Genomic DNA, 104,572 nt, shown 5'->3' with positions numbered 1-104,572 from the left:
TACTTCGCAGACGTCGGCGCCTTTGAGCTGCCTGAGGAAGAGGTCTCTGACTCTGAGCTGGAGCGAGAACTGAAGCTGATCCCCGAATATATGACTTTTCTTTCTTTTTCCTGTATAGAAGTAGTTTAGTAGAATCACGCAGATCCACAGTAAGAGTGATATGGTAGTCGAAGCAAACGCTGCTGGCAGGATGATGGTTGCTGGCATCAGAATTCAGAACTGATGTTCCTTCTTGTCTTTGTTTGCTTTGCTTCAGCCAGGAATGGTTCCTATCCACACGAATATATTTATGAAATGGTTCCTAAATAGGATTTGAAGCAGACCAGGGTCGAGTGAAGGAAGAGGATTCACTCGATCCTGGCACTGAACCGTTCCTGGACAGGAACGGATCCAAAATAAATGAACCAGGCCTAAAGAGTACGTACGTGCCTTTGCTCAGGCGAGATCGAGAAACACACAAAAATTTCGAAAAGAATGTAGTATTTCTTTCTCTATGACAAGGACAATATCCACGCACGGCGGCACTGCAAATGTACATCCTCAACATCCCATCAGTCAGTTTATCCACACCTATGTTGCGCTAGCAACACTGATTACATCAATTCTCATATTTCGTGCCACTGACATCTCAACACATGGACCCAAAAAGTGCATCAGAGTGGCAAGTCTTGGCCGGACATCCCCGCCGCATCTCTGTCACTCCCTGAGACATCATCTCCTCGGATGCAGCTCTGCAACGGTAGTAGCATGGCATTCGGAAACAGAACATGTGTGAGCAGTCAGATGGAAAAGGCAGAGGCAGAGACACATGTGACCTGTGGTGCATTGAAAAAACACGCACGGACAATAAGAAGAGCTTACACAGATCCATAGCAAACCGTTGGCGACAGCAGCGATGCCGAGGAGAATCCACAACGCCCACAAGGCCGAAGGGAAAAAGGCGCGGTACGCGAAGAAGCAGAAAAGCACCACAGCGCCCAGCACACCTAGCCGGCCTAGATGCCAGGCGGCCAGCCGCTCACTGTCCAACACAGCGTACTGGTTGAGGACCATGCCGGTGGCTGCAAAGATCCACACGCTTACGCTTGCGCCGGCAACCCAGGCCCAAGCACCATGGAAGGTGTCCAAACCCGCCGCCGAGGTGAGAATGGCGACAGGCGCGCCGAGCGCCAGCCCGTAGAGCACAGCGCGCTTATCAATCCGTTTCTTCTGCAGTTTTCATAAAGAGAACAAAAAAATGGAGTATAAGCCTCGGGATTGGTTAGATTAGATGATCTATGTTTTCATCGCATATTAAAAAGAACAACCGTAGAACCCTTATATCAGTGAACAGCATCACCAGTTGCAGAGCTGGCGAATCCGCAAGCCTAGGAGTTCTTATAACAACAGGGATATAATTTGGCTAGGGATATAATGCCCAACGCATTGTGCAAGCTCACATTCAGATAATTTTGAGTTGGCAAGGAAAAGGAAAAGCTCAAATCTGATACTTTCACATTCAGCAGAGTTGCTAATCTACTATGAACTGCAACATGCAGATTTCAATTAATCCGATGATAGAATAGCACTAAACATAAATTGATATTTGGTTAGGGATGTTGTTGAACACACCATGCAAGCTCACATTCAGATAATTTCATTTGGCAGGCAAAAGAGGAATTGATCAAGAGATCTGATACTTCTCGCATTTAGCAGAATGACAGTAACTGAAAGAAGTTTGAGCAGCATCTCTTTTTTAAAAGTAAATTGAGCAGCATCTCTAGACCTCTAGTCCTAGCTTTTAGTTCAAACATTCAGTAACTGAACTACCGGCATGTTTCACAAACATCTTGTCGATCAATGAGCATTTCGAGTTCTAGTGGGCAAACTTACCTACCAGCACGGCACCCTAACAATTTTCGTAATCTACCATATCGCATTACCCAATTTAATTCGCAGGTCACATGTGCATGCTGTCCAATTAGAAAGCAGACAACATTTAAATAAAAGTTTAAAACAAATGTTACCTCGTCCTCAGCATGGATCGGTAGCAAGGGCTCCGGGGCCGAGATAGCCGCCCGGAGGCGCTGCTTGAATGACGGTCGCGTCACAGCCTCCTGGACAGAGATGGACGACGCTCGCCGCCACCAGCGGCGGGGTTCGCTGTCAGAGACGGAGAGCAGCGCCATCTGAGCATGGTATGTCAGTTCTGTGGCGACAGCAGCGAGGCCGACCTCCGAAGAAGGCGCACTCTGAGCAACCGAAAACAAAGCCATCGCGGATTTGCTCAACTCCGTCTCTGTTGCTCTCTTCTTTCTGTCCATTCCGCCAGCGAAGTGTCCCGCAGCGCGGCAGAAGGCGTCGGCTGCGGCGGCCATCGAAGAGCCGGCCGCGGATTTGGCAAATGCCCCAGCCTGCTCTGCCAGTTCTTGGTTTCCCAGCGGAACCAGCGCTTCCTCCGGTTTCTTGACATCAGAAGCACCGGTGTTCTTGTCTCTGATACTCAGATTATTTCCTATTTGTTGCCGGACCGTCGCCGCCGCCTCCGATATCTCGCCCTTCTTGTCGTCGAGTTTGTTGCCGGTCTTCTTGCCGTCGCGATGGATCTTGTTGTCGTCGGATTTGTTGCAGTCAGGATAGGATTTCTTCACACCGGAAGTGCTCGCCTCGCCAGTGAACACCGCCGCCTCCAGGTTCTTCGGTTTCTTCACAGCAGCAGAAGGGCTGGCCTCGGCGTTGAGCGCCGCCAGCTGCAGATCCTCAAGTTTCTTCGCACCGGAAGAGCTCGCCGTAGCGCCCGGGTCGCTGCCGTGCAGCTTGCCGGCAAGGGGGGCGGCCGTGGTGGCTCCCTCTTGCGCTTGGTGATCCCGGAGCAGAGGCTTCTTGAACTCCATCGGTTTCTAGAATAGGGGGTGAAGGATGGGGAAGAGAGGAGAGAGGGATTTATATGATGCCAGGGGGAGGGATGGAGGGGAGGGGAGCCAGGAACTCAGGATTGAGGTCGACCGCCGGTGCGGTTGGGGAGAATAACCGTCGACGGCCGCGTGGGAATTTGGGGTGGGAGAACGGGCATTGGCCTGGCGTCGCGGGCCCAGGCCTAGCACGGACGGGTACGAGGGCGGGAGGTGGCTGGCGGCGGTGACGGCCGACCAGCGAGTGTTCTGTTGCTGCTCCTGGCGTCGGACTTGCGCCTTGCACCTGGTGGGTGCCTAGGACTTGCTGGCGGCCGCAACATCGCCACAAGCCCACGGTGGGAGTGGGAGTGCTCCTTGTTCGCCTGCACGCCGCGAGCGAGCGAGCCGGCCAAGCCGGAGCACCGCGGCTGCTCGCCGCTGCCCCGCGCCGGCACAGCCTACACTCGCACGCGCCGCGGACACGTCGCGCCGAGCTGCCGCGAGATGCAATCATGCAACCGCTGAACCGCATGTCCACGCACGCGTTCGGGCCGGGCAGCGGCCGTCACGCGACGCGCTCCTCTCGCCCAGACGACGGGCGCACGTCCCCGTGTCTTGGTGGCCTACTCGCGCAGGAGGCCAGGACGGTCGGAACCATGGCAGCGACGTGGGGTTCTCCGGCCGCCGTAGCTCCCCCCGAGCCTTCGCGCCGGCGTCGCTGCCCGCCAAATCGACTGCACACACGCGACGCCGCGCCCAAGCCACGGCCTGGCTTGCCCTGCCCGTTAGTTAGGCAAATGCCTGTGAGGCATTCTGTCGAACATCTGTGGTGCACCCATAAGCTCGACGCGCACAGGACCATATCCATACCTGCACACACACATACACTGGATCCAAAAGCTACCGCAGCCGACCCCGTGGACTAGGTCTATGAACCACGGAGCCGGACTACGGTGAACAAAGTCCACACCTCTCCGCAGACCTGCACAGCGGCAGCCGAGACACGCAGGGTGACTTGTGGGATCAGGAGCTGACAGGTGGGTCCATAAGAACTGGACCTGCGGTTGACCCACGTTGACTTGTTCAATGTTCACGTGACTAGAGTCCACGTGACCAAATAGAGTACATAGAAGTTTATATACGTCGAGATATTGCACCTACTACTAAAATGCCTATTAAAAAAAGGCTAGGTCTAGCAGCTTGTGGTGGATAATTACACCATAGATTCATCTGGAATCGCGATCCGCCGTTGAAACCTATACACAACCGCATCTGCTGTGACCACAAATAAACACCACACGGAACATATTATTATGACAACGCCTGCTATCTTCGCACCGGTCGGGCCTTCTGAAAGAGTAATAATTCCGATAGCTAACATGATGGCGCAGGTAGTGGCAAAACCCTGGACAGAGAAGATGTCTAAGTTAGCGCAAAAATTATTGGAACATATATATAAACAAGCTAGACAAGCATAGCGGAATGGTCACGAACAAGTTGTACACCTATATATGATGCAATATGTGAAATAAAATTAAACGAGGTAGTGGATTGTAACATGTCAACCATACATGTTTCCAGTTTAATATATGACAGGTGTTTTTTTTTTACAAAACACAATATAGATCATGGCGAAACTAGCCGAGGTCGGCTCCGTGGAGGCAGTGGGATCAAATACACAGATGAACAGGGGTGTACACGGGATTTTAGCAGATTTCGTCGGGTCCGGCAACTTAAGTATACACGATGATAATTATTTTTGAGAAAAACACTAAGATCTTGTAGACGCCGTAATCCACACATATTAGGAGGGATCAATCTAGATGGAAATTCAACTTATTTTTCGCTCCAATCTATCAAAACTAAGCGAGTGTTTGGTTTGGAGGGGGTTACTATAACCCCCACGAATAAATCCCTAATAGTCTCTTTTTATCCAAACATGAAGGTTTATAGGTGAGATTTATGCTCATAAGCCTCGTAAGCCCACAAGCCCCTCCAAGAGATGCTTATGGAACTTATTTTCTGTAAATCCCACCAAAATATCACAATTTTCCTCCCACTACCCTTGTCTCCCTCAGCTACAGAGCATTAACGAGGGGTAGAAAGGTCATTACCAACTACAAGAGTTTTTTATAAGCCGCTACAACCAAACTCCACTTTAGGGCTCATAATAAACTTCTCCATGTAAGAGGTTTACGAGCTTGTAATAAATTTCTGCAGACCAAACACCCCTAGCATCTGGAGGAGTAAAAATAGCAGCCATATATAGCTATATATTGTTGAGGGAAAGTGGGCACATGAATGTAGTCCCTTACCCGGATGGCCCACCGGTAGGCCGGCTTAATGGTTATCATCCTGGGCACCAGTAATTCTTCATAGTCGTCCTCGTAGTGGCCTCTGGATGAATTCGCGGCGGTCATGGCATTGAAGAGGTCTAGCACCATCGTGTTTGACATGGCGTCCTTGCACGGGGTGGTCGTGTGGAAGCTCTGCTCTAGGCGGCGGAACCGCTGGTGCTCACCGGCCGAAGCGACGTAGACAATGGATGAACTCGATCGATCAGATCTAACACGACGTGTGCGCCCCTTGCCCTTGGCCTTTATGCTCGCAGGCACGGTTCGGCTCGCCCTCGATCTCGCTCGCGTGCCCACGATGGCACAGAGTGCAAGACGGAAAAAAGCTCTGATTCGGTTCGAGTTCGAATACAACAGAGGTTTGGGCCGTCCGCACACATTGCTCCTGGGCCTTGGCTGACTTCAACTCGTCGTGGCCCGCCGGTTTCTTTTTGGCGGTCCTTGCTTTTCAGGCCGACCGCAACTCTTGCCGGCCCAGTCTCAGCGGTTGCTCAGTTGATGAGTTAGGTCTCGTGACATCAAAGACATAATCTTGTCATAATCTGTTTACTTGGATGCTAATTCGTGCGTCTAAATAATTGTTAATTAGACACAGTGATGCTATAGTAAATATTTATTAATTATGAATTAATTACCCTTATTAGATTCATCTCGCGAATTAGTACCAGTTTATAAAAAATTTATAATCAAACTTTATTTAATATTTCTAAATAGCAACATTCTCTTTAATATGATAGGACTAAAATTTATTCGTAGAACCAAAGACCCCATTGGCGACTTCCGGTCAGCACGAAGCCCAGACCCAGGGCGAAGCAGCGAACACCTCGGTCGGCTGACGTGGCGTCCTGTTACTGGCTACGTAGGTGGTCTACTAAGCCGCGATTGGCTGATGTGGAATTATTTCCGGCATGGATAGAAAGTTGATAGTCACACTCGCACACTGCCCAGTTCTTCTACGTAGACGCGCTTTGCGGGCAGTCCCCCCGCCATAGGCCCCACCCAGGTAGGGACACGTCCGAAGCAGCGACGTTGACTTTGACAAGTCGCGGCCACACCACCGGCCGGCCACCGGGGCGGGGAGGCTGGCAGGCTGCTAGCCTGCTACTGGTCTGGTCTGCTGCTCCGCTCTCCTGTCTCCAGTCTCCGCACTCGCACTCGGTCCTCCCGTGGTCCCCATGAAATGCCCCCGAGTCCCTATTAAACCACCAAAATGCCACCCACCAATCCGCGGTTTGTGTGGCTTGAGCAAAGCCAGAGTGCCATTTTTGTGAATAAAACCAACATCCAGGGTCATTTCAACCCCGCGCGCACTACAAATATTCCCTTTGGTCCAACAGCTCAGCACGCTCGCCGCTGCAGCAGAGAAGCTCCCCCTCTCCCCGCTTCGTCTCCGGCGATGGGTCCTAGCCGCGGCGGCGGCCTGCGCGGCCGCCTCCTCGTCCTCTCGTCGCTGCTCCTCCTCGCGTCCGGCGAGGTCTTCTTCGAGGAGCGCTTCGAAGGTATTGCATACATGACTCGCTGACTGCTACGCTCCTCCCCGCTTCGGCGCTTCCCGACGATTAGCCCCAGCTTGCCCCCGTGCTATCTATCTACGGTAGGTAGATGCTTCTATTTCTGGCTTCCGATTCGAGTTGCCGAATTGGTAGCGGCAGCCTAATGGATTGGGATGATGGATGGGCTGCTGCCTGCTGAGTGTTGACGGACGATTGATCCGGCGTGCGCTACTTTTCCTTGTCACCCCCTGTGCTTTGCGAGTATTATCTCAGTGCCCCTGCGGTTGCTGCCCTTGGCAAACTATGCTTCCGTTTTTGCTAAGGCCGTCGAGGTTTTGACCGTTTGGAGGTGAGCTGAACTGATGTACTCAAGGATTCTAACTGAAATTATTATCAGTAGTACCCGAAGGGCTCTAGGATTTGGGTGCAGCGCTTTAGCAGCTTAGCTTGTGCTGAGCTTGGCATGGAGTGAAAAACGGATGACATGAGCTTGGTTTTGCAATTGTAATTTAAAAGGTTCCTCGTCATTCTAATTTAAGGTGTTTTACCATGTTGGCACTAATTTGTTCTGTTTCGGTTCGAATGTTCAGATGGCTGGGAGTCCCGGTGGGTGGAATCTGATTGGAAAAGGAGTGAAGGGAAAGCTGGAAGGTTCAAGCACACGGCCGGAAGATACTCTGGAGATCCTGATGACAAAGGTTTATTTTTCGTCCCTGGCACACTTCTGTTTCAGTTGACTATATATGTTGATCATGATCACTTGATCAAAAAACATGACATGCTTGCTCAGCGGCTTAGTTCCAGGAAGTTTGTTGATCCATGTGCTTTATTTTTTGTGTATACCGTATCAGGAATACAAACAACAATGGATGCTAGGCATTTTGCTATCTCAGCCAAGTTCCCACAATTCAGTAACAAGAACAGGACACTGGTGGTCCAGTACTCCATTAAGTTTGAGCAGGATATCGAGTGTGGTGGTGGATATATTAAGCTTATGTCCGGCTATGTCAACCAGAAAAAATTTAGCGGGGACACTCCATACAGGTAAATTTCTTTATGGCTTTTGCCCGCCATGGAATTTCCATTCTTTCAAACCCGCGTTCATTCCTATGCTTGATGTGTGATTAGCATGTTCAAATTGTTGATGGATGACGAATGCCACTCTCACACATAATTTAGTTCTGTTTTAGGAGTCGATACAGACTTCACAGCTTGCAAATTAATAATCCTATCATTGCTTCTGAATGTAGTGTCTGAATATGAATTGCAGCCTCTATTATCTTGTTGGCCTGCTGAGTGGTGCCTGCTAACTTTCATAACCGTCTCTTGTGCAGCTTGATGTTTGGGCCAGATATATGTGGTACTGAAACAAAGAAGCTCCATCTTATACTTTCTTACCAAGGGCAGAATTACCCAATCAAGAAAGATCTAGAATGTGAGACGGACAAGTTAACACATATGTATACTTTCATTCTTAGGCCTGACGCATCTTATAGCCTACTTGTTGATAACCGTGAAAGAGAATCTGGGAGCATGTACACTGACTGGGACATCCTCCCTCCTCGTAAAATCAAGGATGTTCATGCCAAAAGGGTTGGCTATTATTTTTATAATTAGAGCTATATTTTGCCCGGAATTTACAGCATGATAAACTGATTTTGTCTAATGTATACATCTTCACTGCAGCCTAAGGATTGGGATGACAGAGAATATATTGATGATCCTGATGATGTTAAGCCAGAGGTTTGTGATTCCACAACTCTTTTCCGAATATGCATTGTCGCACATGTTGCTTAACGTTCCATTGATGATGGCCAGGGCTATGATTCTATCCCAAAACAGATTCCTGATCCAAAGGACAAAAAGGTATGCAAGTTCTAACATTATTCAAGTATTAGCCATGGAATCACATATGTAAGGAACACCCAAATTTGTAGTAAGTAGACACAACACAATATGGAAAATATGAGACTTTTTTCCTTCTATAAACCAGCCTGACACATGGGATGACGATGATGATGGCATATGGAGGCCCAGAATGGTATCAAATCCAGCATACAAGGGACCATGGAAACGCAAGGTACGGTATCTTGTTTGGCAATCAGTCCTTGGAAAGGTTCAGCACTCCGGTATCATCTATCTATACAGTTCACATTTTCACATGCTCCTGCTTGCAGAGAATTAAGAATCCTAACTACAAGGGTAAATGGAAGACCCCATGGATTGATAATCCAGGTAACCAAATAAAGATAATGGTTTTATATGTATACGTCATTAAGTATTTAATGATACAGTGCACATTCAGCCACTGTCCAATATTCCATTCAACAGCTTATTTTGAATTATACCCCACTTTAAGCTTTAAAGGTCAGGTTTGACGCTATAAGTGTATTAATTTGCAGAGTTTGAGGATGATCCAGATCTTTATGTGCTGAAACCTTTGAAGTATGTTGGAATTGAAGTTTGGCAGGTAGCATATACAGTGTTTTTTTTATAAAAAAATCTTATGTTAAAATTCTATCTTCCTGCTGCCTTTTGATTTCTTAAGTGATGTAGCATGATGTAGACTTATATCCCAAATATACGCAGGTAAAAGCTGGTTCAGTTTTTGACAACATTCTGATTTGCGATGACCCTGAATATGCAAGAAAGGTTGTTGAGGAAACTGTGGGTGCGAATAGGGAGGTAACCACAAATAAAACTTGACCAAATTGATCCTGCTATCTCCTGGGAACACTATCTCAGTTTTCTGTATTTTTGCAGGCTGAAAAGGAGGCTTTTGAAGAAGCTGAAAAGGAGAGGAAAGCTAGAGAAGATAGGGTTAGAATGAAGCACTGTGATTTATGAATTATCTACCTTCAGTTGGACTTTGTTACTTCTATGTTGACCATCATTCAATGTCGTCGAATCAACGAATAACTAAAAGCTGTTAAAGAGGCTAAATTTTCTGCTAAACTGTTTGTGCACAGGAAGCTCAACAAGGAAAGGATGAAGGAGGCCGGCGCCGAAGAGACAAGAAGGACAGATACAAAAGAGTATATTTTCTTCATCCTGTCACATAGCTCACGTAGCTTTTTTTTTTCTTTTCTCAAATTATCACCATATCATCAAAAGGGGCCATATTAGAGAAATAAAACATAAATAGTCGGAATGCTGTGTTGATGTGTTTTGCATTTGCAGTGCTTGCTAGAGGCTTGCATTTATGTATTGTGAATTGTGCTGTGCTCATGTGCTAGACGCACAGATCATTGCCTAAAATTCAGTGCAGTATATGCATACATGGTGCACTAACTCTCCTTCCTTGCTTTTACAGCGTTACAGGGATCACTGGGATGACTACCATGTAAGTCAAAATGTTTTCTTATGGAAGAAATGCATCTTGTACTATTTATTATGAACTTCCTAACTCGATTATGACAAGAAGCTTATGTAGTATGCTGGTTCCTTGTTCAGGATGAGCTGTGAAGCCACCATGGACATGACGTGATGTTTTCATCAATAATTGAATCACCAGGCCAAAACAACCTGAAGTGTTCTGTGCTATGTGCCAAAAAATATTAAATTCCAGGATTGAGATGGCATGGACAAAACCGAATATCATTCCTGCTTCCTGCGCAACAGCAGGACATTCCAGTGAAAACTTGGCTTTGACACAGAAATAGTGGGATGAGTCTGTTATGCATGTAATTTACACGGCGCTGGCAATGTGCTAGCTTTGTAATGTCAAAACATTGTCCTTGCCAATATGAATAATGTAAATTGACCATACGAAACTGTGATGATCCCAAATTTTTACCATGTACCAAGTCAGTCATACAAAGTGCTGTTGTTGTGGACACTTGATATTTATTTATATCATTTATGCTCAGAAGGATACTGATGAGCTTGATTTATCTGCACGGATGCATAAATGTACAAGTATGTTTCAGGCTTTCAGGTCAGATCATGGAAGAAAGGCGTGAACCTACAAGAAGCTCTCAGAGTTTTGTTTTATGCACTACAATTTTTGTTACAGCACCCTGCCGATGAGTAACTGGTTATGCTTCCTGTTGTAAGACCTATTTATGTTTGGAATAATTGATTGGTTGATGCGATGGAACAGCATCAGAGTTCCAAAATACAGTCAGACAGCAGTGTAAAGGAATCATGGACTTGCACGATGACCCGCAAAACAATGATGTGCTGTCAAAAATATTTCTCCAATGGTTCTGCACTTCTGCGTAGCAGATGGAATGAACATATCAGTTCTTAATGCAAGCTACAGTGTATATAAACAGCAAGGTAAGAACAGCACTGAAGAAATTCAGTTGCAAAACCTCACTTCACATGGTAACTAGCACCAAAGAATTCCTTTCTTTTCAAAGTGAACATGAAGCATCTGGAAGTCCAGATGAAGAATTCCTTTATACCAGGGATGACCAAAGACATCCGTGACACCAAAATTTCAAAACTGAATACATTTCATGGTGTCAACATGATAGAATTTTCATAACAAGAACAGGATTTGTCAAACATTTCTGCATATTATACAATGTCTGCAACTCTTCTTGCAGGCAGCACATCCATCTGCAGAGTTCTACCATTTCTGGTGGCAACCACACCAACAGAAGGCAGTGACGGGTCTGTCACTGGTTCGATCTCAATAAAACTCAACTCCATAGAACCTGTACGCTTCAAGCTCAAGACAAATACAAGCGCAATCCAGCCGAGCATGGTGATTGCCCAGTAGTTATTCATCCCATGAATCAGACCCCAGGCAATTGAGTACCCGACAATGATCCCCGACAAGTGGCCAATGAAGCTAGCCTGCGGTACCATGATTGATGTGAATATCAGCGACTCGAATGGCGCAAAGCTGATCGGCAGCGACAGAACCCCGAAGATGTTCAGCTTCGATGATGGCTGCTTGGCAGCCAGAATTGTCATCCAGCCAAACACAACGCAGGAGTACCCAACAGCAGTCACCCTCCTGAAGTACTCCACCTTGAACCTCTGAATCATCATGTGGTAGAAGCCGAGGACCAGCAACCCGGACAGCACGACGAGCACGAGCGTGTAGTGCAGGTAGTACTCGACGCCGAGCCCGATCTGCCCCAGCTGCTCGACGACGCCGAGGCTCCACAGCGCGCTCATGTTGAACACCAGGTGCACCACGCTGATGTGCGAGAAGGCGGAGGTGATGATCCGCCAGTACTGCCCGCCGTCCACGGCGGCCTCGTAGCTCAGGCCGACGTCCCCGTACCCGATGCCCCGCTTCTGGATGAACCACCAGATCAGGGAGCAGATGCCGATGACGCTGCTGCTCGCCGGCTTCTCCAATATCTCGTAGATCAGCGGCTTCCCCATTTCCCCAACAGGAAGCTCCCTGAGATTTCGGCCCTAGGACCCTGGCTCGGAGATTGGGGAATCGCGGAGGAAATGATCCAGCAATTTGGTGCGCACGAATTGGTGGCGGGAGGCGGGGGTTTGGCGATTTGAATTGTGAAATTTGATGGGTTTTGTGATGGATCAGTGGCTCTCACCTCGGAATTTTGGAGGGGATTCGAGCAGCTTCTCGGCCGGGCGCGTCCGATGCCCTAGGCTGTTCGAGTCGGGAAATTTTCGTCTTGGGTCGCTTTGCTTAGGGAGGAAGGATGGTGCTGTGAGTGTTCCCATTAGTTCAGGACTAAGCTGCAAAACGGTCTAGTTTACTGAATGCATTTGTAGGGAGAACCCTATGTTTGTTGTAAATTTTGTTTAGTTTCCGCTGGCAGTCCAAAACCCGTTTCCAGTGCCGGGCCGGACCGGACCGTGTTTCTAGGCCCATTGGATAAGATGAAAGGAGAAAAATATACGATAACGTATATTTCAGTATTCGAGTGCTTCTTTTTTTAAAAACTGTATTTGAGTGCTTCTTTCACGCCAAATTTGCCTTCTTTTGCAGTTTTTGTTTAAAGTCATGACTGGTTTTGCCGAAAAGAAAAGCATGGAAAATATCGTGGTTGCTCAAATGGAAGGGAGTATTGATACCATCGTTTTTCCCCTTTGTTTTGAGTTTTGTGTATCTGTTCAGTTGTCGATGGATTGCCCACTGCAGGCACACGGCGTGTCTAGCGAGGCACTGCAGGAACAAGATGCGAATTACTGCATTGCAGCATCCATCACAGGCAGAGATGGCAGTGGTAGAGCTAAATGTTTGGCAGGCCACACAAGGACCGTTGGCTTGTACATGGAGAGGTAGGCAGCCTGCATCCCACTGTACGTACCGCACAAGGGTCCAAGATGAAGCCACCAAGCTCGACATCTTACAGACGGTAGAAATCAAAATCAACTCTCATATAAACCATGCCAACGGACTACGGGGCTGTTTGGTAAGTAGTCTAGGCCGCCACCGCCTAAGGTTAGGCAACCGCCACAAGTGCGGCGTGCCTAAGCAGCCATGCTTAGACATGTGTTTGGTGTACTGCCGCGCCTAAGGTTAGGCGTGCTGAAGAAAAGTATGGTAAGTGTTTGATGTCCTGCCACGCCTAATGTTAGGCACGTGTGGCATCTGTTTGGTAACACGCCTAACTTATGCATGAGTTTTCTTGAACATCAAGCTCAAAATAGCTTTAGGAACAAAAAAAAAAGAGTGCTGAAGCCACCAAATTCTGAACATAGCAGAAATATTACTTGAACATCATAATTTTTGAACATAGCAGCAATAATAGAGTATTAGCAAAATGCTCTATGATCAGCCTAGAAGAAATGCTCTACAAACAGCCCATATAAGCAGTTATCAATAGTTTTCACCAGCTTCATATTATCAGGTTTACAATGGTGCTGATTATCAAAATAGTAGAGCACTAGCAGTTAACAAAAGTTTCTATGGTCAGCCTCCATTCACAGCGGTCAGCCTCCATTCGCATCACCCATCTTGAGTACTCCGATGAATCTATTACAAGTGTAAAATAAATCAGCTAAACCAAATGCAAATAGTAATTGTAATGACAGCCAGAATACAACATATGTGTAATACCTGAGCACTTCAACAAAATAGCAGCACCCACACCAAGCCAATTCACAGCCCCGCATCGCTAAGGAACTTGAGTACCCATGACTGAAATGTTACCTCAGCTGAAGCCGATAAGAAACCACGCATACCTTTTTGGTCTTTGGCTGCTAGATATGTTCCAACCATCAACTTTTGGTCAGTAGTTAATGTCATCTGTTCAAGCCTTTCCCATAATATATCATCAGAGCTACGCATAGCTGGTGGAGGGGGCGGTGGCTTCTTCATTTCCTTTTGAAGTTCCACCAAAGTAGCTGCAATTGTATCTCCAACCCTTGATATACGGCTCTTTAGCCTCACATCTCTCTTAGGTGGCTGACCCTCACTTCTTGGGCGCTTTATTCCAGAGCTAGATGAGCTTAGATCAGCCACCTGTGAAGCCATAACAGGCTGACCACTTATAGGAGAAGGTAAAGTGTCAGAATCATCGCCTAGATCATCCTCACGCTGAGCATAGTTGGAGAAGTCATTGCAAATATCATCATCATAATCATTATCCTCGTCATCTTAGGTGTCATTCATGCAAGTGTTGGCATCCATAGCAAGCGAACCATCCGCACTGCTGTTCTGAAAGAGTTCTTGCATCTCAATGAAAAATTTTATAGGCTTGGTGAGGAGTCTTCTTACCCTATCCTGCACAAAGTTGCAAAATGTTAGTAATGTACATTTATAAATTAGCCAATGATAACAAAAATTGATTGAGAAAAATAGCATACACTTAGTTTAGCCTTATCTGACTCGGACATGGTCAGCATGGTCAGCATGGACATCAGTTTATGTATGTATAGTGACCTACAATTGAATTTAACTAACATTAGCTACTAATTTCAAGAGCCAAAATATGGTATACTAATTACTCCACTGATACCTTCTGGAATTTTTAATCCTGAGGGGCGTGACAAAGCATCTTGGAGCACAAAGGAATCATGAGCTGATCCTTCCCATCCAGCCAATACATATACGAACCTAAGATCGAAATCCACAGCAGCTAACACATTTTGTGTTGGATAGTGCTTTCTACCTCTGAACCTATCTTGCATATATATAGGAACTGATGCTGGTATATGCGTGCCATCCAGTGCTCCTACACATTTCTAAATCAAAAAGAAAAAAATTATTCTATTAGTGTACGGAATTATTAGAAGATGAATTTCAATTATATGTGTGTATATTACCTCAAAATAAGGATGAAATCGTCCCGGGCTACTTGTTATCTTTGTATGTGTTTCTGTGGTTCTCATGGTAATGATGTCACGAGAAAGGACACATAAAGCATCTAAAACAATATTAAAATACCTACTAACTGTCTCTCCGGACCGCAAGAATTCAAAGGCAACTGATCTATTTGTCCATCTATGGCCAACAAATTTCAAGAATATGGCGACTTGTTCTTCAATAGATACATTGATACTGTCCTCTAACAATCCACGGGACCTTAAATGATCACATAACCTGTGAAACACATCTTTACGCATGCGCAGCTCACTAATACAGTCAGCATCAGTTCCATTATAAAGACGGTTAAGCCTTCTCTCTCTTTCCAAATCTCTTTCTAAAAAAGAACCGTATTTAAGACATCTCTTGACCAATCTATTTTGGTGCAACTTGTACCACAATATACAAAGACAAATGGCCATGCAAATAAATATCCTTCTTCTTCTGGTATAATGATCATAGTAATAACAATACTCAAGATATTGCTTCATTGCACCCATCTATATAGATTATACAAACATTAATAGAATGCACGCAACATATACGACAATTACCAACAACAAGATAGCTATACCTTCGGAGCAGAGCTTGCAGCCGGTACCTCACGGACACCTAAAACAAAATGGAAACAAATCATGAGATTCCAGTGGTAATTAGTTAATTTTCGGCGAAGAAGCAGAGCCAGATCAATTTTCTAGGAAGGAGGGGGGCAACGGGGGGGGGGGGGGGGGGGGGGGGCTTCCGCGGAGCAGCAGGGGCTCCAGGAGCATCCGCATCCGCGGGGGGGGGGGGGGCCTCCGCGGAGCAGCAGGGGCTCCAGGAGCATCCGCATCCGCGGGGGGGGGGGGGGGGGGGGCCTCTGCGGAGCAGCAGGGGCTCCAGGAGCATCCATCCGCGGGGGGGGGAGGGGGGCGGAGCAGCCGGGCCCTCCGCGGGCAGGAGCATCCGCGGGGGGGGGGGGGGGGCGGCCTCAGGACGGGGGCCTCAGGGCGGCGGCCATGGCGGGGAGGTCTGCCGGCGCGAGGAAAGGAGGGAGCAGGAGGGTGCGCGACGCGGCGAGTACCTGGAAATCGGCGGCGGCAGGAGCTCGAGCTCCTCGGCGGCGGCGGGACCACGGGTGGGGAGGTGGGGAGGGGAGGCGACGCGCCTGGTGAAAAAGTGTGGCGCGATAGGACGCGGCGGCCAAATCGGACGCCTCACCCGCGGCGAGAATTTCTGTGGCTCGTTTGTGGAATCTTGCCTAAGATTGTGTGGCGGCCTATGCTTAGGAAGTTACCAAACAGCTACCTACCATACTGTGGCGTGCCTAGGCTTAGGCTGTGGCAGCTTAGGCTGCTTACCAAACAGCCCCTACCTCTAGCATTTGAAGCATAAGGTTGCTCTGAACCTGAACATGTTGAAAATGAAAATTTTATCAAAAGCTCAACTCACAAATATATAAAAAAGGGCTAAAACGGTGAAAAATAACCACAACACCACTTGTTTTTTATTCCCTATCTTTCCCCGGCTGACAAAAATGAAACTTACAGCTCCAACAAATCACAGATATTCTGCAAATGGACCATTGTAAAGCACAAAGGAAACTATGCAAGTACCCCAACATGGCTAAGCCATAGAATCTGTCCCTCCTCCAAACACCTTGCATGCAGCAATATTCACAAGCCAAAATATTTCTTGCGGATGTTCTGCTTGCCCCTCTCCCAAATCATCAACTTTTATCCCATAAACAAATGAAGGTTATGAAGCAATGGAAGGACTATATTAAATCAACAATGTATATCTCGACGAAAACAAATCATCTACGCTCATACAACAAGCACCTACAAGGTATAGTAATGCAGACGACGAGAGGCTACACTCGCGTAACATAACGGTGTACATGAATCTCCGAAGTCGAATGGTCGTCGATCGCCGGATCAAGCGGCGGACCTCCAGAGCCTGACCTCGAGAACAACCGAGGCGAGGACCCAGACCGCGAGGGAGACGCCGTAGAAGGCGCCAGCGGCGGAGGCCTCGTGCGCGACGGACAGCCCGACGAAGACGTTGGCGACGGCGCACGCCACGGCGGCGCGGCCGACGTAGTGGTGGTACCAGTTCCAGTACCGCCGCACCTTGGACCCCTTGCCCGGCCGCGCCAGGAACGCCAGCACCTGCAGGCAGCCGAAGACGAGGACGGCGACGCCGAGCGCCTGGTGGCTGTCGGCGCCGGGGACGTCGTCGTCGTTCAGCCTGAACCCGGCCACGACCCCCGCCGCGCCTAGCACGAACCCGACCCCCTGCACGGAGATGTGCGCGTAGAACCAGAACGGGTCGTGCCGCTTGAAGTAGCGCGCCAGTGCGACGCCCACCGGCATGAGCACGCCCCACCCGAGCCCGGCCATCGCGCCGTGCCACTTCCTCGCGTCGAACGACGACGCGCCGCCGCCCGCGCTGGACGCCACGCCGGTGGCGTAGTCGACGGCGGCGGAGCCGTAGCTGCGGTGCCGCACGAGGTAGTTGTTGGAGAGCTGGGCCCCCGAGGGGCCGACGGCGTAGATGAGGAACGGCGCCGGGCGCGCGGCGGTGAACTGGAAGGCGAGGTGGAGGCGGGATGACTGAGCAGCCAGGAGCGTGGAGCCGGGGAGCAGCGCCAGGCTGCCCTGGTCCGGCGGGCAGCTCCCCGGGCTCGTCCCGCCCAGCCGGTACTGCTTCGCCACCCCGACGCCGCCGCCGGTCGTCCACCCGGCCACAGCGCTGCTCCCCACCATGGCGCCGTTGGACGAGAACCCCACCGACACGTACCCGTCCGCGTCCGGCGCCGACAGTACGAAGCTCCACGTGTCCTGCCCGCTCTTCCCGTACTGCACGCGCTGACAACGATCAGTGCTCTGGCCGGCCGTGGACATGGGGGGTGAAAACGTCACGCGTATGATAGTACATGGGGGATGTGAATTGTGATTGACGTACGCGCACGATGAAACCTTGGGAGGGCCAGGCGTCGAAGCAGGTGAGGTTGGAGGTGTCGAAGGGGATGAGGCGGCTGACGGCGGCGAGGCTGGAACCGGAGCCGCACGAGTCGGCCGTCTGGGACCTCGCGACGGAGCTGCAGAGGCAGCATAGCAGCAGCACGAGCAGCGCGCTGCTGATGCTGGAAGAACAAGACCTGGGCTTCATGTTTCCGTCTGCGAATCTGATCTGCAGGCTCTGCCTGCTATTGCTTGTGGTGACGGGTGAGGTTAGCTGTGGGCTGCAGAGGCCTGCAGATCGATGAAGTGCCCCGGGCTGCGGTTTCCTGACCAAAACGGGAGGTGCAGATATATACCAATCCGTTTGATTCCAAATGTAAGCTTGCTTCGACGAAAATGCATAGTACACAACGCTTGGCAGTTGAGCATGTACCTATAGGCGTCTCATAGTCTACGGACACCATTTCTTTATGAAATGGTGAATAAAAAATAAGAATATTTGTGACGAGTCAGACTCGGATCTAGTGGATAGTTTCCACAAAAAAATCTAGCACCTAGTTCACAATCGAGCTGGTAGAAAGTTTAGTCACACTTGATCTTTTAGATGAATATGTGAGTAGAATGTTTATAAAACTGCCCTGCAGATAAACAACAAGCATGGAGCAACTATGGTCCGCGGATTGTACTCATCTGCTGATGGTTTTACGAGCAAATCAGGGACAAGATGCAATGTTCAATATGCACATTCACCTAGCAAAACTTCTCCGTGACTGCTACTCTGCTACTGAAGATTTGCACATCCGGTTTATACCCTCGAACTATCGTAAAAGTTTGATTTTCGATCTTTAACTATAAAATCAGGTAATGTAGGCCATCCAACTATCGAAACCATGCAAATTTGGCCCTTTGGGTGGTCTCGAAGATGCTTTTGTATTTTTTAAAAAATAAAAAAATTCTAATTAGATCTAAAAATAATTAAAACTAATCCATTTAAATCAAAAAATATGAAACTAGTATCAAAATTTTTCTAAAAATATAACATATCTATTATTGCTATATTTGAAACTTATTTATTCAAAAAGGCATAACTACAAACAACCAAATACTATGAATATAAAAAATTGGATCCGAATAACTGACAAGTAGAGTGTCAATAGATAAGTTACATGTTAAAAAACTTTTGATACCCATTTCATATTTTTTTATTTAAAATAAATTACTTATGAATTTTTTAGTTTAAAATTGTATATTTTTATTTTTACAAAATGAAAAACCATCTTTAAAACCACCTAAAGGACTAAATTTGCACGGTTTTGATAGTTGGATGGTCTATGTTATCCAGTTTTATAATTGAAAGTTGAAATTGGACTTTTGTGATAGTTCGAGGATGTAAACCGAATTTTTCCCTTTTTTAAATTTGTAGAAGAGAGATGCAGGGAGATTGTCGGTACATACGGACAGGGGTACGTCCTACTAGGGTGTCCAACCAGATGGCCACAAGGTTATCCGAGACCTCGCTCTTGTCCTATGGGTGACGGGGCGTACGGCCCGGGCCTGACAGCTGGGATCATGGTCTCCGGACCACCCCCGTGTTCATATAGGTCCGGCGCCTCCACGTGCCCACGAGGACAGAGCGCTCGGGTATAACCTTCGCAGGGCCGGACCCCCCGGCGGGGTCCGGCGCCGCAACGTGTGAGGGCTAGACCCCTATCTGGGCTTGTCCATCCGGACCGGCCTCGGGGGCCCGGACCTCCCATTCCCCCGGGAAGGGGTTCGGCGCCGCCACGTGCCGCCTCAAACTGCTAGGGAGGCGGCTGCAGGGTCAACCCTGCCACATGCCCGTGGCAGAAGGCCTCCCGTGGGGCGCCGGCCCAACTACCGCATTAAATGCGGGTAGGTGGGCTGCGCGTGCCCAAGACAGGGCATGGCCTGCCCGCTGACACACTGGGTAGGTATGCTGACACCAGGGTAAGCCCGCCTGTTTCCAAGGCGGCGCGTCGTATCACCGCGTACTGTGCGCAAGCGGTGTATAGTCAACTCACGGCGCCACGCGCATGGGTAATGATGGTCTGCTGCCGGAGAGCCGAGGCATGCGCTGCTACAGTGTGCGCGGAGGCGACGGCGCGGCGGGTCAGCGCAGCTCCTTCGCCTGTCAGAGGGGTCTAGCCCAACAGTGACAGCGCGTCCTCCCATGTGCGTAGTCACTGACAGCAGGTACTGTGCCGGTAAGGCGGCACACGACTGAACCCTGACTGTAGATACGCACATCAACTTCCCGATCGAGAGGACTACAGAGAGGAGCTGGAGAGGAAGTTCTCCATATCTGTAGCACTTAAGGCTCCAATGCGTACACTATTTAATATGTTGCCGGGTCCACCTGTCAGGACCTCGCTCAGTGTACGCACTCCCCTTGAGCCTATAAAAGGGACAGTGTACGCACTCCCCTTGAGCCTATAAAAAGGAGAGCGCGCACGTTAAAACACAAGTCTTATGGACAACCAAGCTACGCACAAGCTTTCCATAAACTCTCAAGCAATACAACACGAAAGTGGACGTAGGGTCCGGCGGCCCGAACCACTCTAAATCCTCGTGTCCTTCCCATGTTCATCTGCCCTTTGATCAAGCACTCCTAGATCTCCTCCAAACTCATTCTAAACTAGAATTAAGCGGGTGCATTCTGCCATCCGGCCGGGGATTTTCTCCCATAGAGATCAAATGGTAATATTTGCAGGTTGCTTTGCCTGCATGGTCGTCAGTTAGACGAGCCGAGGCCAAGGCCAACGCTTGAGTGCGTGCGTGGTAGCCACACAGTACAGTCAGACAAGCGCACAAGATAGCGTGTTATGTAACATTCCCTGATTTGATAATAAACTTGAGCACTAGAAGGTTCCAGCCCATTCAATATTTGAACCCTCGTTTATCATTTGATTAGTGGTAGCCTCTTTATGAAGCATATATTTTTCGGTGGGGCAAGTGCAGGTGCATGTGTGCAAGGTGCTATATTATGCTTTTGATCTGCCTGAAACACTGAACCTGCCCGTGGATTCAGAAAGGTCCACCGTCCACGACGACCAAGACTACCATGGCACCGGCTCGTCGTCTCCAGGAAGAAGCATGGATTCCTGTGGCTTGCACGGATTCTCCACTCCCCCCGACGTCCGCCTCCCTTTGAAAATCGCATCGGCGTGTGGCCGCCACGCGCCTCGCCGTTGGCCTAGGCCACGTTTAGATTGCAAATTTGTATAACATTTGGAACTTTTTTGCTACTATAGCGTTTTCGTTTGTATTTGACAAATTTTATCTAATCATGGTCTAACTAGGCTTAAAAGATTCGTCTCGTGATGTACAATTAAACTGTGCAATTAGTTATTTTTTTACATACATTTACTGCTTCATGCATGTGTCCCAAAATTGATGTGATGGAGAGAGAGTGTAAAAATTATAACATTTGGAAGCGATCTAAACGGGGCCCTAGACGACCGTCGACTTCTCGATCTGAGCACCAGACATTCTACCAGAAAGTGGAGCCTTGCAATGAACTGCACGAGGCAGGTGAACTCGAGTGACAGCTGCATGAAGAAGGCGATCGAGATCATAACAGTCCTTCTGAAAATTCTCAAGTGGACCCTCTGCAGCCTAGCACAGCACAAGGCGTGTTAGTTCTGAAGTTCTTCAATTTGCAGTGGCCACGCGTTAAGTTCAGATGTGATCATGTCTTGTTTCAGGCCAAATCAACACAGTTACACAGCTACGTCGGTTTCACACCGAAAGGTTGAGCCTGCACGGTTGAGCTGAGCACTAAATCAAACCTGATCTTACTTTGCTGACTTTGCTGGAAAGCAGCGGCAGACGCGTTGTAGGCTTGTATAGCTTGAGCATTCACAGATAGAGCTGGTCTCAGCTAATTCCCATGAACTGCCCGCGGTTTTCACCCACTTGCTACTGGTATAGCATTATTGCCGCAGCCCGCAAGTCACAGGCTCTCAGCTACAGCCTACAGGTCGTCAGTTCAGCCTTAGCTCCGTGGAACATGCATGGTGAACTGAAGTTCGTCCCGACCACGGACCATCATTTGTTCACTAGATCAGTTATAGCGGGATTTATTTTCATTAGACATGGTGTCATGTCAAGATTTTTTATGAGATGGCAAAGAAATAATAAAGGGAGATAAGAAAGTGATTTCAACAGGATAAAAACTATCTGAAATTCAAGTACTCCAGGAATTCTAAAGTGATCAGGAAAGTCATTGCATAAAGAAGGTTTTCTTGACACAGAATTAGTGGTACTCTATTAAATGTTTCATGCAAGATGAAATTACAATTACTTGGCCTATTTGGATCTGAGTGACTAAACTTTAGTCCTATCATGTCGGATGTTTGGACATCAATTAGGAGTATTAAATATAACTAATTGCATAAAAAGAGACTAATTCACAATAATAAGCCTAATTAATCCATCATTAGCACATAAACTGTAGCATAACGTTGCCAAATTATGGACATTAATCCATTAAGCTTAATGGATTCGTCTCGCGAATTAGTCTCTATTTATGCAATTGATTTTGTAATTACTCTATATTTAATAATTTTAATTAGTGTCCAAACATTTAACATGACATGTACTAAAGTTTAGTCCGGGGTATCCAAACACCCATTTAGTTAGGAATCAATTCTTAGTCTCTGCGGACTTTTTTCTGAGGGACTGATCAATCAATGTATCCATCCGCTCCTCTCGAGTGGCACGGGCAGTTCCCAGCAGCACCGCCTCTCGCCTCGTCCTCCGCCTCTTCACCACCTGAGCAGCATGCCAGAAGTCTGGTAGCGGCAAGGACGGCGGCGACGGGGCTCCATCTCTAGTTCCTCACATCTCTAGCTTCCCTCATCAGGATCTGGTGCGAGTCGGCTCGATGCGGAACGCCACAACTGCGTGCGGCAGCCCGGCCACATGTGGCGGTGAGAGCTAGGGCCATGGGCCGGCGCACCCTTCCCTCTCCCGCTCTTCCGCGAGCTCCCGTCACTTGGGTCGGCGGCGGCGGCCGCCGGGCGTTGGCCCCAGTGCAGCCAGATCCGCCGTTTCATGTCCCATATCTGCCGAGGACGCATGGGCTACTTCCCCATGGAGACGGCCACACGGTGCTCGTGTGGTGGCGGCAACATCGCGGGGGACAACCCCGACCTGCTGCTCTCCGTGTTGCGTCCGTGCGAGCCATCATCTGCAGGCCGCCGCCGCTTGCGCGCTTCCTCGATGTCAGAAACGGCGGCCGCCGATGCCTCCCCTAGTTCCTCGTTTCGTGGTGGTCATGGGAGAGGCCAGTGGTCTAATCCACCCGACTCGGATTGGTTTTGTGGGACTGCGGTGGCCATCGGTGGCTTGCTTACCCACGGTGGCGATGATATTATCTTGGAGGAGCTTCAGGCGAAAGTTCTACTCGACTGTTGTGTCGGGCCAACACTGGCGGCGCTCTTTGAACGTCGTTTTCCTCCCTTGAGGCGCTATTATGATGCTTTTTTGCAAATGTCAGTAGTTCTCCGGGTGAAATCCTAATTCCGGCTCGTCGGATGGGCGACAATGGCGTCTTCAACGTCGGGTTCTCCTTGGAGGCGTCGCCATGGAGGTTCTGTGCACCTAAATTCATTGCCTATTTATGTGGCTTCTACGTGAAAGGATTTGGCAAGCAACAAATAATTCAAACATCAAGTTTCTAAGCAAACAAGAGATGTGTTGGATTGGTGTTGCATAAAGATATTGCAAGACTGAAACGTGAACGAAGAATAAGACTAAAACAAGAGATATGTTGGATTAGTGCTGCATAAAGATATTGCAAGACTGAAACGTGAACGAAGAATAAGACTAAAATGTAGTCTTCTAGTTTTTCTTTCTTCATTTTAGAGTTTTTTCTTGTATTTGTAACCTATCTAAGAGCTCTTGCAATTCTTAGCTGTATATATCCACTACGTGAATATAAACGGCTATTTTTTAACCTTAATCTAAAAAACACGGAACATGATTAACAAACCAAAACGAGAGAGAGAGACCGCGCGCCATTGGGGCTGAAATGAGAATGTAAATTATTTAGGGGTGTGACTCTAAATTGTACCATGTGGACCAGGACCAGCTTGATGTGCAGGATCTCCTATAGGGGGTTATCTATAAATTGTACATCCGAACTGATCCAATCCGTCTATAACTGATCCAGTGGCTGTGATTGCCCGGTAACACTGGTGTGTTCACCCTTTCTTCCTCCCCAATCCAACCCCAACTCTTCTGCTGCTCCAGCTCCATCTCGGATCCAAAAACAAAAGAAAAGGGGAGACAGAGTTACAGAGATAGAGAAGCGAACAGGAAGAAGCCTCGCCGCTCGCCGCTCTCGCATCGTCCCCGAACTCAGATCAGGTGCGAGCGCGGCCGGAACTCCACCGTGTTCCCCCTCCAGTTTATCCACACCGCAAATCGGGGCCGGGGCGCAGGGATATCTAGGGTTTCCTTCACCTGCGATTTGTTCTTTTTTCCCTTTTTTTCCCCTCGCGAAGAGCGGCATCTGCGGCTCGTCGATCCCTCCCTGCCGCTTCCATCTTTAGCGCGCGGCCCACTTGATTGGGAGGAGGAGGGGGGAAGCGAAGCCGAGTGAGATTGAGGTGGACGGATAGGTTAGGGGTTTAGGGCTAATTGGTTGACGACCTGTACCGATTTGCCGTGATCTTGATCTGTGGTGGTGCCGTTGCGCTGCAGGATGACGGGCTCCATGGATCTCCCAGCGAAGGGCGGGTTCAGCTTCGACCTATGCCGGCGGAACGACTTTCTGGAGAAAAAGGGGCTCAAAGTCCCCGGCTTCAGGAAGACCGGGACCACCATCGTCGGCCTCGTCTTCCAGGTGCAGCTCGCGTTCACTTGTTGCTACTTTTATTCTGGGATTATTAGTGTGTCTTCTGCTGGTTCGAGTTACCCGTGCTTGCGAATTTGATAGGCATGAACGTGAACCTAGTACTGTCATTTCTTTGTGTTAGTAGGTTTTGTAAACTTATTTGTGGTGCGCTGATCAGCACAATTGATCTTTAGAAAATCTGTCTGACATGTCATGTTAACCTCCTTATGCGCATACCCATATTGTGGTACGCGTTAAAGATACGAGTTGGGAAAAGTTCAGTGTAAACAATAGTGGAACTGCGAGAAAACCTATCTCTTTTGTAATGTCTGTTTGTTAGCCTTCTAGTTGTATTAGCTCAGGGGGGAAGGTATACATACACAAAAAATACTAATACTCATGATACTTGATTTGTGGCAAATGATGCTCTGGCAATACCTAATTGAATCTTGATTTGTGGCAACTTGTGATTGAATGAATCTAATGGATGGTAGTTTTACCTTAACACTTCTAATTTCAAGCAAGTTTTTAGTATGTGTACCCATTGCTCTTAGTCCAGCGCAAATGGATGAAAGACGTCGCATTCATGTGACCTGTTTGAACAGACATTGTTTCATATTGCTCTACTGAGGTTAACATTAGACTACACTATATTTTGGTATCTAGGATGGGGTTGTTCTTGGGGCAGACACAAGGGCAACTGAGGGGCCTATAGTTGCTGACAAGAATTGTGAGAAAATCCACTTTATGGCGCCAAACATATATTGCTGTGGAGCAGGAACAGCTGCTGACACAGAGGCTGTTACAGGTAAATGACTAAAAGAATGGCATTCTAGCCTTTACAACTCCTTCCCATGAATTCGTTCTGACATTTTGCTTCTTTTACTTTAGATATGGTGAGCTCCCAGCTACAGCTTCACCGATATGCAACTGGCCGTGAATCAAGAGTTGTGACTGCACTTACACTGCTGAAGTCACACCTTTTCAAGTGAGCTCCTATCTCACAGGCATATTTACAACTTCCTATTGTTCTGTGACACCTGACCTACTTAAGCCATTATGTGTAGGTATCAAGGTCATGTCAGTGCCGCCCTTGTTCTTGGTGGAGTGGATTGTACTGGACCACACCTACACACTGTGAGTAACTGAGTATAACTGTTTGTTGCTTGTTGTAATTAAAAGTTAGGGTAGTTAAATTAACTTTGGAAAGTGCAGGTTTATCCACATGGCTCCACAGATACTCTTCCTTTTGCCACGATGGGTTCTGGATCGCTTGCTGCAATGTCGGTGTTTGAATCGAAGTACAAAGAAGGGCTTACGGTAAGTGAACCAGTTCAACAGTTCCTATATTTAACTATGCTGGCAATATACTATTGTCTTCTGTGGCAACTGAAGTTGCATTTGTTGGTTTTTGTTTTAATTTGCAAAAGTTTGTTAATAATATACAATGCCTTTTGTTATGTTTGCATCAACTAATTCCTTTTTATCTTCTAGAGGGAAGAGGGAATACAACTTGTGGCCGATGCAATCCGTGCTGGTATCTTCAATGACTTGGGTAGTGGTAGTAACGTGGATGTCTGCGTGATAACCAAGGTATGCATTGCATTTTCTGTGTCATGACTGAAATTGACAAAAACACTGCAAAGTTTGAAAAATACATCAAAGCAACTTATTAGTGAATGAACTTTGAAACTATCTTTCAGAATTGTAGTTGTCAACTTTGATTTGATACTCCATTTGAAATTAGTTATCATTATAGCATTGTATTTGTGTAGTTTAACAACATGCAGATTTTATATTATGAGAGGATTTCTCATGGTAAATCGAGAAACATGAATCTTATGATATTTAACTGTATAAATTATAGAAACTGATGGTCAAAGATAGAAACGCTTAACAAAGCTAGAATGGCAACTAAAAAGGAGGGAGTATATCGCTTGCACATTGTTTGGTTACTTCTGATCATCAATTTCCAATAATGCTCATTTGAGTAAATTATAACGCTGCATTTTCAATTTACCATGGATACCTTTTTAGCAAATCAAAGAACATGAAATATGTTCTTAAAAACCATTCAAAGTGCTTTGCTGACCAAAAGCCATTTTGAAATTACCAGGGGAAGACAGAATACTTGAGAAACCACGAGTTACCGAATCCAAGAACTTACGTTAGCTCGAAGGGATACAGCTTCACCAAGGGGCAGACTGGTGAGTTCCTTGCTAATGAATGGTACAAAATATGACATATTGAACAGTAGAGTCATGCATGATTCTGTTCTTGTTGCAGAGGTACTTTCCACAAAGATCACACAGCTGAAGCAGAAGGTTGAGGTCGCTGAGGGTGGCGATGCAATGGAGGAGTGATCATGCGTACTAGGGTCATATTCAGAATTTACGTAATTTTCTTAGTGGGGCTGCTAGAACAAGAACAGAATGGATGCCTTTGTTGTACTTTCTGGACCGAATCCAGACTTTCGCTAAAGATGTTTCAGATGTTGACATATTTTCAAGTGATTGTTGGTTTCGAATGTGGAATTGTTTAAAAATGTTATGGTATGGTATTTTCTTTGCGTTGTTACCTCTGCATTGATTGTTAGCAGGCATATTTGGCCCTTTGACTAGATGAAGGGCGCTGCAAAAAACCATGACTGGTGCAGTAGATTTCATCTATATCTGGACTTATTAGTACAGGGTTGTGACCATGCAAAATCTCAGTTGTTGGTCAGGGTATGTATGTTCAGTTCTGTTAAAACGTTCGTGATAGATTGCCTAACCCCATGAAAATAATGTGGTAGCATGTCAGCTAAATAATCTTATTGCACTGTGTTAACACATCAATAAATCCTGAGATTCATTCAGTTGTCCGGATAAGTTTGTATCTAACATCAGCATTGCGTGGCACAGTTGAGAATTGCATCAGTAGTTGCTGTGGGGATTTGGAATGCATAGACCCACATTCAGTAAGAGCACTTGTGTTGTGCTAGTCGAATTAAGGCACTGTTGCAGGTTGCTTTGCCTGGCATGATCATCACAAAGACGAGACCAGGCCACTTGTTCAGCTTCCACACAACGCCAACGCGTCCGTTGGATACCTGGTGGAGTATGTATGATCGATTACAGACAGACAAGCGCACACGATAGTACTCCTTTCCTGTTGGATATAGTATTCCCTGGTTTGATAAACTTGAGCCCTAGAAGGTTCCAGGCTTCCAGCCCGTGCAATATTTAAACCCTTGTTTGTCATTTGATTAGTGCTGCCTGCTGGCCTCTTTCTGAAGCTCACTCTGTCCCCTTGACGGCATGCCTTCGGGTGGTGCAAGTGCAAGGTGCTTTCTGCTTTTTATCTGCCTCAAACACTGAACCTGCCCGTGAATTCAGAAAGGTCCACGACGACCGAGACTTACCATGGCACCGGCTCGTCGTCACGAGGAAGAAGCGAATCGCGTCGGCGTGTGGCGTCCACGCCCCTCGCCGCCGGTCACGGTCAGAAAGACCCCGATTCTGGACGGCCCGAAACGACCGGCTGGCTAGACATTCTACCGGAGACTGGTGTCCTGCACTGCACTGCATGTTGAGCTTAGAAGCAGGGATTCGCGGCAGCATGAAGCAGAAACAGGCGAGCGAGATCATTAACGGTCTTCTGAAAATTCTCAGGTGGTCGCTGCGGCCTACCGCAGCACAAGCGATAGGTTCAGGTGTGATCATGTATTGTTTCAAATGTGAAAAACCGCTTCAAAAAATAGTATGTACATGTCAATGAAACGAATGTCACATATCAATTGTACTTGTACAACATGCTCAGTAAACAACGAATAATGTCACGATAAGAAACAATACACGTCAATGCTCATCACACAAACGGCCTGGCATGGCAGCCATGAGAAACGGATCGGATGGAAGCAGGCAAGCAAGCAGTCTACCGCGGGACGGATCAGTGCCTGCGCCTCCACTCCTCGAGCACGAGGAAGACGACGGCGAAGATCCCGACGAAAACGCCATAGACGTAGCTCCACTCCTGCCTCTCGCTCGCCAGCGAGAGGCCGTAGAAGATGTTGGCGACGCCGAGAGCAACGGCGGCCCTGCCCACGTTGTGGTGGTACCAGTTCCAGTACCTCCTCGCCTTCGTCTCCTTCGTCGGCCTCGCCAGCAGCGCCATCGCCTGCAGGGCGGCGCCGACCACGACGACGACGCCGATGGCCTTGTGGGCGGCGACGGGGCCCTCGTCGTCGTCGAGCCTGAACCCCGCGACGACGGCCAGCACGCCGACCACGGACCCGAGGCCCTGCGCGGCGACGTGCGCGTAGAACCAGAACGGGTCGAGGCGCTTGAAGAAGCGCGCGAGCGCCACGCCCGCGGGGACCAGCACGCCCCAGCCGACGACCGCGAGCACGCCGTGCCGACGCTTCGTGCTCAGGAAGGCGCCGCCGCCGCTGGCGCCAGAGCTGGATGCTGAAGCCGGAGACGTGCGCCTCTCTCCCTTCCCCTCGTCGTCATCGTCACCGCTGTCCTCTCCTGCGCGCTTACTCTTCTTACCCTTCCCTTCGCCGCCCTCTTCGCCATCGTCGTCGCCGTCGCCGTCACCTGCGTATGTGATCCAACCACACGGATTGATCAGAGTGCCACTCAAGCAACAGACCGGCGCGTGAAATAAATCAATCCTTTTGGCGTACCGCCGCCGGTAGCAGGGCTCCCCCCGCCGCTGGAACCGCCGGAGAGGCTGATGGTGCCGGACGCCATGCCCTGGTGCTGCGGCAGCAGCCCGTTGGACCCCGGCAAGCTTCCGCTGGGGCCCACGGCGTAGACGACGTCCGTGAGCGGCTGCCCGGCAAGCTGGAACGCGAGGTAGAGCCGGGACCCCTTGGACACGATGGTCGGCGCCGCGGCGCCGCGCGCGAGCGCCAGCTTGCCCTGGTCCGGCGGGCACGACCTGGAGCTCGTCCCGCCGAGGTAGTACTGCCTCGCGGAGCCCGCGCCGGCGGCCGTCACCCACCCGGCCACGGCGCTGCTCCCCACCATCCGGCCCGTCGGCGAGAAGCCGACGGAGATGTACCCGCCGTTGTCCGGCGCCGACAGCACGAAGCTCCACAAGTTGCTCCCCGACGCCGCCTTGCCGAACTGCGCGCAAGAAACGCATTAGCGCTACGTGAAAGTTTGAGACTAATCAATCAATCCACTAACGACTAACGCTAAGCTTACTCTTAATATGAAATCTTGTGAGGGCCATGCTTGGAAGCAGGTGAGGCCGGTGGTGTTGAAGGGGACGAGGCTGCCGAGGCTTAGGCCGTTGCTGCACGAGTCCGCCGCGCTCTGCGAGCTCACCGGCGAGGGCAGGTACGAACTGACGAGGCAGAGAGCCACGAGGACCGGGAGAGGGCGTGGCGTGCATTGGTGGGTCAAGTGTCTAGCTGCTCTCGTGATCCTGGCCATGGCTGAGATGGTGAGGTACTGAGATCTAGCGATCGAGTGGAGTCAGGGGCGCCGTGGCGTGCACAGCGAGCGCCTGGAATGATTTGTGAGATGATGGCGGGATAAAATAAGCGGATGGCGTGTGTTCCGCCTTTGATAGAACATTGTTTATGCGAAGATTAGGAATGGGTAGGTGCGCATGGTGTGCGCTAGAATATGCTGGCTTCTAGTTCTCTTCTGGAAATTAAATTAAATATGTTAGCTTCTGGTTAGTTTATTTCTTGTAATTTCATTAATTCTCTTTAACATTTTTTGAGGGAAAAATAATTTCAAATTTGGTTTTGAATTTATTTTCAGACTAGGTTTTTTAGAAAAAGTTGCAAAGATAAGTTAGTTTACTAATTGCAAAATCCATTGGCAAGTTAACAAATTGCAAAATCCATGGGCTGATTTAGTTCTGGGATAAAAAAGCTTTGGGGATATAAAAGGGTCAGTTGGACCCAAAAACCTTATGCAGTTGGGCTGCATCAAATCGACCCAAACCTTGTCTATATATTATTGGGCTTCTCCACAAATTTTACTTGAGCCATTTGGGCCGGTAATAAGCTTCCACGGTCCACCGTCTCCGGAAACCATTCGACCCGACCCGAGATCTCATTCTCTTGCCATCGCTTCTCTTCTCCACACGAACTCTACCCTCGGAGATAGAGCGAATCGAAACACCAAGCAGAAAAAGAAAGGAGGAAAAAAAATCATTCCCCGTTTCATTCTCGGCTAGACCCCCGCCCGAATCGATGGAGATTAGGGCTCCGCCGACGAGCCTGAGGCTCGCGCCGCCGGCGGCCTCCGCCAGCTTCCACCGGACCGCCCTCAAGACCTCCTTCCTCAACGGCAGCGGTGCGTTCCCCGAATTCGTGTCGTATCCCACTTCCCCGTCTTATCTGTGCTCGCCGGAGAGGTTGCTCCATGATTTTTTTTTTGTTGCAAATTCGATTAGCGCGCTCCAATGTTCATTTGGTGGTTTGGGGCATGCTTGGTCGATAGCTACACTTCGCAGTGGCAAACTTGAGAATTTGTAGCTCGCGATGCTGTTATTGATTCAGTGCCAACATAGACTCTGGATGTCACTGGCCCTTGCTGTCCCGTATTGTGTACTCACGTCATCTTCCATGATGGTGTGAAGTAGCTTGTTGCTACGAACAATTATGTGGTAGTTGTTAAGGTTGCAATGTTAGGTCTGTAAAGCCCAACTTTTTTGCACCATTATGAGAAAAAATGAGCCTAAAACCATAATTTCAGTTTCAATCGGTTATGTTTAAACTTTAAGACACATCATTTCTTGATAAAATGGTATCCTGTTGTCTCTATCGGCAGAACTAAATCAGTCCTGGTGATTTGTAGATTACCCTGGTTACAGATGCAAAGTGAAGTACCTATTGTCGAGTTAAAGGTTTTGGGGGAATGTTGATTCTACATCTAATTGTGTTTATCAATGCTATAGTCTTTTTTATCTACAGTTCCCCTGAAAAATGCTATCCCACAAACTTAAAAAGCATAAATGGCCTTCGATTATCTTTCATTATGTGGGATGGTTGCTTGGTGAAACCATTTTGACGATTATGGGAACACCTTAGAATTTCAGAAAATATGCTTTTCATTCTTCTAGTCAATGTTCTCAATGCACATGCTAATACAGATATTTGGATGGCATGTTGTTTCATTACTGTCAGCAATACCAGTCATTATGCTTCATTAGGGAGCATAGTAAAAAATGCTAGAGTATAATAATATGGCAATGAGCTACAAGCCATGTTGACAACTTAATTTACCTATTTCTTGCTTTGCAGTTTCACTTAGAGTTGTGCGCATACGACAATCAAATGTCAACAGATTTAAGTGCAATGCCAACCTCTTTGATAGACTATCTAGGGTTGTCAAGGTGAGTGATATTGTTCCTTCACTATGTCATCAATATATTTTTTCTTTTGTTTATGATTATCTAAAGCACTTGGCTCTCTGGTTTGTCTAGTCCTATGCAAATGCTGTTTTAAGTACATTTGAAGACCCCGAAAAGATCCTAGATCAGGCGGTTCTCGAGATGAATGATGATTTAACAAAGATGCGTCAGGCCACTGCTCAGGTTTGTTGTGATTATAGTCAATAATAAATTTCATCATTGACAGACCCATGCTCTTAATTCCCATTAGTGCCATAAGGCTGTCTTTTCAACTACTTTCTGTTCTATTGTCATCCCCATTCCTGTTCCCTCACATTTTATCAGTTAGCTGCCTCTTATATTTGTTGGACACTCACTGCATTCACAAAATGAAACTCTGGTTCTATCATCCTTGCTCCATTGCATTCTCCTGCTGACATGGATTGTGATTTTGGAAGGTCTTGGCATCTCAAAAGCGGCTTGAGAACAAATACAAAGCTGCTGAACAAGCTTCTGGTGATTGGTAATATTATGTTTACTTGCAAGCAAACATTGGGTTCTGCCATCTGGTTGCTTTACTGTAAATGATCTACATTTTTCTGAAAGTGTAGGTATCGGAGGGCTCAGCTCGCTCTTCAAAAGGGAGATGAGGATCTTGCCCGTGAAGCCCTTAAGCGCCGTAAATCGTATGCTGTATGTATCATCTAAATCTAGATTTTTGGGTCAATGTCGGCCATTATCGCACTGTTTGTCTGCAACTTAGTTTTTACTTTTTAATTGGCTCACATGTATGCTGTGCAGTACAAAGTGTTCTGCTGGCTTTTTATCGCTCTGTTTAGCAATAACATGTCTGTAATATATAGTCTTATATTACAAGTACAATGGTTAACTTAACATATCGAATTCCTGATACACTTTTATTATTGTTGTTATTATTTGCTTAGGATAATGCGAGCTCCTTAAAGGCCCAACTTGATCAGCAGAAGAGTGTTGTTGAAAATTTGATTTCAAATACCAAGGTGAGATTATTATATTAGCCTATACTGAAATATTTATTATGTGCCACTACTATTTGTCTATTTGATTGGATCCATATGGCACAAATGGTGAAAGGTGCTTATTTCACATTTTTTTAATCACTAGCTTATCTGTACTGACCTGTAGAGTATGCCATTCTGCAGCTTCTTGAGAGCAAGATAGCAGAGGCCAAGCAGAAAAAGGATACCCTAAAAGCCCGTGCTCAATCAGCCAAGTATGCATTTATTTGTTGCTAATTACTGTTTTGTTCCTGTGTATTATGGATGCACTGAGATTTTTTCCCACCTTCAGGACGGCAACAAAAGTGAGTGAAATGTTGGGTAATGTAAATACAAGTAGTGCCCTTTCAGCATTTGAGAAAATGGAGGAAAAAGGTATTATCTCCTTGGCTATTATTATTACTTATCCAACCTATTTGCGCTGTGGGTGTGCTGGCCTAGTTCCTGTTGAGGCCAGAGACATGCTATGTGTCAAATGTAGATTAAAACTGCAAGAGGTCAAGTAGTTAACATCCAATACCCTGTCATGATTTCGGCTAGAGCATATCCAATGGACGTCTTCCATAACTTAAGCAGCAAAAAAATGTTGCCATAATATTATCCAATAGCCAACTTCTGTCCCTGATGAGTGTCGCCTGCGCCCTCCACCACCACCACACACTCATGCACTATTATTGTCAATCTGTTAGCTGCCAAACATTCAAAGTACACCATATCAGCTAAATTTAAGGAAATGGTGTAAATTGTTGGCAGTTACACTGTCAAAGTTCACCAAGATGACACATACATATGTAATGTTTTTTGGACTCTTGTACAATTGCTGATGCTTTTTGAACATATTCGCATTTTCGATAGCAATATTTTGATTGGTATATTCCAGGATCTGTCACTATTTATAATGTTGGCAAAGTACAACTATCTCATCTTCTTACATTGCATGTGTTGGCTTCTTAAGGTTACATGCCTTCTCTAAGTTGAGGAATGACATCCACCACTGCCTTTTCTTCCTGGCCGAGTTAATTTGCAACAAGTGATACTTCATGAGAAATCATTTGAATCTTTGGTTCACGAAAATAATTGCACATTTGGTGTTGTCAGTTATGGCGATGGAGTCCGAAGCAGAGGCACTTGGTCAGTTAGCAACTGATGATTTAGAAGGGAAGGTAAAATTGGATGCCACGAACTGGTCATTGTTGACTCTGTTGTTGTAACCACATCTGCTTATCACTATTTTTTTGTACACAGTTTGCATTGCTGGAGACTTCATCTGTTGATGATGATCTTGCACAAATGAAAAAAGAACTATCTGGAAGTTCATTGGTACGCATTGTTATTGGATGCTCAGACTATCTTCAGTAACAAAATTTCAAACTAACGATCTATTTTCTATTGATTTTTATCTATTTTCTCGTGCACAAGATAACAAAATGTGATCTACTTTGATGTATATGAGACATAGAAGTTATAAAAGTTGTTGTTCAGCTGTCTATAAAACTTTTGGGGCCCTCTAAAAAATATTGATGTTTCCTAATTTCATATTCTATAATCTCAATTAATTTTTTATTAAGTGTGGTCGAGCTCTGCATTGTGAACTTCAGGTTTAAAAGTTGTTTGTATGGTGTTTGTCATACTGACATAAATCTGTACCTGGTATAGCATACAATATTGCTGAACAAAACCTGCACCCTGATATTATGTCCATTGCTTTTCTTTTCATTATCGGAACAAGCCAAGTGAATAATTTATAACCATGTAGCTCAAATTTCATTCTGTGTGTTTTTGGTATTCCTTCTTACAAACATTTCTTTATGTCAACTACAGAAAGGGGAGCTTCCTCCGGGTAGAACAGCAGTGAACAACTCAGGTGCAGCACGCCCTTTCCCGGACCTCGAGATTGAGAGTGAGCTAAATGAGCTGCGGAGGAAGGCCAAGGATTATTAGATTGCACCGTTCCTGTCGATTCAGCAAGCCTGACAAAATCTCGTCCCCCGGAAGATAGTACAGCCGCAGATTTCTCCATTGCGCCTTTGAAACTCCAGTGCGCCCTGTTTGTTAAAGAGTACGGAATCGTGCAAACTTGTCGGCATTCTCCCCTGCGAGTGACATTTGTACAGTTAGCTATAAATTGATGTAGATCACTACTCGCCCCGGGCCCTTTTTGCATACAATATATATTCGAAAGTCTGGAGTTTCCACCCTCATGGTTTTGACTCCCTCTGCTGGTGTCGTTACATGTGTTGAGACTCGGAGAAGTCTTCAGGTCGATCGAAGCTGCCTTGCAGTGGCTGTCCGCGAGTCCAAGTCAGTGCTCGTGTGCGACTGGTACGCCCTTTGTGTTAAGAGAGAGTTTCAGTGGTCAGCGCCATCTCTGATGGTTCGGTCTCATGACCGGAAGTTGGTCAGAAAGTGCTCGTTTTGTCTTTAATTAGAGTCTGGATTCGTACATCGCCAGGACAAATGCTGCATCATGTGGACTTTGAACCGTGCATCCGTGCATGTTTTGTTCCTGCGCCCTTGCTTACACGCATTCTTGCCCTTTCATCAGAGAGCTCCTCGATATTTTTTTAAAAAAAGAAAACTTGAGCTCTAATGTCAAACTAGGGCTTCATGAGCGGTGACGTTTTGGTGACGAACAGTGCCTTTCCGTTGCACAGTTGGCATCGTGTCACGACTGGAAACTGGAAAAAAGATGGGCAGGGGTCGGTACGCTCAACGCTGGCGTGTCAACCCGTCAGAGCTCCGGCTGCCTGTGAATTCAACCGCCTTGACTTTCCAACGCTGCCCGCCCGCCCGTGCCGCGGCCCGCGTTGGAACCGGAAGCGTGCGTGCGTGCGTGTTGGACTTTGAGCCGCCGCGGTCTCGGCTCCCCAACCCCAACCGTCTCCACTGCACGCACCGGCTTCGCTCCGGGTTCCCATCAGGAGGCTGGCTGGAGGCGGTGGCCGGCCGGCCGGTGCACCGGCCTGAAACCCCCGTGCCGCCCGTGAGAGGATCACCGAAAATTCGGGCGGCCTTCGTGGCAGCAAGCGTGGCGAACCCTTGACCGTTTCTCTGGTCCAATCCGACGCACGCATCAGTGTGCTGGCCGTGGGGAGAAAAGAAGAGGAAGAGAGGGAAAAATCCGTTCTCATCGTGGAGGTTGATTTCTTGACCTGTTCGTGATTCCCGGCAGCCAGCAGCAGCGACGGCGTTTAAAACGGGTCAGCATTCCTGCACGAAGAATTCAACCTAGTTGGCTGCAAAGCCGAGACGTGGTGTAGTGCAGGGTGAGAAAAAAAGAAAAGGGCCCGGCCGGCGACCCGGCACACACCACGTACGTGCCCCAGGGCGGCGCGCTCTATAAAAGCGTGGAGCCGCCTCCTCCGGTGTGTGTGTGTGTCCACAGCCGAGCAGAGCGCGACACACACTTTGTTCTTCGTCGTGAAGGAGACTGAGACACGAACACAGCGAGGCAGCAAGAGCTGAGCCTGGCGATCATGGGCCACCGCGCGTTGCCGCTCGTCGCCGTCGTGGTGCTCGCGGCGGTGGTGGCGCTGGGCCTGGCGGCGCGGTGCGCGGACGCGGCGAGGCCCGTGCCGCCGAGCCCGGCGGCGGGGGCGGGGTCGGCGGCGTACGAGGCGGTGGTGTCGGCGCTGATGGAGATGCTGCCCCAGGGGCCCAGCGGGGGAGGCGCGGGCCACTGAGTTGAGCCGCCGCCGGCGGGGTTTCACGAAAGGGTGGAGCCCTTCCTGCAGCTGCTCTGTAGTTAGGGGACTAGACTGTGTAGCCGGCCTGTGGTTTCCACAGAGAAGTGAAAAGGCTTTTAGAGATTCTTCAAGTTCTTTGGTTTCCTTTTTTTCTTCACAACACCATTTTTTGCTTCCTTTCTTTGAACCTCCTCTGGTCGGTTCTGAAGAGATGTGTGTGTGTGTGTGTGTATAATATACAGAAAAGGTTGCTTCCTGTTAATGGTTCAGTTTTGTTCTACTATATGCCTGGATGCTCTTGTGTATGGTTTCAACTCTCTTCTTTTTTTCCTGGCTTGGTCTCAGCAGTCAGCAGGCGTGCATATGATGGATGACAATTGTGGTATTAGGTATGATTGGACTTTGGCGACGAATTGTAGTGGTGTTCCTGGCCAGCTCATGACACTGAATTCAGGCTTTTCCTCCTCTGCAGCAGGATTACTGAATAAATCATGACCAAACCCATTCCTCAACGACCAAATCAGGCGCATGGTTCTGTTTAGCCGAACTTGGCGTTAGGATCGGCAGTGGTAGATGGATCGGCACCGGTCTTTCTTTTTGACTTGTATCCGTGCAAGGCGTGGTGTCTGTCGCCAACCAAACTAAGATGATGCCGATGGGCATGAAAAAAGCAAACGCTAAGCGCAACAAGTCAAAGGCCACCTGGTCCGAACAAGTCGCAGCTAAAGCCTCTGGCGTGCAGGGGCTGAAGAGTGAAGAGTCAGGTGAGGTGCTGGCTTATCCGGTCGTTGACTCGAGCTGCCTGTGGAATAACGATGGTTGAAGAACAAGCTCTGCGTGTGCTCCGAATTTCTAGGCACGAGTTCACGGCCACGACTCGCACGAACGGTGCTTGGAAAACTCCGGGGCAGCAAGGAAAAATCTGAAGCGCCTCTGCTCTCCAAAGCCAAAGGAAAAGGCCAATGCCCTTGCGATGTCTGTCAGGCGCGGGAAGCTGAAATGAGCTACGGGCTACGGCCCAGCAAATCAGTTACTCATTCGACTGACGCGTGCGTCCAAGGCCCATTTCAAGCACAAATGCGGCCCAAATTCGAACGCACAAAGGGAGCCACCTGCACCAGCAAAGTTCAGTGTTCCCTTCAGGAAAAAAAAAGACAAAGTTCAGTGCTACCAGTTTCAGACTTCAGAGAGGAGCCGGGGGTAGCTCACTAGCTTGCGTGCCGGCCATGGACCTGTTGCCTCCAGCTGACGCAGCGAAAGGCCGGCGGCTATTCATGGCGTCCCCCCGAGCTCCGGTCACTTCATGTGCGTGCTGTGCACACGCCACATGGGGATCCTGGTTCCTGAGCTCGCATCCCTGCCAAGCCTGCGTGCGACGTTCAGTCGCTCACCTCGATCGGCCCAGCCTGGCGCGCACAAGACCCGCAGTTTCTTCAATACAGTAGTACTTTCACTACTGTTGGAACGCTGCAATTGGGATTCTGAAGTCTGATAACCCTAGCTGCTCTGCTCACCGACTGCTCTTAGAATAAAGTTTGAAGATGGAGAGGCAGGTTCAGTCGATCGACCACCTGAATCCGCACGCAATCCCTTTAAACCTCGACGTTAGGTGTGATAAAACTTACCAGACGAGCTAGCTTGAATCGCAGCATGAACTGTACCTGACGGGACTGAAATTTAAAATAGCTGCTTCAGCTTCCCAGTGCTTCAGATAAAACTGAAAATCAATTATTTGCATGTGGCATGTCGGTTATCATTTTTCTTTTCAAAAAAAGTACTTGGTCAATTAAAGAAGATCACACTCGAATTAAGGGCCTGTTCGTTTCCCACCCTCTAAACTTTAGACCCATCACATCAAAGAGAATCTTGCTATTTAGAAGTATTAAATAAAATCTGTTTATAAAATTTTTTGCACAGCTGTGTGCTAATTCGCGAGACAAATTTAATGAGCCTAATTAATCCATAATTTGCTATAGTGATGCTACAGTAATTATTCGCTAATCATGGACTAATATACCTCATTAGATTCGTCTCGCGAATTAGCACTAGGGTTCTGCAATTAGTTTTATAATTAGACTTTATTTAATACTTCTAAATGACAAGATTCTCTTTGATGTGACCCCTCTAAACTTTAGGTACCCGGAAACGAACGCACCCTAAATCGAAGAAGTGGTTGCTCTTTCAAGTATTTAATTTTCAGAAGCAAGCAGAAAAGGTGCCTGGTTTATTCCGAAACAAACCGGGGGGCAGTGGATGTATGCCCTAGAAGCAACGTCGGAGGTGACAGCTCCAACAGGAGCCAAACAGTTGCCGAAATCGAGATGAGGACAGAGTTGACGACGAGCGGGGGCCATGGCCGTGGCCCTTCATGTCCTGTTAGGAGCAACTCCCAGCACTAAGCCGCGCCGTGATTTGGACCAGGGACCCAACTAGCGTCCTAGGCCTCTATCTTATGAGGTGCGTTTAAGTTGCGTTTGATCTCTGGAGTACCTTGCAAGCAAGACTCCATTGTCAGTCTCCTCGGCACTTAAGCCACTCAATCCCATTCATTCCCCCTTCTTTTACAACACGTTCCACTTATATATTGTTAAGAAACAGTGGTGAAATGTTAAATCACCCGGGGCATTTTTTTACTACTAAACTCTTTTGTTGACCACTATTGCCTTTTTATGTTCCGGAATTAATATTTTCAAAAAGTTGGCAGCTAGTATTTCAAAAGTTTGACATAGTAAAGAGAAATTTTTGACGGAATATATTACTCACTGCATGGATACAAGCTGCATTGGCAAGAAGCCAAGAACATTGGCCCACAGAAGATGCTTGCTGGTTGTTGTTGATGGTAACTTCATTGACAATATATATGCTGCTTATCAGGATGACAGTTGTAAGTGAATCGTCATGATGGTCCGGAGGATTCATCCTCAAGCGAGAGCAATGACAGAGACATCAAGTTACCAGATCACTGGCTGCTATAGGATACTGTAGCGTAGGTTAGTTACAGATAAGCTAGCTTCCGATTAACCAACAACCAGCACGATCATGACAGCATCATTGCCCACGTTAAAAATCCACTGAACCTTGCGAAATTGAATCATTAGCATAATTATTAATTGTCAAAAAACATGTCCTTTTTTCTGAATTTCGTAGTTGAGCGCGATGCACAATAACAGCTGAACAGGGACTGTTAGATGAAGGCAGGCGCATCTGTCTGAGTGGCCATGAATTTAATCTAAAGTTCAGAGTGCCGACTGGTCTTCATCAACCAAGCAAAACATCACGAAAAGAAATCCAGGTAAGTATCCAGTATCTACTCAGACCAATGATAGTGAAACATACCTTACCTGCTACTGTAACCTATCATAACTTCTTGTAGACTCCCAGAATATATAGGATATTCTTTCAACCAATCAGGTTGCAGCCTTCCAGGCCTGTGTACAACTGCACAAGCCATGTTGTACAACTACAAGTATACATTACACATGGCAGGGGTCCCAAGTCCTAACCATACATGTTTGAAGCACTACAAAGGCAAGGCAAGACAAGGAAAAACAAAACAGCGCCCCACAAGTCCTCCCTGCAGCTGCAGCGATGTGCATGCTGCCTTTTGAGTCTTGGCAATCAAGCAAGGTTGGTCGGGTGTCATCGAGTGGGAAAGTGGGCACTCCCATCCACCACCAATCCGCAAAGAGATCTATAAGACGGGCCTCTCGCGGCCTGCAGAGAGTTCGGAGGAAAAAGGCGATGGCGAGGTGCGGTCCGCCGATGCCTCATGCCTGCATGAATTGAACAACTGAAGGCTTGATCGAGAATGAATGCAGAGATGTCGTGAGCTCGTGAAGATTTCAGGGAGAATTAGGGAATTATATTGTTGGGAGGGCTGCGTTGCAACTCTGTTGAAGTGCAAGTTAGATCGTGGGGAGGATCTGCAATTTTAAGCACAAGGTATGCACCTGTGGCTCACACCCTTCTCCCACTTTTCAGTTCTGATCATAAGATGATCCTTCCTTGTAATATGCAAATCATGCTGTGTTTTCTGCACGTTACAGAATTTCTTTTATAAGAATTGAGTTCAATCATGACATTAAAACATAGAACTTGGCCACACCGTTCTTTCATACAAAAACAGAAAAACTTAACCTTCTGCTGAATCTAATTAAAGTGGAAAATGCCTGTGGAACTTCTGCCAGCAATTGAAGTTGTACAAGAAAATCTTGAAAGGCAGTTGCCAAATCTCATTCATATTCACCATCTATGTGGAGTTATGCTGCTACTTGAAAGCTGTTTGTAGACTGTAAAGGCACTAGAATTGCTAGCAATGTCAGGTTCTGTAAGGATTACCACATATTTGAAATTCAGCCTGCAATGATATTATCTGTTCACAAGCTAGTTCTTAGACCGATCATAGATTCAAAGTATGTTTCCGCAGTGTTATTGTTATAAGTTTCCTGTGTTTCAAGTCATCTCTAGAACTTTAGTTAAAGGTTCACAAGAGAGTGAGCCAGGCATGTAAAATTCTACAACTAGCGCTCTACTTTCTACATCTTCAGACAAAAGCCTTTCTGATTCAACACAGCCAGAGTGTTTTTTTTAAAGAAAGGACAAAGAACAACACTTCATCATTACAAAGCATCCTTTTCAGTCTTGCTGTTGTTGATGGAATTACACAGGACTTTGGAAGGGAGAAATGTTAAAGGGTTTTAACAAGGAGAAATGTTAAGGAGATGGGCAAGAAAGGAAGCTGGTTTACTGCACTCAAGAAGGCCTTTACCTCCAGTCCCAAGGAGAAGCCAACAAATGTAAGTTGCTACTCAAAACTCCTCATTATATTAAGAGTAAAATACACTGCGGGCCCTCAAACTTGACTCGCTGTGGACACAACGGCTCTCAAACTTCCAAAATGCACATCCAAATTTCTAAACTTACTAATTGTTTCATGTGAGATCCAAATCACATTTATTTATTTTAAACTACACTACGTGGTTGCTGACTGGGTATTGAGACGGACCTGATATGTGGGGCCCACATGTCAGGTCCACCTATCTTCTCTCTCCTCTTCTTCTCCACCGAGGGTTGACGGCGCCAACAATCGCTCCACACCCCCAATGGGTGAGCGGAAGCCGCTGCGGGCGTGCTCCGCCGCTCCTCCACCCCCGACAAGAGCCGCCGCGGGCGTGACAGACGTGCTCCACTGTCGCTTCGTCCCCCGACGGGCGGGAGCCGCTGCAGGCGTGCGCCGCCGCCGCTCTCCCCACGGGCGAGCTCCGCCCCCGCGGGTGCGCGGTAGCCACTGCATGGCCGCTCCGCCCCGTGGGCATGCGGGAGCCGCTGCAGGTGAGCGTGGGCTACACCGCCGGTGAAGGAAATGAGAGAGAGCCGAGAGGAGAAGAGAGAAAGGACTGATACGTGGGCTCCACATGTCAGGTCCATATCATCGTCTTATCAGCCTGCTTCTTAGACACGCACTTAATGGAAAATATAAATATTTAGAGCTCGTATAAAACAATTAGCAAGTTTGAGAATACAAGTGTGCATTTTGGGAGTTCAAGAACCGTCATGATACGACGAGCCAAGTTCGTCTTACTCTATTAATGCTTTTAGCGATTGCTTAGGTTATACTTCAAGGAAAATTTGTCACCATGCATAGTGTTTGCGTAAATTTCAACTAACAAAGATTAAATGAGCACAAAAGAGTATTACTGTGGGGTAGTGATGTGCTGACAGGTGAGATCGATCAATGGCGTGCAGGTGCATCAGCTGGTAGCGCAGTACCCGCCGCCGCACGGGCACGCGAGGGAGAAGAAGCGATGGGGCGGCTTCGGGCGGTCGCGGCCCTACGCGGAGCCGGCGTCGCCGGCGGCGGGCGCGCTGATCAACATCCCGCTGTACCGCGAGCCGAGCAGCATCGAGAAGATCCTCGGCGACGAGGAGATGGATCAGCAGCGCCAGTACTACGCCGCCACCAGGGCGCAGTACCAGATCACGCCCGCCAGACCCGCCGTCGCCGTTAGCGCTGCTTCAGCTGCCGCGCCGCTGCCACAGCCGGTGGTACCAGCGCGTGAGCGCAGCAGAGAGGACAAGCCGGCCGCCGTGGTGCTCCCGCTTCCCCCGCCGTCCCCGCCGCCGCTGATCAGGAGGTTCGACCATGACAGAGAGCAGCAGCAGAAGCTGCAGCAGCTCCAGCAGCAGAGCAGGGCCGAGACGGAGTGGCGCCAGCAGCCGCCGAGGCGGCACCGCGCGGCGAGGCAGCGCGCCGCGCCGCCGGACCGCGCGCGCGCCGCTGCCGTGGCGATCCAGGCCGCGTTCCGGGGCTACATGGCAAGTCCATTCTACCGCTTAGCTTCCTGCTCGCGCGCGTCGCCGCCGTTGGTTTCTGACGTCGCGTCTAATTTGCGTTTCTGCGGTGATGGCGGTGGCTGCAGGCGCGGCGGAACTACCAGTCGCTGCGCGGGCTGATCCGGCTGCAGGGCGTGATGCGGGGCGCCAGCGTGCGGCGGCAGACGGCGCAGGCGATGCGGTGCATGCAGACGATGGTGCGCGTGCAGGCGCAGGTGCGCGCCAGCCGCGTCGAGGCCATGGAGCGGCGCAACCGACAGCACCACGGCGCCATGCTCAGGGACGGCGGCAGGTGGCGCGCCGGCTCACAGGTGAGCGAGGACCCTCTGTTCCAGCCGTTCGTTTCACTTCTCTTCGCGCACGGCCAGGTGACACGAAGCTCTCCGGCCGGGCATCGCAGGACGGTGGCATCTGGGACGACAGCCGGCTGACGCGGGAGGAGGCGGACGCGCGGACGAAGCGGAAGGTGGAGGCCGTGATCAAGCGCGAGAGAGCCCTCGCCTACGCCTACTCGCATCAGGTACCGCGACACACGTAGCCCACTCTCATCTCAGCCCAGCCATGGCAAAGCCACGAGCTTGATCGGCCACCTAAAAGGAAAACAATGGTGCGCCGTCGCTGTTTGGCGGGTGTCGGAGTTGAGATTGTCGCTCCACTTTGTCGTGTCGCGCGAGCTGACCGAGACTGACGCGCTGTTCGTTTGTTGCCCTGTCGTCTCGGTGTCGGCGGCGGCAGCTGCTGAAGGCGACGCCGATGGCGGCCCACGCGATCCTGGCGGACCTGCAGTCGGGCCGGAGCCCCTGGTGGTGGACGCCCATCGAGCGCCGCCACGATCCGGAGGCGGCCTACCGCCCCGTCGAGCCCGCCAGCAAACCCCGGACGGCTCTCGCCGTCGTCCACCGCGAGATGACGACGCCGATGACGATGACGGCGGCGGCGACACCGGCCCGATCGGTGGTCTCGGCCTACTCCACCAAGCCAAGAGCCACGAGGCCCGCGCCCGCCAAGGGGGCGGGCAGCATGAGCATCCGCGACGACGAGAGCCTGACGAGCTGCCCGGCGTTCGGCGGGGTGCCCAACTACATGACGCCGACGCTGTCGGCCTCCGCCAAGGCGCGGGCCCGGGCGCAGCTGCTCCAGCAGCAGCACCAGCAGCAGCAGAAGGCGGCCCAGGAGAAGCCCAGGTTCTCGTTCGGGCTGGGCCAGAGCATCGGGAGCTGGGCCAAGAGCCCGTTCTGGAAGGCGCCGTCGTCGCGGGTGGGCACGCCGGCGGCGTCGGTGGCCGGCGGGCGCCACCGGCCGACGCGGTCGATCAGCGGGCTGAGCGTCGACTCCAGCGTGTCCATGCCGGCCGGGATCGGCAGGAGGCCCTTCAAGTAGATACGTGTCCAACCGTGCGTGGGTTGCATTCTTCTTCTTCCTCCAGCTTCTCTCAGACGTGGGATTTGGATTTGTACGTGATTGGTGGTGTGGTTTGGTGTGGGTTTCCAATGCGTTTGGTGATTCGTTGTGCTTTACTAGCTGCTCTGTTCGCTGGCTCCTTTGTCTCGAGCCCTTCAGGTTTTTGAGGGTGCAGTGAGCTGTGGCGTGTAAACTCGGCGACTCCATCGAACAATTCCATGCGTCAAGGTCGTTCGTGCATTGCTTTGTCAATTGCCATGGCATGCATCATTGCCCGTCCATTTACTATTTAGGTAGCAGAAATACTCGTGCCATTTCAAAAAATAAAGGAGACAATATGCGTGTTGCTGGGACTTGAGAGTCCGATTGTAAGTTCTGACAAGTTTCTGAATGAATGTTTAGAGTATCCATTTATCTCGGTCACTTTGCAGAAAAGTTTTGACAACAAAAAGTTTGCGGACATTCAAAAAAGGTGAAGAAATGTTTCTCTAAGTTTTGATAAAAACTATGAAAAAATAACAAAGAGCTTCTGAAAGAAATTTACCACCATTCTCTAAAAAGTTTGCCACAACTTCTCACAAATTTTGCGAGTAACAATTTGCACAAACTTTTCTCCTAGGATTTCTATAGAGAATTCTTACAAAACATTTTTGTCACTTTTTAAAAAGTTTTTTTTGTGGATATGATATTTTGGCCTTAATTCTACTGAGAGCCTGAGATGGAAAAAATAAGAAAGCCCACAACAGAGTAACCATGACTCCTTGTTAGGTGGTTTAGGGTGTATCATCTCTAGTGCTTGGAATTGTAACACACTAGTGCTTCATCATGTTTTTTTGTAAAAATGTTTTTCAGACAACTTAGCTAGGCACGTGGATTGGTGTAAATATACAATTTTCAGGAGAGATTTAACCAGATTGGAACTATAATAATCTCTTTTTTCTGTTCATTGTAAAAATAAAACATAAGCATAACTTTTAGTGAGACAAAACATAGAACGAACATGTGCGTGGCAAAAGGCAAAAGGCAAAAGGACAGAAAAAACAAGAGAGAGACAATGGTGTGTGCGTGGCAAAATAGGCAAAAAGATCCACTGGAGCACGGGGCTTTGATCTATGGGATAGAGAGGGGTTGAGGGAGGAAAAGGAGAGAAGGCATGCATTTGTCAAATTCAAGAGGAAATAAATGAATTTTGAACTCAAACATTGAAGAGAGAAAATAGACAAAGATGAGGGAAGGAATGGGTAAATGGAGAAATACAAAAATGGAAATTGAATGGATGTTTTGCGCGCGCGCGCGCGTGTGTGTGGGGGGGGGGGGGGGTGGGTGCACGCGGGAGCGGTTGATCTAGCGCTTACACATCTAATGGATTTTTCGATGGACATAGTTTGTTAATACTCAAATTATTAAGAGCACCGGTAATACAGTAACTCATGATTAACTTGACACGCTTGTCGTGTTCATTGAGCGTCCATGTGGTTTCGGGTGGTTCATATCAAACCTTCAGTGCTTTGATGATTCGTCACGTGCTAACGCTCCATCGACTAATTAATAGACTCCATTTATTCGTTACGGAAAATATTTAACCGTATCCAACTTAGCACACTATATGGATTAACATCAACAAATAATTTTCACAAGGGAACTAACCAAACAGGGCACATGATTCATCGACAAAAGAGAGAAAGGACTGTATCATTTTTTTTAAGTAAAAATAAAAAACAAACCATAGCAGGAACCGGACGGTCTAAACATGGGCCAGGCCTAAACGTCTGGCAGGGGATAATAAAAAGGGTGGACGTGTATGGGCTCATTCTAACAGAACAGACAGACACGTGGCCCCACCCGATCGAGACGGCGGCGGCCGCCCCGCGGGAAGCCAAATCTACGAAACGAAATTCTCGAAACAGCCGGCCGCGGGAAACATTTTGCGCGCCGCGCCGCCTCCTCTTCCTTCCCTCCCACGCGCGCGCGCGCGCGCCCTCTCTTTACAAATACTCTTCCCGGTTCGGCACCCTCTCCTCTCCTCCAATCTTCTCCGCTTCCCTCCTCGCGCCCGTTCACATCCCCAATCCAGATCCACCGCAGGCGCCGCCCACCTCCCCGAGGCCGACGCGGACTCCGCCGCCGCCGCCGCCGCCATCCTCCGGCCGCACGCTTCGCTCCCTCCTCCAGCGATTGCACTCCGCGGATCTGCAGGTACATGTCTCAATTTGTGCTGAAACGTGTTCTCTTGCGATCTGTTTGTTTTTCTATCTTTTTCGAAAGCCATCTATCGCGGTTTCTAGTTTGTGCAGATTCTACTACTACCGTATTTGTAACGCCATGCCTCCATTTTTCTGTCGTTGTCTAGGTGGAGTAGACCATTGTTTGAACAAAGATTGGAGAGAGGAATGCGCTGTTAGTTGCTGGAGTAGCAGCTGCGAGATCCAAATCCTCCCGCGATGGAGAGCGGCGGCATGGTTCTCGGCGTCGCTTGCCCCGAAGAAGCCCCTGACCGCAACGGCGCGGGGCCACGCGACGATTTGGGGCAATCGCAGATGCAAGTCGACGGCCCCGTTGTTCTCAACCGATCCGCCGAGCTCGAGTCGTGTGATTCGATGGCCACCGATGAGGCCCCGGCGCAAGCACCATCAAGCCAGCCGGTGGCGGCGACGCAGCAGTCTCCTGTTACGCTGACGGACACCATCGTGGAGGTGCAGAAGCAGCTGAAGCGGAAGAGGGCCTCCGACGGGCCGGCGATTGCTGACGCGGACAAGGACGCTCTTGTCACTGGATGCCGGCAGGAGCTCGAGGGCCTCTTCCAGTACTACAAGGGGGTTTCTGACCGCAAGATGCGGTTTGATGGTGGGAACCTGTCCGGCAACGCGTTGGTTGGCTGCTTGCTTGAGGAGAGCAGTCTTGGGCTGACCAAGTTGGTGGACGAGATATATGAAAAGATGAAGGGATTGGAGGGTGTGTCGATGGCTTCGGTCCGTAGCTCTGTCCTTCTCGTTGGGCAGAGGATGATGTACGGGAAATCATCCCCGGATGCTGATGTGTTGGAAGATGAATCAGAGTCAGCTCTTTGGTGCTGGGAGGTAAGATGGGTGTTCCTTTACAACTTGGTGTTCTTTTGATTCGATTTCCTTGCATTTTTCATTAAAATTGAATCTTTGTAATACATGTGCAGATAAGAGATCTGAAGCTGATGCCTGTGAAAGCACGCAGCATTCTGAGTACAAGGAGATATGTCAGAAAGAAAATCCATGATAGGATCAATGCCATCTATTGTAAGGAAAACCTTGTTCTTACTCATACCAAGCCATTTTTTTTTGTCCCTGCCTGTACATATTCCATTTTGCTGCCGAAAATGTGAAGGATCTGTCACATTCTTTAAATACATGATGTGTTTCTTGAATGACATTTATACCTTCTGTTACTTTTAAAATAACCTGATGCTAAATCAACCTATTTGTACAAGTAGTAACAGAGCCTGTAAACGTTTAATTTCCCTATTCCCTATATTTCTTATCTGTCCACTCACTAAGTGAATGCATCATTGGCAGCAACTTTGTCAGTTCTGGAAAACCGACGAGTTGAAACCCAAGTGAATGATCTCAGGAAAGCATCATTAAAATTGAATAAATCATTGAACCTGGAAGAGATGAGATTAATGGTGGAACGAGTGATTCAGAAGAACAACACAGAAAGGTATGTACCTCTTGCATTTCTATTGATCCACACACACAATTTCTTTGTTCCTTGAGGTTCCAAAAGTTCTAATGTGTACTTTTGTCAATAAAGAGGTGTGAGAGATGCTGGGTCAACAGCTAAGGAATTGATGCAAGAAGCAGAGAAAAACGACCAAAATGTTAGCAGACTTGATGATGCGAGTGTATCTGAACTGCAGAATGGAAACTTGCCTGCTAATGTAAGTGGTTGCACTGTGCTTGATTTTGGTGTCCCTTCTTCCAAGTTTGATGTTTGGTTTGTTCAATTTCAAGTAAATTTTTGATGGATTAGTTGTTATTGTGCACCGGTAGTATTCCAGTTTATTCTTTAGCTAAGCACTTCCGGATATTCAGATATGATAAATGATGAAACAAGTTAGTATTTATTAGAGGCTTGCTATGCTGGGATGGCAGTTTGCATGTTTGAACTAGGAAATATGTTTATTCAGTTCATATAATGTTTGCAGGTGTGCTTTGTTCTCTTTTATCCTTTTTTTTGTTGTGAGAGCATGATATAATATTAAAATTAGTATATCAATGGAATTGCGCACAGTTTTTTCTCTCTCTCACTAATGCAGTTATGGTTGGGCTTCTAGGAAAAGGAGATTCAGAAAGTGCAAAAACAAGTTGAGAAGGAAATAAAACGCCAGGAGAAAGAAGAAGCTCAGATGAGGAAATTGCAAAGGAAACAGCAAGAAGAGGCACTAAGAGAACAGAAGAGACGTGAAAAGGAAGAAGCTGAAGCTAAGAAACAACAAAAAAAGCAAGAAGAGGAAGCACTGAAAGAACAGAAGCGTCGTGAAAAGGAAGAAGCTGAAATGAAGAAACAACAGAAAAAGCAGCAAGAGGAAGCTGAGAAAGAACAGAAACGCCGTGAGAAGGAAGCCGCACAACTTAAGAAACAACTAGCCATTCAAAAGCAAGCTTCTATGATGGAGCGCTTTTTCAAAACTAAGAAAGACAGTGGAAAACTTCAAAAATCTGTAGAGAATGACTCAGCTGATGGTCCCATTGACAAAAAAGAGGCAGTACCAGCAACCACATCAAAAATTGATTCTTCCTTGTCTCAACAAGAGAACTGGGTTTTAGAGGATCTTCGTAGGTTGGCAACATTTCCTGAACTCTATTTCTTTCACCTGCACACTTAGCAAAAGTGAAGTGATTTAATGAATATTTTTTCACAGGTTGCAGGTCACTGGTTGGAAGAAGCTATCTAGCTATAATAGGTCCTCCAGATGGGGTATCAGATGCAAACCCAAGGTGGAGGCATTTAAAGAGCTCAAGCTTCAAAAATCTTCAGATGATATGGTTGATGAAATACTTTCCACTCCGAATGAAGATAGTTGTCACAACTCAAGTCAGGAGAATGAACATGATAAGCTTGAAAGTGACATTGACATGCTACCAACTAGTGAGGTTCAATGTCATGGCACCAGTAATGCTAAATCTCTGCAAACTAGATTGATTAGGAGGAAACTTCTGCAATTTGACAAAAGTAACAGGCCAGCATATTATGGGACCTGGAGGAAGAAAAGGTTGGCTTGCAAAACTCATGTCACCTATATACTTATCATTTCTGTCCTATTTAGTGCAATGTCATGATTCGTTCTACTATTATCTGCAGTGCTGTTGTTGGCCCAAGGTGTCCACTTAAGATGGATCCTGATCTTGACTACGAGGTTGATAGTGATGATGAATGGGAAGAGGTACTTGTTGATATTCATGTGTCTTTTTTGTCCTTGCTGGTGAGAGATATTCATGTTTTGTGTTCTACATAGGAGGATCCTGGTGAGAGTCTTTCTGACTGTGAGAAGGATGGTGATGAAGTTATGGAGGAAGATTCCAAAATTACAGATGAAGAGGATGAAGATAGCTTTGTTGTGCCTGACGGCTATCTCTCGGACAATGAGGTATAGCACTAAACAAGTGATGTCTCTTGCTAATTTGAGTACCTCAATGGTCTTGGTGCGGTGCAGTTTTTAATGCTAGTTTCAATCAACAAAGCTCCTACCAATTTCATTGACATGAGAGCAAACCAAATATTGTTGAACCTGCTATGCATAAACTAGTCAGATCAGCAAATCTTCTCCAATTCTGTCACCTTGAACACTAGATAGATAAATGCTACTCCATGAAAGTTATACGCTAATCTGTTGGTGTTTATGTCTCATGGAAGGGTTATAACAGTGGGAGTCTTATTCTACGGCTAAATGCTGAACTTGCAAGAAAATAAAATAGTGGGATATAAACTATACAGGTGCAGCAGAAAGTAGGAAGATACAAGTTCTATGCATACTTTAGCAATTTTGTTCAGTTCTGTTCCATCTCTTGTGCTTTTCTTGAGTTCTAATGCACATTCAAATATGTTGTACCATATATCTGGTGTCAGTAGGTGTTTCACCTTCTAAGTGTGTTATAGTACCTCAATTACATGAGCAACATTCTTCATTTCACCATTGGAGTTTTGTTTCTGCAGGGGATACAAATAGAAAGCCTATTGGAAGATAAGGATGAGGAAGCCTGTAGCTCACCAACTGGTCAGTGCACAGAAGTCGAAGAATTCAGGTCTCTACTCCGCCAGCAAAAAGTCCTGAACACTTTGACTGAGCAGGCTCTTCGGAAGAGCCAACCTCTTGTTATATCCAACCTAAATCATGAAAAAGCTGAATTACTGACTGCTGAAGACCTCAAGGGAACAACAAAGGTTGAACAACTATGTCTGCAAGTTCTTTCAATGCGCATCTGTCCGGGAGGTGCGGTTGTTGATGTGCCTACTATTGACAACTCATCTGCAAGTGCTGGGGATATTAACCAGTCCAATGTGAAAAATGGTTCTCCTGCTTCTGCATCTGCTATACCAGAAACAGACCTACCAGAAATTGTAAGTATTGAGTAAATAGTAGCAGTATCTGTTTGAAGCAAGCATATTGCTGTGATTTCATTTTGCTTCAATTCCAATGCAGGTTCAGGTGATTCGATCATGTCAAGATGGTATCAACAAGGTGGTCGAATTACTGCATCAGAAGTTTCCAAATGTTTCAAAGTATCAACTAAACCGTAGAGTGAGGGAGATATCTGACTTTGTTGATAATCATTGGAAGGTTAGAAAGCTTTTGCATTCAAAGCCATCATACTGATTTGGATTTGCTTAATTGTTTCAGTATCATGATTACAAGCTGATTATACCTGCAAGGGTGAAATGGATATAATATGTTTTGTACTAAACTGTCTTTGTTTCTCTGCAGGTCAAGAAAGAGATTCTTGACAAGCTAGGCCTGGATTCTTCACCAGGTACTCTTCTCCACCTGTTCTTTTGGCAATATGAATACTTGGCCCTGACAAATATTCTCACAAATGATATTACTTATTTTTCAGTGAAATCCAAAAAGACCAAAGGCATAGCCATGTACTTCTCGAAGCGGTGTTTACCTCCAGAAGAGGCCATCAATGCTCTGGCATCTTCACCTGAGCTGCGCTTGAAATCTAAAACCATTCAAAATGACAATGGTGGCACTGAAGCTCCTCAGATTAATCTGTTCCCCTCGCCCCGGTAGAGTTCTTCACAAGATGATATCCTGAAGCTTTATTCCTCAAGTTGGATCAGGGTTCAATGGAGCTGTGCACAAAGATGAGCTCTTGAGTAACAGTGGTGTGTGTACAAAGACTAAGGAAGCGCAACTTGATTTTGCATCTTCACTGACTGAAGATGACCCAACTAGAACTTGGGTTTTCGACAACATGGAGGCCTGGATAATGTTTCTGGGTACATGTTGTAATTTTAGCCAAAAAAATAAGTTGATTTATGAAGGATACTTGGTTGATTTATTTGGCCTTGATGTGTCCAACATGTATCTATCTATTGTTAACGCAAGCGGCAGGCCATTGTTCTGAAATTGTTCATCGTCTGCAACTTGTGTTAACAGTGTTTGTTTTAGTGCGAGCTCATTGAGTCTGGAATCTTTTATTCTGGGATTCTGATGAATAAGCATTCTTTGCATGTGACTGCTCAATTGACAATAGACTACAGAAATGGGTTTTGTAACCTGCTTGCATGAAACCTGAAGAATGTATACATGGGACTTGTAGCAAAGGCAGCAAAAGCAATATATATATGCTTTGACATTTTCAGCTGACAGGTAACAGCAATAGTACATAGTGGTGCAAAAGAATGCAGCAAGAATACATGCTAGAACAGAAGGCAAAGAATCAACGAATCTTCTTCATATCTGAGCTCGGTTGCTCGCAACTGTGCTGTGGCAGCACCACACCAGAAACCAGACGCCAGGTGATGGCATCAGAGTATCAGACGTTGTAGGACTGCCAGTTCTTGGCATGGAGGTCGTCGTCGTCCTCGTCGTCGAGCCGGAGGGAGAAGGCGAGCGCGAGCGCGGCCCACTCGAGGACGAAGATGGCGGTGCCGAGCCCGCCGACCATCTTGAGGATGACGGCGCCGTCCTCGTCGCGGACGTAGGACTGGAGCTCGGCGAGGAAGTCGGAGGTGCGGGTGAAGGCGAGCAGCGCGACGGCCCCCTGGAAGATGGCGGTGAGCGCGGCCCCCGCCGTGTGCGCGTTGTGCCACTGGGCGGGCGTGGCGGGCGCCGTGAAGGAGCCCGAGCAGCCCGCGGCGGAGAAGACGGCGGTGAGCGCGTGGAGGAAGAGCAGGAGCAGGCCGCACGGGGAGGGCAGCAGGCGCAGCGAGAGCGTGAGGAAGATGCAGCTGGAGGCGGCGCCGAGGAGCACGTAGTTGCAGAGCAGGAACGCCTTGTGCGTGTGCGACTTCCCCGCCATCGCTGCCGCCGGATCCGGTCTAGCCGCTCGCTCGCTGGGCCGCTGAGTCGCCCGCCGCTTGCCTTGGAGGCTTGGAGCCGAGGGAGCGGGAGGGCTGGTGGCCTGCGAGCGAGGGAGCGAGATCGAGGGAGGGAGGGAGGGGAGCGAGATCGAGGGAGTGGTGGAGTGGGAGCGGCGGAGTGGTGGGTACTTATACGCCCGTGCGGCCGGGCGGCGCGGTGGATTTGGCCGTTGGGGGGCGCGGGCGCGGCGGCGGCGGCGAGAGGTGGGGGACAACGGCTAGTCTGGTGGGTGGGGTCCGGAGGGAGGGGAGCGTGGGGGGCCCGCTGGCAAGAGAAGAGAGACGTTGCTTGACTAGTTGACTCTTTGTGGGATGGGTGGGATCCTATGCGGGCGTGCCGTTGGCCTCCCGTCTCGCCTGTACAGCCGTTGGCTGGAGCGCGGAGACGATCGGACGGCTGGAAGCAGCGTCCCTTGTTTCTTCAGCAAGAAACTGGTTAATTGCGTACAGGACACCTTGAGAAAAAAAAAACTGAACACAGTCCTGCTGGCGACCAAATTTCCTGTGACTTGAATCACAAAAATTCAATGTCCTGCGGGCGAAATTTCGATGAAAGATTGTTGGCTGAGGGTCCGTTCGTTTCCCTATCTAATAGGGCGAAACCTCTAAACTTTGGAGGCCTGGAGACGAACGGCCCTCTATTAGACCCCCAGAAAATTTTAGAGCCTCCGAGGGCTCTAACGCCTCTAATCCGCTCGGCTCGTCTCCCCACGCCCCCCGTGCTCCTCCCGCCGCCCCTGCTCTCCCCGCCGCCGCCGCGCGTGCTCTCCCCGCCGCTGCCCCGCGTGCTCCTCCCGCCGCCCCTGCTCTCCCCGCCGCCGCCCTTGCTCTTCCCGCCGCCCGCGAGCTCCTCCCCCGCGGCCCCTCTCCCGCCGCGGCCCCTCCCCCGCCCGCGAGCTCCTCCCCCGCCGCCCTCGCCGCGGCCCCGCCCGCTCCTCAGCCGCCGCCCCGCCTTCCCCGCCGCGGCCCCTCCCCCGCCGCCCGCTCCTCCGCCCACCGCCGCCGCCCCGTGCTCCTCCCCCGCCCCGTGCTCCTTCCCCGCACCGCCGCCGCGCCGCCGCCCCTGCTCCTCCCCCCCACTCCCCGCGCCGCCGGCCCCCTGCTCCTCCCCGCGCCGCCCCGCCGTCCCCTCTCTCCCCCCCACCCCCGCGCCGCCGGCCCCCTCTCTCCCCCCCACCCCCCGCACCGCCGGCCCCCTGCTCCTCCCCTCGCCGCGCCGCCGCCCCGCCGTCCCCTCTCTCCCCCCCACCGCGCCGCCGCCCCCTCTCTCCCCCCACGCCCCCGCGCCGCCGCCCCTGCTCTTCCCCGCCCGCCGCGCGCCGCTGCCCCTGCTCCTCCCCCCGCGCGCCGCCGCCCCTGCCGCGAGCTCCTCCCCCGCCGCCCCCGCCGCGAGCTCCTCCCCCTCCTCCCTCGCCGCGTGCTCCCGTGGTTTTAGAGGCCGTAAACGAACACCCCTCTAATATACATCTAAAATGTTTATACCTCTAATTGAACGGGCTATTTTTTAGACCCCTCTAAGGATTACCGAACACACCCTGAGATTAGCTGGGCGGCATTCAGTATTTCACCCAGTGGCCCCAGAATCTGTACAGTATTTGTACCTGAGCAGCATCTGACCAGGTGACCGGGATTTAAGATGCTCGTACTTCGTTTTCACTGAGCACAAGCTCGATCAAGTTCCCCAGCATTGAATTTTTCATACCAGCTAAGGTTGTCGACGCTAACATCCTCTTTTGCTGACACACACACAAGGTGTTAACGACTTACAAATACTGCTTGCACGTTAATTTACAGCGGCTTCCAGGGACTCAAATCGATCACTTACAGATCAGAGAACACCATCGAACTCACAGATTACCGGAGGGCTACGGATTGAGTTCTTATTCAGCTGCACAGATTGGAGCTGACCACCACCGCCTCATGCTTCGGCCGTATGGGCCGACGACTCTTCGGAATCTGATGGCTGCGACTCGTGCTTCGCCGCCGCCTGGAGAACCCGGTCTTTCACCGCCGTCGTGGAGGGGGACGTCGGCAGGCCCACCTTGTTCGGCTCTATCTTCTTAGCTGCCCATGACAACGCTTCTGCTCCTACTTGTACAGGAGACAGCAACAGCCTAGGCAAATAGAGAACTTGCAATGATCTTCAATTTAACCTAAAAGGATATTTTGATTAAAAACAGGCACAAGCTCCAGGATAACTTACTTTAGGTCCTGCTCCAAATCCTCGGAGCTCTCGTATGTAGAGAATCGCGAGTAGATAGTCTATCCAAAATAAAGGAGAACTTCAGGTAAATTGTGTTGCTGCCACACTTTGCAAGTGGATATATGTATATTTGCAGTTAACAGCAATATACAAGTGCAGAGTTATATTGTTTTGTTTTCCATAAACGCAGGCGCATACATATTGAATAAACAAACATGTTGTGTGTCAAGCATACTACATACCAGCCCAATGCTTAGAACAGCGATGTATTGCAGAGTCGTCTCCCATTCTGCAGACACAGTGATCAAAGATCAGTTAATCAAAATCGATGTTCCAATTCAGCTGTACACGTGTTTCTTCCAATCAGATTTTAAAAGACCCGGAGACAAGTATACATCATGGACAAATCAAAGAAGATCACCAGAAGTGTTTAGGTGAACTGGCAACAAGAAATCAGAAGAAGGGTGTGGCTTGTATTTAACTCTCAAGAACACAAACAAGGGGCTACTTTTCTAGGTTGGACTCCAGATAACTGTTCTGGTATCACATCATGCACATCTTAACCAAGCAATGTATGAAGTCCAAATCACACAACAACATAATTTAGTGATACACATACCTAGTATAGCATAGGAAAGTGCTGAGAGGCCCTGTCAAAAAAGAGAGACAAAATTGTCATGAAAAAAAATGCATCCAACAATTTCAGGGGGAAAAAGAATAATTCCTATAAGAGCTATAAAGACAACAAAAAGGTAAAAGAAGTGTTCTGTGTTGTATGTACTCTTGAAATTTTAACGGCACCAGATCTTATAAAGTGTAAGAGAAATTTAGTTGCAAGATATTCAGGAACAGCATGACAGTGTGCCAACATAAGCAGACGGCAAGAAAATGAGAATAAGACCGGTGGCCTACCAGAAGAGATCCGAGCACAAGAGTTGGGGTGGGCTTTATTTGTTCAATGATTTCTTCAACGTCCTGCACATGTTTGAGACAATAATGTGAGTGATCAGCAATATAAGGTATGATTATGTAGAACATTTAATTTATGAAACATTTTGAATGTCCGCTCACAAGAGCTAACATCTAGATGAACTATTCAGACATGTTTTTGAAAGAAAATAAGAACATGAATCTGGGGTGAGACAAGATTGCCATAGTTGGCACAATCCTTCTGGTTAACTGGTGAGTTTCTGGTTCTGATTCTTTTTACCTCATTTATTGCTGTTAATGCAGTCTCAGGTTTCAGTTCTTTGACACGAAGGTCCTTTGACCATGCTTGGAAACCACCTTTAACTAGGTAAGGTCGCTGCACCCAAATATTCAAATTCAAACAGGGGCAAGGATGCATGCAACTTAACTATTAGTAAAACATAAGGCATTCGAAATTTGCCTGCACGCCAAGCTTCTTTAGTAACCTAGCAACAGCTTTTGATCGGGCTCCATTAGCATCCATAACTATGACCTTTGAATCACCCTACAATGGCAGGTAAAAAGATACTATAACTTACTCTGAAGAAATATCAGAAGGCAGATACAGAGTGCATGCTTCAGTTCTAAGTTCTAACAGCATACCTTAACCAATTTCAAGTTTCGGATGACAACTGCAAGTAAGGCATCATCAACATCTCTTCCACCTTTAAGCATATTCTTTATTGGGCCTTTGATCTAAAGAAGGTAATCAAATGAAATAATTATCAGAGAAACTATGAAAATAACCCCTGCTAGCATGACATGGAGGACACCATTACAATGAAATACTCAATCCTTATGAATGGAGCTGAAATCAGTGTAAGCATACATAGGAAATGTCCAGGAATCGCTGAGTGATCAAAACAATAATCAAGTACCACTGGAGATTTTTTTTAACTGAAATAAGACATACCTCAGGTGAAGCTACACTTGCATATTTAGACCTAGCCCCACGGCGTAAATCAGGAACACCATCTTTTTCCCTCAAATCCTACACGGAATAATCTGATAGTCAGCTTGATTGCATTTTCCTAGGCTACAGAAAACATGTCAAAAACCTTCAGGAACTATACTTGCACCAAATAAATTTGTTGCAAGAAATAGCATGTCGGGAGTAAATAACTTGCCAGCAAACTGCTGTACTATAGCAACAAGGCAGAAGGTGGTCACTAAATATTCCTTATAGCAATTTGAAATGATATGAATTATGAACTGGATACAAATGAGGGCTCAGATGACATGAAAGAAAGAAAAGGCTAGTGAGATCTAAAATTTCTTGCCTAAAAAGTTTGGCAGTAAACTGTTGTACTAAAATACCCAAGACAGAAGGTGGCTAATAATTAATAGGTTATAAATACAATTATTTCTAGTGTTTGATTTGAAAAGGATATGTATTGTGAACTGGATTCAGAAAAGAGCTTAGATGAAAAGGGACACGAAAGAAAGAAAAGGCCAGTGAGATTTACAATATCTTGCCTCAGGCCGAACATCGATAAGTACGGCTTTGCCATCATTTTTCAATAGCTCCAATGCTGATTCTGGTGACAGGTCTCCTGAATAACCACCGTATATGAAGAGCCAGTATGATGTCCTACAATGTAGCTAAATTTAGAAGGAACTCTGAAAATAAGATGCAACTAGAGGTGAGGTAATCAAAGCAAATAGGTCTTCCTTTACCCTATTGTCACTGAACCTCCAAGCACAACTGCCAATTGAACAATAGGATCACTTGGGTCCAAACCAACATTCTTTTCAACACCTTCAACAATTACATATACCTGAATCATTGGATGCAGTAAAATCAATCAGTGGCTACATCAACGATGAACTTTCATTGCGGAATGTTCACAAAAAGGGGATATCTGGGTGTTTACTGTTTAGGAGCTCATTCATGCTTGCTCAGTGAGAAGAGCAGTAAAGTGATGTTTAGAACAAGGACCAGCACAGTTAGGTTCTTGGACCAACATACCTGTTGAAGAGCATTTCCGATTGGTCTCAATACTAGACTAGCTTTCTCCTCAGACGTGCTCAACAGATCTCTAACACTTGGTGGTAGAGACTCCTTTGCGGATTCGTAAGAAGACAAAACGAACGTTGCCGCGCCGCCCAGCGAATTTTCTGCAGCAACAATTGCCTTCCTAACAACATCAACAGCCACGGCACCAGCTCCCGCCACCTTCTCCTGCAACGCCCCCGAAGCGTCCGTGACACCTCCGGCGGCCTGCTCCTTACTGGCATCGATCGAGACCTTGAGCCCACCGATCGCGTCGCGCACCGTCTTCCTCCAGGTCCCGAGCGCGTCGTACGCCGACAGCCTCAGCTTGTCGTAGGCCTCGGTGAGCTCGTCCTCCGCCTGGAAGACCTGCTTGCCGAGCTTATCGATGAGCCTGGCCACGGAGTCCTCGACCTCGGACGCGTCGGACGGGAACGTGGTGGGGAACGGCGCGTCCGACAGGGCCCGCTCCGCGGCGTCGCTGGGGGCCGAGTCCACCATGGCAGTGACGGCGGTAGCAGTTTGGTCTGGAGCGGCCAGGTCCGCGACGAACGTCAGCGGCTGGTTGGTCCCGGTGCAGCATAGCGCGTCGGCGCCGGCGCCGGTGCTGGGCAGCTCGGAGGCCGCGCCGCCGAAGCCGAAGCCTCGGACGATGTCGTCCGGCGCGCTGGGGTACGGGGAGAGGATGGAAGAGTCCGCGAGCGGCGGGCGGTCGGGCACCTGCGCGACGAGCGGGTCGGCGTAGGACCTGAGCGCGGCGCCCACGTCCACCCTCCGCGGCACCCGCGCGACGACGTGCGACGCCGTCACCTGCCAAGCAACCGTACCAATGCAATCAGCGCCCGTGAAGACGGCGAGCGAAGCCGCTGCGAACAGGCTGGTCCGCGAGAGACGGCGAGGCTGCACCGGGCAGAGCGGGGAGCAGCTGGGCGCGGCGGAGCAGACGACGGGCAGCAGCATGGCGGGCGGGCTCATCGCATCAGGCTGCCGCTCCCATCCGTTTGGTTGCCTCGAGGTCGAGGGGGGCGGTCGCCGCGGGTCGGGCGGCGAACTGGTTGGGTTGGAGGCCAGACTCGGGACTGGCACTGGCACGTGTCTCCCGGCGCGGGCGGGTGTGTGGAGGAGGGGATTGATCCGGGACGAGTGGAACCGGTGCGACGGCGAGCGGGGGGTGCGGATTTCGCCGGGATTGCGCGGATTGCTGTTCAGAGATTCGGCTTGTGGTGTGGCTCGTCGGCGTCGAGGTCGCGGCGGTGGCCCCCGTCCCAGCGCTACGCGCGCCACATATTCTCTGAGGTCCCGCCGCGGTCGTTTTCCAATGACGGTCAGTGTCTCGGTTGAGCTTCAGCGGCGGACTGGACTGGTTGTGGTTGGGTAGGCTTCTCCTTCGCCGGCGTCACGGTGAAACGTGAAAGATCTCCTCCAGTTGACGAATGCGACTCTTCTTCAACCCGTCAACGCCTATACATGCATCAGATCGAAATTTCATCTACTAATTAAGGATAAATGAGGGCGACTTGCCACAACGCATCGATCCAAAGCACATAAAATGGGTAGCCAAGCTGATCCAGAAGATAGCTAGTCATCATCACCTTTGGCTTCAGACGAGCAGGTTAACACTTTTAACATGTCTTCGGCAGCACTGCATCTACATTAAGCTGACTACATAACCAAACCATATCGCTTGGTGTACCTACAGACCAAAGGATAACCAGCAACGGGCTAAGCACAAATTCACTGCAAACTCCTCCCAGCAGCATGACACAGATCAAGCAAAACATCCTGACTAGCCCTGCAATTAAAATGAAGAGAGAAGTGGTCATCGATGGATGCAACGTGAATATCTAGAAACTATGCTCACTGATACTATTATGTTTTTTTCTTCTCGGCAACACCACAGACCTCAGGACCAATCTGGATTGCAGTTGCAGCCAAGGTGGCCACGAGGCCCACGAGTAACCTCAGGCAGCCACAATTGACGCAAGGGAGTTACAGTGTTTATAGCCAGCAATCTGTGTGCACACCTATGCATACACTCGTATTTGGGCTAGACTGTTTATTTGAGCCCAGAGAAACGAAGCAGCCCAGCCCATCCGCAACATGCAAAATCGTGTCCACGGAGAAAACCAGGGCCTGTCAACTGAGGCAAGGCCCATATATCCCGGGAACACCCTCGAACCGATCCTGACCGTCGACTGCAGCAAGGCCAAGGCATCCATCCGTCCACCCGATGGCTAGGGTTTCTTCCGGAGTTAAAAGGGCCCGAGGAGCCGCCCTTATAAACCCTACCCTTCTCCATCCGCTCCCACCCTCTCGCCCGCCACGAGAAGCAGCCGCCGCCGCCGCTTCGACAGCCACCACAGGGTACCGAGATGGTAAGATCCCGAACCCTTCCGCTCCGTTTGCGCTTTTCCTGTCGATCGCGGCTTCTGTGCCTATGCAACTAGCGTTTGGTTGGGTGGATTTGTTCGCCGGCGAGGGGCCGATGTGAATTGTTTAGGTCGCAGCTGTAGGCGAGCGCGGCGGCAAGGGGTTCCTTGTGGCGGCCGTTGAGCTCATGCTGTTGTTCCTTTTTAACTGAGATCGTGGTTTAGGCAGAAGTAGAAGATGTTGAACCTGATGTGGCATGGCTTGTGGTATTTTCCTCATACGCACTTCTGTTTCGCGGGAAGGACGGGAATGGACTGGATGTTCATAAGTTTATTTGGCGTAATGTCTTTGTAGTCGCTTGGATTAGTTATTAGTGCGTACGCGGTAAATGTATTAACTGCTGTATATGTGTTTTCGTATCCATGCGAATGGGATATGTTGCGCTATTTTGTATGCTCCTCAGTCTGCTCATGAAAGTTATTTGAGTCTAAAAGCTTGTTCAGCGTTCAGAAATTGCATTATTTGTTAGGTCGCTAGATCTACTCATTGTGCTCATATCTTTGTTATGCCAGCAATAGCGAACTGTTGTTTATATTGGAGTTTGTTTGTAGAGATATTTTTGTCGGTGCCCTGAGAATTATCTTAGGGCGTTACATGTTCAGTGGCTATTCAGTAGAGTGACCTTGTCATCAGTCGAGCTATTACTAGTAAATGAAGCATTTGCTGCTTGGCTTGTGTTGATTGATTTGTATAATGTTGAAACATGAAAGCAGCATAGGAAATCCCTTCTATAAATGATTGCTCGTTTCTCGAAGTTCAATTGTGCATGTATTCATGTGCATTTTGCATGATTTCTGCAGGGTGGTTTTGTGAAGACCCAGAAGACCAATGCTTACTTCAAGCGTTTCCAAGTGAAGTTCAAGAGAAGGCGCGGTATGTTTGGGCTGCTCAGCTGATGGCTTGTTTCTGTAATTTGCTGGGTTTTTTTGACAGTGTATTTTTGCTTGTTTGCAGCTGGTAAGACAGACTACAGGGCAAGGATCAGGTTGATTAACCAAGACAAGAACAAGTACAATACTCCCAAATACAGATTCGTTGTGCGATTTGTATCCTTTTAAATATAAGCATTTTGTGCATTGCTCTCCTGGTTTCTGCTTATTATTGTGGCACTTTGAGCATTAGTGGCATTGTATCTCTTAACACAATCACCTTAGACCAACAAGGACATCACTGCACAAATCGTATCTGCAAGTATTGCGGGTGATATGGTACTTGCTGCTGCCTACTCCCATGAGCTGCCACGATATGGTCTTGAAGTTGGTCTGACCAACTATGCTGCAGGTACTTTTTTCTTTAAAAGTTTGTGTATTCTCTGAAACTAAATCCACTTATTTTGTCTAATAAAATTATTGGCACCCATTTTGTAGCCTACTGCACTGGGCTTCTTTTGGCCCGTCGTGTGCTCAAGCTTCGTGATTTGGATCAGGAGTATGAGGGCAATGTTGAGGTAAAATTCAAACATAAGAGTTTCTAATTCTAAAAACTTTGCTGTTACTTTTGTTCAACATTTGTGTTGACCTTTTTTTTTCTCAGGCCACTGGTGAAGACTTCTCTGTTGAACCAGCTGATGAGAGGAGGCCTTTCCGTGCTCTTTTGGATGTTGGCCTTGTTAGGACTACCACTGGGAACCGCGTCTTTGGTGCCCTGAAGGTACTTACGACATGTTACTTGCAATTTGATTGTAGCTGGCAATGTATTCCTTAAGTCTTGATAATTGTTTACAACCTGTTCATGTTTCCAAAACATCAAGTTTCTGCTTTAGATTAACTTGTATCTGAGTCCACACTGAAAGGATAGACATTCCCATTTACAGTTTATTATGCTATAGTTTGGTTGTGGTAAGAAATGTTGTTATGATCACATGTAAATTTTGATGAAAATTGACACTAGCTGCATTTGTTGCTTCAGGGAGCTTTGGATGGTGGTCTGGATATTCCTCACAGTGACAAGAGGTTTGCTGGTTTCAAGAAGGATGAGAAGCAGCTGGATGCTGAGGTCCACCGCAAGTACATCTATGGTGGCCATGTTGCTGAGTACATGAGGGTATGCTGTGCATGTTGCGTGTCAGATTGTAGTCATTTCCCCTTTGTTCTATTGAGATGGTTGTGTTATCAATTTGTTAGATCATTTCAGGGGGTTGCTTTGTTTGGATGAGGTTTCTAATTCTTACTGATTCAATTATTTCGTATATGGTTGATCCAGACTCTGGCTGACGAGGAGCCGGAGAAGTACCAGGCTCACTTCAGTGACTACATCAAGAAGGGGATTGAGGCTGATGACATGGAAGCTCTTTACAAGAAGGTCCATGCTGCCATCCGTGCTGATCCTACCATGGCCAAGTCAACCAAGCAGCCACCGAAGGAGCACAAGAGGTATATCCTACATAGCCATCTAAAGAGTCTACACCTTGATGCTCTCCCCAACCTAAATCCATATTTGCTTAGCTCTAACTGATCCTCTGTTTATTTTAGGTACAACCCCAAGAAGCTGACCTACGAGCAGAGGAAGGCCAGCCTTGTTGAAAGGCTCAATGCCCTCAACTCGTCTGGTGGCGCTGATGATGATGATGAGGATGATGAATGAAGTGTTGTCCCATCTTAGTAGTACTATCTTGTGCGGCGATCAGAACTTGTGCTATGGCACTTACCTTTACCTGTAGTCCTGCAACAGGCATTTTTGTTTAAATTTGGTGATGTGAACAAAGCAGTTCTGTTAGTTTTGAGCTGGACTTATGGATATTTACTTCTACCTAAAATTAAGATGTTGCTGGTTGGACGTGTTTCTTCTGCATTCCTTTATCTATCAGCTGTGATCTGTTTTCAACCCGTTTCCTGGAATTAATATTCTTCTGTGGCTAATATTCTGGTAATGTTTTATCATTTTGACACTACAGCTCTAATCGAGGGTTAGTTGGGTTGATTAAAGTTATCCTTTGCTGGTTTATGAATGTCTTTTCATTGGACTGGGCATTGTGTTTTGGAAAATGCTATCTATCTATCTAGCTGTATTGCCACTCCAACGGTTCTTTTTCTTTGATTATGCCCCGTGTCTCTCTGAGCCTATTTGATCTATTTGCTATATACAAGTTCAGAGTGTGAAGTTCGCTCCGGTTGAAGCGTAGGGCTTCCTAATTCCTGCTTCGTCCTTCTATGAATGCATTATATCTTATTTTTCATGGAAATTATCATAAGCTAGTTGTCATTTTGCTGTGTATATCGGATCACGAATATTTTTTTCGCTTTGGTGATACTTACTAGAAGGTCCAGTGGCAAAAGTGATTTTGCACCTTTTGGCTGGTCATCCTGCGCCGCTTTGTCCTACCTAGCATTTCCCCAACGGAACTGCCGGAACGGTGGGCGCTTGTGGGCGTGGCCCGGGTGACGATTCAAGCTTCGGCAGGAATCTCGTTTTTTGTGTTCTATTCCTTTTAGGTCGCTATATCTGATCTTCGATCTGTTGGTCTTTAATTTTTTGTCGTTCTATTGGTCAAGGGCACCTCAGACAGACTAGTAAATTAGGCACCTAGTAAATTAGAATTTTGGATCTGGTCGTGCTTGACTTCTAGCCAGGTTAACGATTGGTAAACCATAGCCGTATTTGTTTTTGCTGATGTTGCATCGCTTGAGGCATTTGGTGTGGTTTTTCTGTTCTCAGGCCACTGGTGAGGACTTCTCTGTCGAGCCAGCTGATGAGAGCAGGCTTTTCTGTGTTAACTCTAAACCGTGTCTTTGGTGCCCTGATGGTATACATTCCTTGTAGGCTTGAGTTGTTTTGTTGGAAATTTCAATTGTAGCTGGTCTAGCAAGACATGTTTTTAATATGAACTCAATGTGGCTAAAGTCTTTGATAAATGCTTGTCACTAGTTCGTGTCCTTGTATCTTGTTGCACTTAGTGATGAGGACATCACTACCATTGATACAACCATGCCTTGTGGACCATTGATTCGAGATCGAGCACGACAACTCAATTATCAGGTAAAGTTGTTTTTTCTGTCCAAACAAGTTCTTCTCTGAATGGGGTACTTGTGATGCTTTTCTTATGCTTAGGAACTTGGGACATGAACTAGATTGGGGAGAGCAACAACGACAAGAATGTCAGTTCGGACCTCCAGGCAGCGCCAGATTGAGATGGCCATAACTCATCACTCCGAAGGTTGTTTGAGGCCATAAGTACTTGTTGGAAAGGTGTTGAAATCTACTTTTACATGGATCTAACTTTATTTCGAAACTCCACCAGAGCTGTTTAGAATCTACAAAACAACGATCGGACTTTCAGTCCTAGGCTGAGTCCCTTGTATCTCGTCCAGCCGGGCCTATTTTAAGTTAGGGTTTCGACCCCAGCACTCTCCTGGCTGCCTTCCCACATATATAAACCAGTAGCAACCACCAGAAAACACTTGAGTTTTATTTAGATGCAAGTTAGCTGCTGCTACTTCCTTGTAAACACGTGTGTCGATTAGACCACCCGTTAGCTTGATTCGGAACCTAACTTCGTATAAATAATACTCACAAAAAACAGGTGCCAAACTTTATTTTACTTAATGCGAAATTGATGCCTCATGCATAGTTTCATTTTCCTTTTAATGCGCAGGTAAGTGAGCCAAGAATGAGATCTATGGCCTTTCCTGTGTACACTGGGCTGGTAATTACTACTAGGGCAGTACCCCGTTCGCTTCTTCATAGTTCCACTGGTTGACTGGTGCATGCAACATTAACAATCCACCAACAGGTTCATCCTCAAGCATCTTACCATCTGCTACATGTTTACATGTACTTACTATTAACAGCACCTTCCCTTCCTTGTTACCAGGTTATCTTTTTATTTGCTCTTTTTACTTCACATATCTTCTTAACTAATAAAAACAAACAAATTACATTTCTCTCAAGGACGCCATCAAAATCCTCATATGTTGCAATCACCCAAGGAGCAACTCCTATCTGGCCATGTTCTCACTGCAGACCATTTTCATGGATGAGGACACCAAGAATAAAAAAATAAATTAATAGCAGAAGACAGCCACGTTTTCAACCATATAATGGTTGGATTATATTGCTACATGTGCATTCGGAATTTATATCCTCCAAACTCATTTGTAAAAAATCAGCAACGGGTGGGGTACCTGACATCCTAGTTAACGTCGCGGTCGCGTCTCCCGACATCTGAGCGGCTTCCACGAAGGTCCCTGTTCTTGCCCTGGCCTTCCTCCGGTCGACACCGCTTCGACCTGTGTGCGTCGTCAGGCTCTACGTCTTTGCCGCTGCTCCTCGAACGGCGGCGGAAGCCGTGGTTCGTGTCGTCCAACCTATTGGCGTCCATGGCGTTTCGAGGCGGAGGCGGAGGTGAGGCAAAGATACGAACCACACAAATGAAGATTCGCAATGATCAAAGCTACTAAAAAACTGATCTAATCCCACCCGTGACGGGAGAAATGAAAGAGTAGGGGGTAGAGAATTTGAGAGGTGCAAGTCCTACATTACCGGTGAGGGGAAGAAGGTTAGCAACTAGATCAGAGAATGTCCGGCTCCGGCGAGATCCAGGCAACCGGCGAGAACCTAGAGCACGAGCTGACGGGGACGGTGAGCGGCGGCGGCGCAAATGTGGAGAAGTTCTCACGGTCTTTAAAAATTGAAGGAAACCCACCGCACGGTGACTAACACATAACGCGCGCGCGACGGTTCGGTATCTGTCGCCCCGATGAACTCATCATGGCTGGGGCGTGACTAGGGGTGATTGGCATCAGGAGAAAAAAAGTTGGAACGGTCATCGAAGCAATTGGTGATGCGATCAGTGGATCGAAACATCCAGTCAGTGGACCGTATAACTCAAAACATCCTTCGGTCACAAACAGTGCCTTTGTCAAAGCTGGCTCCAAAACTGGCTCCACATGAAGCCTTACTAAAGGGGTAGAGCACAACCAGCTCCGGCTTCAAAACCCAAAAAACCCGGTGACTGGAGCTGTTTGGGTGAGGTGGAGCCGTGGCTCTGTCCGGCTCCGCCTCACCTTTTCCAATCTTGCCCTCGTGTGGGGCCGCTGGGGCACGGTGGAGGACGACAGCGCCCGCGGCAGCAGCGAGAGGAGGGAGAACAAGGAGCACATGGCCAAGGCGTGCGGAGGCGCCTACGGTGTGTGGCAGAACCAACCTGAATTATACCGGCTCAAATACGTAAGTCCACTCTAGAGGGCTCCAACGTACTTCAAACGGTATAATCCCTTGGCCTGTCAGGTAACGTCCCGATAAACCACCGATACAGGATCAAATAAGGTTACCTCACACGAAGGTGAGTCCAGAGATACAGTCACCATCATATTTTACATCACAGAAAATTACAATACAAGAGTTTCTAAAAATAGTATGAAGTTCCAAACTTAGAGAAATTATTACAAACTGTTAAAGTTATGGCTTTTGGCAGCGGAAAACATACGCGATGATCTAAAGCACGTCGTCAAGACGGATGTCATGCTAAGCCTTGGCACGACATCACTCGGTATCATCAGTGTTGGCCGGGGACGGATCCCAACCCACGGACCATCCATCTAGAAGAGTACAGGGCCAAGACAGGGAAGAGTAGGGTCTTCAAAGACTTTACCTGAAAAATATATAACTAGCAAGACTGAGTATACTAATACTCAGCAAGGCTTACCTGGGATTGGGTATACTTTAGCCCATAACTAGACTTATGGAGGCATTTCAAGGGTTCTGGGTTTATTTTCAGCTGAAAAGCAACAAAGAGTATAACCTACTTTCAAGTTTTAGCTTTCAGATTCTAACTGGATTAGCCATTCTAGGTAAGCACCTATACTAAACAAGTAAGGTAGAGCTTATCATCCATCAAGATTATTCCATCAATAATTAAATTTTTTACTCGATGTGGCAAAAGGGATAAGCAGTCTCAATCCTCGTGAGAGGCGGACGATTCTGAATCGAATTCAACCTTGCAAGGTAAACCTAACACACACGCTTGGAACATCCAAAGATTGTTTCGAAGCAACCGTTTCCCTCATATTCCGGGTTATGGATCAGTGCCACCACAAGCGACTGCAGGACCGTACGCACACCAATTGTGCAGGACATACGTCTGTAGCGTGACTACAAAACCCGTATTCCTATCTGCCATGCAGAACGTACTCCCACACGTCGGTGCGTGTAAACATAAAATAAAAGTCGAGTGGTGGAGACGTGTCCATTTGCCGGGCCATTCGGGTACTAGGCTTACCGCTTACCATATTTCGCGGCATGTGGCTAGTACTTTCAAACGCTTAGCCACCACTACCACACATTTCGACCTTAACCACTTTTAACAAAACAGATAGGGTAAACCTCCAGATCATGATACAGCACATGACCCTGTCCATTATCCTTATAGTGGTTGCAGAATTGTAAACAAGCAACTCCTATATCGCGCGAGTGACAGGAAATCACCCGACTTTTACCGGTCCTATTTAGCAGAGCATCTAAACGATAAGGACTCGGATACAATACATTGGATTCCTAAGATATCATGCAACTAGGGTTCCATTTCAACTCCTAGACTTAATGCAGGATATAATATATAAGTATAAGATTGCATAATGTAGTAATTCAATTACTGGGTTATGCACCGGGGCTTACCTTTACTGGTGGGACTGGAGTCAGGGATGTTAGTATTATTATCTTCTGAACTTTGGTTCGGGGCTTCAGATAACCCCTTGGTGACGTTCCCTTGGTTTTCAGAAATATCCTCTGCAGACTTCTGGGAGATCTTGTAGGTACCGTTTGCAGAAGTAGTCGTATCTACATGCAATGCAATATTACATTTAAAGTGTGCATATGAAACTATTTTACGTTACAAATAAGTTGCACTCCAACACTCATTTAACATACTACTCACATAACACTCAAAAACATCAGAAACTAACTTGGGTAGAGCTTTAGTTGGACAACTGATTAGGATTGGCTATTTGTTGAAGACTATAGCAGAGTCGATTGGAAACAATCGGGGTTCAGCCGATGGAATCGGCAAAGGAGGGAACTATCTACACAGTATTAGGAAATCTTCTAATTTCTGTTTGGAAGAGAAATCGGCAGAAACGGTCTCTGTATACAAGCAGAAGAGGTTAGCCGATTTGAGTTCACATGGGGTCAAATCGGCTGATATGGGTAGGAATGTTAAAGGTTACAGAAAAAGAAAGGATCTTGCCGATTGGATTATCAGCATGTTTCTGGTATATCTAATTGGTTGGTGCACTGGTCTCGGTCTTAACCAATGAGGATGCATTTGGTTTAGCCGATTAATGTGCTTTGGTGGTGCTTAACAGAGGCGTGTCTACTGTGCTATCTTATTGATGTAGGGTTGTGTACTTTGGTCTGGGTAGCCGATTGATAAGTGCACCGGTTTCCTAATTGATCGATGAAAACATCAATTACTTTAGCAGAGAAGTGATTCCTAAAGCAGCTGTGTCTTAACTGAGATGTGCTTAAATGTTGTCCTAGGTAACTAGGTGTGGTTGTATCGGCTTGATTACGTCAGCACAACAATGGAGTGACGTACAGTCGATGGGGTTATCTAAGTTAGACCTGTTACAATAACTAGGTGGAACAAAACACTAAACTTGGTCTAGGCTGATGGAACCACAAGTGCGGAACTAGACTGAAGAGGATGTGGCTGTTGGGTTTGTGCCGATGGGACATATTCTACAGATGTGCCGCCGATTGGAGTGTGGTTGAGGGTATGTGACCGATACATATATAGCCGATTTTCTAGCTGATAAATCGGCTGATAGAAGTGTGCGGATAAAGATGGGAAAACTAAGAATTGATCGGCCATAACCAATATGGAAAACAACTAGAATCGGTTTGGATCGGCCGATAGCAAAAACCCTAAGATTGTGTATGCATCTCCGATACATTGACTATGTGCAGTCGATGTAGTACAGAACAAAAGAATTGTATCGGCAGTAGCCGATATTAGAAGGATAACAACTGTATCGGCTAACCAGCCGATGGTAGAAGTATATCAAAAGAAATGCATCAGCTGACAGCTGTTACACAGAAACATCATAGACTCAAAGAAAACGGATGCTTAGCGGCTGAGCCGATAGCTGATGCTGAAGTATAGCTGCAGAGATGTATTAGCTAAGCAGCAGATACACATGAACTAACAAGGATCCTTATACGAAAAGGACCTTAAGGAAACGGTAATCAAAACAAGGACAAAGTCTTGATGGTAGGGATATGAGTACTCGTGTGAGAGGACTAACTAAATATCACACATCTCTATTTAAGACATACATCCTATGATTTACCTTTCAGTTACAACACATGCATATCACATAAGGTACAAATAAAGCATTCATTCTCTAATATTTAACCTAGACTACAAATCAAAGACTTTCAATTCGAAAGCACAACATAAAACTTGTAGATTTTGACCTAAGGATTCAAACAAAACTGGTTTTGTATTTTTATAAACTTCTTACGAATTTCTACGAAATGTAGAAGTTCACTAATTTGAAATAAAGAAGCTTTTGGAAATTTTACAAAGGACATCCTAGAACCTTCTAAATCGAAGCAATTAAGTCCCTGGTCGGGGAAAACAGAGAATAAGAAGATAACGACGATGTTCCGGCAAAAGGGTCGCCGGCCTTAGAAAGATTCAGTGGATCAGGTCAAACCTTGAGGTAGCCTTGGTTGTGGAGGATGTAGGATCAAGAACACCGACTAGAGGGGGGGTGAATAGGCGGTTTAAAACTAAAACTCACAACACTAGAGAAAATTTAATTAGTAACACAAGAGAGTCCTATGTCATGCTACTACTATCTCTAAAAGGTTTGCAACCTAGGGTGACAAGATACAATTCAAGCTCTAATAAATTAAATTGCTCAAAGTAAAACAAAGATAAAAATGAGCAAGAGAGATAACCAAGCTTGACACACAAATTTATCCAGTGGTGTCGATGACTTGCCGGTCACCCCTAATCCACGTTGAGGTGGATTCCAAGAATTAACCGCTCCTCTATCAAGAACCTCTTGATCTTGAGCCGGCTAGAAATAAGGAACCGCTCCACACCTCGATTTCACTAGAGTTGCTCTTCACCACTCCGGCAAGGTGAGCACAAAACCTCTCACAACCGAAATCGGGGCTTCTCAACAATCTCCTTCAAGAAGCTCCACGAAATCACCTTCTTCAAGCCGTCTAGGGAGCGGCAACTCCCAAGAGTAACAAGCCAATGATCCTTGCTTGAAGATTCCCTAGTGCCACAAAGCTCAAACTCTAAATGCAATGCACTAGGAAGCACTCTCACTCTCAAAAATGCAAATCCTTAGCAAGTGTGTGAGAGAGAGGGATGTCTTAGCTCTAGAGAGTCAAGAATGCAGTCCAAATGGCCAAAAGAGAGACCCAAAGGCCGGGCATTGGGTATATATAGACATCCCATCAAAAACTAGCCGTTACAGTCTTTTCTGCAAGATCGCGGACCGTCCGGTTTCAAAAACCGGACCGTCCGCCGTTATAAGCCAGAGAGTCAACGTGCATTAAATGCGTGTCAGAACTAGCCGTTACATCCCTGGCGGACTGTCCGCCGTCTAACCAGCGGACCGTCCGCGGTTAGGAGTTCCACCACTCCAGAGACATGGCAGTCTCTGGAACAATCCTTAAATCAGCCAGCGGACCGTCCGCGCGCAAGGAGCGGACCGTCCGCGGTTCATTCTAGAAAAACAGACAGAGACTGCAAGGTTTCTGGTTCAACATATCGCGAGTCCAGCGGACCGTCCGCCCCCAGAGGCGGACCGTCCGCGGACCAGGCCACAAGACAGACCAGAGAACACCCTCTTCAGGAACCAAGAGAGTTAGAGTGGCGGACCGTCCGCCCAAGGTGGCCGGACCGTCCGCCGGCCACAAGACACACCCACTATCCTTCAGTAACGGTAGCGGACCGTCCGCTCCCATGGTGCGGACCGTCCGCTTTTGAGCAGTCAGCTCTCAAACTTGTTCTTTTTCAAAATCCGACAAAACGTAGTTAGCCCTTATGCATGCACTTAGATATTTTGAGCAAAATGGCACTAGAGACCCGTCAAGCACGAGTACATGACCCCTCTTGATAGTACGGCTATCTATCCAACAAATCCGGTCACTTTTCATCCACTAAACATCTTGTGACCGGTAAAATTTAAAAGACCCTATTTTATACCTTTGCCTTGAGCCCAAGCTTTACTCATTGTCTCCAAGAGTCCACACGTTCACAATTGACTCTCATTCATCCGTGGATCAACCTTCACTCATTATCTCAAAGAGAATTGTTAATCCACAAATCGTTGTCATTAATTATCAAAACTCGAATTAGAGGCCTAGATGCTTTCAATCTCCCCCTTTTTGGTAATTGATGACAATACTAAGTTTTGGAGTGATAAAAGTGTTCAAGTCAACTTTATACACTAGGCATAAGGTGGACTTGGAATTTAACTTTGGAAGAACTTACTCATTTCTCTTGAAAATTTCAGAATGTTGTATGAATAAATTCACCAAGTTCGATGAGTAGAGAGAACTCCCCCTTGATATGTGCATATAAATTTGAATGAATACCAAGAGGACACATATCTATATATGAACATTTTGACGGAGTTTCCCCTACAAGTGGAAATAAAGGCATACAAGATACAATATATATATGATATGAATTTTAGCTTGATTATCATAGCCTCACAACCACAAGATGAACATAAGTAAATAGAAGTAGTTCAAAACAACATAGTTCATCACAAGTTACAAGCCAAATCCACACAGGATATAAAACATAAGTCCATGCAATAGAGTTCAACACAAATAAAATATGAGTGGCAAACGGAAGCGAAAAGCGAATGAGTTCCATGAGAAATCCATGAGCTCCCCCTAGATCAAAGCACTCCAAAGCTCCGTCTCCCCCTTTGGCATCAATTGCCAGAAAGATCAATCCATCGGCGGCGGAGGAGGTGGTGGTGGGTAAAACGGCTGGTGTGGGTAGAACTCTGGAGGCGGCACTGGAGCCGGGAACACTGAGTAGAAGTGGTCAGAAAACCCGGTGAAAGCTGTGCTGAAGGTATCAAAGCGCTGCTCTAGATCCTGCTGCCTATGCTCAAGCTGCTCAAACTGCTCAGAAGAAGGCAAATCCTCAAAGCGCGCATCAAGAGCGGCTATATCTGAGTATAAGTTCTCCTGAACCCCCTGCATCTGAGTCATCATGGGCTGGAACATCTGCTGCTGCATGATCTGGAAGTTGAGGTCCATCTGACTCTGCATCTGACTAGTCAACCCAGCAATCTGAGAGGATAGGCTCTCCTGCATAGATGCAAAGTAAGGATCAAAATAGCCAGCTGGAGGAGCCCACTGCTGCTGTACTGGAGAGTGCGGTGGTGGCATGCCATGCTGTGCTGCAGCTGCTCCTATGTGAGCATCATCGTCACTGTCATCATGACCACCATAACCTGTGCTTCAGCATCCCCAGGGAAAGGAGTCAACGGCCTCATAAGAAAAGCATGGTCATTCTTGAATGGCCGGAAGGGAGTATGCTTGCACTCACAAACACCTCTAAATGATGTCTTTTCCTTGATGATGGACATGATGTACGGAGCAAAGTATAAGTTCATTTCCATATTAAGCCTTAAATCTGCCAGCTGATCCATGATGAGAGCAATGACATCAATCCTATTTCCATTCATGATATGAGAAATCACATTCCAATAGAACCCTCTAACTTTGTCCTTGTTGCCACTCTTAGGCATGAATGTGACTCTTGCAATTTTATTGATCACTGCAGGATGATGCCTCAGACCCTGAGTCCCCCCAAAGGTTCTGGCTATACCAAGATGTGCAGGCTCATAATACATGGGGTAGTCATTCTCATCTAGAGGATTTTCTAAGATGACATTCATGCTTTGCTCACTAGTGATGAAATCATAGTCCAACTGATTAGCTGCAGCAAACTGAGCAAATGTGGCAAAATATGTTCTCTTCCCAGTGGACCATCTAAATATACCAGCTACCATGTCAATTTCTAGAGTGGCATAGAACTGGCGTATGACAGTTTCATTCCAATCACATCTATATTGCAGAAAATTAGCTAACCCCATTTCCTCAAATCTATCCACTAGATCAGTCATGACAGGATGTGATCGCATATACCCCAGGTCAATAGTTTGATGTTTGAACACAGTTTTCTTAACTAGATGACCGAAATAAGCATCTTGTTGTACCTTGGTGCTGAAAAAGAGGATGTTGGTGTCACGAGGCATGTCGAACTGATTCACTGCTCTAGCATTTGCATAGCTTTCAGCAGTCCACTGTCGGTTAGGAAGATCTAGCCCCATCAAAACAGTAATATCATCTTCAGAATCCTCTAATTCCTCATCTGAAGATTCATCACCAACACCACCCACTGAGGATGCTGCAGCCATCTCACTAGGATGAGGATCATAGTCCGAATAATCGGAGTTATCACCGTCTCGTTGCCGCTTTGATGTCCCAGCCTTTTTGATTTTTGAGGTGAATGCCTTGAGAATTTTCCGAGGTGGCCTGAGATTGAGAATTGACCATAAGAACAATTACAAAAGGAAGAAATCCAATCCATAACCATATAAGTCAATTCAGAATCTTTGCTGAAAAATTTGCCACCAGCGGACCGTCCGCGGTACACAGGCGGACCGTCCGCTTGTAGAAGCGGACCGTCCGCATACTGACCGCGGACCGTCCGCGACTCATCTGTTCAGCGCATGAACACAGCAGTCGCCCCAACATTCGATCCATCCACAATTTAAGTTTGGATTCAAATCCACCAACCGAAATAAAACTACACCATCTCCTCATCCCTAGGAACAAAATGCCCCAACTATTTGCAAGAATCCATGGCCCAAAAATAGATCGGAGCAACTAACCCTAACTCTTTCCAATGAGTAAATCCAAGAACAAGAGTTAGGGATTCATCGAAATACCGAGAGGACATGATGAAGAATCACGAGAAGAGTCCGGGGATGTGCTCGGACTGTCCGCGAATCACGCCAAAAATCCTTGACCTTGAAGTCTTCCCCACGTGCTTGAGAGAGAAAGAGAGAGAGCTTTTGGAGAGAATGTCTCGGGTTGGTGAGAGGAGAGAAAGAGACAGCCCAATATAAGGCAACACTGGTCGGCCCCATCTTTCTGTCAAGTGGCGGACCGTCCGCGACTTCCAGGCGGACCGTCCGCTTCCAAATTTTGTTGTTGACATCAGTTCTGCAGAGCGTCTGGTGATCAATCGTGATGACCCGCGGACCGTCCGCCTCTTACCAGCGGACTGTCCGCTTCGTAACACTGTGGCCCAAAATAACATTGCAGGCTCTCTGTTGATCGGTTCACATGACCTGCGGACCGTCCGCCAATTACAAGCGGACCGTCCGCTTCATAACTTCTGCGGCCCAGAACAAGTTGCAGTGTCTCTGTTGAACTAACCTCATAAATCGCGGACCGTCCGCCTCTTACCCGCGGACCGTCCGCTGAAGCAAATTTCAATCTGTTCAGAGTTCAGCCAATTTTCACAATTCCAGCTTCAATATGGGATCATTGCTCATATAAAAATCAAAAAATCTCAAATCTTGCATGAAAACCTTCCAAACTCTCATATGAGCAAGTGATAACAAGAATTCAAAAATAAATCGAGTGAAATCATGAAAAGTCATAAACGGCTCAAAAAATCCCACAAAAATTCAAAAAAATTTAAACAAAGAAAACATGGAAGAACCATATGTCACATGTGCTAGTTTTCAAGCCATATTTGAGAGGTCAATGATGTTCAACTCATTTCTCAACTTGCAAAACCGAGATTCATCCAAGGGCTTAGTGAATATATCGGCTAATTGATCATCCGTGCCAATACCATCAATCTTGATATCGCCCTTGTTCACATGGTCTCTAAGAAAATGATGACGGATATCAATATGCTTGGTTCTTGAATGTTGAACCGGATTAGTAGCAAACTTCACGGCACTTTCATTATCACACAACAAGAGAATTTCATCAAATTTCACACCATAGTCAAGAAGAGTTTGCTTCATCCATAACAATTGTGCACAACAACTTCCGGCCGAAATATATTCCGCTTCGGCGGTTGAGAGAGCCACGGAATTTTGTTTCTTTGAAGACCAAGAGACAAGCGATCTTCCAAGAAATTGACAACCACCGGAAGTGCTCTTCCTATCAACCTTGCACCCCGCATATTCCGAATCCGAGAATCCAACCAAATCAAAGTGAGCGCCCTTAGGATACCATAAACCAATATTAGGAGTATATTTTAAGTATCTCAAAATCCTTTTGACGGCGGTCAAATGACATTCTCTAGGTGCGGCTTGAAATCGTGCACACATGCAAACACTAAACATGACATCGGGCCTAGATGCGGTCAAATAAAGCAAGCTACCAATCATAGAGCGGTAAAGCTTTTGGTCAACCGGGTTACCTCCCTCATCTAGGTCGAGATGCCCATTGGTAGCCATAGGAGTCTTGATTGGTTTTGCATTTTCCATACCAAATTTCTTCAAGATATCCTTTACATATTTTGATTGACACACAAAGGTGCCTTCCTTGAGTTGCTTGATTTGAAGTCCAAGAAAGAAACTCAATTTACCGATCATGGACATTTCAAATTCCCTAGACATCATTTCACCAAATTCCTCACAAAAACTTGGGTTAGTTGAGCCAAAAATAATATCATCAATATAAATTTGACAAACAAACAAATCCTTACCAATGGTTTTAGTGAACAAGATAGTGTCAACCTTACCAATTATGAATCCCTTGGAAATAAGAAAATCTCTCAATCTTTCATACCAAGCTCGTGGAGCTTGCTTCAAACCATAAAGAGCTTTAGAGAGCTTATATACATGATTTGGTTTCTTGGGATCTTCAAAACCGGGAGGTTGCTCAACAAAAACAAGTTCACTAATTTTGCCATTTAAGAAAGCACTTTTCACATCCATTTAAAAAAGTTTTATGTTGTGAGAGCAAGCATAAGCTAATAAGATTCTAATAGCTTCTAGTCTAGCAACGGGGGCAAAAGTTTCACCGAAATCCAAACCTTCGACTTGAGTGAAGCCTTGAGCCACCAATCTTGCCTTGTTTCTCACAACCAATCCATCTTCATTTTGCTTGTTTCTAAAAACCCATTTAGTGCCAATGACAGTATAATTTCTAGGCCTCTCAACTAAATCCCAAACTTGATTCCAGGTGAAATTGTTTAATTCTTCATGCATAGCATTCACCCAATCCGGATCTCTCAATGCATCATCTACACGGTTAGGTTCAAGAAAAGATACAAAGGAATAATGTTCACAAAATGAAGCGATGCGAGATCGAGTTTGGACACCCTTACTAATATCACCCATGATTTGATCCACGGGGTGATCCTTTGCAAGAATATGATGAGTCCTTTGAGGAACAATGGGTTCTTGAGTTGATGGGGAAGTTGCACTTGAAGAACCAACTTGATCTTGTACTTGAGGATCATCATTACTAGAATCTAGTACAACTTGTTGTGCTTGATCATTTGAGATAGAAGTTGAAGGATTAACTCTAATAGAGATAGAATGGTCATCATCACCTTCATCTTCTTCTCTTGGTCTAACATCACCAATTGACATATTTTTCATAGCATTTCTTAAGCCATCACTTCTCACATCATCAAGATTTTCTTGTTCACTATGAGACCCATTTGTTTCATCAAATTCAACATCATATGCTTCTTCAACAATGCCATGCGTTTTATTGTAGACCCGATAAGCCTTGCTACAAGATGAATACCCGAGAAGAAAACCCTCATCACATTTGCTTTGGAACTTTGATAACCGAGTTCCCTTCTTGAGAATATAGCATTTGCAACCAAATACTCTAAAATATGATATATTTGGTTTCCTTCCAATGAGCAACTCATATGGGGTCTTATTATGGAATCTATGGCAATACAATCTATTAGATGCATGATATGCCGTGTTGATAGCTTCGGCCCAAAAACTATCGGAAACATTGTATTCGGAGAGCATTGATCTTGCCATATCAATCAAGGTTCTATTTTTCCGCTCAACAAGACCATTTTGTTCCGGAGTATATTTGGTTGAAAATTCATGTTTGATTCCTTTCTCATCACACCATTCTTCAACTCTTGTATTTTTAAATTCACTTCCGTTATCACTCCTCACTTTCTTCACCTTGAGTTCAAATTCATTTTCGGCCCTTGTCAAGAATTTCTTGAATATATCATAAGTATCGGCTTTGTCATGAAGAAAGAAAACCCAAGTATACCTTGAGTAATCATCCACTACAACAAGACAATAGCAATTTCCACCAATACTTCTATATGTTGTAGGACCAAATAAATCAATATGCAATAATTTCAATGGTCTTTCGGTTGACATGACACTCTTAGAGGGATGACCATTTGCAACTTGCTTTCCGGCTTGACATGCACTACATAATTTATCTTTCTCAAACTTTACATTCTTCAAGCCAACTACTAAATCATGCTTTATGAGACGGTTGAGTTGTTTCATGCCAACATGACCAAGTCTTCTATGCCATAACCAACACAAAGATGATTGAGTGAACAAACATGTAGACAAGTTTGCCTCTTTAGTAGCAAAATCCACAAGATATACATCCTCATATCTAAACCCCGTAAAGATGTGATTTACTCCATCCAAGCTAGTTACTACAACATCATCTTTAGTAAAACTACACTTATATCCAAAATCACAAAGTTGAGTGACCGCTAAGAGATTAAACTTGAGAGAATCCACCAATAAAACATTTGAAAGAGAATGATCACTTGAGATTGAAATCGTACCAACACCTTTGACTTTGCCTCGGCTATTGTCACCAAAGATGATATCACTATAGCCATCCACATTCTCATTTAGAGAGGAGAACATCATTGGATCTCCGGTCATGTGTTGAGTGCATCCACTATCAAGCACCCAATGTCTTCCTCCGGACTTGTAATTTACCTACAACAAAGAGACAACTCTTTTAGGTACCCAAACTTTCTTGGGTCCTTGAACGTTAGTGACCAAGACTTTTGGCACCCAAATGGCATTTTTTTTAGCACCATCTATAAGTATTCCAACAAATTTTGCACTAACATTGCCATTTGAATTTCTCATAAGAATGCACCGTCCGCTTTTGAGCAGTCAGCTCTCAAACTTGTTCTTTTTCAAAATCCGACAAAACGTAGTTAGCCCTTATGCATGCACTTAGATATTTTGAGCAAAATGGCACTAGAGACCCGTCAAGCACGAGTACATAACCCCTCTTGATAGTACGGCTATCTATCCAACAAATCCGGTCACTTTTCATCCACTAAACACCTTGTGACCGGTAAAATTTAAAAGACCCTATTTTATACCTTTGCCTTGAGCCCAAGCTTTACTCATTGTCTCCAAGAGTCCACACGTTCACAATTGACTCTCATTCATCCGTGGATCAACCTTCACTCATTATCTCAAAGAGAATTGTTAATCCACAAATCGTTGTCATTAATTACCAAAACTCGAATTAGGGGCCTAGATGCTTTCGGAGGAGAACGGGCGGAAAGTGAATTCCCGCGGTGAACAGGATCGGTGATGAGAAGTGCTCGACGGTGACGAGGTTCCGTGGGTGACGAAGAAGCTTGCTGGGGATTGTAGTGGGTGGAGGATGACCGGAGAGATATTCCTCATGGTGACCCGTGGCGACGATAGTCGGCTTTACCACGGCGACGATATTTCAGCGAAGGGATTCGTAGAGGCTCGATAAGAGGGTCCAGGAGTTTTCTTGAGGTGTTGTGGTCTTACTCGGACGATTGGCGAGGAATAGGAACTGCTGGACGTCGTGGACTCATGGGAGAAGACGATAGATCCGGATTGGTTCGCTAAGCCAACTTCTCCGCGAACCTCAGGGCCCTCCTGCTCACGGGCTAAGCCTCCTCTGCTCACGCGCGTGCCTCTGCCGCACGCACGTCCATTCCCTGATACTCCTCTTCATCTTGTTGCCGGACCCGCGCTTACTCCGGCCTTGCCGCGCCCCGCGCTTACTCCGGCCTTGCCGCGCCTCAGCGCCATCTGTGCACGCCCGTGCCGCGTGCGTCCTAGGCCCGTGTCGCGCGTGTGCCGCAGCTGCCCTTCTTCTGCTTGCACGCCGCCACGCTCGCCCGCAGCTCCACCTGCGCCAGCGCGCCATCGCTTGCTCGGGCCACCTGTTCCAGTGCCGCCAATACCTACGCCTGCTCTATTCCGCCACGCACGCGCTGCCCGCACACGCTCCTGCGCGCTCCTACTCCAGCGCCCAGCGCTGCGCCGCACCCACCCCAGCGTGCTTGCGCCGCGCTCTGCTCTGCGCCGCCGCCGCGCTCCGCTCCTGGGCCCACTCGCAGCCGCCCGCCGTGCGCCCCGCATCGCCTGAGCCGAGCTGCCTCGCGCCGCGCCAGCCGCGCTGAGCCGCCCTGCCTGCTGCCGCCTGGATCCTGAGCGCCCGCGCCGCGCGTGCCGCGCACCAGCGCCCGCTCGCCTGGGCCACCGCCCAGTGCCGTACGGCCGTAGCTCGCTCGCGCCAGCGCCCAAGCCCGGCGCTTGTGCTGCTCGCCCGAGCTGAGCCACCGTTCACCTCCGCGCCGCCCAGCGCCTGCACACGCCGCCTGCGCCCACGAGCCGCTCATGCCCGCTCCCGCCCAGCACCTGCGCCGGGCCCGCACGCCGCCGGAGCCGCGCTGAGCCGCACACACGCCTGCGCGCCTGCGCTGGCTCACGCGCGCCGCCAGCGCTGCTTGCTCCCGTGCCGGCCTAGAGCAGCAGAGGGAGGGAGGCAGGGAGAGGCGCCCAGATAGGGCCGCCAGTGGAAGAAGGAAACCGGATAAGGAAGAATAGAGAGAGGAAAAACAGACGAAGAAGGGAAATAGAACAGCCCAAGGACTTATGCGCAAATTTAGAAAATTGCAGGGATCTTTCTGTAAAGCATAAATTTCTCATTAATCTAAAATCCTAATGAGGGAAATGCCCAAAACGAAAGTTGGAGAGTTTTTCAAACCCTACAACATTGCTTTAGGGCTCAAGTTCAAAAACTCAAAACTTGTATCTTTACACGTGAAATTTTGAATAAAAGTTGGATTTGAATTACTTTTGTCCTCAAGAGTGTAACTTTATAAAATTTAGGACCTAAATGCAAGCATTTATGACACGTCATGATGACGGGATAGACAAGTCATAATGATTGGATAGACATGTCATGATGACTTGCACCTTTTACACTTTAGTCTAAGTAACTTTGAGAATTACTTTTGTAAATCAAATATTTGCATAAAAGGACTTGTACTTTCATAAAATTACATAAACACCCTTATTTTCACAACTTTACCCAAAATTTTATACAATTCAACACATGCATTTCTAATGCAACTTTTTGGATAAGTATATATTTTTACAGGACATAAAGTAAGAAAAACATGTTTGCAAAACCACCCTTCACTTATTTCGAAATTACCTCATATCCAAAACATTTTGCAAAAACAACCCTAGGTTTTTCTGTAATTACAAAAATACCCTTTTTACTTGCACTTTAAATTTTCAAAAGCTTCACATAAACATACACAAGCTTTACACTAACAAGCACATACTTCACACTAAAAAATTATATGCCTAGCCTATAGGTACTTGAACTGTCACACGGTGGCGCGGGGCAGGGTACAGGGAGCGGAGGACGACGTCGCCTGCGGTTGCAGCGAGAGGAGGAGGCGCGGAGGTGCCTGCGGCTGACAGCAGTGGGAGGGAGGACTAGGAGCGCGCGGCCGGGGCGGGGTGGAGGCGCCGCAGTAGGGAACAGGGGCGGAGGCGGCGCCGGTGCGGACCCACGTAGGAGCTGGATGATGGCGGCGCGAGCAAGATGGCATGCGGGGGAGGCAGCGGCAGTGGAGGCAGCGGCGGGGCAGCCGGCGCAGGCGGTGATGGCGGCTAAGGCGAGGCGGCCACAGGCGCGGGGGCCGATGGTGGCACGGACGCCGAGGGCGAGGCGGTCTGCGGGGGTGAGGCAGCGGCGTGGAGAGGGGCGGCCTTAATCTGTGGAGACGGGCGGCACGGTGGAGAAGGGATAGGCGGAGGATAGGAGGGGCGTCGAATGGAAGAGGAGAAAAAAAGAAAAGGGGAGAGAAAAAGAAAAAAGAGAAAAAATAAAAAAGGAAAAAAAGAAAAAGTAAAAAGAAAATATAGGGAAGGATACTTTAGATATTTTACAACCTCATTCAATCCAACAAGTAAAGCCGTTTTACCAAAATTTTTTCAAAACAGGTTTTTCTTTGAAAAAAACTGCTCCACCGGATAAGCCGGAGCCGGAGCAGGAGCCGGGCTGCACCAAACGGCCTAAAGACACAAACCAGCACCTTCTTCTCCGCCCGCCCCCGGCCGCGTGGCCACCGTCGGACTCGCCGCCGGGATCTCCAGCATGCAAACCACTAATATCTCCTACGTGCTTGTACCTGGCGCCGTCCGTCTTCATATCCTGATCCCTCCCTTTACCGGTGTTTGATAGGCGTGGAGCAGAGATCCATCTGGACTCGGGATTGATTCCTTTCGCAGAGAAGGTAAGGAACCCTAACTTGTTCTTGTTCAGATGGATTTCCCCCCCTAGGAACGAGTATTTTCTTGTAGCTGCTGTTAATCAAACACTAATCCCCCACCCTGTAAGCTAGTGAAGCGCCTCCGTGGCTCAAGCGTCACACGAACACTGACTCTACGATTTTGCGGGTTCTGCCTCATAGTCCATTGCGTAGCATAATACTTTGCTTATTGTTACTTCAGATTCCAGGTGGCAAACTCCACTTTGGAGATGGTTCAGCTCTTTTTGCATGTGCCGAGAGAAGGTGGCAGTGTTAATACAGTTGCTGTGGAGGCGAGGAAATCTCTTCTTAACAATGTTGAATCCATAATCAAGTCAATTATCAAGTCAACAGGAAGGTACGAAGCTCGGTTGTGGCTGTGCAGCACTATCTCGTCGGTCCATTCTCTCAGTCACCATGACCAGCGGAACCTATTTCTCGATCTCTTAGAAATGAAGAATTCCAGGCAAGATGTTGCTGCCCGCTTGTTGCGGATGATTTTTGATAAGAAGCCCAAAATGGCCGGGTCTATTCTAGCAAAAAAAGGCCATATACTGGAGGAGTTCTTCCGAGGTAATTTCACATAGTTCTGTTTTTTCTTTCTTTTGATTGCTGCAGTACACCAGTTGCTCTATCCTAAACAAATTTGATAAAACTGTGTACAGAATATGTCCCTAACTCATTAGTTGCATAAAAACGGCTAAACTATCTGCTCAGCTTGTTCACACATTGTAACACAATTTGTGCTAGTTCTAAGGAATATGGCAGCGCCTTATCATGTTGTAAATCACATACTACTGTTTACCATACTTCAGTTTCTTTCTCATGTAAATGGGATAGCATAGTGTTATAGAAATTAGTAACACACTTCCATGTACTGAACGGAAATTGAAATGATGTTTCAGCCCACCTATTTTTAATTATCTTTAGGTATATCTCAGGATGTGGTGTAGCTCTTGGCCTTATCATCAAACTTCTTCCAATTACTCAGATATAACTATTATATCAAGTCCCAGCAAAATCAATAGGGTATCCAGAAAACGCTTCAGTCAAAGGGAAGCTTTGTGCCCCTTTGTCCTGGCCACTTAAATAGCCCCTTTGTCAAGTAAAAGCAAATAATTGTGATATTTTTTGCCCTGCTGAACTGTTGCCATGTAGAAAGAATTGGTACAGATTTTAGTTGGAACTGTTTTCATTGCTTACATTCCCTCTTTTAAATCTGCAGGAAACCCGAAGCGGATAATACAGTGGTTTGGTCATTTTGCTGTTACTGGTGAATCCACACATAAGAAGGGTGCAAAGGCACTTTCTCAGTTTGCATTTGTAAATCGTGACATGTGCTGGGAAGAACTTGAGTGGAAAGGAAAGCATGGGCAGTCTCCTGCTGTTGTTGCTACTAAGCCTCACTATTTTCATGATCTTGATGTTCTCCAGACAGTGGAAAATTTCCTGGAGTATGTCCCCGACTTCTGGTCTTCAGATGAGCTTGCTGATTCTATTAAAGATGGTGAAATACTGCAAATTGATGCAGGTTATTTTGTAGATCAATTTTTGTACTTGATGTACGAGGACAATTCCAAAGATGCATGGCATGTGGTTGAAGATTTTTTGATAGACGAGCAGTTTTCCTCTCTTTCCCAACATCTTCTTATTCATCTAGATGAGCAAAGGCTTCTTGATTTCTTAAAATCGTTAGGCAAGCTCATCAGTCCTACTTCGCAATGCAAGGAATTGGCATTTCCATGCTGTTGGCTTGAGGTTCTTTTGTCAGGACATTGTGATCGCATATCTCTTGATGATCTTGTCTTATTGAACTGTGTCATTGCCAAGGGTAGACAACTTTGGCGGCTCATGAATGACGAAGAACAGCAGGAAGAACAGGAACAAATGGAAGAGATCCTGAAGGGCGTAAATCATTTGACTGTTGCTGATCATTTTGCTCTCATGAAGGAACTAGTGGAGAGAGAATTTCCTGATGCACTTAAGTGGATAAGCATTCAGTCCTGGGTCATCTTCTGTGTTTTGTCTAAAGAATGCAGATCAGGAGATTCTTGTGAATCTTTGTTCTCTCATAACAAAATAGAGTTTCGCAAGGCTGACGATTACTCATTGGTTCAGAACGATGGGTGCTCAATTTCACAGCTACCGGATACTGATGATGTGGATCTTGCTGGAAGTAGTCAGAAAAGGAGAAAGAGGAATAGGAGGAAAAAGCGGCATAGATATGATTCTGATGATGACAAGCTTGACGAACTGCTTGAACTTGGATCTTCCAAAGGAAAGAACTATGTTGAATCACGAGGAAGCTGGCACCTTTCAACTGATGGTTTCTCAGCTTCTTGGGACATTGTATGTTACATTCTTTTTGCTGAATACTGTAGTCATTGAATCAATCAATCTTCTTAACTTCTATTCTGTACATTTATGGTTGCCATCGTATTCCTGCAGGCGGACATACCGGATCACCTTTCTACATGTTATTTGAAGATCTGGGTAAAGTGGGCTTGCTTTTGATGATTCTCATCACAGCATGTGTAGTCTGGCAATCCTGTTACCTTTCAGGCGACAACATCTTGAAGCATGGAGCCTGTATATGCTTGCATATTTCTACATCAAATCTGCAATCTTTTGGTGATGAATTATGAGGGTAAGTGTTAACTTCATGTACTTCATCTCCTATGCAGAGGGTTGGAGTTCTGTATTATCATAGACATGGCAGCCGGACAGGCGTCAAACTATTCGTTATATGCTGCCAGCGAGAGAACATAAACGTGACTGCATAGTTCTGAGTTTCTTCATCTCTCGTCACTTGAAAATTCCTAGCTCACGGTACAATTTTGAGTTTACAAATTGGCAATTCGTATGACATAGAGCGTTGAAAGCAACACGAATATTTTAAACCTTGCACCTTTAGAAATAATGGCAACAAGGCTACCGTCCAGCTATAGAATGTGTATATACATTGATCCGACCTTCAAAGATACGTAAAACCTGTAAATTTCAATTCGCATGGATGTAAAAGAGTAAAGGTCTCCTTCAAGTGTACAAATAATTGATTCTCAGACATCAATTTCTCTGGATGTGCTCAGGAGACCACCTTCTGCTATCATAATTGCAGTCCATGGCCCTGAAGACATTTGTTTCGTCACAGCCATGGATTGCTCTGCTGCAACAACTACATCTTAGGCTGTATAAATTGCTGCAGACACCTCAAAGTCGTCGAACTGTGTCATGATCTCTCCAGTTGAATTGGCGAGCACTACAATCACGCCAAGACAGCAGGATTAGCATATACACCAACACAGTTTGAGCTGCAACTAAAGCAAGCTTTAGAATTTTTTTTTGAGCCAACTCACCAAGGGGATCATATTTTGGCAGTTTGATGTACTGTGGGCAGTGCTTTGTTCTTGACACACTTCCATTCGTCAAAGAAGTAGTAAGGCAATCACGAGGCTGGAAACATAAATTGAGATGAGCATCGTCGTGCAATATGCGCCATTTGAAATTTGGAAATTAATATATGTATCCAGCTTGGGGTGGGTGGGTGGGGACAAAACTGTTGAGAGTTCCGACATAATAAAATGTAACAAAACATGGCACAAAACATTGATATGATGCAGATGATCATGTCCTCTGATTTTAGATGGTGGTTCTATTGTTAACAAGTTCTGTAATCAAAGGATTCAGAGCAGCCGTTGGGGTTATATGCTAGGTTGTAACAACCTTGAGAAACGCTTCAAATTTTAGCAAACGAGACTTTCGCTCCAGTAGGAACAATGTTTTAAAAAATGTGTTGGTGGTAATCTATCTACACTACAGTCAATGGTTATACTGATGACCGTAATATTTCGTAGCAACAAATTCTAGGGAGATATTAATTGGGAAATGGGAACTCACCTTCAGTTCTTTGTCGAAGCATAACCTGAGTTCTTCAACAGAGCCCCTCTTGCAAACAATTTGTGGTGACCCCCCAAAAGCATGTTTGATGGTATCGATGACTTCACTCAGTGCGTATTCCTTACCATTTGAAATCTGTATACCTCCACTTGACAGCATTTCCTGCAACCGTGATCCAAATTTATAGTAGAGAATGGCCAAAATCCTTTGCAACATTTGCAATAAAAGTTACTTTGCCAAAGCCATGCTGGGAACACAAAGATGCTTTGGCCTACCAAAGACACCAATGTTGTTGTATGACTAATCTGCATACGAGATCTGGGTACTAACCGTAACGTTATATTTGAAGTAGAGGTCAAGGGCAATGGTGAAATATTGTAATTCGTCCTGAACCACAGGGGCAGAGCAGGTTCCATGCTTCTCTGAAAAAAGAAACATCATGTTAGGGTTATCCAGCTATGCAATTATCACAAACATCTGACAAATCAGAGCATAATGTGAGACGCGACTCTGCAAAACAAAAGTTTGTATCACAAGGCCTAGAAAAGAACATTACCCCACTGAAGATAAGCAACAGATGAATCGAGCAGAAAATGCCATCGCGCCAGACAACATGCAAAGGAAACAGCACAAAGGTTGAGCTAAGGCATATTTTCGGAGTTCAGTAGCACAACAGATGGGTCAGTTCTGAATTCGGATGATGCACACCTCGTGAGCCCAGAAGGGCCCCTTGCCGCTGAAGCAAGTGGAAGAGGAGGAGCAGTACAAGGACGGCCAGTACTTGTCAAGCATATCCTTCAGTGGCAATATCTGCACGAGATGATGGGAGCAGACTATCAATTAGCACGGTCAGTGAGAGCTTCCCCACAGGACCCTAACGCAACCAAAGGATTAAACGGAAGCTGCTACGCTCTGCAGCCAATCAAGCACGCACCTTGTCCATCTCGAACTGGGTGCGGCGGCAGCACGCCGGCCATGTCCCATCGTCATAGTCCGGCCACAGACCATCTGCTCCAGCAACAGTTGCAAAATTCAGAGCAAATTGATGAGGAATTCACCTGAGAAGCAACCAAATCAAACGGATGGAGCAAACACTTACGGATCGTGAACCACTGGAGCGGCTCCGAGCTGCAAGCGGAGCAGGAGAAAGAAAAAGGATCGCGTGAGGTCTCGCATCATCCGAAACGAAATAGCAAAAACTAATCTACGGGGGAACTTCCGGCGGATGGAGGAGAGGATGCGATTGCGGATGTGGGGTGAGCGGAGCCGCTGGTAGCGGTGGTAGCGCGGCGGCGCGGGGCACGTACCGGCAGCACCCGTTGCTGGCGCAGCAGTGGCGGGTGGAGGCGCAGATGGTGCCGGGCCACTGCAGGGAGAGCGCAAAATAGTCGAACTCGCGCTGCGGCTTGCGGCCCAGCGGCGCGCGCGCGGAGACGGGGCCCAGGCCGGCGGCCACCAGCGCCCAGACCACAAGCACGCACGCAACCTTCCTCGTCGTCGCCATCGCCTCCCTCTCCTCCTCTTCCTCTCTCTCTCTCCCGGGGGCAGCGGCGGGGGCGGTTAGCGCCGGCTGCTGCTCAGTACCCAACTCTGCGCGGCGACGAGGCCAGATGGGACGCTATCAATGGCGCGTGTAGGGCCAGCCGTCTCACTGGCAAGCGGGCCCGCGCCGCCAAGTCAGGGACCACCCAAGATCCAGAATAATTCCAGAATATTTGGCCTACAGCACATGGTTCGGGATATCCTTTGCCATCAAAAGGCATCTGCATCACCAGTAGCCGATAGCAAAGATCAACTAATCCAAAGCAGTTTTCCACACAAAAATAAGTACATAAAACAACTCGCAAGCAAAGATGTCCTTTTTTAGATAAAGCGCAAGCAAAGCTGTCGACGCGTCTTGTTATGAGTCCACGATTTGAGATCAAGAATAACACGCAAATGGCACAGACTTTTCGTGGAGAAAACGTCTGGGACTCTCTGAAGATGAGGAACAATTCAGATTTCAGATACATTCACATCACATTCCCAGATCTCAATGGCCTGTCATACGGGATCATGAAAGAATTACACAGAACCAACAGGGCAGGCGGTTTCTTTACACATCGTGGCATCGCTCTCTGTACTTTGTTCAACACGGTACCCGTCGGAACTCAGAGTCCTTCAGGGCCTGAACTCTAATCAGCCGTAGGCGTGTAGCTCGCCAATGGCTTGGTCACTGATCCCCTCCGTAGCATTGGCCAGCACTGCAACCACAAACCCACAGAGTTCAGTTACTAGTCCAGCAGCAAGCAGCCAGTCGCCAGGCAAAAACGATTGAAAATTTGGGGTGAAAAAAATTATTTTCTCTGTGTGTTCTGCACCGGTTTCAGGCAACGGCAGCAGCAGGGGTTACGGCATGGAACGAGAGCTCACCGGATGGTTTGTACGACGGGAAAGTGACGTAGCGAGGGCATTGGCTTCTGCTGTTCGGTGCCTTGTCAGTCTCGAACGTGCAATCACGAGGCTGCCATCCAAGAGATGCAAGTTAAGTGAGCATCAAACAGTAGTAGAAGCTGGGGCATTCATACGTCTACCTCAAAACTTATGTTTCTGTTTCTTCTTAGTTATGATGACCCTTTGTTAATTAGCAGTATTGCTCCAAGTAAAGTTAAAGCCTGACCAAAAGTTCATTTCTTCTCTTACTACTATGGCGGCAGTTTAGAATCGTGCTTCAAATGACTTGACTTAAATTCAGAGAATTGTATGCAAGGACAAGCATTTCCGAGAAACATCGGCTAATGTTGGAACAGCTCCCTTTCATGTACCATCTCAAAAAAAGGGAAGGAAAAACAGCCTTTAACGTAGCTACGACTGAACAGAAACTGCCTACCTGATAATCCTTGTGGAAGCAGAGCCTAAGTTCTTGAACCGAGCCATTCTTACAAACAAGTGAGGGCATTGCTCCGAATGCATACTCAATGACAGCAACAATATGTCCAACGGCGTATTTTCTGCCACTTGCAGGTCGGATGTGTGCTTTTCTCAGGGCTTTCTGTGAGATAAGAGCAAGAACTATAGTAAGACATGCAGGCAAAATGTTACAATCTCACATGGCATTGCTGAGATGAAAGATGACTAACCGTAACATTGTATTTGCTGTAGAGATAAAGTGCAGTGGAGAAGTAGTCATATTCATCCTGTATTTCAGGATAAGCACATGTACCATGAGTTTCTGCCAAAAGGAGAGAAAACAGAGTAGAAAGTAAGAAACAGATCTTCAATGACACTACATCATCTTCAACATAACGAGACATAACCAGACTACTTAATGAAATTAAGAAGTAATTGAATGCAGCAGTTTGTGTGCCAACAATTCCGGAAAATTGCATACCCCACTGGAGAAGATCCGGCAAACCATCAGCACATGCACACAAACAAAAGAAACAACTTCATCAGTACTCAGCATATGAATTGTTCCCCATAATCAAATCTCAGAAACTCCAATCACCTCATGCACCCAAAATGGCCCCCTTCCACCAAAGCAAGTCGAAGAAGAGCCGCAGTACAAGGATGGCCAGTACTTCTCTAGTATCGGCATCAACATTAAGATCTGTGGCAAAGCAAATCAAGCAAACTGACATGACAAACTTGGAATAGTTCAGATACAGACATTTTGTTCTGAAAAAGATTTGCAGAGCCAGCACCTTATTGATGTTGAATCTGGTGGGTCTACAGCATGATGGCCATCCCCCATAGTTATACTGTGGCCACAGACCATCTGTTCAAACAAAATAACGATAATGAAATGGCAGCACTACTTGGATGCAATTGTCTTAGCCTAAATATTAATTTGGTGCCGATGTGCAACCGCAATGTATACACATGTTTTTTGGTTGCAACGGTATCTATCATCATCACATGCATTCCGGTGCCAAAAAGTTCAGCAGCTGTTTATGTCAGATCGAAGCCGTCCATCGAGCCACATCCAACGGTTAGGAAATATCAGAGAAAAAAGTATCAAGTACTTACCTTCCAATCACCGGAACATGCCTCTTTCTCTTTTCATTTAAAGTACACAAGATATTTTTTGTACTCCTGACTCCTGACTCAAGACCGATATGAATTGAGAAGTTTGAAAAAAAATCATCTATAATTCACATATCTAAATCAAATCAGCTGATGGAGAATCTAATCATTATTGCTTTTCTCTTCAGCATCTCGAATCAAACTACTACTCGTAGTAAACAATGCTTCCAGTGCCGTGGCAAAAAAAAAATCACGAGATATACGTGCAGCATCCAAATGGGGAAGAAAAATTTCTAGTGGTTCGCGTGGACTTACGAATTGTGAACCACTTGAGAGGCTTCGATCTGCAGAAGATGTCAGGGAAAACCAAATGAGCTCGCTTAATCGAGTTACAGCGGCGACAATGCGAGCAATGGAGGGCAAGCGAAATGGTACCGGCAGCAGCCATTGGTCTCGCAGCAGTTGCTGGTCTGGCGGCAGATGGTGCCCGGCCACTGCAGCGCCAGCACGTAGTAGTCGAACTCCGCCCACCGCCGCTTCCTGCCGCCACCCGCCGCCGGCGACGACGACGACGACGCCGAGGCGGACGGCGCCAGCAGCGCGCCGGGGAGCAGCACGACGAGGCAGAGGAGCGAGAGCGGGAGGAGCAAGCGCTTCTTCCTCCCGCGCCGGTGCCGCCGCGTCTCCATCACCCCGCGGCCGCCGTAGCTTCCCGAACGAATTGAAACTTCAGGGGCTCGCGGCGCGTGTCCGGATCTGCCTATGTGTACTGCAACCAATCCATCAACTGCTGCAAGATCGCGACTTGAGATGGTGGGGATGGATGGATCGAGTAGCTTGGAGAACATGCCACAGATATTAGCAAAGAGATTACGGGGTCGATTAGTTTAATGTAATCTCGCATCGGTTAAATCCTCCGCGGGAAGATTAGTTTTTGCTTGCGTATCCGATGGCTTGCTGTGTTCGTGAAGCAAACGCGCACGACAGCTACGAGCACCCATCTGCTGGGTTTCAGTTTCCTTTTGCCTCTCTCCATGGAGAGGATGCAAACGTTGGAACTGCATACTTGCATAGCCAAGTTATACCATACCAGTGGCAGCAAGCCACGGACATTGACTGAATAATTCTTTTTTTTATGTATGAGAATAAACCAGTATCTAGTTTAATTCAAACTGATTTCGAGAAAACGATAAAGAACGGAAGCGCAAGTTGGCGCCTGCCTTTGTGGCCCGCCTCGTAACTAGAAAGAAATTGGCCCAAAGGCAGGCGGGCAGACAAAAAGCCCAAGAACAAAAGAAATGGCCCAGTGAGCAGTGAGGTTTTGTTTGGACAGAGGTTGGTTAATCCCTCGTGTTGATAGGCAAATTAGTGAGTAGTTTTATCAGCGTTCCGTTCTTCAACGCCCGGTCGTCTCTTTTTTCACATTGCTTGACCCCACTTGCCAGCGAGGCTCGGAGCAGGTGTCCTGAACGTGACACGGACAATCTGTCGTAGCTGTCGCAAAGTACAAGTTGCTACCATCGTTGCCACCAGCCATAGGCCTGCTAGCCACACTCAGCTCCATGGACATAGACTACCACACGACGACGGCGGCCTGGGCCGTCGCCGGGCTCGCTCTGCTGGCGACCTGCTGGTACCTGGCCGCCGCGCGCCGCGGGTCCCGGCGGTACCCGCCCGTGGCGGGCACGGTGTTCCACAAGCTCTACCACTTCCGGCGCCTGCACGACTACCTCGCCGACCTGTCCCGCCGCCGCAGGACCTTCCGCCTGCTCGCGCCCGGCCGGCGGCGGCTGGTGTACACGTGCGACCCGGCGGTGGTGGAGCACATCCTCCGGACCAACTTCGCCAGCTACGGCAAGGGCACGTTCAACCACGACAGCACGCGGGACCTGCTCGGGGACGGCATCTTCGCCGTGGACGGCGCCATGTGGAGGCAGCAGCGGGCGATCGCCGCCCACGAGTTCTCCACGAGGGCCATGCGCGAGTTCAGCGGCGCCGTCTTCAGGAAGAACGCCGCCAAGCTCGCGGCCGTCGTGTTCGGCAACGCCGCGTCGAAGCGACCCATGGAATTCCAGGCAAGCCGTTTGCATTCACTCGACCGCTGAATCCGATAATATACCGTGATCTTGAATTTGTCCGCGTGTTCAGGGCCTGTTGCAGAAAGCGGCGATGGATTCCATCTTCGCCGTCACCTTCGGCTCGGAGCTCAACACACTGGGCGCATCAGGTCCGGACGGCGGCGACGACGAGGCGAGCCGATTCGCGGCGGCGGTGGACGACGCGAGCGAGTTCACCCTGCTCCGCTACGTCAACCCGTTCTGGAAGGCGATGAGGCTCCTCAACGTCGGCCCCGAGGCGGCGCTCCGGGAACGGGTCAAGGTCGTCGACGAGTTCGTGTACAGGCGCATCCGCGCCCGGTCCGAGGAGCTCCAGGCGTCGCAGCAGCCGGACCTGACCACGACGAGGCGGGACATGCTGTCCAGGTTCATGGAAGCGGCCAGTACCGCTACCGACGATGGCTCTGCGGGGACGACGGTGGACTACAAGTACCTGAGGGACATCGTCCTGAACATCCTGATAGCCGGCAAGGACACGACCGTGGAGGCGCTCGCGTGGTTCTTCTACATGGCGTGCAAGCACCCGCGGGTGCAGGAGAGGGTCTTCCAGGAGGCCGGAGAGGCCACCCTCGCCGGCGAGGCCGCCGTGCCCGTGGACGAGTTCGCGCGGCGCCTCACCGACGAGGCGCTGAGCCGGATGCACTACCTGCACGCCGCCCTGACGGAGACGCTCAGGCTCTACCCCGCCCTTCCCTTGGTGCGTACGTAATCATCAGTTGAATTCCTAGTGCAGAAATGGATTGGCTTGGGTATCTCTATCTGATCTTGACACTGAGGATTCAGAACAACAAGGAATGCTTCTCGGACGATGTTCTGCCGGACGGGTTCAGCGTCGGCAAGGGGGACATCGTCTTCTACGTGCCTTACGCCATGGGCCGGATGGAGTACCTGTGGGGGGAGGACGCCGAGGCCTTCCGCCCCGAGCGCTGGCTCGACGACAACGGCGAGTTCCAGCAGGAGAGCCCGTTCAAGTTCACAGCTTTTCAGGTAACCCCACTGCCACAGTGACAGTATCTCTAGTTCTCTACTGACATTTACAGATTGCAGCAGCGACGCGATGATGCCGCCCTGACGCTTGGTCGATCCGATCGCAGGCCGGCCCGAGGATATGCTTGGGGAAGGAGTTCGCGTACAGGCAGATGAAGGTGCTGGCGGCCGTGCTGCTCCGCTTCTTCGTGTTCAAGCTGCGGGACGAGGCGGCCAGCGTCAGCTACAGGGCCGCGATCACGCTACTCATTGAAGACGGCCTCCATCTGACGGCGACGCCACGATGAGCAACAGTTTAGCCATGTGCGCGTCTTCGGCTTCGCAACTACTCCGTAGTGGAGTAGTGCTGACGAGAGCACCGGTAGTGGAAGCTTCATCGTGTGTCGTTGTCGTGGTGACACTGATGCCGCCGTGTCTGTTGCGAGGGGCGCGTGCAGTGACACATGATGGGGATGCCTCACCGGAACAATTTAGGTCTCAGGACTGTCCAGTAGCTAATTATGGAGTACTACATGGATACAAATAGATGTACTGTTTCTCAAATCACTGTAGTCAGAGATTTTAAACCCTAAGAATAATTGAAGCAGAGAAATGATTTTTTTAATTATGATTGTTAAATATTGCCTCTTATGATTGTTACATTTATGGCCGGAGGGATAGCATAAATTGTTAAACTTTCGTGTACTGACATTATATACTATAAACAAAATAACCTCCATTTCCATTATTTCAGATAGATTTTTCAAATAAAATTAATGAATTCCTTTTATTATTATCCAAAAAGAACAGAAATCGAGAAAGGTAAGAAGAAAAAAACAGTTTGCAACGCAATTTCTTCTGGCCCAATTGGGTGGATGCCGAAGGAAATATGCGCATGTGGCCCAAAGGTTGGTCAAATTTTGGGCTTTGACAACACAGGGAGATATCTTCCTTAATTGGGCCAACTGGCCCAAGTCGTGTGCGTGTCTGCTCCATCAACTGGCCCAAGGCTGAATCGCCTCTGCCACCGAGAGCGGGGGGCGCTCACACACAAGCGGACGCCGTCCTCTGATCTCTGCTTCCGCCGCCGCCACCGCCGCCGCCTCCTCTTCCGGCCACCCTTCCACTTAACATGGCTGCGGTGCCGCCGGCGTTCACCGGTAACCTGAAGGTGAGCTCATCTTCGTCCTCTTTTCCTCTCATGGCACTCTAATTTCAAGAGATACACGCTCCCACACGCGCACACATTTCGCCCTCGCCCGGTGCTAAAACCTAGCGGGTTCATGCTTGACACCGGCGGCGGCGCGGCCGCGGCGTGTGACACCTTCCGGGCTTTCTCGTGGTGCGCGGAAGGTTGGGACTTGGGACTCGAGGGTGTTCGTGGCGCATCTTGAGGGAGTATGGCGTGTACCAGAGCGAGGTTTGTGCGATTCGTCCTCGGCAAGGGACGCTGTCAGGGAGACTGATCCTCAAGAGCGTTTGACACCGGGGTCTGACCGTTTGGGGGCGTTCTGTATGAATCATGGATAAACTTGGATTGTGAATCATCTGGATTTTGATCGGACATGCTTTTATGTGACTGAAATTTATATAGATTAGTGTTACATTTTTCTTTTCTTACCACTGTATGCGGGGTTGTGAAGTTCTGGCCTTGTTACTTGTGTCGATAAGCTTTGGTTCACTGGGAGATGAAATGCGATGCTGATGACACTGGTTAGATTTATGCATACTAAGTGCCTTTGCTAGTAAGTGTGCTCATCCTGCCTGAATTCGTAGAACATATTAATATGGCACACGTGATGGCACCTCCTTGTGATCATTTCGGTATTGTGCTAACAAATTGCATATGATTGTTGATGACGGTGTGGTTATGTAGCTTCATGTATCATTGAGTGAAAGAAGCTGCATTTCTGTTTCTTTCATTAACCTGTAGAAAAGGGAAGAATTATGCAAATAGGATCCTCAAATAACTATGCAGTACAACTCTGTTTCCGGATCCACCATGTAGTTTTGGTTCCCTAACTCTGAACTACCTTAATGTAGTTTTTGAACCTATACTGCCAAAATGTCAAGTACTAGCAGTGACAAATGCTTCCTTTTTGAACCGTGCAGAAAGCACTTGCAGGTTTAAGGAGAATCAATTTAGATGGGCTGCGTTGGCGTGTATTTGACGCAAAGGGCCAGGTTGGGATTCTTTCCCTTGTTTCATCTGCAAGGAACTCATCGGAAAAAAAGTTATGTGGTATGTTGCTTTGTCTCTGTGGTAGGTGCTGGGACGGTTGGCATCCCAAATAGCTGTTGTGCTACAAGGCAAGGATAAACCAACTTATGCACCACATGTGGAAAATGGAGACATGTGCATTGTGCTTAATGCCAAGGATATCAGTGTTACAGGAAGAAAAATGACCGATAAGATTTACTACTGGCACACAGGGTTAGTAAGTCCCAGCAAGATTGTCCAATACATTGTATTTGAGATATTATTAAGTTTCTCTTGTTATGTGCTTTCCTCCTGAACAGGTATATTGGCCATCTAAAGGAAAGAAGACTCAAGGACCAGATGGAAAAAGACCCAACTGAGGTGATCCGCAAAGCTGTCCTGCGCATGCTTCCCCGCAACAGGCTGCGTGATGTAAGTGAAACTATGTTTCTCTTTTATTCTCTAATCGATAAGACATGAACTCATTTGTTTCTCTGAATAATCACTTATGTTATTTCTAGCATTATTTCTGTTGTTTAAAGTCACAATGATTATTTTTATCTTGCATTTGTGAACGATTTTGCCCCCTTTAGTATTGTTGCTACATATTTTTTTATGCTGTTTCCTGTCTCACTGGGTTTCTTCTCTAGCGGTCTAGCCTACCCCTGTTTGCTTGGACTCCTGCTGTAGAGATTGCAGGCTTTATCTTCTTGAATCAATGACTGCTAGAGGGAGGTCTATTTGTCTGTATGCTATAGCTCCTGGATTATTAAATCTGTGCGCTGCATTTTCGAAGCTAGCTGATCAGAAATTGTTAATGCTGTGTTGTAACCAGTGGTAAATAAAATAGTGTTATTAACTGGATCTGTTGGAAATCAAATTTGGTATTTGATATTATCCAGTCATTTTTTGTTCTTGGTGCTGTTACAAGTGGCTGAGATTTCACATGAAGTTGTTGTATTGTGTACTGATGGAATGTTTCATGACATTGTAAATTTGTAACTTTGAGTAAGCATGCCTCTTTTCTTCTCACGCTGGTATAACCAATGTGCTTCTTATGGTATTGATGTTCAACATATGTTATTCTGATCATTCAGGACAGGGATCGCAAGCTGAGGATATTTTCTGGAAATGAGCATCCATTCCATGACCGCCCCCTTGAACCGTTTGTGATGCCACCCCGGCAAGTACGCGAGATGCGCCCTCGTGCAAGGCGTGCATTGATAAGGGCCCAGAAAAAAGAGCAGGCAAACAGAGCCAAGGAGGAAGAAGATGCTAAGAATGCCAAAGCTGAGGTCACTGCATAGGCACATTCTGATGTGTACTTGCATTCTACAGATCTACCCTATGATGTTTTCAGAGTATCTTTGTTTCTTTGACATGTAGCCTGTCGAGCCGAACAGGCACTAGAACCTTAGGAACTTGCAAAACACATTCTGAATTTCTTTTGTATTTTATTACAGCATGTATCTCAAAACTTGTCTGGAGGCTCAGTTGCTTTCTCTAGTGAATAAGGCCGTCTTCTGCTTTGTTCGACTTCTGCTATCAGAATTCTGAAGTCCAAGAAAATGTGTCAGGGAACAAATTTACTTGCATGAGTGAAGTATACCATGTTGGCATGTTGTAAGATTTGCATTTACACCGACATTCATATCTGGAACGAAGCGGATCAGTCCACCATATTGATGGACTACTACTGGAAAACTTGTACTCAAAGATTTCAGAGCGATCAAATTTTTTTAAAAAAGGGATAAAAAAAACTAAAATTCGAAAAAGGGGTGGCCGTTGGGAAAATTTAGAGAAATGGGTGCTTCCCGCCCGCTGAACGGGCGGGACGCGTGGGGCCCGGGACATCCCGCCCACCCAGAGGGCGGGATGTCACCCGAGGGCCTCTTCGCAAATAAATTATTTGCGAAGAGGTCCCTGGGAGGGCATCCCGCCCAACCAAAGGGCGGGATGTCCCGGGCCCCACGCGTCCCGCCCGTTTAGCGGGCGGGAGGCATCCCGCCCTTTGGTCGGGCGGGAGGTCCCCCCACCGGCTATTTAAGCCCCAACCTGCCCCAAAAATGCCATTTTATCCAGCAAAAATCAGAAAAAAGAGAAAAAGAGAGAAGAGGAAGAGAGAAGAGGAAGCGGCGAAGCCCTGTCCACGCGTCGATTTTGAGGTATATTCTCGTTCTAGCCATATAAGTACTTGAAAATAACTATAATTTAGGAAATATTTGTTATAGTAGTTATGTTTTGAATAGTTTTAGTATTTTCATTTGTTTTTAGTATAATTTATAATCTGAATAGTTTAGAATCTGTAAAATATAATCTGAGAGTCGCTGAAATTTAGGATCGTCGTTCCTTGTGTATTAATATGTAGTATAACTAGTTTATTAATGATTGACAGATATGTCTTCCGAGAAGGGTATTTTCAGTATATATTACGGAGAAGGAAATGTGATTTATGGGCCGAATGGGGTAGATTTAAGTGAATTCAACTGTGCGGTCAGAGGAATCAGCAAAAATTTAACAAGCAGTGGCAGAAACTTGATGAACTGACCGGGAAGAAAAGAGCCGAGGACGCATCAAAAAACATAACTGCACAGGATGAAGCAGAGGCTTTGTGCTCTTTGCCAACAGATACTGCACGTACTCGCAGAAGGTCTGGGTCAGCGGTGAAAAAATTTTCTGAATGGATTGAGAATGAACCTAAGGAGAAGTGGGCGTTACTTTATGATACCGATGGTGCAAGATACGGTATAATGACCACCAACTTCGCCGAAGTTTACAATTGGGTGCTGCGAGGTGTTCGTGGGCTTCCACTGATTGCAATTGTTGAATTCATTGTCCGCGGGTGTACCGATTACTTTCGGGAGCGGTTCAATAAAAATCAGATATTCATGCGAGATCCAGACAGAAATTTTGGATTCAAGGTAACAGAATACATGACTAAGAAGGCAGAAAGCGCCCGGCTACACCATGTACGGCAATGTGGAACACAGGAGCTCAAGTTTGAGGTATCTCCTAAAGATAGGGCGCGACATGGCATGAGGCGTCAAACTCCTGTAAAGGAGTGCATTCTCAAGTTCGATGGAACTTGTTGTTGCTCATGCATGAGGCCCAAGTTGCTGCACTTACCTTGTTCTCATGTAATGGCTGCTTGTGCAGATATTGGACATCCTGTCGATATATATGTTTCACATTACTTCAGAAAAGAGACAATTGCTAGCACCTGGCAGTATGAGATCTATGGGTTCCGTTTGGTTGGATCGTTCACTGAGACAGCGAATCCTGTTATCTATATTCCAGACCCAAGATCATCACGGGTTAAGAGAGGACGCCGTCAGTCACGGCGTATTCGTAATGATATGGATGAGTCAGAGCTCCGTCCGAGGATACAACGCTGCAGTGCATGTAATCAGATTGGACACACGTATAAACGTTGTCCAACCAATGATGCTGGCCCCAGTTGTGCTGAAGCTGGCCCTACAGGTGATGCTACAGATGGAAGACCTCCGGTTGCATCAAGAAGTGGGAGACGTCGCCGATCGAGTGCTAGTACGTCATCAGGCATCATTTAGTTGTAATTTTATTTAAACGTTGTTTGCTCATATGTAATATTTGCTGCGTTGAGATTCTATCAGACCTAGATACGTATTTGTAATATTTGCCGCATTGATTGAAGACACAATATTTGGATTCATGTATTTGTAATATTTGTAATGTTCATTATCATATTATTTTATTTTAAATGGCTTCATGTATTGTACTATCGTAATATTTAGATTCTACGTTGCAAACGTTATCGTTTAACTATCTTCGTACGAGTTTTAGATACCGTAATCTTCTTTGGAAAATTGAATTAAAATTTTATGTGCATACATAAGAGTATGGCGAATGAATCTTATATTTGAAAAAATTCTGAATTTCAAATAGTTTCTGAAACAAATAATCTAAGAAAAAATATAACAAAAATGGACCAGGAGCATAAGATTATAGGTTTTAGAACTTTATAGGTTTTAGAACTTTATAGGTTTTAGAACTTTGACTATATATTAGATATTAAATAATATCACATTAGAGAATAACAATAGATTTTAATTAGAAAAGGGTTATAATTAGGTTTAGTTAACATTTCAAATTTGAAAAATTCAAGACAAAAGAAGTTAAATTTACATCAAATTTGAGTTTGAAACTTTGCACAAAGGTACCTAGAGTTTATAGAATAGTCATACCAAACTTCATAAACAACAAAGCATGAAATCCTAAAGTTATGCATAAACTTTCCTTAATCTTAGTTTTAAAATAGGAGTAAAAGTATTTTGTTTCAAACTAAACTCCATTAACAAAAGTTATAGAGTTTGAAATCTACTTTCTAACAAAACTAGTTTTGCTATTTTTGAATTTTTCTGTGAATTGTTACGAATTTTGGAAGCCAGAAAACACATACACATGAAATAACAGTGCACCGGGAGGCATCCCGCCCAGTTGCCGGGCGGGAGGCATCCCGCCCAGTGGCCGGGCGGGAGGCCTGCTTCAGGGACCACTTCGCGTTTCTTATTCGCGAAGAGGTCCCTGGAAATTTTGTTTGAGCATCCCGCCCTATGGTTGGGCGGGATGCTTCTTTCCGCCCTCCCAGCGGGCGGGAGGCACCCATTTCCCTAAATTTCTCCAACTGGCACCCCTTTTTCGAATTTTGTTTTTTTTATCCCCTTTTAAAAAAAAACTCTCAAAATTACTCAGAGCAGAAACATGCTTTCGGCCCATTAGCAAGTTATAATGGCCCAGTAAGTGGAGATTGTCAGCCGCAGGCCCAAAAGCCCTTAAACCCTAGAAACTAGAAAGAAACCTCCACAGTCCTGCGCGGCAGCTCCTCCTCCACGCGAACACAACCACCAGAACACCTCGCCGCCGCCGAGGACGACGGCGACGATGTGGCGTTCGCGAGCTCGTGCTCTCCTCCTCCTCCGCTCCTCCATTCCCAGGTCGCCGCCGCCTCATCCACCACCACATCCCACTCCAACCCTGACCCGAGCCCCACCTCCGCGCTTTCTCTCCCGCTTCCTCTCCTCCTCTCCGGATCCCATCCCCGATGCCACTTCCTCCTCCGCGGATCCCTTCGCCGATGCCGCTTCCTCCTCCCCCCTAGATGATGCCACCGAGGCCGGGGAAGACAGCTTGAGCTCGATGTGGGAAGAGACTGGGGACGCCGACGACATCTTCGCATCCCCTGGCGGCGCTGACGCCGTAGCCGACGACGAGGAGGTCGCCCGCGTCCGCGCCGTCGTGGAGGCCACTCCCGAGGACAAGATCGCCTCCACCCTCGCCGACATGGTCGTGGACTTCAACGAGCCGCTCCTCGCCGCAGTCCTTCTTGCTGCCGAGCAATGTTCCTGTAAGAAGCTGATTTCCCTGTTCAACTATGCCGCGAAGAACAACCCGGCGTCCAAGAGCCTCTCGAATCTTGAGATCCTCGTGAGCAAGGTAGCTGATTCTGATGAGATTGACAAGATGGACGCGTACTTGCTTTGGGATTCGGTTAAGGAAATTGGCTCTGTGCCAGGATCAGTGAGCACACCGTTGTTGAATGAAATGATCGCAATATTTTGGAAGCTTGAGAAGTCAAAGGCAGCTCTGGAGGTGTTTGCCAAGTTCGATGAGTTTGGTTGTACTCCGGACAGTAACAGCTATTATCTGGTGATTGAAGCGGCACGAAAGAAGTCAATGTTCCGCTCTGCTTGTGAAGTTTGTGAGAAGATGATTGGCTCTGGCTGCTTCCCTAACGGTGAGAAGGTAGGCAGAATTGTGACTTTCCTTTGCGACGGGAAGAAGGTGAAGGTGGCACATTCATTGTACCTAGCAGCAAAGGAGAAGACGACTCAGATCCCAAAATCAGCCTTGGATTTCCTTGTCAGCGCTTTGGCGAGGAACGATGAGACCATCGGTACTGCTCTGGAGCTGCTGGAAGAGTACCAAGGGGAGTCACTTAAGCATGCAGGCAAGTCCTTTGCCACGGTTGTACATGCTTTGTGTAGGACAAACAAAGTGGAGGATGCAAATAATTTGTTGACGAGGATGGTGCAGCTTGAAGAGTACCAAGGGGAGTCTCTTAAGAATGCAGACAAGACATTTACCACAGTTATACATGGTTTGTGTAGGAAAAAGAAACTGCAGGATGCAAAAACATTGTTGATGAGGATGGTAGATCTTGGCCCAGCTCCTGGTAAAGCAGTGTTTAATTTTGTCATCACAGCATTGTCAAAACAGGGAGATATGGAGGATGCAAAAGGTTTGATGCGATTGATGGAGAGCGAAGGGGTCAGTCCTGATATCTACACTTACAGTGTGCTAATGAGTGGCTACGCGAAAGGAGGCATGATTGATGAAGCTCATGCTCTACTTTGTGAAGCTAAAAAGATTCATCCGAAACTAAACAGGGTCTGTTATCACATTCTTATCCGTGGATACTGCAAGATGGAGGAGTTTGAGAAAGCCATTGAGTGCGTAAAGGAGATGAGGAAAGATGGGTTACTGCCAAATGTGGATGAGTATGACAAACTGATTCAGTCATTGTGTCTCAAGGCTATGGACTGGAGAAGAGCTGAGAAACTCCTGGAGGAAATGGAGGATAGTGGCTTGTGCCTTAAGGGTATAACTCGCAGTCTCATAGCTGCAGTCAAGGAGTTGGAAGCGGAGGCAATGCAGTCAAAGGCAAGCCAGGAAGCATAGTTTCTCTAGAATACACTTGGGGTGATACAGCTGCTAATTAATTTTTGGCAGCTCTTAGTTTTTTGAGCTTTGCATCTCTGGTGAGCTTGCAAGAAACATCATCTTTGGCACTTGTGTCTGTTTGTTGTTATTTACTATAATAATTTTGCATTTATTTAAATGCTAGCCTGACAAAGAAGAGTTTTTAGTTTTGGTCTAAGGCTGCTGTTCATTTCTGTATGAGGATTTCCATATGACCATATGTCATGCTACATTTAGAGAATTTCTTCTCCTCACATCTTATCCTATTTGGAAACATGCATGGATTTTCCCTGGCAGTGGAATTCAACTCAGGGAAATTTTCTTCATATATTTTGTGATTTAGGATGGCGTTCATTAATTGCTTAGTACACTTAAATGACACTGTTAATGTTATCTCTTGGGGCTTTTCAGTTGCACCCACTATCTTCATTAAAATTCGATTGCATGGCTAAAAAATGCTGTCCATCACGTGGCTTTTTTAGATAACCAGTTTAGCATTTTGCTGCTCTTCTATTTGTATATCATGAACATGGATCTCTGCATCACGAAAATTATTGGTATTGGGGCATCTTACAAGACTTTAATGTATTGCCCCCAAGGCCCCAAATAGTCTGCGCCTTGAGCTCAAACCACAAGTAGGACTAGTATTTGCTTGCTATTGGTCCTCGATTCACCCATGTCAAGATTTTAGTTGTGCATTGTGTTAGGTGATTTATCTACCAGTGGTATTGTCTGGCAATACAGTATCTTATATTGTGTTGTATATCTGCAGAAATTGTTGCTTCCCTCGTAGTATTGCTCTGGAAAATTGGCATGAATGTTTATGAAAAAGATCACCGCATGATGTAATGGATTGTACGAAGTTCAGATTACTGCATTTTATAAGCTATACCTGTAGTTAAGCATAGCTGCTGTTCTGATCATTGTTTCCTCTATGAGTCATTGCATTTACATTTTTTTTTTTGCATTTTATGTCTGAACTAATTTATTGCAGATTACCTATTGGATTCTTACTCTTACCTGCTACATTGCAATACATTCTGCTGCATTCTAGTCATCTGTCACTATACATTTTTTATTGGTTCGTTGCACATTATGTGATAGTTTGTTTTCTTCTGGCGACTAGGAAGTCAATAAGGTGGGGGCAAGCAGCCATGATTTTGTCCGTGTTTGTTTCATTTGTGCATGGTCAATTTTGCAGGGTGAGAGCCTTGCAACTTTTTGGTTGTGACATTTTTGTTTATGAGAGTACTGAAACGAGAAAATTCAGGATATCTCCTTTTGTATTTCCGGTCTGCACAGTTTTTTCTATGAGATCTGTCATCTTTAAGTCAGATAATTGTTAACTGTTTTCTTCGTACAGTTTAAATGTTGTCCATCGTAGCTATTACACAGCCCTTTTTTTGTATCATTGATGTCAATTTTCAGAAGATCATGGTTTAGCCGCATGATCCACACTGATAACTTTGAAATCACTTGTCACAATCAAATTTGGCAGATGGCATACCATGCGTATTTTACATTACTATCTGGTCATTCAGTCCTTATCGGTACCCTATGGACGAACACACTGTTGAATGCATAATTGAGCAGCTTCGTGCGATCTGCTGCTGTTCTTTGGTGTCGAAAAGAAAATAATCTGCTGATGTTGCTGCTGCTGTCTGATATCTCTAAGACTTAGACTTTAAGCATCCCCACTGGTGGAAGCAAGCAGTCACAGAAAGATGTGATAATGTATTCAATTTGCTTTGCGCACAAAAAAAAAACGAATCACGGATTGTTCTCAACATAGATGATGCCCTGTTAGTCCTGTTCTAGGTAGCTAAGATGGAGTTGTATTGTTGGATTAAACAGTGGCCACACATGGTGATGATCAGAACCTGGTCCTTGTACATGCAAGTGCCGTATTTCTATGGTCTGTTTGGTATTTGCTGCATATCGCCTCTTCTGTGCATGTGATTTTGGCACTAACAGAAGGATCCTCGGGATAGGGTTTGCTTTATGCTTTGTCTTGCCAAGTGACGGCTGGAGATTTGCTCGAGTTTCTTTGGTTGAGGCTGTCTCGTCCTTCCACTGTTTTTAAAATGGGCATGGCATCACAAATGGACGGGGGCAGGTTGTATGCTCATTTTCAAGTCCCAACTTTGAACTAGTGCTCTCATTCTTTCGACTTTCTTGTAACAACTCGCAGTAGACCCACAAACTTGGGTTGTTTTTGACCTCAGAATAAGTAAACTAGTGACAGCTGACAGGTGCCTGAAAGCTTAAGCCATGTACCGTCACGCTTAGGCCATCCCTTATCAGCGTTCTGCTTGAACTCTTAGCTTTGAACTTTG

The 104,572-nt window shown here is 47.2% G+C and overlaps 18 protein-coding genes and 1 pseudogene across 24 annotated transcripts; 10 read left to right on the top strand and 9 right to left on the bottom strand.

Moving 5' to 3' along the window:
- Window positions 1-509: 509 nt before the first annotated feature.
- LOC112893011 lies at window positions 510-3,209 on the bottom strand. The gene is made up of 3 exons (XM_025960146.1): window positions 2,007-3,209; window positions 862-1,209; window positions 510-731 (listed from the first exon to the last, which is right to left on the bottom strand). Exons 1-3 carry the CDS (start codon window positions 2,871-2,873, stop codon window positions 654-656), a joined length of 1,293 nt encoding a protein of 430 aa, XP_025815931.1. The 5' UTR covers window positions 2,874-3,209; the 3' UTR covers window positions 510-653.
- A 3,346-nt stretch (window positions 3,210-6,555) lies between these two features.
- On the top strand, window positions 6,556-10,540 carry LOC112893010 (calreticulin-3-like). The gene is made up of 14 exons (XM_025960145.1): window positions 6,556-6,726; window positions 7,311-7,418; window positions 7,572-7,764; window positions 8,055-8,313; window positions 8,407-8,463; window positions 8,539-8,586; window positions 8,714-8,800; window positions 8,898-8,955; window positions 9,123-9,190; window positions 9,310-9,405; window positions 9,484-9,540; window positions 9,690-9,755; window positions 10,034-10,063; window positions 10,174-10,540. The coding sequence occupies exons 1-14, from the start codon at window positions 6,624-6,626 to the stop codon at window positions 10,183-10,185; spliced, it is 1,242 nt and encodes a 413-aa protein (XP_025815930.1). The 5' UTR covers window positions 6,556-6,623; the 3' UTR covers window positions 10,186-10,540.
- Window positions 10,541-10,950: 410 nt separating this feature from the next.
- LOC112893012 (RHOMBOID-like protein 13) lies at window positions 10,951-12,359 on the bottom strand. The gene has a single exon (XM_025960147.1). It carries the CDS (start codon window positions 12,064-12,066, stop codon window positions 11,245-11,247), a length of 822 nt encoding a protein of 273 aa, XP_025815932.1. The 5' UTR covers window positions 12,067-12,359; the 3' UTR covers window positions 10,951-11,244.
- Window positions 12,360-13,540: 1,181 nt separating this feature from the next.
- Window positions 13,541-14,358, bottom strand: LOC112895727 (annotated as a pseudogene).
- Window positions 14,359-16,731: 2,373 nt separating this feature from the next.
- On the bottom strand, window positions 16,732-18,211 carry LOC112895546 (cytochrome b561 and DOMON domain-containing protein At3g07570-like). The gene is made up of 2 exons (XM_025963510.1): window positions 17,912-18,211; window positions 16,732-17,805 (listed from the first exon to the last, which is right to left on the bottom strand). Exons 1-2 carry the CDS (start codon window positions 18,116-18,118, stop codon window positions 16,882-16,884), a joined length of 1,131 nt encoding a protein of 376 aa, XP_025819295.1. The 5' UTR covers window positions 18,119-18,211; the 3' UTR covers window positions 16,732-16,881.
- Window positions 18,212-23,453: 5,242 nt separating this feature from the next.
- LOC112895950 (proteasome subunit beta type-7-A-like) lies at window positions 23,454-27,349 on the top strand. Of its 4 annotated transcripts, none has more exons than XM_025963965.1 (9): window positions 23,454-23,524; window positions 24,640-24,781; window positions 25,439-25,580; window positions 25,664-25,760; window positions 25,840-25,909; window positions 25,988-26,092; window positions 26,267-26,365; window positions 26,889-26,979; window positions 27,059-27,349. In XM_025963965.1, the coding sequence occupies exons 1-9, from the start codon at window positions 23,469-23,471 to the stop codon at window positions 27,133-27,135; spliced, it is 879 nt and encodes a 292-aa protein (XP_025819750.1). In that variant the 5' UTR covers window positions 23,454-23,468; the 3' UTR covers window positions 27,136-27,349. The 4 variants fall into 4 exon arrangements, with proteins under 4 accessions (XP_025819750.1, XP_025819751.1, XP_025819753.1 ...); XM_025963966.1 differs by lacking the exon at window positions 23,454-23,524 and adding an exon at window positions 24,146-24,303; XM_025963968.1 differs by lacking the exon at window positions 23,454-23,524 and adding an exon at window positions 24,342-24,545.
- A 1,224-nt stretch (window positions 27,350-28,573) lies between these two features.
- On the bottom strand, window positions 28,574-30,250 carry LOC112895884 (cytochrome b561 and DOMON domain-containing protein At3g07570-like). Its single transcript, XM_025963885.1, has 3 exons — window positions 29,968-30,250; window positions 29,442-29,886; window positions 28,574-29,352 (listed from the first exon to the last, which is right to left on the bottom strand). Exons 1-3 carry the CDS (start codon window positions 30,196-30,198, stop codon window positions 28,703-28,705), a joined length of 1,326 nt encoding a protein of 441 aa, XP_025819670.1. The 5' UTR covers window positions 30,199-30,250; the 3' UTR covers window positions 28,574-28,702.
- Window positions 30,251-30,837: 587 nt separating this feature from the next.
- Window positions 30,838-35,351, top strand: LOC112895091 (probable membrane-associated 30 kDa protein, chloroplastic). Its single transcript, XM_025962970.1, has 11 exons — window positions 30,838-31,074; window positions 32,025-32,116; window positions 32,207-32,317; window positions 32,572-32,636; window positions 32,725-32,806; window positions 33,058-33,132; window positions 33,295-33,365; window positions 33,443-33,525; window positions 34,249-34,313; window positions 34,396-34,470; window positions 34,972-35,351. The coding sequence occupies exons 1-11, from the start codon at window positions 30,972-30,974 to the stop codon at window positions 35,089-35,091; spliced, it is 942 nt and encodes a 313-aa protein (XP_025818755.1). The 5' UTR covers window positions 30,838-30,971; the 3' UTR covers window positions 35,092-35,351.
- A 4,974-nt stretch (window positions 35,352-40,325) lies between these two features.
- On the top strand, window positions 40,326-44,945 carry LOC112895994 (protein IQ-DOMAIN 14). The gene is made up of 6 exons (XM_025964029.1): window positions 40,326-40,778; window positions 41,504-41,632; window positions 42,582-43,151; window positions 43,256-43,480; window positions 43,570-43,689; window positions 43,905-44,945. Exons 2-6 carry the CDS (start codon window positions 41,558-41,560, stop codon window positions 44,547-44,549), a joined length of 1,635 nt encoding a protein of 544 aa, XP_025819814.1. The 5' UTR covers window positions 40,326-40,778; window positions 41,504-41,557; the 3' UTR covers window positions 44,550-44,945.
- Window positions 44,946-47,011: 2,066 nt separating this feature from the next.
- On the top strand, window positions 47,012-52,105 carry LOC112891717 (chromatin assembly factor 1 subunit FSM). Of its 2 annotated transcripts, XM_025958654.1 has the most exons (12): window positions 47,012-47,647; window positions 47,740-47,839; window positions 48,116-48,260; window positions 48,354-48,480; window positions 48,877-49,382; window positions 49,465-49,815; window positions 49,905-49,986; window positions 50,059-50,190; window positions 50,757-51,161; window positions 51,244-51,381; window positions 51,526-51,571; window positions 51,656-52,105. In XM_025958654.1, the coding sequence occupies exons 1-12, from the start codon at window positions 47,012-47,014 to the stop codon at window positions 51,832-51,834; spliced, it is 2,847 nt and encodes a 948-aa protein (XP_025814439.1). In that variant the 3' UTR covers window positions 51,835-52,105. The 2 variants fall into 2 exon arrangements, with proteins under 2 accessions (XP_025814439.1, XP_025814438.1); XM_025958653.1 differs by having other exon boundaries at window positions 51,526-52,105.
- Window positions 52,106-52,310: 205 nt separating this feature from the next.
- LOC112891718 lies at window positions 52,311-53,946 on the bottom strand. Its single transcript, XM_025958655.1, has one exon. The coding sequence runs from the start codon at window positions 53,066-53,068 to the stop codon at window positions 52,583-52,585; it is 486 nt and encodes a 161-aa protein (XP_025814440.1). The 5' UTR covers window positions 53,069-53,946; the 3' UTR covers window positions 52,311-52,582.
- Window positions 53,947-54,723: 777 nt separating this feature from the next.
- Window positions 54,724-59,402, bottom strand: LOC112893849. Its single transcript, XM_025961362.1, has 13 exons — window positions 59,201-59,402; window positions 58,271-59,104; window positions 57,979-58,079; window positions 57,778-57,892; window positions 57,215-57,292; window positions 56,905-56,997; window positions 56,723-56,806; window positions 56,543-56,638; window positions 56,245-56,307; window positions 55,952-55,982; window positions 55,575-55,621; window positions 55,333-55,391; window positions 54,724-55,243 (listed from the first exon to the last, which is right to left on the bottom strand). Exons 1-13 carry the CDS (start codon window positions 59,267-59,269, stop codon window positions 55,048-55,050), a joined length of 1,866 nt encoding a protein of 621 aa, XP_025817147.1. The 5' UTR covers window positions 59,270-59,402; the 3' UTR covers window positions 54,724-55,047.
- A 1,155-nt stretch (window positions 59,403-60,557) lies between these two features.
- Window positions 60,558-63,514, top strand: LOC112895702 (60S ribosomal protein L5-1). Its single transcript, XM_025963686.1, has 9 exons — window positions 60,558-60,669; window positions 61,525-61,597; window positions 61,679-61,770; window positions 61,879-62,005; window positions 62,092-62,171; window positions 62,258-62,374; window positions 62,633-62,767; window positions 62,927-63,096; window positions 63,196-63,514. The coding sequence occupies exons 1-9, from the start codon at window positions 60,667-60,669 to the stop codon at window positions 63,305-63,307; spliced, it is 909 nt and encodes a 302-aa protein (XP_025819471.1). The 5' UTR covers window positions 60,558-60,666; the 3' UTR covers window positions 63,308-63,514.
- Window positions 63,515-82,028: 18,514 nt separating this feature from the next.
- On the top strand, window positions 82,029-85,135 carry LOC112893101. Of its 2 annotated transcripts, none has more exons than XM_025960267.1 (4): window positions 82,029-82,298; window positions 82,516-82,886; window positions 83,539-84,662; window positions 84,762-85,135. In XM_025960267.1, the coding sequence occupies exons 2-4, from the start codon at window positions 82,544-82,546 to the stop codon at window positions 84,825-84,827; spliced, it is 1,533 nt and encodes a 510-aa protein (XP_025816052.1). In that variant the 5' UTR covers window positions 82,029-82,298; window positions 82,516-82,543; the 3' UTR covers window positions 84,828-85,135. The 2 variants fall into 2 exon arrangements, with proteins under 2 accessions (XP_025816052.1, XP_025816053.1); XM_025960268.1 differs by lacking the exon at window positions 82,029-82,298 and having other exon boundaries at window positions 82,530-82,671; window positions 82,764-82,886.
- Window positions 85,136-85,188: 53 nt separating this feature from the next.
- LOC112893103 (ribonuclease 2-like) lies at window positions 85,189-87,894 on the bottom strand. Its single transcript, XM_025960271.1, has 9 exons — window positions 87,518-87,894; window positions 87,310-87,338; window positions 87,145-87,218; window positions 86,919-87,020; window positions 86,767-86,770; window positions 86,541-86,632; window positions 86,211-86,372; window positions 85,670-85,766; window positions 85,189-85,572 (listed from the first exon to the last, which is right to left on the bottom strand). The coding sequence occupies exons 1-9, from the start codon at window positions 87,712-87,714 to the stop codon at window positions 85,496-85,498; spliced, it is 834 nt and encodes a 277-aa protein (XP_025816056.1). The 5' UTR covers window positions 87,715-87,894; the 3' UTR covers window positions 85,189-85,495.
- A 244-nt stretch (window positions 87,895-88,138) lies between these two features.
- On the bottom strand, window positions 88,139-91,141 carry LOC112893102 (ribonuclease 2-like). The gene is made up of 9 exons (XM_025960270.1): window positions 90,651-91,141; window positions 90,531-90,559; window positions 89,894-89,967; window positions 89,698-89,799; window positions 89,581-89,584; window positions 89,330-89,421; window positions 89,080-89,241; window positions 88,623-88,713; window positions 88,139-88,453 (listed from the first exon to the last, which is right to left on the bottom strand). The coding sequence occupies exons 1-9, from the start codon at window positions 91,061-91,063 to the stop codon at window positions 88,389-88,391; spliced, it is 1,032 nt and encodes a 343-aa protein (XP_025816055.1). The 5' UTR covers window positions 91,064-91,141; the 3' UTR covers window positions 88,139-88,388.
- Window positions 91,142-91,777: 636 nt separating this feature from the next.
- Window positions 91,778-93,897, top strand: LOC112891415 (cytochrome P450 704C1-like). The gene is made up of 4 exons (XM_025958259.1): window positions 91,778-92,290; window positions 92,364-93,029; window positions 93,116-93,319; window positions 93,427-93,897. The coding sequence occupies exons 1-4, from the start codon at window positions 91,778-91,780 to the stop codon at window positions 93,604-93,606; spliced, it is 1,563 nt and encodes a 520-aa protein (XP_025814044.1). The 3' UTR covers window positions 93,607-93,897.
- Window positions 93,898-94,332: 435 nt separating this feature from the next.
- LOC112893958 (50S ribosomal protein L13) lies at window positions 94,333-97,028 on the top strand. Its single transcript, XM_025961497.1, has 5 exons — window positions 94,333-94,469; window positions 95,411-95,482; window positions 95,566-95,732; window positions 95,819-95,930; window positions 96,596-97,028. Exons 1-5 carry the CDS (start codon window positions 94,431-94,433, stop codon window positions 96,803-96,805), a joined length of 600 nt encoding a protein of 199 aa, XP_025817282.1. The 5' UTR covers window positions 94,333-94,430; the 3' UTR covers window positions 96,806-97,028.
- Window positions 97,029-100,332: 3,304 nt separating this feature from the next.
- LOC112894880 (pentatricopeptide repeat-containing protein At3g02650, mitochondrial) lies at window positions 100,333-103,540 on the top strand. Of its 2 annotated transcripts, none has more exons than XR_003229084.1 (2): window positions 100,333-102,295; window positions 103,363-103,540. XR_003229084.1 is itself a non-coding variant. In XM_025962714.1 (2 exons), the coding sequence occupies exon 1, from the start codon at window positions 100,419-100,421 to the stop codon at window positions 102,213-102,215; it is 1,797 nt and encodes a 598-aa protein (XP_025818499.1). In that variant the 5' UTR covers window positions 100,333-100,418; the 3' UTR covers window positions 102,216-102,236; window positions 103,363-103,540. The 2 variants fall into 2 exon arrangements, 1 of the variants encoding a protein (XP_025818499.1); XM_025962714.1 differs by having other exon boundaries at window positions 100,333-102,236.
- The last annotated feature ends 1,032 nt before the right edge of the window (window positions 103,541-104,572 follow it).

Source organism: Panicum hallii, chromosome 5 (assembly GCF_002211085.1).
Source record: "Panicum hallii strain FIL2 chromosome 5, PHallii_v3.1, whole genome shotgun sequence".
NCBI lineage: Eukaryota > Viridiplantae > Streptophyta > Magnoliopsida > Poales > Poaceae > Panicum > Panicum hallii.
This window is presented reverse-complemented; position numbering and strand designations above follow the sequence as displayed.

Bases quoted from the DNA above. Each gene is read 5' to 3' on its own strand.
- LOC112893011 (XM_025960146.1), bottom strand. From the start codon at position 2,873: ATGGAGTTCAAGAAGCCTCTGCTCCGGGATCACCAAGCGCAAGAGGGA. The intron at 1,210-2,006 runs GTAACATTTGTT...TGAAAACTGCAG, and splicing joins CGATCCATGCTGAGGACGAG to AAGAAACGGATTGATAAGCG. The intron at 732-861 runs GTAAGCTCTTCT...CTACCGTTGCAG, and splicing joins ACGGTTTGCTATGGATCTGT to AGCTGCATCCGAGGAGATGA.
- LOC112893010 (XM_025960145.1), top strand. From the start codon at position 6,624: ATGGGTCCTAGCCGCGGCGGCGGCCTGCGCGGCCGCCTCCTCGTCCTC. The intron at 9,406-9,483 runs GTAACCACAAAT...GTATTTTTGCAG, and splicing joins CTGTGGGTGCGAATAGGGAG to GCTGAAAAGGAGGCTTTTGA. The intron at 9,756-10,033 runs GTATATTTTCTT...TTGCTTTTACAG, and splicing joins AGAAGGACAGATACAAAAGA to CGTTACAGGGATCACTGGGA.
- LOC112893012 (XM_025960147.1), bottom strand. From the start codon at position 12,066: ATGGGGAAGCCGCTGATCTACGAGATATTGGAGAAGCCGGCGAGCAGC.
- LOC112895546 (XM_025963510.1), bottom strand. From the start codon at position 18,118: ATGAAGCCCAGGTCTTGTTCTTCCAGCATCAGCAGCGCGCTGCTCGTG. The intron at 17,806-17,911 runs GTACGTCAATCA...CAGCGCGTGCAG, and splicing joins CCCAAGGTTTCATCGTGCGC to TACGGGAAGAGCGGGCAGGA.
- LOC112895950 (XM_025963965.1), top strand. From the start codon at position 23,469: ATGGGCGACAATGGCGTCTTCAACGTCGGGTTCTCCTTGGAGGCGTCG. The intron at 23,525-24,639 runs GTTCTGTGCACC...GTTGCGCTGCAG, and splicing joins TTGGAGGCGTCGCCATGGAG to GATGACGGGCTCCATGGATC. The intron at 25,581-25,663 runs GTAAATGACTAA...CTTTTACTTTAG, and splicing joins TGACACAGAGGCTGTTACAG to ATATGGTGAGCTCCCAGCTA.
- LOC112895884 (XM_025963885.1), bottom strand. From the start codon at position 30,198: ATGGCCAGGATCACGAGAGCAGCTAGACACTTGACCCACCAATGCACG. The intron at 29,887-29,967 runs GTAAGCTTAGCG...TCTTGCGCGCAG, and splicing joins CACAAGATTTCATATTAAGA to TTCGGCAAGGCGGCGTCGGG. The intron at 29,353-29,441 runs GTACGCCAAAAG...TCACATACGCAG, and splicing joins GAGCCCTGCTACCGGCGGCG to GTGACGGCGACGGCGACGAC.
- LOC112895091 (XM_025962970.1), top strand. From the start codon at position 30,972: ATGGAGATTAGGGCTCCGCCGACGAGCCTGAGGCTCGCGCCGCCGGCG. The intron at 33,526-34,248 runs GTATTATCTCCT...TGGTGTTGTCAG, and splicing joins TGAGAAAATGGAGGAAAAAG to TTATGGCGATGGAGTCCGAA. The intron at 34,314-34,395 runs GTAAAATTGGAT...TTTTGTACACAG, and splicing joins CTGATGATTTAGAAGGGAAG to TTTGCATTGCTGGAGACTTC.
- LOC112895994 (XM_025964029.1), top strand. From the start codon at position 41,558: ATGGGCAAGAAAGGAAGCTGGTTTACTGCACTCAAGAAGGCCTTTACC. The intron at 41,633-42,581 runs GTAAGTTGCTAC...AATGGCGTGCAG, and splicing joins CCAAGGAGAAGCCAACAAAT to GTGCATCAGCTGGTAGCGCA. The intron at 43,690-43,904 runs GTACCGCGACAC...CGGCGGCGGCAG, and splicing joins CCTACGCCTACTCGCATCAG to CTGCTGAAGGCGACGCCGAT.
- LOC112891717 (XM_025958653.1), top strand. From the start codon at position 47,012: ATGGAGAGCGGCGGCATGGTTCTCGGCGTCGCTTGCCCCGAAGAAGCC. The intron at 49,383-49,464 runs GTTGGCAACATT...ATTTTTTCACAG, and splicing joins GTTTTAGAGGATCTTCGTAG to GTTGCAGGTCACTGGTTGGA. The intron at 50,191-50,756 runs GTATAGCACTAA...TTGTTTCTGCAG, and splicing joins GCTATCTCTCGGACAATGAG to GGGATACAAATAGAAAGCCT.
- LOC112891718 (XM_025958655.1), bottom strand. From the start codon at position 53,068: ATGGCGGGGAAGTCGCACACGCACAAGGCGTTCCTGCTCTGCAACTAC.
- LOC112893849 (XM_025961362.1), bottom strand. From the start codon at position 59,269: ATGAGCCCGCCCGCCATGCTGCTGCCCGTCGTCTGCTCCGCCGCGCCC. The intron at 56,998-57,214 runs GTATGTCTTATT...TACCTTCTTTAG, and splicing joins CAAGTGTAGCTTCACCTGAG to ATCAAAGGCCCAATAAAGAA. The intron at 55,392-55,574 runs GTATGTAGTATG...TATTTTGGATAG, and splicing joins CTGTTCTAAGCATTGGGCTG to ACTATCTACTCGCGATTCTC.
- LOC112895702 (XM_025963686.1), top strand. The intron at 61,771-61,878 runs GTATCCTTTTAA...CAATCACCTTAG, and splicing joins ACAGATTCGTTGTGCGATTT to ACCAACAAGGACATCACTGC. The intron at 63,097-63,195 runs GTATATCCTACA...TGTTTATTTTAG, and splicing joins CCACCGAAGGAGCACAAGAG to GTACAACCCCAAGAAGCTGA.
- LOC112893101 (XM_025960267.1), top strand. From the start codon at position 82,544: ATGGTTCAGCTCTTTTTGCATGTGCCGAGAGAAGGTGGCAGTGTTAAT. The intron at 82,887-83,538 runs GTAATTTCACAT...TTAAATCTGCAG, and splicing joins ACTGGAGGAGTTCTTCCGAG to GAAACCCGAAGCGGATAATA. The intron at 84,663-84,761 runs GTATGTTACATT...GTATTCCTGCAG, and splicing joins TCTCAGCTTCTTGGGACATT to GCGGACATACCGGATCACCT.
- LOC112893103 (XM_025960271.1), bottom strand. From the start codon at position 87,714: ATGGCGACGACGAGGAAGGTTGCGTGCGTGCTTGTGGTCTGGGCGCTG. The intron at 86,373-86,540 runs GTTAGTACCCAG...TCACGGTTGCAG, and splicing joins ACTTCAAATATAACGTTACG to GAAATGCTGTCAAGTGGAGG. The intron at 85,573-85,669 runs GTGAGTTGGCTC...GCGTGATTGTAG, and splicing joins GCCAAAATATGATCCCCTTG to TGCTCGCCAATTCAACTGGA.
- LOC112893102 (XM_025960270.1), bottom strand. From the start codon at position 91,063: ATGTTCTCCAAGCTACTCGATCCATCCATCCCCACCATCTCAAGTCGC. The intron at 90,560-90,650 runs GTACCATTTCGC...CATCTTCTGCAG, and splicing joins GAGACCAATGGCTGCTGCCG to ATCGAAGCCTCTCAAGTGGT. The intron at 88,454-88,622 runs GTGAGCTCTCGT...TTGTGGTTGCAG, and splicing joins CCCGTCGTACAAACCATCCG to TGCTGGCCAATGCTACGGAG.
- LOC112891415 (XM_025958259.1), top strand. From the start codon at position 91,778: ATGGACATAGACTACCACACGACGACGGCGGCCTGGGCCGTCGCCGGG. The intron at 93,030-93,115 runs GTGCGTACGTAA...CTGAGGATTCAG, and splicing joins TCTACCCCGCCCTTCCCTTG to AACAACAAGGAATGCTTCTC. The intron at 93,320-93,426 runs GTAACCCCACTG...ATCCGATCGCAG, and splicing joins TCAAGTTCACAGCTTTTCAG to GCCGGCCCGAGGATATGCTT.
- LOC112893958 (XM_025961497.1), top strand. From the start codon at position 94,431: ATGGCTGCGGTGCCGCCGGCGTTCACCGGTAACCTGAAG. The intron at 94,470-95,410 runs GTGAGCTCATCT...TGAACCGTGCAG, and splicing joins CGTTCACCGGTAACCTGAAG to AAAGCACTTGCAGGTTTAAG. The intron at 95,931-96,595 runs GTAAGTGAAACT...CTGATCATTCAG, and splicing joins CCCGCAACAGGCTGCGTGAT to GACAGGGATCGCAAGCTGAG.
- LOC112894880 (XM_025962714.1), top strand. From the start codon at position 100,419: ATGTGGCGTTCGCGAGCTCGTGCTCTCCTCCTCCTCCGCTCCTCCATT.